General features: G+C 43.0%; 2 protein-coding genes across 2 annotated transcripts; one reads left to right on the forward strand and one right to left on the reverse strand.

Annotated features, from left to right (window-relative positions):
- The first annotated feature begins 47,104 nt into the window (after positions 1 to 47,104).
- Positions 47,105 to 101,145, forward strand: LOC147898855 (uncharacterized). Its single transcript, XM_087379238.1, has 8 exons — positions 47,105 to 48,016; positions 58,975 to 59,157; positions 59,282 to 59,464; positions 59,783 to 59,896; positions 74,105 to 74,214; positions 74,492 to 74,625; positions 100,716 to 100,804; positions 101,065 to 101,145. Exons 1-8 carry the CDS (start codon positions 47,105 to 47,107, stop codon positions 101,143 to 101,145), a joined length of 1,806 nt encoding a protein of 601 aa, XP_087235364.1.
- On the reverse strand, positions 83,162 to 83,821 carry LOC147898856 (uncharacterized). Its single transcript, XM_087378827.1, has one exon. It carries the CDS (start codon positions 83,819 to 83,821, stop codon positions 83,162 to 83,164), a length of 660 nt encoding a protein of 219 aa, XP_087234953.1.
- Positions 101,146 to 122,447: the final 21,302 nt, after the last annotated feature.

The following is a 122,447-nucleotide window of genomic DNA, read 5'->3' on the forward strand; positions in this document are numbered from 1 at the left end:
TTCCTCCTATATGCTTAATTTGCTAAGGGAATCATAGGGCAGCTAGGACTCAGTCATCATCTCTGAGCCCTAGGTTGAAATCGGTTGAAACTACCTATATGTGCAAAGTCGTACATATGCTAGTGAGTGGTCGTGATACAATCTATTCCTAACTATGGAAGACTTGGGCCCCCCAAATCTTCATTATTGTTGGGGATGGCTTGCATGTTGATGTAGTAGCACTTCAGTTGGCTCTCGTTTAGCTTCAAGGCCATACACGAATTGAAAAGGTGGATTTCCAGTACTGACCTTGAGTGTGGTTCCGTATGCCCATAAGAGTGCATTTAGTTTCTCTTCCTAATCAGAATGCTTTGGTTCTACTACCTTGGTGAGGACAATGCATAATATTTTGTTGGTGGATTCGGCTTGTCCATTCCCTTGGGGGTAGTAAGGTGTGCTCTTTCTATGGATCACCATAAAGCTAGACAAGAGTCTTGGATGACTTATGACAAAATGTGTGCCTCTATCTGAGACAATTTCAATGGGACATTTGAATCAGGTGATCACATTCTCATACAAGAACCTTGCTGTGCTTTTGGCATCTACCTTTATGACTGCTTTAGCTTTATCCCATTTGGTAAAGTAATCAGTGGCCACAGTGATGTAGCGTGCCTATGTTCCTTTTGGTATTGCTTGATGGATGGGACCCACAAAATCAATCCCCCATTTTTCAAATGGTTTTCGTGCAATGATTTTTGTTAGGGGATTGAAGTACTTGTGTTGTGGTTTAGTAGTCCATTGGCATACATCACATATTTTGACATATTCATAGGCATTTTCCTGAAGTGTTGGCCACTAGTATCCTGTGAGAAGGACTTTTCTTGTTGTCGCTTCCCCTTGGAAAATTCCACTCACAATGCCTTCATGGGCTTCACTGAGGATTGGCATGATCTCATGTGGCATTACACATCTCCTTAAAACCTTGTCCTTGCCCATCTTGAATAGTTGCCCTACAATGAGTTGATAGGGTGCAACTTTTAGAATTTGTTTTCTGGCATCCATTGCTTTCATTTCAGGAGGTGTTCTTCCTGCCACCATTAAGTACTCAATGATGTCTACACACCATTCAAGCACAACGTCTATTTGAAATAATATGGCATCTAGTAGGTCATTTTCTATTCCTTTTGGATTTTCTCATGTCCCTAATCGTGACATGTGATCGAAAATGAAATGTTGAGCTCCTTTTCTCACCACAATTTTGAAATTGAATTATTTTAGCAGTAGAAGCCATCGAGTGATCCAACCTGTGATCACAAGATATAATAAGGCTTGATGATATGTGTAGAAGATAAAGTTAGTAGCCAATAGATAGTGTCAAAATATCTTCAGGCTATCGATCATTACCAAGACTTCTCTTTCTATTGTGGTGTAATTCAACTTTGTATCATTTAGCTATCTGCTTGCAAAGTATAATGGAAAGTCTTTGTTATGTTTGCCTAGTTGACATAACACACTCCCTACTGCATAATTGGAACCATCAATATGTACATGAAATTCTATGTCCCAAATTGGTACCATTAGAACAAGGGTTGCGATCAATCTCCACTTGAGATGAAGTTGATGAGGAGTTTATATAGGAGTCTTGCAATCATGGCATACCTCAATATGGACCTTCTATAGTATCTCGCATGGCCCATGAAGACTTGGACTCATTTTTTCCATGTCAATTGCAATCCCATGTCGAGAGACTATGTGTCCCAAGACTACTCCGTATGTGACCAAGAATTGGCATTTTAGAAGATTCAAAGAGATTCCATACTCCCTGCATTTATTTAGTACTTCATCAAGGCATTTCAAGTGATCCTTTTCTTTTGAGTGTACAAACAAGTCGTCAAGGAAGACTTTAGGAACTTGTTGAGAAATTCCTTTAAGGCGGTGTACATGACTCTTTGAAAAGTAGATGGGGCATTGCATAAGCTGAATGGCATGACTCTGTATGCAAAAATGCCACATTCTGTGGCAAACACAGTCTTTGCTTGATCTTGAGGTGCAATTTTTGTACTTGGTTGTACCCACTGAACCCATCCAAGAAGCTATACACTTCAGACCCCACTACCCTTTCTAAAACTATTTTAATCAATGGTAGGGGATAGTGATCTCTGATTGTTGTTGCATTAGCATTCTTGAGATCTACACATATTCTGAGCTTCTTGATTTTCTTAGCAACAATCACAATTGGTGACATCCAATCAAAATGTTTGATCTCATAAATGAAACCAACATCCAGTAATTTTTCTAGTTCTTCATAGACATGGGTGCCATACTTGGGATTTGTCCTATATGGTCTGCATACCTTCAGCTTGGATCCTTCCCTTATTGGTATGGTATGTACTGCAAACTTCAAGGCAAATCCCTTTCATTTCTTTATAGGACCAAGCCATGCAATCTCTGTATTCCATTAGCAATGCTTTTAATTCTTTTTCTTCTTCTAGAGTGAGCTGTTCACCGATGTATATAGGCTTTTCTTCTTCTCTGTCCAACGCAAGATTCAGTTTCCTTGTCTTGGTTGGTCCTTCATAAACTGGGGTATCCTCAATATTCTCTATTTTTGTGAGCTCTGTCTAAAGTCCCTAACTAGCCTAGGAATTGCTATTGTTGCTTCTCCCTTGGTGTAGTTTTTGAAGTAATCAAGAACTTCCCTTAAGCCTTCATGGCACTTTGAGGTGCTTGCTTGGCTCCAATTCAACAATATTCCCTTGCTCTTTTTTTTGTTAATATTCACCATTTCACTCTTCATTCTCACATTGGGTTTGAACTTTCAAAGTTTTTTGCTTTGTGAGATTAGTGATGGATCAACAAGAGTCTCACTCCCAAGGAGCGGTTCTTTAGCCATACAGGCACTTTCAAGCCCTTTAGGATCCCATTCAAAATTTGGGGGCTCATGTGCTTTTGTGGGCTTAGTCAAATGCAATTCCACCACTCTAGTTTGCATTCTTTTGAATTCATTAAAGTGCTCTAGCTTGGCCTTTTGGTATTGCACACCCTCCTTCTTTTTCTTGGACCGATTGCTATTGGCTAATGCTAGAGGGTCTATCTTGGGGTATTCTATGGCCATGAGTGCCTGCAGGATTGCCAAGTCATTGTCGAATACTTGGCCATAAAAGGTGGCATTATCAACTTCTGTTTCTAGATCCTAATGAAAATCTGCACCATAACCTACTATTATGGCCTCTTTAGGGTTATTGTCCCACTCAATGCTTGCCATGAAGACTGGCATTTCCACCTCTTCTGATTTGTCATTGCAGATTGGTGCTTCTAGTTGGATCATCTGGGCATCCACATCTGGCAACATTGGATGTGTTGTTTTATAATTATGTATTGTAGCCGATGCCTATATCCAATTATTGATGTCACTTTGTGTATCGCCTTCTATGGGTTTTAGTACATTTGTAGGTATAGGGGACGCATGACTCGTGGCTATTGTGGAGGAAGTGTCTTCATCATTTCTAGGAATAGTGGGTTTGATTTTCCCTCTTCCCATTAAAAAAATTTTGGACTCAAAAAGGGGTCCTTTGGAGAATTACTAAAATATTAGAGGCTTGGATAAGGGAATATGGTATTCATGAAGGAGATTATGCCATGTGGACTTCTCTATAACAGAGGCTCCCCAATTCTAGGGGAAATTTTAATTTTTTCTCAATATACCCCAAATGACATCATTAGTGGTTCACAATGAAAAATTATCTTTGGCAGGCCTGCCTTGACCATATCAGGCCTCCTTGTTTTTCTCCCATGGCAAACTATCCCCTAGCCAGAACTATGCTCACGTTTTCCATTTGGTTCAACCATTTGGCCCAAACTTTGACTTCCTAACTAGCTCTCTTCATATTCTCTCTCTTCCAAAACGTTTCAAATATTCATTCCCGCCACTTTCTAGCAGTTGGTTTCAAAATATCTTCTTCCACTCTTGCTTATTCATTCTCTCTCCTCTTTGCTCACATTTTTCTTCCACATTCAAAAATCTCTCAAAGAAACTTCTATCCAAGCTCTGTTCATCCCTCTTCTCTTCCATTCATTCTTTACTTATTTCACTCTCTCTTAGAAACCAAAGTTGCGACCTAAATCTACTTGGAAGGAGTGAGAAAAACGGGTGTTTTCTCATTTTTCGTTCTTTCCTCACCTTTTTGGAGTATAGAGAGTCAACTCCTAAAGTTACGACCTAAATCTGCTTGGAAGGAGTGAGAAAAATAGGTGTTCAATCATTTTTGACTCTTTCTCTACCTTTTTGGAGTACATAGAGTCAACTCCAGAAGAAGGAACACATACATTCTAGGTAATGAAGTGATTTTGCCTGGAAAGTTTTATTTGTATTAAGTATATACGTTTTTGTATCACACTTTGTCTATATGTTTGTTACAAAAGACAAGGAAGAGGGAGAGATTGAGGTAGATGATATTTAAAACTACAAGATAATTTTTGACATTTTTTTCTTTATTGGTATAGGAGGGATAGATAGAGGGAGGGAAAGAGAGAGAGAGAGAGAGAGAGAGAGAGAGAGAGAGAGAGAGAGAGAGAGAGAGAGAGAGAGAGATTATTTCAAACTGCTATGTTGTTTTCTATTTGAGGGGATGAGTGAGGGAGAGAGAGACATAAAATAGTCATTTTTTTCTTCATTAGTATAGGAGGGATAGATAGAGAGAGACAGAGAGAGAGAGAGAGAGAGAGAGATTATATTTCAAACTGCTGTGTTTTTTTATCTGTTTGAGGGGATGAGTGAGGGAGAGAGATAGAAAATAGTCGTTTTTTTCTTTGCTAGTATAAGAGGGGTAGATAGAGGAAGGGAAAAGAGAGAGAGAGAGAGAGATTATATTTCAAACTGCTATGTTTTCTTCTGTTAAGGGGAAGATTGAGGGAGAGAGATGGAGATTGTATGTCAAACTGCTAGGTTTTAGAAGTATTTGAGAAAGAAGAAAGAAAAAGAGATCCTAATCAAAGAGTTTTGGGAGGGAGAGAGAGAGTGTTATGATATTGATAATGTTTTCTTTGTTTGTGGAGAAACGGAGTAGGAAGAGAGCATATCGTAAACTAAGTATTTCAAAAAAAATTAATGTTTGTTTGTGTGAGGGGTACCTTGGAAGACAGACTAAGAGAGAGAGAAGTATTCTATGTTTTTTATAATAATATTTTGTTTGTTTTTGTGAGAGGTTTAGTTAAAGGAAAGAGAGAGAGAGAGAGAGAGAGACTTGCAAAGAAAGAGAAAGAGAGGGATAGAGAAAGAGAGAATAGAAGACATAAATTTGGAGGGTCTTTGGAAGTAGAAAGAGCTAATTTTAATCATATGGTATAGGGGCAGAAACTATGGAAGTAGAAAATGATAGATATAGAAGTAGTTTATAGTCATGTTGTATTGAAGAATGTTAAGGATGAGCATGGGGAATGGATTCCTTAGCTCTATAGGAAATATTCTTGGATCACAATGCAACCCACTAATTGTGGGTGGTACAAAGTGGGTCGGAAGGGTGCAATGGGGACATTTCCAAACATTAGAAGGGAAGGATCTTAGATTTTGAAATTTCTCCTGGCGATAACACAGTGACACAAGTATATATTTAGCATGTCTTTACCCATGCAAACATATATGTGCATTCGAATGCAGGACTTCCATATCGTAGGCCCAATTGTAAGTTTTTCAAAGTGTACTAGTACTTCATTTGTTTTTTAGAGTATTTGCATTTATTTGGGGACTTTGACACAATTGTCTTATGCCTTGTATTTGTTTTACATATTTATACCCATCTACTTACACAGAGTGGGAGCTTGCAACATGCGTAACTGGGGTGTTGCATGTCCTCCATGTTGAGATCGGGAGTCTTTAGTATGAAGGTCACACACCATTAGAATTAAAGAACGACGGGATCTTCTTCTATGACTCAATGTTCATTGTGCTAGCTGAAGAAGGACAATATGGTAGATTAGAATCTCTTCTCTTGAGTGGATGTAGCTCTCAATGAATACCCTAGTTCCAAAGACATGGTTGAAAGAATACAATAAGAAGGTAGAGACCTCAATTGATGTGATCAATATTGTCAACATTAAGAAAAAAGGGACCTCATTTTGGGGCCTTTTGGCCACAATGAAAAATCCCTCTCCATCAATCACAAGAGGGACGATGTAATGTTGGGAAAATTAAGAAAAATTAGCATAATTCCACAAAGTAACAATAGTTTATGGATATACAACTTCTTCTTAGAAGTGTTTTATGGAGCAATAGGAGAACTACAATATCAATATAGATTTGAAGAGAGACTGGAAGACTTATCACTATTCCAATAATCCATGGGTCCACTATCGACCACATTTAGAAAAACCACAAAACCACCAATACCCTAAATTTATCTATTGGTCTGACCACTCTTTCATCTACACCACAACATAATTGATTTCACTCCTAATATCGTCACCACAACAATCCATGGATCCACTATCGACCACATTTGGACAAACCACAAAACCACCAATACCCTAAATGTATTGATCTGACCACTCTTTCATCTACACCACAACATAATTGATTTCACTCCTAATATTGTCACCACAATCATTACATTACTTTTGATAGTCCAGAATTGCCGCTTCCAAGCATGGAGATAAGTGAATCATATAGAACTAGAATGTTTAATGATATGAGAAATGCTATGAAGCCAAATACTGGTGGAAGAAATGCTAGGTTGAGCTGGTTTCTTCCATTTCCATGCTTTGTTGATTTCTTTGCAAGTTGTAGGCAATTAAGTTAAACAAAGATTACTTACACTTGCAAGAGCTTAGAAATGGACTGATTGTCGGAGCAATGGATGGATAACAAGAACATGTCATGTTGAATATTTAGTACAATGTCGATTGAACACTTTAGATGTGATATTTTGGTGAGCAAATCTTACAATTCTTGTTTGTATAAAAAATGATCAGGATACAATGTATTAACAGATCCCAAATTTTGTAGGTATGTCATTGGAAGGCAAAATCTCTGCATGACTTTCAAATATAGAAGGTTTAGATGGAAGAACCTTCAATGGGAAGCAGTGGATGATGATCTGCACAATGGGACTCATAGTCCTATTGTTGAGTATCAATTTATCGGCAAGGACATCCTGATCTAATGTTGGAATTGGAAGAGGAGTGGACCATGTGATTTATCAGGGAAGAATTACAGTTGGCAACAACAAGCCCTCCCCAAGACTATTATTTTAGACTTGATAATCGCAAAGTTAGATATAGGGATGAGACAAGTATCCTTTGTAAGAATTGTTACCCCCCACATACTCTAGAGATAGTAGAGACATGATGGCAGGTATTTCATAATATCCAGTTTCTTGGATCCTTAGTGCTTCAACAATGCACTTGGCAATGAGGCATTGTTACATATATGAACAAAAATCATAAATAATACAAAGTGTTGTTTCATTTATTGTTAAAATTGTATTTATTAAGTCTACACCTCTAGGTTGATGGCTGTCTATGGTCTATGAATGATAAAGCGATAAATATTTGTAATTTTAAACCTATGTGGATATTTGTATATCTGTATTGTGCAAGAGAGAGAGTGTGTGAGAGAGATAGATAGAAATTAGAGAGAGAGAGAGAGAGAGAGAGTAGTCAGGGACACAAATAATGCACCTGGCACCTGGCCATGAGACATTGTTAGATGTATGAATAGAGAGAGATATACTATGAGAGAGAGAGAGAGAGAGAGAGAGAAACAGAGAGAGAGAGTAGTTAGGGACACAAAGGGAGGGAAAGAGACAAAGGGAGGGGGAGGGACACAAAGGGACACAGAGAGAGTTAAGATTGCATTTATTCATTTGCACCTCTAAGTTGAGAAAGAGAAAAATACAAAAGTTAATTAAGGTCTTTGAGAGACTTCGAGATTGAAAAAAAACCCAGATACAAGTGATCCAAAGGGTGGAGTTGCTAAGAAAATACAAAAAGTGTATATGTAAAATCAATGTCCATGACAATGGAGACGGGGACAGAAAGAGGGAGATGGAGAGTGGGATAGAGAGAGAGAGGTAGAGAATGGGAAGAGAGAGAGAGTTAAGATTGCATTTATTCATTTGCACCTCTAAGTTGAGAAAGAGAAAAATAAGAAAGTTAATTAAGGTCTTTGAGAGACTATGAGATTGAAAAAAAACCTAGATACAATTGATCCAAAGGGTGGAGGTGCTAACAAAATACAAAAAGTGTATATATAAAATCAATGTGCATGACATAGATAGCTAAGGGCAACAAGGCAACAAGATGATCATCGGGTGTCAGAGAGAGAGAGAGAGCAAATAGGGGGAAAGAGATAAAGAGAGAGAGAGAGGGATAGAGGGGGAGCAAGAGAGAGAGAGAGAGAGAGTGGAGAGAGCAATGAGGGACACAAGGGAGGGGAAGAAAGAAAGATATATTAACATCCTCAGAAGACCTTGCGGGTCTATGAGAGAGAGAGAGAGAAAGAGAGAGAGAGGGGGGGGGAGAGAGGGAGAGAGGAAGGAGTGAGGAGAGGGAGATAGCTAAGGGGGGGGAGAGAGAGAGAGAGAGAGAGAGAGAGAGAGAGAGAGAGAAATACTTTCCAAAGAAAAAACAATAAATATAAAAGTATTGTAATTAAGAGCCTTTTTAAGGGCAATGCCCATTTTATAAAGTACACTTCTAAGGTCATTTTCACATTTTTGGTTTCCCACTCTATTAGATATACTCAATGCCCCACCCTCCTGGTAACCACCAGTGGTCCAAGGTGCTCAAGTTGTAAGACCCCACCATATGAGGAGAAGCCATGTGTGATCCTGGGACATTGGATGGATCCTGACTTGCATGTCAAATGAGGTCTATCAATGAGACCGTTGATGGTAGAAAGGTGATCTATGTGAGTCTAGCCTATGCGCTAGGCAGGGTAGGTAAGTTAGTAGCACAACGAGGCACATTGTCTTGATTGTGTAGGATCCCCTTGCTCTCGATGGGGTCGCCCAACTGGGGGTCCCAGGGGGGCCAGTGGCCCCCTTGGTGGGGGCTCGAGGGCTCGAGCCCTCAAGGCAAAGGTATAGGGGATATTCCTTGAATATTCCATGGACGACTAGTCGGTTCCACCGACTAGGTTGACTGGTCGGCTCCATCGACTAGGTTGATTGGTCAGCTCCACTGACTATGTTGATCCGACTACTGCCCTCATAGCTATAAAGAGGCGACTTTCCTAGTCCATTGTATCAGATCAGATCTTCTAGCAAAGATCTTTCAGCTAGTAGCTCTTCACCTAGTATCTGTTTAGATCACCATCTAAGCTCCACTGTCGGAGCGCACAGGTGGACGGAGCCATCATTTGTACTACATCAGTATTGAAGAAAAATTTTGCTCGTCTCCAGTTTGCTGTGTACTCTCTATTCTTTGTTCAGTTTCTGTTCCACTGCGCCATGTAATTTAACACATTGTTGAGTAACCTTGTATTCCACAGCCTCCTCTTTCATCTTCTCGAGCATCCTCCTACACTCATGGCTTCCCCTAGAGAGGCTTTTGACTAGTGGATTTCATCCACTAATTCCCATGCCTTTGCAAATTAGGTTTATCCTTTCTTCTGCAAGGCATTCCATCTTGAGTCACACTTGAGAGCTCTCCTTCCTGCTGATAATCCCTATCTTCAATTTTTTGAGAGACTTATCCATGGGCAATAAGTCACGATGTGCTAACTCCCTCACCAATGGGTTTCATTGGATAGTTTGAGCCCTTTTGACCAGAGTGCTAACTTCAAGAAGACACTAGGTAGGTCCATGGATAATGTCCCTATCTCTCTCTGCGAGTACGCTATTTCCATCGGGGATGATTCATCTTCCCCAATTCATTTGATCGAGAGAGATGTAGCCCTTGCCATTCTCCATGCGACTAGCAAGTTTGATGAGGATGTTGGTGAGCAGCCCGAGGGGCCTGCGTCCACAAGTGGTGGAGCAGGTCCATCAACAAGTGGTGGAGGAGATGACCTAAACCTAGATCTAGAGCCTGAGGAGCATACTATAAGCCTAGCTGAGGAGCAAGTTGAAAGTGAGGCCATCTTATCTTCATATTAGACTCATGCATATCCATCCTCTACCTATAATCTAGATGAGGCAGCAACCAAGCCACACCTTTCTTCGGTTGATCCAATCAAGATTGAGGGTGAGGAATACCTTACCCTATTGGAAGTTGTGGAAGAAACCGGTCTCCTAGAGGATGAGGTGCTATGTCGGCTCTTGAATGACACTCTTGATGATGTCATTGACTTTGATGCTCTAGTTAATCCAGCAATCGATGAGATTGCACACTTTGATGACTCGAGCCTCACTAATCTGGAGGCAAAATCCAACTAACACAAAAGGCAATCGAGGACACCGTACCAAAGTATGACATGTCTGATGAGCAGTTCATGAATTTGTAGAGGGAATTGTTCGGGGAGAGAGATGAAGAAGCTGGCACCTCAAGCCAACATGAAGTTCAAGACCAACCACAAAAGGGAGTCCAGTTGGACACTGTAGCTGATGCACTCCGCAATGAGGCAGAAAAGGTATGTAGCTTTGCCAACTTCATCACGTGATTCAAAATCATCAGTATAATTCTACGTTCCATTTTAGCAACAAAAATCATTGCCTTTTCTTCAATTGGTAGGGAATAAAAAATAGGGTTTAGGGTTTAGAGTACAAAACCCAACCAAATTTTATGATTTTAAACCTAGGACATCTTGCCCCTACCACTCCATTTTGGGAAATAATTAGGGTTATGGTTTCGTAATTTAGAGAAAAAAATATTGAAAAAAATAAATTTGGGAGGCCACTGAGACCCTAGCAACCATGTGCATCATTTTCAAGTTAAAAAACCCCTTAGAAAACCCTAAATCTGACATTATGTGACCAGAGCCCAATTTCTATATCCTAAAAATCCTAATTTGACATCATGCAACTAGAGCCCAGTTTTTGGGCTCTGGTTGCATGATGTCGAATTTAGGGTTTTCAAGGGGTTTTTTTGCTTGAAAATGATGCACATGGTTGCTAGGGTCTCAGTGGCCTCCCAAATTTGATTTAGGGAATAAAAAATAGGGTTAAGGCTTTAGGGTACAAAACCCAACCAAAATTTATGATTTTAAACCCAGGATATCGTGCCACTATCACTTGCCCCTACCACGTTCCCCTGCCACTCCATTTGTGGAAAAAATTAGGGTTATGGTTTTGAAACATAGGGAAAATAACAGGTTTGTGGTTTTTATTCAGCCCACATGGAATACATTTAGTTTTAGGGAATAAAAATTAGGGTTCAGGGTTTGGAGTACAAAACCCAACAAAATTTTATGATTTTAGACCCAGGACATCCTTCCAATGCCACTTGCCCCTGACACATGTCCATACCACTTGCCCCTCCCACTCCATTTGTGGAAACAATTAGGGTTATGGCTTTTTCACAGATGAAAAATAATCTCTTTTAAAAATCATATTTGGGAGGCCACTGAGACCCTAGCAACCATGTGCATCAATTTTATGTAAAAAAACCCTTGCAAGCCCGAAATCTGACATTATGCGACCAGAGCCCAATTTCTGTAGAACATGGAACCATGTGCATCAATTTTATGCAAAAAAAAACCCCTGCAAGCCCAAAATCCGACATCATGCGACCAGAGCCCGCTGAGCCTAGTTTTTGCAGAAATTGGGCTCTGCAGAAACTAGGCTATCTGACATCATGCAATCGGAGCCCAGTTTTTGCAGAGCCTAGTTTTTGTAAAAATTGGGCTCTAGTCCTAGTCGCAACTGGGCTCTGCAGAAACTGGGCTTTGGTCACATCTGGGCTCTGCAAAAATTGGGCTCTGGTCGCATGATGTCGGATTTTGGGCTTGCAGGGGTTTTTTTTGCATAAAATTGATGCACATGGTTGCTAGCGTCTCAGTGGCCTCCCAAATATGATTTTTTAAAGATATTATTTATCCTGTTTGAAAACCCTTATTCTTATTAATTCTTGAAAATTGATATTTTATTAATTGATATAATCTTTGGGTTTTGATGTAATATGTTGGTTGCATGATATCTTATGGGTTGATGAATATACTGGACGCAAGGGTGGAACTAGAGGGTCTTCTGGTGGGGGCATGGCTTCGATCAGCCACTGCATCAATAGAGTGGCTCAACACATTTTGGTGTTCCATCAACAATTATCGTCGGATGGAAAGATGAATATCATGAAGTTCAGGGTCCTCAGTCGGATGGTGAAGATGAGGCCCATCTATCCTATTGCAGATCGTGTTGTTCTGGTTAGGCATAGTGTAGCTTTATTTTTGTTCTCGGACACATGATCCGGTCCTCTCCATAATATCATAGCTATTGCAGGGCTAGCTGGCATTACAGATCCCCAAGCTATAGAGAATGAAATTGTGCAACCCTCTTTGCTTCAACAAGCAAAAAAGGAATCTGAGCGAAGCAAGAAGAACCGTAGACTAGAGTAGCTTGTGCATTCAAGTGGGTTATCTTTGTGATACTACTCTATGTCAATAAAGAATACCATTTTCAAATTATTTTCTCTTCCTGCTACAAAACATTGTTTCCTTTTGCATGTTAAGTAAAATTGAGTATTATTTCCTTTTGCATACTATTGAGATTTGATGTTTACTATTTCATTTTGCTGTTGTGTACATCATCAGAAAGTCTTTAGTAAGTAAATTGAGATTGCATGTATGTAAATTAATAGATTGCAAATACACTGAAAATAAAATTGAGATTGCACATACAAAGACAATTCAAAAAAAGACATTTTATTATATTAAAAAGAGGCTGATACAAGATAGATGCCCGTAGGCAGAGTACAAGATAGATTCCCATAGTAGGCAGAGTACAAGGCGAAGCATACAAAATCCCTAAGTGCCCTTGGGCTTCCTAAGATGTACAATAAATTGCATGTCTGCGACAGTCATCGTGACCCTTTTCCTATGGATGGTAGCCAGTTGGGTGTCATCCATGAGGTCTACTAGGTAGGCCTCAGTTGCATGGCAAGCAAGGCATCTCTAGAAATTTGCTAGGGAGCCTCCACAAATCCTTGCTTGTAAAACTGGAATGTTGGGGTAAGGTGTAAAACTGGAATGTTGGGGTAAGGTTGAGGTCCTGCATGACCTCACGTACCACTCTTGCGAAGCTCGCCATCGGGATGAGCAGATCGATGGACTTTTGAAACTTTCTAATCTCTCAAAGTGCCACTGTCCCCGGCTTGAATATGTACCGCCTCATTGGAGGAGGGCCTCTTTTCCCTTGATGTGGAGGGCCTCTTCCTGGATGTTGAGGGTCTCTTTGCCCTGTACTTGGAGCTCGGGCACCTCTCCCCCATTGGCATGGACCTTGATTGTCTGTTCTTGCCTTGGTCCTCTGCTCTGTCCTTCGTTGTTCCTCTTCCTCGTGCTCCTCCTCTGTACTCTTTGAGTCATTGATCTCTACATAAGGATCTTTTTGTGCCTTCCTCTATCCCTCTTCTTGTGCCTTCCTTTGTCCCTCTTTCTCCCTGTCTGGCTTCCGGATTTGGCTTCCGGATTGGCAGTTTCTCCCTTTGATGAGGATCATTGGGGGGAGAGGGGGGGAGGCTATCACTCTCTATCTTTGAGTCTGGAGGTGGGTCTGTTGGCTGTGCCAGTCTTCGTGGTGCCTTGATCTTGGGCCTGCTGGCCATGGGGGATGGAGAGAGTGTGCGAGAGATAGGGTGGAAATGCCAGGGGCAAGTGGGAGGTGATGTGGGAGTGGAGAGCTCTTTAAACAATGAGATGAAAATGAGGGCCCATTCTTTTATACAGGGCCCAAAACCCTAATTTTAAAAATACTTGTTTCAATAAAAACCCTCAAAAAAGTAAAATTAGTGCAACCTTGAGCTAAATACTTATAATTAACATCCAATAACACAAAATTTATCATTTATACTGCAACTCATGTCCATTGTACGTTGGCTTTACTGCAAATCACATAACTAAAATTACAAAGAAATTTTAGTTATGTGAAACTTATGCATGGGCATCCACATTGGAAGAGTCTACACCATCCTTTTCATCTGTCTCCACCCATATGCACCCTTGTCTATGACGGGTTGCACGCCACCTTGCATGATTCTATCAGTTGTATATTCTTCTTTGATGTTCCGTGTTAACATCTTGCACTGCATGGGACACTAAGGACTCTTTGAATGCTAGTGTTGCAGCTACTCTTATATGCCTGTACCACCATTGAACCAATTGCATTGGGCTTGGCTTAGTTCTACCACCCCCGTGTTGGGTCACTCTATTATATGCACAACGGGCTTGTCAATGCGATCTTTCCATGCCTAGAGTGGACCACACTCCGATGCTTCCATAATTCCATGCCATGTATGGTGCATGAGCATATAAAATGTGCTACCAAATAGAAAAACAAATTAGTAAATGTAGGACCATTCAATATGCACATCTCAATGTCCAAGTTAGAGATTACCATGTACTATGTGAAATGATTCTTTCCCCAAGCTATCTCCATATTTTTGCTAAAGTAATTCACAGCATTGATGAAACACTGTGCATCATCATCTTCGAATCTTTTCTTTTGTAGTAAAGGTACCAAGCTATCAAGAGCTAACCACACTCGTGCCTTTTCCAGTCTTTTTTGTTCCTTCCCCCCTCGTTCACAAAAAGCATTCTGTAACTTTCTCCATACATCAAACTCATTAGCACATTTGAGCTTGTCATTCCTCTTCTTTGCATAAAGGAATTTTAAAGCCTTGACACCACCAAAAGCTTGGCTTACAAGGAACATTTCCTATTTTCCAGATCTTTTCTCATCTTTTGTAATCTTACTTGCCCAGAGTGTAGTCCCATATCTGAAAGAACCTTTTCAATTCTTGCAATCATCCTCTCACTCTCTTATTGGGGCTTCAAGTTATATGCATCAATGATGTATAGATGCACCAACTTTTCAATTATTCTCACAATAGCATGAAGCGCACGAATGTGTACTCGCTCAAGAGGAATTTCAAGAATTGGGCTCCATGATGGATCTTTCTCTAGAGCATCCCTATTTGGTGCCTTAGTTTGATCTATCTCTACAAGTTCAGAGGCCTATTGCTTTTGATTCTTTTTACCACCCTTTGTAGGTACTCTCGTTTGCATGCACAGTGGACAAGGATGGCTTGTATTTGCTCTATGTGCCACATTAAACATACATTTAATAGTCTTGAGGTCAGTAGTGACAAAATATGAAGAGGGTAGAGGAGAAGAGTGGAGATGAGGAGAGAGGGCACAGCTAGAGAGCACACCACAAATGACTAACTGTACACTAGATTTAGTTGAAAATGTAGAATATATACAAACCCATTTAGGGTTAGGGTTAGGGTTAGGGCATATAACCCTTTCCTTTATAGCACTCTATTAGGTTAGTGCTATGCACATATGATCACATGATTGTGCTATGCACACATGATCACATGATGTTGAGCGTGAACTCTCAAAAACTTCCCTCAAGATCAACATCATGGAGCAGGCCTTCCCTCAAGATGATGATTTTGGGGAATCGAAGAAGGACTGAGCATTACATTCCATCACACCCCTTTAATGGGAATGTCCTTCCTCTACATCAAACCAAGAGCTAGTTGGTGTTTCTCGAATAGCTCTTTACCGAGTGGTTTGGTAAAGATGTCTCCAACATTCTCTTTGCTATCACAATGCTGCAGTGTGATGTCACCAACTAACACTCTTTCTCTAATGAAGTGCTCTCTAATATCAATGTGCTTTGTCTTGAAATGATATACTAGATTCTTGGCCAATGCTTGAGCCGATTGATTATCACAGTATATTGTTGTTGGCTTTGACTCATCAAAGTAATCTGTTTCTGACAATAGTCTTCTAGGCCATATAGCCTCACATGCACCTGTAGTGAGTGCTCTATATTCTACTTTAGTCGAAGACAAAGAAACAGTTGACTGTTTATTTGACAACCATGATACAGCACCTTGACCAAGGAAAAATGCATATCCTTATGTCGTTCGATGTCCTGGTCTCATGATCTCTAGCATAGTCATTGTTATAGTATCCATGCAACCTTGGATGATTTCCTCTGTATTTGGAAGGTTTCCCTTTTGGGTTCAGTGGGATCAGAGCTTTGGTCACGCTCTTGTGGAGGGAAAAAAAATGGAAATTGTAAGAAGTGATGTTCAGAGTGGTACTTGTTTTTGATTCCTCATCAAAGATTACATCTCTAAAGATAATGACCTTTTGGTTGATGGGATCATACAACTTGTATGCTTTGCTTTCTTCACGGTAGCCAACCATGATGCATTTGCATGACTTCGCATCCAATTTCTTGCGATGATCATCATGTATGTGGGCATATGCTATGCGACCGAATATGCAGAGATGTTCAATGTGTGGCTTGTGTCCAGTGAATGCTTCATAAGGAGTCATACCCTGTATTGGTTTGGTAGGAAGCAAATAGTTTGCAGTGGCTATTGCTTCTGCCCAATATTGATTTGAAAGATGCTTCTCACTAAGCATTGCTCTAGCACTATCTGCTAAAGTACCATGTTTCCTTTCAGCTCTTGCATTCTACTGAGGAGTATCTGCACAAGTGAATTGTCTTCGAATGCCGTAACTTCTGCAAAAGTTCATGAATGATGAAGACATGTATTCACCTCCTCTATCTGATCTCATGACTTTGATCTTTCTACATGTCTGGTTTTCTACCATGGCTTTGAATTCTTGAAATCTAGAAAACACTTCAGATTTCTCTTTCAAAAAGTAGACCCAACAATATTTGATGTAGTCATCCATGAAAGTTAAGTATTAAAGTGAACCATTGATGCTGCAGGTCTGGGCATAACCCCATACATTTGTATGTATCAAATCAAGAATACCTCGTGCATGAGAGGTACTTCTACCAAAGTTGGTTCGCTTTTGTTTGCCGAAACAGCATGCTTTGCAAACTTTTCCAAGAAACTGGAGCTTAGGAATCCCAATTGCCATATTCTGAATCTCGAGATCTAGCAAGTACTTGAAATTGACATGACCATATCTCTTGTGCCATTTTGCAAATAGTGGCATTTGTTGCGATTGAGCTAACATGGCATGCTTATTTGGGACTGTAGCTAGCATTATGTACTAGTGTCCTTCCTTGACACCTTTTGCTACTAGCTGACATCTTTTGAATTTATCTTTGATAGTGCATTCATCTCCGTCGAAGATGACTCGATAGTTGTGTTCCATCATTTGACCTACTGACAAAAGGTTCTTGCTGAGCTTTGGAACATAGAATACATCTGTCACCAATCCTTTCGTACCAGTGAAATTGTTCATAGGGATAACACCTATCCCTTGAATTGGATTTGGTGTATTATTTGCTGTGTAGATGACATTCTTTAGTCCTTCTAATGATTTCATCTTTGTGAACCATTCCTGATGATTTGTCATGTGAGATGATGCACCGCTATCGATATACTAAGGATCTTGTTTTGCTTGGTCGACTTGATAGCTGAAATATCTTTTGGATTGAAATCAGTGTCTAGGTACACTGTATCGATTAGGCTGCATTTCATCGCTTGGAAGAAACATATTCCCATGTTCATTTGCAAAATGACTGTGACTAGAATATCCACCACAATGATTTCCTCTGCCTTGGAAATTTTCTTGATTACTGCTAGGTTGACTGCCTTGGTCGTACTGCTTCTTGCGGCAATCTCTTTCATAGTGTCCAAACTTATGACAGTAGTTGCACTGGATGCTTAACACATTGGTGGATGCATTCCCTCATCCTTAGAATCTTTCTCGGTTGGAATGATTTCCTCTTTGCTAATTCTGATGTTGCTGAGGATGATGCTGATGTTGATGCTGATGATGATTCTGACCTTGTTGTTGCTGATGATTACCACTTCACTGGAATGATCTGCCTCTGTCTCTACCTCTGCCTCTGCTTCTGTCTGAAACTATGAATGCTTGATCATTAGAATGACCTTTTCGTGCTTGAATGGCTTGCGTCCTAAGTTCTTCACCAAGTAGGACTGACTGAAGTTCTTACAGTGTCAAAATTTTCCGTTGGATGGCAATACTCTGGACTAGATTCTTGTATCCCTCTCCTAGTCCATTCAGGATGACTTGAACCATTTCTGCTGGATTCATGGTCTCTCCTGCTGTTGCGAGTTGATTGTTGTAGTCTTTGATTCGAAGTACGTAAGCATGACCAGTTTTGTTGATGTTGCAAAAACTCTGGTTGATTTGATTTCTCAGTGTGAGAATCTTGGAAGTGTTCTTGGACTCATAGAGAGTTGTGAACATATCCCATGCTTCTTTTGATGTCTTGACGATGTTGAGCTGTCCTGGCATGACATCTTGCACATTCTGCTTGATCAGATGATATGCGTACTTATCTTTCTGCCTGTGCTTGGGCAATGGCAGGATCTACTACAGGTGCGAAATCTATTTGTGTAACTGTAGATCCCACTGCTGGTGCTGCGAGTGACAACAAGTGGAGTAGAGCTCGTGGTGGCTAGATTGTCCCCAATGGTCTAGGTATAGATCCATCGACATACTCCCATTTGTCCTAAAGTACAAGAATGGTCTCCATTCGGTATTTCCATGTGCCGTAATTGGAGTTGTCTAGCTTAGTAGATGCCTCTAGATTGAGGTTGCTACTCGTAGACATGGTGCAATAAATGTACTCAAAGTGTCATGTAAATCAAAGTATGAATCAATTGCAAAACATTGACTTTGGCAAGTGAAATATGAACTATTGAAGGTAGAACTGCAATATATAAAATCAGATCTGTGCTACAAGGCTTATGGCAAATGTTGCCAGGAATAGCCAAGAGGCTTTACAAGGCTAAAATGATGTGCACAATGCCATGAAATAGCCGAATAGGCTTTACAGTTGTGGCATGAGTGTGTGAAATCAAATGTTGTTCTATTTCCCATTGAACAATCGGCAATGCCTTTGAACACTTTGAAGTTTGCTCACTGAACTGATGAATGTCAGGTTTCAGGTAATGTGATGATGTGAAACCGTATTTGAGCATATGGACTGTAGGTACTAGTTGAGAATTTCGGGCATGGCTTAGATTGGCAACTTGGGGAGATTCAAAGCATCCCCTCTATGGCGATCTAGTCTACTCTGATCTAGATCTTTACCAACCATCGATCGATGAAAGAACAACAAATAATTTCTTTTCTTTTGTTCTTTGTAAGTGTTGGGTCAGATGCATCGATGTAGAGGCTGATGTGTGTGTAGGAAGTGGTTTTGTCGGTGAGGCTCAAAAGTGAGTGATACTTGCACCGAAATGTGTGTGTGATGTGACGAGCGCGTAGAGCACAAAAAAATCCAACGACTTTCCTTTTTGGAGCGCCCTCAAATTCTTCCTGGATCAAGAGATATGACTTGATCTAGGTGGAGGGGCAAAAGGAGTGCAAATGTGCTTAATGATGATGTGGCAATCAAGGGGTCACATGTAGTGACTGTGCCTGTGGAGCAGTGATGAGGTGTCACCGTGTGCACATACAAGGTGCGATGACTAGGTTAATGAGGTGGTAGCTGACTAGGTTAATGAGGTGGTGTAGCACTCTAGTTGAGTTAAGGTAACTTGACCATGGTCCACTCACATGTGGTAAACTTGACCATGGTTAACTTAACCAATCCTTCAACCCAAGGTCTGATGATGATGTCAGTAATGACATGGTAGTCTACGTGGACTTGGTGATGCGATAGGCTGGTGATGTTGCTGCCACATGTCAGCTAAGTTGGCAAGGATGATGTGGCAGAGCCTTGCTGATGTGGCACGAGGGATGACATGGATAGATGAGCTGATATGGACTTGGGGATCAGGCTGATGATGTGGCACTCGAGGGTGACATGGTAGATAAGGTCTACCACATGGCAAACTGTGGACCAAATCTAGGGGTGGCCTTATCATGCCACGTGTCAATGAATGGGCAGCCAAAATCTTTAAGATTTTGACAGAATCTAGGAAGATTCTGATCGATTCAAGACTTCTACCGCAAATTGCGAGGATGTTGAAGAGGACGTACAGCTTAGAGGTGTTGCAGGCTAGTCGTGGACGTTTATCGATGAAGGCGAATGAAGTCATTGGAGCCAGAGTTGTTGACCTCTTGCTGTCACGTACATTGAAGGATGGCATTTGGAGCATGGCCTGGTGTTGGTGTAGTGATAGCTTAGAGCTTGTGTCACTGGAGTTACCTATGGAGCCCTGTGTGTGGACAAGGCTAGAGTTCATTGCTATCGACGGGCAGTCCGTCACTTAGAATGTTGGAGACCTGGGTGATTGCTTGGACGCTCTGGAAGTGGTAGCTATTCATTGTGTGTGCATTCCCGTGGTCCTTGATGGAGCTAGTTCGGTGGGTTCCCAAATCTTCTCTGGAAGGCTTGCCATTAGAGGTTGTGAGTAGAGGTGGCTACAAGAAGAGGCTAGTTTGCCGGTGGAGAGACTTGTTGAGGAGGAGTGGCTAGAGAAACATAGGCTGGCAGAGTAGCTTTGAGCTCTAAGGAGCGTCGGTCTGCAGAAGGTCGTTGGCGTTGGTTCATGAGTTGCTCGATGATTAAGGCCTTGGAGCCTTTGTTGTTGGACATAGTCGTCAATGGGCGCTGATCGTGTTGAATCTTAAGCTGCTTGTAGGTTGGGCGTCGTGGTTGTTCATTGCACTATGAGGTCGTTTTGGTTGTGAGCCGGTGGAGTGAGCTTGCATGCACTGGACTTTGGAGCTTTAGGAGCCTTAGAACTGCTGGCCATTTGCTGCTACGTAAATGGCTCCCTAGTGAGCTTGCAAGCTTCATGGTTCTCCACCAAGATGGCTACTTGTTAAGAAGTACTTGAGAGCATGAAGGATGATTCCTCAAGCGAGTCGCAACCCCCAGGTAGCAAAATTGAGGCAGCCGATTGTTGAGGAAGCTTTGTTGATGGAGGCGACTGAATGGAAAGCTTGCCTGTCGATGAGTAGCCTTTCTTACAGAGAGCCTTACTAAACTCAGAATATTTCTCACAAAAAGAGAATTCTCTCAATCCCTCCAAGAAGACACAAGAAGCCCATTAGTCTTCTCACACCTTATCTTGAGCTCCAGATATCAGATCTGGAAGCTTTCTAAAGCAAAATGAAGGTGAAGAAGAGCTCTACGATGAGAACTTCCAAACGAATATAGAAGAAAATTCCCCAATGAAGGGAGGACAAAGAGATATATGTGTGTTTAGAATAGTGGTGGAAAGGCTTATCAAATATTGATTTGTTTGAGAAATAAAGAAGAGAACCTACATTTAAGAGAGATGATATGTAGTGGATGGGGTCATTATCACATTAAGTGATATGGAGGGGTCAAGAAACTTAGTAATGATGGGGTTGTTAATGAAGAGAATATAAGCTACAATTAAGCATTGTGAGCGGGTGCCAATTCTTTAGTAAGTCTATCATACCACCCTTGGGGATGAGTTTAATGATGCTGCCATTGAGATGTTTAGGTAGATGGTGGTTGTGAAGGCTCTCCTGCTAGACTGCAAGGAGACGAGGACCCACAACCTCACATAAGGTTTTATAGAACTCAATGGGGAGACCATCTTCCCCAAGAGTCTTCCCATCTTTCATAGACAAGGTGGCATCCTTTAGCTCTTTCAAAGACAATGGGTTGAGCATGTTCATACCTTTGGGCTTGGGCTTCCCTCCCTGGCCCTCCTGCATTTGTCTCGAGCTAGGAAAATCTCCAAAGTGACAATTATGGATGACAAAAGTAACATTTGAAAATGAAAAGAGCTGAAGTCCACATTCTCATTCTCACTTTGAGCCCACTAGGAATCTGCTACTTCCAAAAAGGAAATCTCCTCCCTAGCTCTCTTCTGTCATCAGATTGAAAACTTCTTTGGTTGGTCTATCCAATTTCCTAGCCCACCAATATCGTAAATAGATCCGCATATCTGGCAATCTAGCACTTTCTAGCCTCAGTAGGTCAACCTTAAGTTGTAGCAATTCAGTTTGAGCAATATCGCATCCCTATTTGGCCCTTAGCTCTACAACATCTATAGGTTCCTTAACTCTGTCTAGCCTCCAGTCCCTTATTGTTGCTCCATGCTTTCTTGCATCTTTAGTGTTTTGTTGTGTTTCCTTGACTGCTTGTTGCTAGAAAGTAGCGGCACTCTGACTTCCATTTGGTTTGCTCTAGACCTTACTGATCTAATTCTGAACTAACTTGAAAAGTAAAAGGCTAGGATTAGCCTTGAACCAAGACGAGGATTTTTGCCCACGCCAAAATCACATTTAAGCATAATAGGTTTGTGATCAGAAAGCACAAGATTAGAAAAAAATTGGACACTAACTTTAGAAATGTTAAGTAAGAGAAAGCAAGAGACATAAAACCTGTCAAGGTGGGCTTCTCTTCTACAGTCTCCGACTTGTCTGTTGGACCAAGTGAACGCGCCAATAGAGTCTGGGTTGACCAATTGAAGGGAGTCTTTAACACCTGCAATTCAGTACCTCTTATTAGAGTGTCCATGCCCTTCTGTCTATCCTTTTTGAACTCAACCATGTTGAAGTCTCCCATCAAGAACGCATTTCTATCTAGACCCTCTATTGATTGCTAAGTAGAGACGTGGTCTTGAGCATTAGTGGGCACATAAACTGAGATCACCCAGAAGGAAAAACCATTCCACATACATTTAAGTGCAATACATCTGTGATGTGTGTCTGTAACAACGTTGCTAACCATTTGTTCGTAATGCGAAAGGATGTCAATGGCTATACCTCCCTTTCTAGCCTCGTGATCTGTGAAAAACCACTTTCTTTCTTGTCGATAGAATTTAATCTAAATTCAAGGTCCGTTTTTGTACATTTGACCTCTTGCAAAGATAAAAAGGTGGGAGACAGGAGATGCTCTTTCAACCACCTAGGCAATCAAACCCCCTCTAGTTGGGTGAGGAGAGACATTGATTTACTTAACATTATTCTTTTGCCCGTTTTTGGCCCTGGGGTTCAGGCTCTTAGGAATTACAGCAGGGTCTTTAGCATGAGATAGTCTTCTTTTAGAGTGAAGCTGAGCCACAAATTTCCCTTTGAAAACAATATCTTTTTGTACGGTCCGGTCGAGAGGAAGTTCCTCTTCTGAGTCTACCTCCTCAGAAAGCATATCATCACTCTTCAACACCTCATCCTCAAAGTCCTTGGACTAGCCCTCTCCCAGTTTACCCTTGGGTTTTTCTATAACCATATCCTTTGGTGGCACAACCTCGAGAGCATTAAAAGCATTATTGATAGAAAGAGTGGGAACATCCTGGTGAGTAAAATTGCTAATACCAGTAGGCACTTCATTGTTGATGTCCTCTTTTTGAGCCAACTTCTGAAAGGAACCAGAATTACCTTGCTCAGTCAAGATAAGGGAGGAATCTTTGCTCATGCCATTTCTAGCCAACTTTTGAGAAGAACCAGAAGGGCCTTGTTCATTTGGGAGAGAGGAGGTGCTCTTTGGTATCCACTTCTCTCGCGTAGTAGTCACAAGTGGGTTTGTGGGAGTTTTAGCTTTAGACTTCTTGAGGGGACAACTTTTTAACTATGTGACTTGACAAACCACACAAAAAATATGAATTCAGGAGGTTTGTGTAGATCAAGGGTTGTTCCTTTACCATGTCTCCTCTTCTATTGAGCAGTAACAACGTCTCTGGCAGGTCCTCAACAAGGTCTAGGTACACACAAACTTGAGGATTTCCTCTTGGATTAATAAATTGCTCCCTCTCAACGCTTAGAAAATTTTCCCGAGGACTCACAAAGCAACGCCGCTTGGTTGAAAAGAGAAAAGGGTAAGTCTGGGAATTGTACCCACATCGGTAGCTTGGTAGGCCAGGGCATGTCAGGATTGAAAAAGGGAGACTGCCTCTTCAAATACAGAGGTTGGTTTCTTATGGTCCACTGGCCATGTTGAATGACAGTACAAGTGGCTTCTGGTCTATCAAACAAAAAGATAAAGTATCCCCTAGAGAGAAAGCACACATTTATAATGCCAATGCCCTTCTTCACACAGTTATTGCAAAACAAGTTCTCTAGGTAGGCTATCGGCGGATGTGGGCCATGTAGAAACCCAACAAGCGCATGCACAAACAAGAAATCTTCAGCGTCCTCAAGATCTTAGTTTTACCTAATTTGATTAGCTTTCTCTTCTATTGGAGTTGCTTCGCTCGATGCATGAGCCTCTCGTGAGAGTTTGCAGGTGCATCTGCTCCTTTGTTCGAGTCAAGGGAGCTTGATGGTATATTGTCGAGCGAGCAGGCTGATGTCTCATTCTTTTTTTTTGGCTCTTCAGGATCGGCATGCGCATTCTCTTGCTGGAGCTCGGGTCTCTCCTACGGTAACGCCTCCTGTCCGATAGCTTCCAAAAGAGGGCGCCTTTGGGGGATGTAGAAAAAGCCTCTCTTTGTTTGTTGTAGAGCTCCCACGTAAGAGGTGCGGGGTTCAGAGCCTTGGCCTGTCTGGCCCTCAGCAAATGCTCAGGAGAGTTGATTGTTATGACCACTTCTTGTACTGCCCCTCCCTGCGGCACTTCCACCTCTATGTGCAATGAGGGGCCTGCCAAAGCTTGAGGAGCCACGTCCACTAGTTCCTCCTTGACCTTTATCTTGGGGACCAGCAAGGAATCAAGAGAGGGGGCTCCATGTCCTAGCAGAGCTGGAGACAAATTTTGTAGCTCCTCAACGCGCTAAACGAGCAGAGGAAATTTACAAACATTATAAAAAACAATATCGGTTCTACCCCAACTGAGCGAGACGTAGGAAACACGGAATCCGTAATTTTGTGGAGTAGCAATCGAATCAAATGTAGGGTTTGCGTGCAAGAGATATGGGAGAGCGAGTTGGAGAGGACAGGCTGGAGCGAGTTGGAGAGGACAGGCTGTCCCGTTAGAGTCTATCTCCATGTCAAAGAATCCTCACTCAGAGCTCTCATCTCGCTCACAACTCTATATGCTTCTGCAACTTTTTGCTTAGTTTTCGCTCTAATCCCAGTCATAAGTCTCTCCGCTCTATGCTTCTACATTCCCATTGCTCCCATATTTCCGCACTCAACCTCTACGCTCAATGATCTTTCAGTTAAGGAGGAGAAAAAGACGACAAAGAAGAAACTGACTCAAAAAGATGAAGAATTCAGGTAGTTTTGTTGGTTTTCGCTTTCTCTTCCTTCAACTTTTTTAACTTTCCAACATATCTATGCATGCAAACTAGCTTCATAGTTTTAGAAATTATAACATGGAATAGCAAAAATAATACGAATAGATACGTTTAGAGGTATTTATGTTCTCTCCCTTCAACTTTCCCTTAAGTTTTGAGACCTATGATCCAACGATATGAGAACCTTGAATGATGTGGCTCTCTTCTATCATTCCCAAAAAGGGTACATACAAAGATGATGGTATTATTTTGAATATGGAGTGTGGGATCGACAAAGAGGGATGAGAGGCCTTACGTAATACCATTCACATGCTCACGAATAGGCATACTATTTTGAAGACAAGGTTGAATGTGTTTGAAATTTCCAAAAGATGCTAAAACAACTATGTTAATAAGACTCCTCCAATGGGAGTTGAGCGATCGTCAACACTAGAAGAGGTAGGAATACAAAGCACAAGTGACATAATTGAAGGGTTCTCCAATGTTAAGTCCAAAATGATAAAGCAAAAGAAATTTCCCCCATATACGATTAAGATATACATGCAAAAGGGGAGAATAAGAAGAGAATCAAAACAACAATGCGAGGCACAGCTTCATGTAGGCATCTTAGTAGCTCAAGAGGATACATAGCATGGGGATGTGCAAGTGGTTACAAAGGGGGAACTAGCAGTGGAAGAAGATACGAAAAAGGGAGAGGCCTCCCTTGCAAAGTGTATTACTTACTATCCTTTTAGAAGAGAAAAGACCTCCAAATTTGATGTTCTTCACTACATTGGTGCACCACGGTCCATGTTGTATAGGGAGAAAATGTGATTTTATGTGAGCGTGTTGCAATGTGCATGATTCGTGCAAAGAGCCACACACTTTTGATACGATTGCTAAGCTCGTGCCTTGGGATGTTGTGCTAAGCAATACATGGAGTATAAGTGAAACTCTATCCTCATTCATTTTTCAAATTTTGATTCATTAGGTATAACCATGTGGTTGATTTGAGCCCATTGCTCAAACCAACCATGTGGTTGATTTGGAATTAAAGAAGACTCCTCTGGATTATCATGCGATCAATTTGGGGATCAAATCTTGAGGATGTGGATGCAAATTAATCATGCAATCAATTTGGGATTCAAACTAGCCATGTGCTCAATTTGGAGACAACTCTTGATGCCTTGTGCTTAAATCGACCACCTGCATTGATTGCATCCCACACCTGATCCAAAATAATTGTTTGGTTGATTTGATCCAAGTGATCATTCAATGCAAATGAGTGCCTTAAAAAGATATGTGTTTTTAATTCTTAAATTCTACATTCAAAGCCTTGTAGGATTAATTGGGTGGACTATGCATAAGGTTGCATCAACCATGACATTCATGTGATAATATGAGAATTAAAAAATGATATTTGGATTGTAATTGGGGACTAGTATAAGAGAGGCCACCTGGTAAAGGTCTTGGGAATATTAGACTAGTGAGAGAAGTCAAAAAATATGAATACAATTGATTCTTGTAAAATCACAAAGAATATGAAAAAATACAATAAGCTCCACACATTGTAACACTCACCTGCTAATTAATTCAGATGCCTTGAAGGTTTGAGTAGGGACGATGTGAAGAACCCATACAAAAAATGTCAACCTGCTTAATGACTTTAAGCATCAAATAGACCGCCTCATGACACCGCTTCTCCTCGTGATCACCAGCAGCACACAGGCCTCATTTCTCGGACTATGTGGAGAGTCCAATGGTTGTGTGCCGTGCCCTCCCTAGAATCGTCGAGCTCGACTGTCATCACCGCCCTGGAGACTACTGGAATGAAGGAAACTCATCTCCTCCTCCTTCTACGTAGTTCACTACAAGCATGGAGTCCACGTGGACAAACAAATCTAACCAAAACACTACACTAACCTCATGAGCATGAGTATCTACTAACCCAACAAAAAGTGGAAAAGACGTACATTAAAGGGCTTATTCAATTATGTTGTCACAAGGAGCACTATGTTGTGGATGTATTTAGTTTTGACCAAGCAAGCCATTATTTTGAAGCCCCGTTGTTTTTCACTTGTTTCCAAGGAACAAGAGGTGGATGCAAAAAACATGGCAATCATTGAGAAGAATAAGTACTTGCAACAGTGGGCACACTTGGATGCAAAAATAAGCTAAACCCACTACAAATGTTCCACCAATAGAAAGTGTTAATAAATCTGGCATCGAATTAAGCACCACACACTTGATTTCTAGATAGGATCTTGAATTTATGATGAGAAAACTAAAAGAAATCAATCAAGCTTCATCTTCAACTAGTGGAATGCATATAGTTCCAAAAAATGAGGCCAATGTGGAGAATATAGTGGATATGCAAATTGAGTATTTGGACCTTCATCCATTAGAAGATCCAATGCAATTCTTTAGTAGCATATAAGGGAAAGTAGTGGTGTGCATGTTTGAATCTCTCAAGCGAGTGTAGACCTATAGAACAAGTTGAGAGATGTATTGCTGAATGAGTATGGAACAAACATTAATAAATCATGAGAAATAATACATATTTTGGTTACTGTTCGGGTACAAAGTTTCTTTCTTTTTAATTGATTGCATTTTCACTTCCTTGATGCAATATTAAATTTTCACACAATTTGCACTCACACAATTTGCACTCATATACTAGTCAAATGTTGAGCACTTGCAGTTAAGAGTAAATTTCCATGGAGCCATGAGCTCCAAAGCAACGAAGTGCCTAAGACATGATATCCGATGATACCAGCTCTTGAGCACTAACCATGCGGTCATTTTGGAGATCATGGCTTGCTTTAGATCATTGATTTGGAGCCGCGAGCTCTAAAACAAGCATGGGGTCTATTTGGGCTCAACTGCTCTTGTTGCTCAAGAGTTGATGTCCTTTCATTTTAACTGTTGAGAAGTTCTTCCCAATTTGACTACATGATTGTTCTAGAGCTCCAAAATAATCACCTAGTCAATTTGGTCCTAACTTATATGCAATGACATCTTTGTGGAGCATTTCTTCTTGAACGTGCTGTGGTTTTGGAGCAACCACTTTTATTTATATTACCGATTGTAATGACTTAGTCAATGCAATGGTAAATTTCCTCCATTTGCAATCTCTTACATTTTGAGACTCCTCCAATACAACAGCATGTTTGATGTAAGCTCAATTGCTCGATGATGATGTCCTTGCACATCAACTCAAGTAATTAGGCCCAAATTGACTATGTATGTGGCTTGGAGCTGCCACTTTAATTTATATTGCCAATTGTATTTGCTTGCTTGATCCAACAACAAGTTTCCTCACCGTTTACTTTTTTTTTGAGGGGCTACAAATGCATTAGCAACAAGTTTGATTTTAGGCAAAGTTCTCAACAAATGATGTTCCTGCATACCTCTTGAGTAGTTAGGCCCAAATCTCATGACCTCTCTCTCTCTCTCTCTCTCTCTCTCTCTCTCTCTCTCTCTAAACTTCCCCATAGTTCTTCCAATTTTCCTATTTTCTCCTCTCACTAATCACTTCTCTCTCTTTTTCCTAAATTCCCGAAGTTCAACTTTCTCAAACTTCTCCTCTCCCTATTTTTCCTCTCTCTCCCTACTTTTTCCTAAGTTTTGCTTTTCCTCTTCTTTCCCCCTTTTTTCATAATTTCTTTTATTTTATCCTAATTTCCTATTTTTCCCTAATTGATCCCTATTTCTTCCTAATTTTTTATTTTTTTCTCTAATTTCTTTTAGATTTTTCCTATTTGTTTTGCTATTCTCCCAATTTCCCCCCTTTTTCTTTAATTCTTATCCTAATTTCCTATTCCCCTCTAATTGTTCTCTATTTTCCCATATTGCTTTTCGTATTTTTCCTAATTCCTTCAAATCCTTTCTATTTTCCCTAATTCTTCCCAATTTTTCTAAATTTCCCTTCTTTGAAATTCCTTTATTAAAAATATTTCTTTAAATACCTTTGAAATTCCTTTAAGCTCCTCTTTCTTATAAATTCTCCTTCCCTTATGCCCTAAATCTTAAAATTACATTGATTGCTCTAATCCTTAATTTCTCCCCTCGTCCTTGTCCTTTATGTTCACACATCTAAATACACTAAGTTTTTCCACCTTATATAACCATTTATTTACTTTTCCTTAAACTCACCCCAATTATTTTTACACTTAAAGCATAACATAAAAAATTAGCTTTATAAGTCTATAGCTTGTTGAGCAACAACTTTTATTGTGATCCCGATAACAAGGGAGGGGTCTTTATGACACTTGGCTTCCAAACTAAGATAAAACAGGGTTCTTATCATTTTTCTTGTTGGATGGTGGCAATTATGCAGACTCCCCTCTTCAATAAAAGTGATGCTTGTGATGACTTATCAAAGCAAAACTTGTCTGTACTGTTATGCATTCTATAAGTCTTTTGCAAATTGTGCTCCTCTTGGTTTTTTGTAATGTCTCATAGCAGTTTTCTCTTTTGTTTTATTACCAAAATTGTTTTCATTTCACTATGAAACGAGGTTTTGTCGAGTCTTCATACACATAGTCATGTTTCCCCTGCAACTCTGGACGATTGCACATAAGTCATTATGGCTCTTTGCCTCTTGACTCACTTCATTGCTCACTGGAGCAACACTTCCTCTCTCAGTAACCATTTGAGTTTCATATATTCAATTACACTTGTATCCCAAACACTTCTCAAAATAGACCACTTCCCCCCTTTTTCCTTCCCTTCTCTCTTTTCCCTTCCCTAACATTACTACCATCTAAAGCTTCACTCTATGACCTTTGATTTTACCCTTGAAACCATCACTTAAACCTCTCCCTTCCCCCTCACTTCTCTCTCTCTCAATCCTTAAATTGGACTTACATATACTTTTGTCTCTTTTGGGTAGACAGTAGGTCAACACACTAGGTGATGACCTACTATCTCACCTAGTGTAGTGTACCCTAATGGGGCAAAGGTGGGCTCACACACACACATACACACACAATCTTTTTCTTCCTCTTTTCCATGCAACTTACATTCTTTCCCTTGTTACCCGTTTGGTAAACTTTTTAAACTACCTCTCCTTTTCTCTCCGTTCAAATGAAACTTCCTCCCACACTCTCTACCCTTCCCCTCTCTTTCTTCTAATTTCTCTCACACCCTTTCTCAACTCCCCCCCCCCCCTTTTTTTCCTAATCTAAAGCCTATTTTTAAATATAAAATATTTTTCTCCTAATATTTTCCTTTTTTTCTAAATTTTTTCTAAAATCTTCCTAAATCTTCCCTATTTTTTCAAAATTTTCATAAATTTTCCATATTATTTTTCTCTATATTTTTATCTAATTTCTTTTTTTTTAAGATCTCTCTCTCTCTCTCTCTCTCTCTCTCTCTCAACTTCCCCTTAGTTCTTCCAATTTTCCTATTTTCTCCTCTCACTAATCACTCCTCTCAAATTCTCGAAGTTTAACTCTCTCAAACTTCTCCTCTCCCTATTTTTCCTCTCTCTCCCTATTTTTTCCTAAGTTTTGCTTTTCCTCTTTTTTCCCCCTTAAGTCCTAATTTCTTTTATTTAATCCTAATGTCCTATTTCCCCCTAATTGCTCCCTATTTTTTCCTTTTTTTTCTATAATTTCTTCTAGAAATTTTCTTTTTTTTTGCTATTCTCCCAATTTCCCCCTTTTTTCTTTAATTCTTATCCTAATTTCCTATTCCCCCCAATTCTTCTCTATTTCTCCATATTGCTTCATATTTTTCCAAATTCTTTTAAATCCTTTCTATTTTTCCTAATTCTTCCCAAATTTTATAATTTTCCTTTCATTGAAATTTCTTCTTTAAAATTATTTCTTTAAATACCTTTGAAATTCCTTTAAGCTCCTCTTTCTTGTAAATTCTGCTTCCCTTATGCTCTAAAATCTTAAATTTACATTTATTGATCTAATCCTTAATTTCTCCCCTCGTCCTTCTCCTTTACGCTCACACATCTAAATACACTAAGTTTTCCCGCCTTACACAACCATCTATTTACTTTTCCTTAAACTCACCCCAATTATTTTCACTTAAAGTATAATATAAAAAATTAGCATTATAAGTCTATATCGTGAGCAACTATATTTATTATGATCCTGATAACAAGGAAGGGGCGTTTATGACACTTGTCTTCCCAACTAACATAAAATATGGTTCTTATTGTTTTTCTTGTTGGATGGTGGCAGGTATGCAGACTCCCCTCTTCAATAAAAGTGATGCTTGTGACGACTTATCAAAGCAGAACTTGTTTGTACTGTCATGCATTCTTTTAGTCTTTTGCAAATTGTGCTCTTCTTGGTTTTTTGTAATGTCTCATAGCAGTTTTCTCTTTTATTTTATTACCAAATTGTTTTCATTTCACTATAAAACGGGGTTTTCTCGAGTCTTCACACACACACACACACACACACAAGCATCAACCATGGTATACTACCAAAAAGATTAAGGGCTCACATTTGGCCATACTTAGGTTACATAACCGATAAAATATGTGTTTTTTTAATAGCTTATATTTATTGAGCACGAGCAAAGTACTTTTAAGATGGAGGTATGATTAGAAGCCTTTTTGGGGGGAAATGGTATTTTGGGTAGTGTCAAATCTCATGGAACTTGAAACGGTTGGGGGACCATGAGACTTGGCTATATAAGGAGCCACTCCTCAGCTGTGTAGATAGTGGTCACCTTCCTATTTCTAGAGAAGAAATAAAGGCATCTTTCATTCATATTGACCAAATTCTATCTATGGCAAGTAAAGGTAATGAAGTGTTTTGCCTTTGCAGCCATGATTATAGGCTACAACTTCTTGTCATTTGGGGCAACTACAAGGTTGCCTTAATTAGATTTTCTTGCTTCTTGTGTGATCTTTATAAAGACGTCACAATTTGCTTCTATGTACCAACATCAAGGTTATGAAATATGGCCCGTTCTTATGTACCATAAGCTTAAAATTTGAGAACAATGGCTTGCTTCTATGCTGAAAGATCATAAATCATAATAGTATAAGGTCCTACAGGATCGTCAAACATGATATTATATGACTTCCTTCTAAGCACCATGATCATGTGATGAGATTACAAGTCACAACTTGCTTCTGTGCGCACGGTCTAATGTTAGGGTTATATGGTATTGTGTGCTTCTGTTGCACCATGAATAAAATGAGATATGGCACAATCTTATACACAATAATCTTAAGAGATAGCTTGCTTCTATGCAATATGATCATATCCCATGATCATACATGAACAAATGTTATTATAGGATACGAATTCATGTCATTTTTAGCAACTACAAACTTGGCATTGTCTTTTTGTTGTTGCAATCTTGAATGTCAGGTGGTATTATGCCAATTCCTAATTCAATTTGACTAGGTAGTACCGCTCTTATGGTGTAAAAAGGTGTAATGGAGTTAAGTGTTCATCATCAAGGTACATCATCTGAGTGCCCTCAGCAGTTGTTGGTAGATCTATTACCACTAGCGTATGCATCCAATCAACTGAGTCTTCTAGTTTTGGTAAAGAAGGACACCAAGGTTCATCAAGACTCTTCTCACTATCCTCTTTCTCATATTTTTAAACCAGCTTTATCGACACAGACCCCGATTTTTAAACAAGATCGGGACTCTTTCTTCTTGGTGATCTTGGTTTTCAAGAGTGGCATGTAGAATTGACAATTTGGATCTTATGTATACTTGTATCCCTTTGTCAAGGATGGGGTTGACACCTTGGGATTGATTATATACATCAAGATCTTTAATTATGATATTTTATGACTTGCGTGTGCGTATATATACAATATATGCACACACAAGTCCTTTCGTTTTTCAAATTTTGTTATTACCTCTCTTTTTCCTTGTCTTTCATTTTCTCTTTTATTTTCACTATAGATTTTTGGCTTTAAAACAACAAAATTTCTAAATTTGTACAATTGGATACATTCAAATCGTACAAAGGTATATATATTTGTGTATGTACACACACACACACACACACACACTTCCTATTCATTCCCCCCTTTACATTTACTTCATTTTTCTTTCCCCCCCCCTCTTTTCCCCTATTGTCCCCTAATTTTCCCCCCTTTTTCTCTTTACTTTTTCGAATTTCTCCCAATTTTTTTCTAATTTCCCATAACCTCCCCTAGCTTCCCCTATTATCCCTATTTTCCCTATTTCCCCCTAATTTTTCCCCTATTCTCCCCTATTTTCCCCTAATTTTCCCCCTTTTCCCCCTATCCCCCCCTTTTTCCCCTATATTTCCCTTATATCCCCCAAATTTTCCTTCCTTCCCCTATTTTCTTCTATATTCCCTTTTGTTCTATTTCTCCCCCTTCCAAACCCCCCACTACTATCCTAATTTTTCCTTTTATTTCTTACTATTTTATTTAACTTAATTTTCCTTAGCCTTTTCCAAATTTAATTCTCCTATTTTTCCCTAATTCCCCCTTTTTTCCTAAGTTCCCCTATTCTCGCCTGATTTCCCCTATTTTTCCTATTTTCTCTATTTTTTAATTTCCCCCTTTTTTACCCCTAATTTCCCCTATCTTCTGCGATCTTCCCCTAATTCCCCCGATCTCCCCTATTTTTCCCTACCTTCCCCTAATCTTGCTCTATTTCCCCTACTCTTCCCTAATTATTAAAGGCTAACCCCATAATCCCCATGCGCGCCGCTTTGTCTGCACCTCACGTTGCAGTCCATGTACCTCGAAACGCGCCTCCCACCATCATTCACGCTTCCACTTCCTCGGGCTCCTCACCTCCCCGACCTCCCGAGCCCCGACTAGCCTATACTTGCCTATAAATTAACCCCTTCCCTTAACTCAGTACTTACTACGCCCACTGCGCACTCCTCACACCCGAAGATTCCCAAACCTACGCGCGCCTACTGGCTCAAAGCTTCTGCGCCTTACTGCTCCCTACTCACTTGCCCGCTCCCAAAGCAAGCCTCTACGCACGTCTCTCCCCACCTCTACTGTCGCGGCCTTTGTTGCGCTACTGTTCAATGGCAGCGCCTCCCCAAAGTACTTTACTCCTCTACAGCCTTTCCGTGTACTTTCGCGACTCTCGACTCGATCTCTGTGCACCTGCACCTCTTGATTCCCCGCCATGCACTCTCGGGTCCCGTATTCTTCTTTTCATCTCTCCCTTAACTATTAAACCAACCCCTCCCCGCCCTTTCTTCTTCTCCTTCTCCCTATTTATCCCTTGCCCCTCTCCTTTTACTTTAATCTCGCTCTCCTTATTTATGTTTTTCCCTTCTCATTGTATATTAAATTCCCACTTAGCTAGATTGTTTATTTTAAATTTCCCTTTCTTTTTATGTTATTTCCCCTCATAGTTAGGTTTTTTAAACCCCTTACTTTACTCTTCTTTCACGTCTGATTAATCTATGGTTAATCTTTTTTTCATTAGTCTCTTTAAAAATATTTTTCCTATGGTCCCTTATATGACTCCGCCTTGCTTACAGTTACTCCTCTTAGATTACAACTTCAGATTATCACCTCCTTTAAATTAAACCCCCTTTTTTCCACTAAAATTCATTATTTTCACTCCTTAACCTTTAGACTGTTCATGCTAACCTTGTTCCCAGTATTTCTATTAAATGTGCATTACACTTCCTTTTTTACAATGGTTCAATACTTTCGCTCCTTAAGCTTGAAAAACGTATGGCTTAGCATTAATTTTATTGTGACTCCGATAATAAGGGAGGGGTGTTAATGACACCTGTCTTCCCAACAAAAGTTAAAACTGGTTCTCACTATTTTGCTTGTTAGATGGTGGCAGGTAGGCAGACTCCCCTCTTCATAAAAGTGATGCTGCCAACGACTTATCAAAGCCCTACTCCTCACATTTCCTCTTTTAGAAAAAATTGTTCATCCTTTAATGATGCTACTTCATTTTTTGTGGATGTTTATTTCAAAGTTTATCTATTAAACATTTCTCTTTCCTACTCCAAATTTGTTTACTCTTCACTATGAAAAGGGGTGTTGTAAATGCCTTCTACACACACACACACAGGTGTGAGTGTGTGTTATGTGCATGTGTGTGTGTGTGCGTGCGTGCACATGCATGTGTGCATATGGGGATGAGCATTTTCCAAGCAAAATCTTTCGAGTGTCCGAGCGAAGGAAAAAAAAGCTTCCAACTATGCAAAAATATGGCAAAAATGGATCAGAAGAAAACATAGTTTCACTTAGAAATATGCAAAGTATTATAGCAATGCCTATTTTAAACAAAAATCTTTACGTGAATCTTTAGGAATGGTGAGTACATAATGGGATGGCTTTTGAAGAAACCCACATATAGAGTAGACTTCTCTATGAAAATTCCCTTATGATTTTTCTTACTTTACTTTTAATCGGGAGTGACATTGAAAAACCTCTCTCAACCTATCTTCATGAAAGGGTTTCTTCAAAGAAAACTCATTCGAGCAAGCCATCGAAGTAGTTTTACCAATGAAACCCCTTTGAAGTAGGTCCTTCAAGGGAGTTTCGCTGGCGAAACTACCTTGGACAACACTTTAAAAAGTGACAAACTTTCACATCCAATGTCCAAATATAGACATTCAGCGACTCAAATTGATTGGAACACCCAATTTGAGCACATCTATGGGGTTCTATTTTGGAAAATCTTGCATATATAGGATTAGATATTACATGTATTTTATGAGAGTGATATATAAGCCCAAGTTAATACTTATTTATAGTAATTTAAACTTCTTTAGAAACATGTCCATAAATATCTTGTTATTTATGCTAAAACACTAGAAAGATATTGCCATATGATATAAATGTGTTAATAAGTAATTATGTATCTATAGTATTATTACATTGAGAGTGATTACGAGGGATGTTTCTTAAAGGAATTTTTTTTCAATGCTTTTTTAAGGTAATAACAGGGGTACAAAGGGACGTCTATAAATAAGAAAATTATGTTGTGTAAAAATGAAGTGACTAGTCTTCATATTTTTATGATAAAGGGATAGTTCTAGTGAAAATAAAAGTGGTTTCCCAAATAAATACATTTTTAAAAATCTCTTGAAAAACACGCTCGGATAAACCTACTCATAGGTTTTTGCTCGTAAAATTGGCGTATCGTGTGCATATGTGTGTATAATGCATACATGCATATGCATGTACATGTACACGTTCATATACATATATGTGCACACACAAAAATCCCCCCCCCCCCCACCCACTACACCCTTGCCTCATTTTTACTATTTTTCTTGTCTTTAAATGCGCAAAATTAATTTATGGTCATGACTTTATTGTTTCCCAATTATTGAATTGCTCATGGATCTTAGTTGAACCATGTTTATATGAATTGAAAGAGTTTAATTGATGATTTAATCTACTTTTGTGTATTGGTCTCATCATTTAATACATATGCAACCTTGCAAAGAGCCAACTTCATTTTCATAGTATTTATGCTCCAATACTTAACAATGATAGACCTTCACAATGATGCAATCATTGGTTTGTTAGTTGTGCAGGCGACAGGCTACAAATTTGATTTTGATTAATTCCATAAAAATCTTTTAAATTTCTCCTTTCTCGCAAACATATTACAAAGTACCTTAACAAGAGGAAGAATCGATTTCTATTGGCCCTCCTTCAACATACTTAATAAGTTGGTTGAAGTCTTCATTATTTGTATAACTACAAATTATGGTTATGTCTACCCTCCTTATCTCCATCTTTTCAAGTTTTATGTTCTATATGCAACTGCCAAAACAAGTCAAAAACATTTACACTCATACTGGCATACTCTTGCAAATTCTATCTTGTTATGAATGCATAAGAATCTTCCTTTCAATAGTACAATAATTTCTTTTAAAAATTTGATCCAAGTTCATTCTTCTTTATAGTTTGCAGAGTTTCCTTGTTCGCAAAGTTCATGTTTTGTTGTGTTGCATGTCAACAAATGGACAAAGATAAGAACACACAACTTCATGAACACTTGCATTTAAATTCCTTTTTTATTATGCATGGCACGTGATGTTACCACCAAAATGGAAGCTTACACATGCTCAACTCTTAAATTTCAAAAGGAAAAGTTGATCTATCATGAAATATGAGAAGGGTATTGTCTTCTTTTTAGAAATGTGATTCGCTCAACAAACCTCTTTAAACCCAGTTTCATGTATTGTGAATCATTTGACTTGTTTTTTAACTCAAGGAGATTGTTAGCATTACAAGTGCACACCGCCCAAAAACTATAGTGCATTAACCACATTATACAAGCATTTGCATCTTAAATTGGCAAAGCATTAAAATCCATATTTACACTCAATTGACAAAATTTATAAATTCAAGGTCAAGATTTCGAAATACAAAAAGTACCTCTATATTATAGACAATGTTATCAAATTGCACTCTCTTAAGTGCTCAAATTATACTACATTGGTGATGTCTATTAAACCCAAAAGCCCAAGTACAAAGCCTTCAATATCTACTATGGGAGGTATGCCTGACTTCTCAATGAATAAATAAATCATAAGCACCTCTAGAGAAGGGTCATGTGAACATTGATAATGAAGATGACCCCAAAAACAACAAACTCTTTAACAACAAAAAAGCTATGTGCCTCCAAGCAAGGCTATGGTATGAAGTACACCTCCATGCTTGTTGACTCTTTGGTCATCCTGAATGATTCTCTTGATCTACTTCGATTCCTCCCATTAACCTTTCCATGACTTATACAACCACTACTATAGGAATTCTCTCTCTATTCTTCAATTTCTTTAAGTCCTTGCTTTGCTAATCTAGCTTTCCTTCTTTCTTGCCAATCGTCTTCTCTTTCTCTTTGCTCAGACATCACAATTAGCTCACCTAGAAAACAATGTAGTCAAATTACATAAAAGTATTCATACCTAAAAGCACCTCACTTTGTTGCAATCTTGGTCTCCTTTTGTGACCACAAGCTTGTTGAACAATCTTTTGTGAAGCGCACAAAACCTTGATAACTACAAATAGGTCATAAAGAGGGGTTTCTTTATCCTACAATAAATAGAGAATAAACATAGAAAAGACTCGAACACAAATAATGGTATAAAAGATTCTCGACCAGTACTTGCACAAAGAACCAGTTGCTTTCCACTCATGCAATTTACTATGGCTCTTTCTTGACTAAGGCTATTTACACACTGAGAGGTGCTCATCGTTATAATAAGAGGCGAGTTTTTTAATGATGAGCGGGCATCTCTTTACACACACCGCCCATGACCAAACCTTCCAATCCTATGTGGACTCCACGTCTTTCTCTCTCCAAGCCCTTTCGTGAGCAGCCAAGCTTGGCTGCCCAATGATGGGCACCCTCCAAATCAATCAATCACCTATGTTTTTATTAGGGTCACTCAAATTACAAAACTATCATTGGGCACTCTATAAAGGGATGCCCATGGATGGGCACAATGATGTGTAAGAGGGTGTGCTGATTCCATGAGTCCACACATTGAGGTGTAGTTGGGCACCCTTTGGCGATGTGTAAAGTGCTCAGAACCTCTTTGTCCACTTGGCAAGAAGCGACCACTTTTTTTTTTGTTTTGAAATCACGAAGACACCAATACTTGCGGCGAGGATCTCACCTCCTTGTTTGACATTCTTTCGTAGCCCATGTCCTTACATTGGTGTGACTTTGTTCGGCATTAATCAGCCAAATTGACAGAGTCGCTTCCACCGTGTAACATGAAGCTGTCTGCCTCTTCTCTGAAAAACGTGGGAGGGAATTCGAACCATGAAGTTGCGGCAGAACTGGATGTCCGTGCTCAAGACCGAGGAAAAGCAGGTTTTTCCCGTTTTCGACGATTAGATGACCCAAGAAATCAATCGGCCGTAAAAAATGCTGAAGATTTTAGCGTAGTAAGCAGCCAATAGTGAGAGGGAAGCTACCTTCCCAGTAAGGGTCCGATGAAAGATTGCCTCGTTTTGGACGACGTCAATGCTCTCTCTCTCTCTCTCTATATGTCTCTCGTGTAGAGTGCATCACTTCATAGACCCATGCCGAGGTACGCATGCTTCCCACACAAATGGATCCCGAGGTCTATGCATGCTGCAATACAACTTGTATATGATAGGTTACTTGATATGCTTCTTATCTTTTGTACTGCATATATTTAAGTATTTTGACATCCCGTCTTTACTTCTTATTTAGCCCCGCCCATTGGTAAAACGGAGCGCATCCTAATCTTCACCAGTTATATTACATGTCAAGAAAGTAAAGTACAAAAGGTGGGAGAACTAGCAAGTCCAGATCCCACTAGCACAAACAAGTACGGAGATCTGAAACACGCACGTCTTAAACCTCAGAATTTAAAATAGACAAAATGTTGCATAAGGTGAGAGGGCCAAACTAAGCGGGTCCTAAATCCCGATCTTAGGTGTATCCAAAAACAAGCAATGAGGTGAAATGCATGCCAAATAGAAAGAAGACGCCACGGTTCCACGTCCAGGAACGCGCTGGTACAATCAATAGTAATAATAGAATGCTGTATTTTGACGTATGGATGGCATGGAAACCAATGCCTCCCTTCTTACGCGGTCTTTGCATGATACCACCCATCATGAAGCGACAATGTGCAGTTTTGGAAGTAAAGAACTCGATGTTTGGAAAATGAGGAAAATCTAAAAGGTTATCCCTTTAAGTTCCTTGTTAGGTCTCCCTTTGATAATCATACTATTGGCATCCCTAAAAAGAGTAATTTGGTATGAAAGGATGTAGGGCACTCCGCACGTGCTTGGATGCAGATGATCTATCCGACTCCTATCAAGGTATTGCCACATGACTAGAAGATGACTGTATCGAGGCGGTTATGAACTTGTAAGAGCACACATTCTAAAGGACTCGTCTAATAAAAGTGCATAGCAATTGAAAGGTTCATTCTCTTTGTCCTTGTCTTCTTGGACTTGACATGGAGTTATTGGAAGATGGAGCAAAAAGCATAGTGGACTTGGAGCATCATTCTTTGGGGATACTGTATTCCTTCTGTATTATGCTGTTGCTGGGATCCTTGTCTTTTCCCAGGAATATCTAAAAGCTGTGTGACCACCACCATTTGGAGGAGGTTGCTTTTTAGAAAACGATGTGTTTTGAATATTTTATGTAAAACAAAATGGGCACAAGTTTGCTTTCTGAGATTTTCCCACTAGAACTACGTAGGCTCTGTTAGTTCTTTCACAACTTAAAAGCATGGAGTACCAAATTGGGGAAGGTTTTCATGTATTCTATTTTAATGCTCGTCACAACAAGATAGAACCTACTATATTCCTTTTCTGGTTTCGTTTGATATAATGACCTCCTCTTACACCTCTGAGACTTCTCTTGGATCTTGTCTAGGAGGGATCCACGTATTTGGCAATCTTGAGTTTTGGTGCAATTGTGTAGGCTTGTATATGTTTTCTTCATAGGCCATTGCATTCAATCGATGCCTTCTTCATGTGCACAAGCCTTTGCAACCAGCCTAGCTTTAAACTTTTCCACACTTCCATCACTCTTCATTTTAATCTGGTAGACCCATGTGTTACCAATAGAAGTTTCCTCTACTAACTCCCAAGTTTTATTTTGCATGAAACTATCAGGATTATCCTTGGCATCCTCATATCTCTCAGGCTTGGCGATATCTTTCATAGTGGTCATTAATGCGTGACTCACTTGAGCCTATCAGGTGCCCTTTGGACCTTCGTAGATCTTTTGAGTCCTTCCTCACTAGTTGAGGGATGACTCACTTAAGCCTATCAGGTGCCCTTGGAGATCTTATGAGTCCTTCCTCACTAGTTCAGGGTTCATCAATAACTTGACCTTCTTTGATGGTTTCATAAAACCAACTAGGTACGATGCTTGACTCATTTTCAATCTCACCAATATCTGATGAAGGTTCTATAGTTAAAGATGGTTCATTCTCTCTTTCTACCACTTGCTGAGTGATAGGATAGAGCTTGTTGTGAAGTATAACCAGTTCTTCCTTCGTCAAAGATTGCATCCCTGCAAACTCATCTGCAGCTCCACGAGGAGCTGTTGCTGATCTGCCAACCCACCTCCACCCACCTCCTCCAGCTTGCTGGTCGCCTCCACCTGCTTCTTCCACCCGTTTTACCGATCCTTCCTTCTGCTGGTTGCCTCTCTGATGTTCCTTTCTGCTGGTTGCCTGTGCCTTCATCGTGCTGTTCGTCTGCAGCTACTACTCACATTCGAAGTCTTCATTGACTTGCTGTTCTTGTTTGAATTTTCCTTGGCGTCTCGTACAGATAGAATGACCTGGTCGTTTGCAGCCTGCTTTCCTACTGCTGTACGACAAGGTTTTTTCTTTCTGTTGATCGAACTTGCGGCCTTCTTTTTCAGATCATGGCAGGCCTTGTCCTTGGAGAAGTCAGGTTGTGGAATCTTTGGGGATCTTTGTAGAATGAAGGTTGTTTCACACAGGAGGCAGAGCATGCAGAGCAGACAGAGCTTGAAGGCAGTAGGCTGAGGTCTTGTCGTGAGATCGTGAGGCAGCCAGGTTGTGGAGTTCTTGGGCTGTCCATGCAGGAAGTTGGCCCTGCCCTTTTTTCCTTTTCCTCTGCCATCAATATATCTCTCAGCGCTCCACCTCCCTCAGCTCTCTCCATCTCCCTCAGCAATAGCTTCTCATCCTCTGGTCGGCAAAAGCTGCGACAATGGAGGACAACAATGCCACTCCAGTTACTCAGCCAAAGGAAGGTGAGGTTCATGTTAAATTCCCTCTGGACATTCGTACAGTCGATTGATGCGACAATGGAGGACAACAATGCCACTCCAGTCACTAAGCCAAAGGAAGGCGAGGTTCATGTTACATTCCCTCTGGACATTGTACGGTTGATTGACGCAGCAAAGGAGGGCTTTCATCAAACGCAGCTCATTGGTTCCTCCAGAGTAGAGGCCATTAGGTTTGACACACTGTGTACAACATGTTGACTTTGGGTGTCAGTGGCTATGTTCAGGCCAGGGGTTATTTCTCTTTTGGTTTGGAGACTGCTGAGCAGGCGTGTATAGTTCTTGCTAGTACATTGTTATTGTACCAAGGTAGGGTCATCCACCTTTGGCTGTGCTTCCTTACGACCACCCCAGGTCCCATCTTGATCCTTTCTCGAGGCTCCTTGTCAGTTTGCGCCGGGGGGCGATAGACCATGTTGCTAGTCTTGCAGGTTCGAAGATTCCTTCCGTAGGTACCAGATTGTCTTATGCTGAGACTCTTGTGGGGACAAGAGCCATCAGGGTGAAATTCGCTCTGAAGTTTCCAATTACCGCAGGATGGGCTTCTCTCCCAAATAGTAGGTGATTCAGATAAGATGACCCTAGTCAACATCTCAGGTGGCCTTACTGTGAGTGATACTCAGGGGAGCAGTCCAGGATCTCGTCTCTTATTGTAGTCTGCATAGCATGGTCGCTCTATACTGATTTTGTACATATTCCAGGACTCACTCGTGAGTTTGTTGGTTTTGCCCGAGCCCCAGATTCTCTCTGCTAGTTAGAGGTCTTATGTACACATGGTCTCGCAGTTCTCTAATAAGTTGGATGCTTGGGAGTCCCTTGCAGTAGAGATGAAGGGAGACAGTTATATCCCACAGTTACCTTCCATATTTGACATTCTAGTACTTGTCCTAGACGGCACTTATACCAGGAGAGGGACTAGGGTTCCCATGCCGTCTTTCTTTTCAGGTCTTTCTTCTATTTTGAGAGGGGATACATTGCCCCATATTAGTGTTTCCACGACAGGTAGCAGGTTGGCAGACAGAGATCTCCCTCTACCTCTCGTCTCACTTGTCAGCGACAAAGGAAGGCTATCAGAGGCTTGAGATGATCCTAGTTTTTTACAGATAGTCAGGCAAGTTGGAGGAGGATCTAGCTCCACAGTTCCTACCAGGGAGGGTCATATCTCTCACTCCACTTCATGTGGCTTCAGATCACGGGTACTTCGGTCGGGCTTTGGAGGACGAGCATACTTTGCGCCAGAGAGTTCTTCAAAGGAATAGGACAGAGATGTTCTTCAGATAGCATCTGGAGACTTAGAGATGATATGGGGAGTATGATAAGGAAGCCCTCTCGTCTCATGGTGATAACGTCTAACGTCTATTCTAGTCTCTATTCAGCAGATCGAATGATAGATGAGATAGCTAGTAAGAGGGAGGAGGTTCGAGATCTTGTTCCATAGGTTGTTTCAGACAGGATGTGCCAGATGCTGGAGTGCCCACTAGCTCCTCAGGATTCTGTGGAGGTCAAGAGATCACAGGGATATCATCACTCACAGGTATGGGCTGCTTTCCCAGGTTGTTGGCACTAGACTCCAGATCATGAGAGCCATTCCGTAGCTTGGAGAGAGACTGTCATTGATCCTCACTGCCCTCAGATTGGGTTGGGTGTTATAGCAACTAGGGCACATGTCTAGGAGCGAGAGGAGGACCAGCACCTTTCTCATACTGTACCCCCGGCTGAGCTGAGCCCTTGGCTCAGCCTGGGGGTGTCCATGTCACCACATCTTGATTTGGCATCGTGTGAAAGACTGTATGTGCATCCTCAAGGCTCCCACATTTGACATACATGTCAACAAGAGCATTTCCAATAACTGGGTCTAATGCAAATCCAGTTTCTGTAGCATGAGCATGAATCAGCTTGCCTTGATCCAAGGCAGCTCCAGAGTGAAGGGTTTGGAGAATCTGCAAGGTCACCATGGATTTCCTGAAGGTGAAGACTTTCGCCACGACCCCCGTCAGTAAGCCCTCTTACTCCGACATTGCAGCAACACCCAGCCCCTATGCTTTGACCTACAGGAAAAGGATCGGATTAGACCCTCAGGAGCACATTTACCACTTGGAGCATGAAGTCAGAGAGCTCAGGCTGTTAGTTGCAGCTCTTAGCAGAAAGGTGAACGAGATGGAGAACAAAGGCAAGCAAGAAATTATTGCAGAAGTTATGGAGAAATTCAGCATATTTCCACCAGCACCAACTCTGGTCTCCAAGGTCAAGGAAATGATCAACACTCAGGTGAGTTCAGCCAAGGAAGAGATGGCCATTGTTGCAGACAGCAAACTCAACAAAGCAGATCTGTACACAGAAGTAAAAGAGCAGCAGGCTATAGCACATTCATACTTTCTTTGGATTATTATTCATAGAGGTATTCCAATTGGCTGTTGGCTTTAGCAGATGGCAGGCCATCCTTATGTATGAGATGCCAGCTTACCTCTGAGTCCTTCACTCTGATGTGGGGGGGAGCTCTTTGGGGCAAACGGTTCAGTGCGGTCCTACAGCAACATGGAGCCTCAGCATTTGTTCTTACTTCCCATCTCGACTTAGAACCTACTGCCTTTCTCACAAGCTGGGTCGGCTTGGGAGGTGCTTTCCAGCATTACCTTATGTGCTCAGGTCATTGGCAGACTCGCATTAACTCCTGCTGATATATTGGCTTCCATTTGGACTGATCTCACTTTTAACATCAGGAGCCAGATGGACATCTGCAGCCACCTGAGTGAGATCGATAGCGTTCATGAGAACCTGGGATTGTTCCTTTTTTTTTCACGTACTCCACTTGGGATGACGTGGCATTATAGACCGCCCCCGTGGTTGTCTATTCATATTGTAGAGGCCAGGGATAGCGTTCTCACTCTCCCACCCATAGTTTAGTTTGTTTCGAATGGAATAGATTATTCTCCTAAGTTGACATTTAGAGGACCACATACGTGGGAATGTATCAAGGATATCATTTTTCCTTGAACCTAGTTTGAAAACTTTTCAGTGGTGCTTTCCCAGAGGACTCGGCTTTGCATGTTTAAATGGCCATATCTTTTAGGCCATAGGATTGTTCTTCTTGCCTGCTCTCACCAAGATCATCTTCCTTGTAGTTTTGCAGAGGCTTTCTTCTAAGTCTGATAGGGGCCTTTGTGGAGCCCTAATACTCACACTCAAGGTGTGTGCAGTCTTCTTGGAAGATGACTCCCCTCTAGGGGTATTCACAGGCCTTCCAAGCCTAGCTCCAATACCATGATATTTTTGCATCTCTCCATACCCCTCCACCAATTTTGCATCTCGTCAACGTCACCTCCTCAAGCTTGGGCTCCACAGTTCTACTTTTTCATTTCAAGAAGAATTACATGTTCATAATATGTGCTTTTTGGGAACCTCTGATTTGTGGATTCCTGATGCGAAGATAATCCTTATGAACTTCTTGAAAATATGGCGCCAATGGCAATGACCTTCATAAGCTCCATGATACATTAAAACAAGGACCTGTGGCAATTAAAGGCGTTACATTGAATAAATCTCCTTGCACAGCCAAGGCTCTGCTCACAATAAAGGAGTCTGGTTTCAGATTTCAGATTCCACTTTTGGACTAGGAGGTATAAAACATGAATTCACATAGCAAATAGCTCATGTGATTCTTGTTAATTCATGATGTCACTATCATGCCCCAAGTATCAGGGGTATGCTTGGTCTTTTCTTTCTATATGACACCTTGATCCTCAAAAACTTGAAGGCTTCCCATTGTACTTGCTTGGAGTGATAGTTGTACCCACAAGTGCTTCTCAGATAAAGCAATGTAAAGCCTTACCTATAAATGATGTGCTAGCTCGTGAGCAAGGGAATCACCGGATTGTATGAGGAACCTCAAGCTATTTTTAAAGAAGTCTTGTGACTTTGTCACTCAAGGTGCTACATATCCAGAGCAAAGGACCAGATAACATATCTGAAACCATGATTTTACTAGATAATATATAACTGAGGATGTATACAGAATGCTGATTTTGTATCAAGTTCAGAATTATGTCTCATGATCAGTTAATAATTTTCTATGCCTTTTATGTCATAATATTTTCTTTCTATAACCACCTTCACCTTCTGAAAAACTACCTTAGTTGAATTTTTTCTAGAATCTCTGTAGAGCTATGATGCTGAAATTTGAGCTAAAATTACTGACATACGCTTTCGATACTGATTTCCATGGGCAGATATAGATATTAAGGAAATACACGTATATGGAGCAGGACTTCAAGCAATCTCTGCTATTGTGGGACTCAGCAGATTTACAAATTTGAAGTATCTTTCCCTTCATGGGAACCAGATTTTGACTACTGAGGGCTTAGAAGCTTTGTGTAACTTGGAGGAGCTCAATTTGTCATCAAACTTCATTAAAAGGATGGAAGGACTTTCATCCTTGGTGAGTTTGAGGGTGCTTGACATGGCAAGTAACCTTCTCCAGGAGATATCTGGGCTGGATGGCCTGACTTCTCTCTCCAGGCTGGTATTAGCCCACAACCACATTGAAAAACTTGGTGGTCTTGTTGCTCTTTATGGACCAGGGTATGCAGTGTTTAATATTCTTTGCTTTTCTTGCATTCTGTCCATAGAGTGAGCTGACTATTTATTCCTGCATTTGAAGGCATGCAAGAGGATCATGTGTTTGACCTTATCTCTTTGCTTTCCACGATTTTTTTCATTGGATGGATTTCTCTGCCGTGTAATTAACAACCCATTCGAGGACTTCAGTGTTGTGGAACATTACACCTTTGTCTACCTTGAGTGCATGAAAAGCCTAGGTGCATTATTCTGACTTTTAAGGGTCTTTAACGAGTCAAAGAGCGATCAATTAGAAATGTCTCAAAAATTCACAAGAATTCATTCTGATTGTATTAAATGTCGAATGCCAGGACACCTTTGATTGATGGATGTGGTCCTATGTTGTGCAGATATACTCTTCAGTACTTGGACTTGCGCGACAACAAAATTCATTCATTGTCAGAACTCTGGTTTTTTTCAGGGTGTTCATCCTTGAAGGAGATACTGCTGTCTCGTGGGAGACAATCAAATCCTGTCTGCAAGGAAGCTACCTATTCTTTGACAATGCTATCCATCCTTCCACAAATCCAAGCACTAGATGGGAGACTTCTTCTTCGTAATGGATACAACAAAACGTTCATGGAAAAAGTTAATTCTTATTGTTCTTCTCATCTCCCTTGCAAGATGCAAAAGTCAGATGCAGAGCAGCAAATGTGCTTTTCTAGTAGGCCCTGGGATTTCCTGTGCCCTAAGAATCATTTGCATGATCTACATTTACCACAGCCATGGGAGTGTACTCAACACTCTCAGAAACAGGAGGAAAATTTTGTTAGCCAATTGCAGTCTCAGTCTCAGCTGAAAAACATTGATTGCAGTTACCCTATCCTGCCTGTACAAGATTGTGTCTGTACAACTTTCAATCGTGCCTTGCAGCCACAATTGACAAGCTTGCCCTATCGGCGTCGACAGAATTCCTATCAATCACAGGAAAAGGGTACGAATCCGTCAGAAGATTTCAATCTGCAGTATCTGGGCTTAACCTCTCAATATACATCTCAGACCAAAAAGGATCGGTTTCACTTCGTGCTCCCGCCAAAGCCCTTGCCATGTAGTAGATTGGGCTGTATTGAGCCACAAAACCCACTCCAATGGTCAAATTTCACTGACGTAAAGCTTCAAGATGTCCCAGCATGTACAGGCATGGAAACTTTGTCTCCAGAAAAGAATACCAGTGCCCTTTCTCCGCAAGTTGATCATGGTCTTTTTGGATTTTATAAGAAGAAGAAAGTCTGTTCAAATCCCCAAGTCGATCTTATTACAGATGAACAACTGGATCGTCTTAATGCCTTTGAGACTCGTCTTGGGGTCCTTGAGTCTCACGCTTCACAAATTTGCAACCAGGTGCACAATATTAGAGAGGACAGTACGTATGCTACAGAAACTACAAGGGAGACACTGCTTAAAGTGGATCATCGCAACATGAAGCAATATGACAATCAGGGCAAGCAGATGAACCAAGATACATTTACGCTACCTCAGTTTAAAGATCATTGCCATCTGAAAAATCCCAATCACAAGAAAGAGGATTCTAACAGGGTGAGATATTCACAACCTAGACCAGTACTAACTCACTAGTGTTGTCTGAGACTGCCAGTGCTAAAGAAGGCAATTAAGCATGTACTGTTATCTAATTTTCTAAAGTCGGTAAATCGTAGAAGCTAGAATTTTCATGATACGGAAATATGTAAAATTTTATTTCCATCAGTGACAAAACAGAAAGGGGTTGTGAAAACAGTTTAGGTTGGTCGTATGAATATATGATGTATAACAATTAAAAGGCTGGCAAAATGCAAAAGGCAGGATCAAACAACATGGCTTCCTGCTAGTTCTCTCACTGTTGTAGTTTCTTCACCGAATTGCTAAAGCCTAACGTGCATACTACATCGTACATGAACATCATAATGCGAGTCATGCCAACCATAATACTGGAATCATGGATATGCATTCCAGTTAAGTGCTGGAACCATGAGGGCTTAGACAGTACTTCCATTAATGTTTAAAGAGTAGGCGTAGGTTTGTGCCTAGGCCTAGGTGTTGGTATAGGGGTGCATATAGAAAGCCCATGAGAGGGCTTTAATGGAAAGGTCCATTGTAGGAAGCATCGCACCAAAAGAAGATACCAAATGGCATGGACTTCCATCTTTTGAAGCTGGCATGACTTCGGAACATCTCATGTTACCATGTCTTTGTGTCCTTCAATGTCAATGTTGTCTTTGCACCTCTAATGTCAATTCTTCTTTTGGCATCCAATACAGCTCTAAGTCTAAATTTGACCTTGAATCTACCTGTGCCTTGGAGAATCTTTACCTTTCCAAGGTTTTCGAGGATTTCCAAGCCTCCCTCGTATGTTTGGGGGCCACTATCCTTGGGATATCCTTGGAGAGTGGTCTAATGGGAACATGTGAGGGCCAAATGGGCCTAGATGGTAGTCATGGACCCATGAGCAAAGACACTTTCTACAACCAGTCTTTGTCTCAGCATCCCACATCGGAGGAGTGGGAGAGTGCCTAGGTAAAGCCTTGCACACTGTCACCAAGGAGAGTCTGCCTCACTTTAAGGTGATCTTTAGACCTCTTTGTAAGGGTTGCTTTATGCCACCCTCCACCCAAATCCAAAGGATCTTTGGACCTAAATTCATAGAAATAGCCAGCTTAAAAAGGCTAGCCAATTTTGCAAAGAAAAAAGAGCACAAATAGAGGTATACAAGGCCCTTGGCAAGGAGTTGAGGTTGAGTGAGATTCCATGGAATTGGATGAGGACTTTGTGGCTGCATTTCCCATATGCTGCCATGAGGAGGCTCCCTCCCTTGCTTAGTTTCTCCAATCCAACCACAAGAGCTCCACATTAACACATTATTATGTACTTGATGCTAGTCCTCAGATGGACTTAATCTAGTAGGGTTAGGGGGGCCTGGGATTAAGCGAAGCAAGCTAATGTGGGACTAGAGGAACATTAGCAAAAGTCTAGTTGGCTATATTTATCCAAGACTCTTGGGATTCTCTTCTATATAAGATTGTCAAGGCGTGTGTTAGTGTGCACAGATCACTTGATGGTTTGCTCTAGATGTTGAGCCTCGATTCCTGCCTTCTACATGGCAGATCACGAGATAGTGCTGAAGGTTCCAATGATATGGGACGCTTGAGCTATGTGCATAGCCTTGTGGGAGTGTGAATTCTAGCCCACGCGCTTGGTGGTGGGTGAGTTGCCTGTTGATCTTTATTATCTTTTGTTGATTGTGTTTGGACTGTGTTCAGGGATAGATCCTAGTGGGGATGCAACAGTTGGTATCAAAGCAGCCCTCAACATAGTTGAATCCATGCAAGGTATGCAGTCTGAATGGTGCCAGGTATGTGTTCTGATAGTCTATGTGTTACTGCAAGTTGCTGAAGTGTTCTGGGGTAGGAATCGTTTCAATTGATGAAGTATGGTGTTAGAAACAATTTGCAGTAGAGTTCTATACATGAACCACAAAGGGGTGTTGAACCAACAAGAGGGGGATTGATCATTGTATACAATTGATTGCAAATGAATTAGAGCAGGTTTGTGGTGTTGGTTGCTTGAGAATTGAGGGGTGTACTGCTGTTGTGAGTGCGTTGGAATAGGAGGGCAATGAGTGGCCCCTTCAAATGCTTGTTCTAGGGCTATGACCCTCACATGGCTGCTGCTTTTCTAGAACGGACGGAGCTTTCTTTTGTTCGAGTCGGCCCTCTCACCTCAATTGACGATGGATCCTCCCTCATCCAATCCTTCTCCGCCTCCAGCAGCCGTGAAAACTCTCACATTTTCAAAAGACGAGTTGCAGTAGCTCAAGAAGGATGTAGAGCTTGAATGCTTGACCACTTCGATTGCACGCATCTATGGGTCTCACCCTTCCAGGGGACGAAGGTTCTTCCTACCATTTCTCCCTATTTGGACCTCTAATATGGATAATGAGGCCTTAGGCGGTTCGCCTCACTTGAGTTGCTTAACAAAACCTTTGCCTGGTGCTTATGACGCGGAAGTTGCCTCGACGCGCCACCCGTTCTAGGTCACAAGCTAGAGACTGGATGCTTGCGGCGCTTCCCCCAAACCTCACCCCTCAATTTAAAGATGTTCGCCTTTTGGGACGAGGTTTTTTTCAGGTTGTTTTTGACTTTCTAGAGGCAGCGAGCACCGTGCTCCAAGCCCGTTTTCTATACCTGGGAAACATGAAGATTTTCTTTGGTGCCTTCTCTCTAGGTTGAGACCTTGTGGAGGAGGATAAGGAGGCGTTTTTGCTCTTCATCAGGTTTCCCGGGCTCCCCCAGGTCTACCATCGCCTTTGTCATGTGATTGGGGAGCACTTCTGTATGGTCATTGAGATCTTCCCCCCTCCCTGGTTTGACTTTGACACAGTTGCAGAGGCAACCAAGTCTGACGGGGTCCCTAGAGTTAGGATCCTTACGGAGGACCCTAACATTTCATATGATCATATCTTGCTCTAGTGCCCAGATGGATGTTTCTTTCGGGAGAGAGTGGAGGTTACATGCAGACTGGACCAGTGCATGATCTGTAGGACCCTTGGGCATTTCGCTAGGGATTGCCCTAGGAAGAAGAAAAGGTCCAAAAAGCCTTCTAGACCCTGGTACAACAACTCCCCTTCGACCTAGACAATGGAGGTGGGATAGCTCCTGCGCCTGCTCTCTGACCTAGGAAGGGTGGTGGTACTACTCCTCCAAAACAGAGTACTTCTCCTCCATGGAGTGCCCCTTCGGTGCGTCTTGCCTCCGGTGCCTCACGTCCCCCAGGGGCACCTGTAGGAACAAAGTGAAGACAGGTTGTGAACACAAGTGAGCAAGAGTGCACACACAAGAAAGCTCCAATAGAAATGTTCAAATGAAACAATACAAATACTTGGTATATATAGTACCCAAGTACTACTGGTCAACCATAGGGTTGACTTTATGCCTACAACACCATATCTTTGTAATGTCTTACAAATCCCCCCTCAAAGATATGGCTGAAAGTACCCTGGAAACGTCTCACGTGTACCCTATAGTACCTTAAGTACCATGGTTGCACAAATTCATCCAAATGGATATGCAATCTATGGGAGTACATGAAAACAATGTCATTGTGAATCACTTCACAACCCCCCTTGACATTGTGAGAATGTCTCTGATCCCCAAGCCATGTCGATGTCGTAGGAAAAGATCTGCTGACAGGGCTTTGGTGAAGATATCCGCCACATTGTCCTCAGATGGACAATAGATGAGATTAGTGAAGCCATAAGAAATATAATCCCGTACATAATGATAATGATTTTCAATGTGTTTCATGCGAGCATGAAAGACAGGATTGTTGGCTATGGCAATGCAACTCTGGTTGTCACATAAGATAGAGTTTGCTTCGCCATCTTGTGCATGATGCAAGTCATGCAAAAGCTTCGTTAACCACATTAACTCCGTAGTGGCTGAATTTGCAGCTTTGTACTCTGCTTCACTGGAGGAAAGAGAGACTCGCTCTTGCTTCTTACTAAGCCATGAGATACAGGCTGAACCCAATGAGAAGCAATAGCCAGTAGTGGACCGTCTGTCGTCAATGTCCCTTGACCAATCTGAGTCGGTGAAACCACTCAGCTCAAGATCACAATCTGAAGCATAATGCAAGCCAAGAGAGAGAGTGCCATGGATATATCTGAGAACCCTCTTTGCTGCATTCCAATATGTGATTGTGGGACAATGCATGAACTGGCTCAAAAGCCCTGTGGAGTAGGCAATATCAGGTCGTGTGGAGCATAGATATATCAAACTGCCAGCCAACTGCCTGTACAAAGTGCCATCAAACTTTTCAGCAGCATCATGCTTATTCAGCTTGAGTCCCTTTTCCAATGGAGTAGCCACAGGCTTACAGTTCTCCATTTTAAGTTTCTGCAACAACCCCTTCGAATACTTTGTCTGTGACATAGAAATCCCATCATGGGTCTGCCAAAACTCAATGCCAAGACAATAATGCAATAGGCCAAAATCTGTCATGTCAAAGTTGTGACATAAAGCGATGTGCATCTGGAACCAAAGCATATGCCACTGAGCCAAAAACTCTGAAATGACTAACCTTTGGCTTAAATCCATACAAAGCCTCAAATGGAGTCACATTAACCAAAGCTTTGGTAGGCCATCTGTTCTGAATGTAAGTGGCTGTCACAACTGCTTCTCCCCAAAAAGCCTTTGAGACTCTCTTGAATTTCAGCATGTATCTCGTCATCTCCATGAGAGTACGATTCTTCCTCTCAGAGAGTGGATTATGTTGTGGTGTGTAAGGGCATGTCAAGTGATGTTTCATCCCATGCTGCTTCAAAAATCCCTGGAATGCATGTGACATGTACTCTCCCTCTCTATTTGAGGTGAGTATTCCAAATCTAGAATTGGTTTGGTTCTCAGCCGTAGCTTTAAACTCCTGAAACCAATAGAACACCTTAGATTTTTTCTTCATGAGAAAAAGCCATGTGAACTTGGAGAAGTCATCTATAAAGGTCACAAAGTACCTTGCTCCTCTATGCGTGGGAAGGCATCTGGACTGGAGCTCAGCAGGATACCCCAGCATGGGGAGGAGACAGAGGCTTTGTATGGATTCCTAGAGGCACCTCCACGAGATATCTAGGCTTCCAGGTTGGCATGGAGGTGTCCCCGATGCAACAGTTTGCCCCAGTTCTTGAGAGTATCCGGAGAAAGCTAGCCTATTGGAGTATGGCTAGACTTTCTTTGGCCGGAAGAGCGCGGATACTCAACCAGGTTCTACTAGCGACTATGTGGTACGTTGCGTCATGTTGGTGCTTTCATGCTGACTCGATCCGTCAGGTGAGGAGATCGCTTCGGAACTTTCATTGGAGTGGTGGTGATGGTTCTGAGGACACTAGGGCCAGAGTTTCATGGGATACTATCACTTTACCCTCCTCGCAGGGAGGACTTGGGGTTCTTGATCCGGAGATGCAGAGCAGAGCCCGTTTAGTCAAACTTCTTGTTAGAGGTTTGATTCCAGGAGATCAGCTGTGGAAGCAGTTCCTACTGCATGGTATTCACCAGTGCACCCCCAGAGCAGCAGGCCAGTGGGCAGGTAGAGTCAGTTGGATCTTCCTGATGGACCAGCATTCTCAGCCTTCCTCACCACTTGTGAAAAGGCTTATTCAGATATGGGATCATTTTCGACAGCACCTCATGAGAGCAGTTCCCTCCTCCAGAGAGGAAATTGCCCGACAGCCGCTTTATCATAACCCCCTGGTTCGGTATCAGGGATCTTCCCCTGGTACAGAACTTAGGACTCCCTTGGCCAGATGGCATGCTCAGGGGGTTGTGACAGTCAGAGATTGGTTCAGGGGAGGTGTGGAGATGTCAGAGGAGGTGATCAGAGATAGACACGGGCCACTTGGACAGATTGCTTCCACTAGATTACTGATCATGAGAGCTATTCCTCAGGAGTGGAGGGATATACTTACAGATCCAGCCTATGTCCATCCCATCTCTACTTGGTCAAGTTGTTTTAGTGAGGCTGGGCTATGCATTGGAGTTCGTTTAGGACCGGCACCGTTTATTTATTTTGAGACGGACTCCTCTTACAGATTGTATCCCACTCAGCCCCTGGATCGACAGGAGCTCGTTGGGCAGAGAGTCAGGGTCATTGGTTGCCTGGGTAAGGAATGGGCCACAGATCCTTCCAGGTTGACCATTGCAGAGGATACTAGATGGAGACTTTGGATTTTTCAGGGTCGACCTCTTGCGGAGCTTGACTGGGACCCAGGTGAGTGGGCATGGCCTGCTCCGGTGGCAGGCGATCGTCCTCTTCCCTTTTTCCAGTAGTCGACGAGGGCAGGTTACAGTCTTCAGCAGAGATACTCAAGAGTATTTTCAAGGACCTTATTGTGGAATTACCACCAACCTAGTGAGGGAGTGATGCCATTTGGGTTGTGGTGGATAGATTGACTAAGATAGCTAGGTTTGAACCCACAAGACAATTGCAAGGGTTACTGAACTAGCTCATCTATTTGTTGAGCAATTGTCTAGGTTGTATGGGCTACCTTGTGATATTTCCAGTGACAGAGATCCAAGGTTCTTTGGCACTTCTGGTAGGAAGTATTTAACAATTAGGAACCACTCTCATTATGAGTTTCGCTAATCATCATGAGATGAGGTTACATATAAACGAGTATTGCCTCCAATGTAAAAGTTCATACAGTCTTTCATGCCAGTAGATTGAAAAGGTGCTGGGTTGGAGACAATCTCGTCTCACCTTAAGAACTTGTGAAAGTTGAGAATTTGACATATGTTCCACATGAACCTGAACAAGCTAATCCTCATATTAGTGGACTTAATCGAGCAGGGTTTGGAGGCCTTGGGATTTAGGAAGCATGCTAATGTGGGACTAGAGGACTTGAACACTAGCAAAGGCCCAGTTGGCTATATTTATCCAATACGCTCTCTATAAAGCGGGATGCTCAATTGGATGGATAGTTGTAGTTGGATTTTTACTTTAGCTCATATCAGGGTTCCTTCCTCCCCTCTTATGGTTGCCATCCTGAAAGCTTGGGGCAGCTTTAGGAGTAATCTTCGGACAGCCCTCCCCTCTTCTTTGGAAGATTTTGAAAGGCAATCTGTCATGTGGAAAGACAACATACTTGATGATCGTGGCAGATCTCTTGGTACTTCTTGTTATATGTAGTGGTCTAGATAGGTGAGGTGTACCACTTCTTATGTGGGTTCTTATAAGGATTTCAAAAACCTTCCGGATAATCGTAGATTTCAGTTATAGTAAGTCACTTGAGAGGAAGAGAAAGGGGAATCGAGCATGATTGATGCAGCTATACCGTTGGATTGGGTGGTTACATATGACAAGCCTCACCATTGCTCTACTTGGTTTGGGGCTTTTACGAGGTCTGGTGTCACACTTTAGGTCATAGGACTAAGACAAGGTTCAGATGGGCATGTCTTGGTTTTGATGTCCACTCTAGGGGTATGTTGTCCAAGTTTAGGGATGATAATATCCTTGCGGACATCGCTTGTGAGCTTGTCAGGGTCTTGGGTCATGTGGAGCGATGTTTTTTGACCCTAACTCGGATTACATTTCCTTGGGTACATGGAGGGTTTGGCTCTATGGTGGTGTCCCCAAAAAGTACTTGCAGTGGGATCAGGCGTGGGAGTGGATTGATGCATTCGCTACACGGTTAGTAATGCTTGGAGATTTTAGCTCAGCCTTAAGGGCTGGAAGCCAACCAGAACTCTCATTGGGAGAATTTTAGATTTTTACTGACTTGCTAAAACCTTTTTGAAGAGACTAAAAATCCCTCAAGATAAGAAAAATCACTCTTTTCTTTTGGCTTTCTAGTCACGGAGGCTTGTAGTGAACTAGTGGAGGTCCAGGTTCAAGGTAGCACCTACTTGCCCTCGTCGCCTTTATGTTGAAGAGTGGGATTTAGACATGCAAGGTTTATCTAGAAGGGGATTGCTAGTCTTTTAAGCATTTTTGTTCCTTCCCCATTCCTCATGACTTGGGGTTCGGTGGCTTGGTGCTCTCTTTCGTAGCTGTGGGTTGTTGATGAGAGGCATGACTCTTCTTGGGTTCTTTCGGTTCGACAACATTTAGTTGAGTCATGCTCTTTGGATGATATGCCACACTTTCCTTATAGACCTGTACATGCTTTGATGGATACTTTTTGGGTGATTCGAGCAAGCATTTCAGCTTGACAAATTTGGAGGTCTAGATGCACAAAGGATTTTCTTAGGACATTATGCCTTTCAAAAACTCACTTGAATTTGTGCAGCATTATTTGGTAGCTGTTTGAATTCTTGTCGACTTGCAAGCAAGGTTCTTTGTTTTGGACGTTGTAATTTGTTGGCAGTACACAACCGGTTTTGAAAAAACCATTCGCAGTTTGAGGGGGGGTTTGGGGGCAAACTGTGAATTAGTGTCTGGGTTGAGTCGAGGTTGGTTGGTGGACAGATCCGCCAAATGGCGCTTTGCATGGAGTCAGAGAGGAAGCCCTCTCGTAAGCCATGACCTTTGCTTTGGTCATGGCATAATCTGAGAACTAACCTTGGTTGCTCTTGTTGGGTTCTTGCCGTGATGATCATCCGTTTCGTGGCTATGATGTTTCATGGCGACACTTGCTCCATCCTATCCTCTCAAGTGTCCTATATCTACTCAATGGTGAAGTCGTGAATTCCATCCGAGATGTAGTTGATTACTCTTATGAAATGCAAGTGTTTTGTTTGAATTCATCAAATCCACACTTCACACACATTGGCTAGTACTTGGACAGATACTATAGACACTTTGATGGCTATTTGGGTGAGTATGCAAGGGTCTTCCCGGGCAGCTTCTATAGGGAGGATATTTTTCTTCCGGGAGTGGAGTGGTGAATGTACGCCCAGTTACTAGGCAATTAATTCCTTGGACCAACGTGTGCAACAGGGGGCCAAAAGAGTGGTGCAATTAAAAATTGCTATTTTGGGCACGAGACTCAAAAATCAGCACAAGACACCTTTTTGGCATGTAGGAGGCCAAAAAAGCAAGAAGAAAAGTCGAAATTTGCTTTGAGAGCTGTTTACTGAACCACAAAAGAACAGGGAGAGGCAAGTCACAGGCTGGGAAATTGCTCCAAGGCTATTCTATTGCATCGCCTTGCTATTTTTTGACTACCAGGGCAGTTTGTGGGCTGTTGCCAGAAGCTCAAAAATGAAACTCGTTTTTGTGCCAAGAGCCTCCAAATCAGTTCGTTTTTGCTGCTTCCAGGCTACATAGAGGCTGCTGCAGTTGTTGTGGGCTGTTTTGGAGCTGAGCAGGAGCTTCTACAGGGATTTCGACCAGTTTTTGGTTGCTTTTGGGCTGTTGCTGTTGGTTTTGGAGCTTTCCAGGCTTGGGTGTCTCTTTCTAGCTGTCTTTGGTCTGTGCTAGGGCAGAATCAACTATTCTTTGCAGGATCTATGGTTTTCCAGCCCATGTGACCTGATTTTTGTGATTTTTGGGCAGAGGAAGGCTAGCTTTTGCTGTTCCCGGACTGGTTGCTGGTTGGTGATTGCGTTTGAGATTGATTCCTTTTGGGTTGATTTTTGCTGTTGGGCAGTGGCCAGGAGGGCTACAGATAAAGGTGATTTGTTTGGAAACGCTTGGTGGATTGATTGCACTAGAGTTTGGCAGTCTGGGGCTTTTCTGCAGTTGTTCAGCCGTGTCTGGCTGGTTGGGCACTGGGTTGTGCAGGTGCAGGAAGCGCACAGTCAGTTGATGCCTTTGGGGTTCTATTGCACACTTGGTTGGCAGGGAAATTGTAGGGTTGCCTAGTAATTGGATGCCTATTCGCCATATAAGGTTGAGCAGGGATTGCAAGGTGTGTAGGATATTGGAAGTCTGTGGGCAGGGGTTTGCCGGTGGTGCAGCTTTCAGGAGACCTTATAATCAGCTGCTTGGCTTCATATAAATAATAAAGAAATACTGCAAGGGGCGCCAGTGTTTGGGGCCAATCGGTGTCCTTGTTTCTGAGTAGGAGCACTCTAGCTCCCTGTGTTTAAGTTTGTGGTGATTAATTGTTTGGCTATTTACTGTGTATGCTTTAGTTAAAGTGGATCTCACCACCCTTTAATCTGCGAAGGCTGGTTTCAGTACTTCCGTATACACTATGATAAAACAAGCATTTAATAACTAATGGGAAGTCCAGTCACCCTAGTGGCTGTACCAATTTGAGGATAATGAGGAGGCCCAAGAGTGGGAAGGTGTAATCACATTTACATGCCTCTCCCATTCGAATGAATACTTACTCAGGTTGTTTGTATACACCTTCTACTCTTTACACTCCTTGTTATTTTTTCCTTGGCATACGAAAGCTCTTTTTATGGATTGTAGATAATAGACTTTTTTTGGGCACAATCACTTTAGAAGGGGTTCAAAAAAAAAACCGTGTTGACAGAACTTGACACCCTTACTGCTGAGCCCACTTTGGCAAGGTTTCCTTTTCTGCATGAAAAGCAAGGATGTGATTCCACTGTATGTCAGTAAGTCTATAAGCTTTTATCCATAAGTATGGATTTTTACAGACACAAGTCAATTCAGGTCCTGTTGAGTTATATTTCATAGAATGTGATTTTCTGGTGTAGTGCCCCTTCATCCTACATATTTGTTCCTAATCCAGGCAGCTTATCTTTTCATCTAAAGCTATTGAGAAGGGTAAGTCTATGTGAAGGTGATGGACTGTGAAGGCCACACATGAGCGGGTACATGGAGCATCAATGAAAAATGCTTGCACACAAACAAGCATATGTGGAGAGGATAATTTGGACAAGTTGACCTTAGAAATGCGTTCTCTCTCTGCTTTGTCTGCAGACTATGATATCTGGTTGGAATCTCTGACTTTGAGCTACAAATCGTGTGTGATACTTGTGTTTCACAATCATAGGAAAACTATTTAATCATGAACCTTTTACTTTTGATCCAATAAAGAACTGTTCTTTCTCATCCGATTTTACTCTTGAAATTGAAAAGAGTTTGTTTTTCAGAAAGAGATCAAAGAAGGGCAACAAAGAATGGAAAGCTTCCCTTACAATGAGCAAAATCAATCTAATGTCAACCTTAAAGATCAGGATGTGCATATAAGAAAGGAATCAGGAGGACAGGAAGAACTCTGCATTGAGAAAACAAGGCAAAGTCAGAGCATTCTTGATCTTGAAAATCGAATAAAGGTGCTGATCTTTTGAAGTCTAGCTTCCAAAATTTATTATGATTTTACTTCCAATTGTGTTCCCAACATGACAGTTGTTTTTTAAGTTGTAACAGTGTCAATGTTGTACATGTTATTTAATCCAGGAAAAGGATGAAGAGCTGTTGCGATATAAAGAAAGATTTACAAAGATGGAGCTAATGACAAAAGTGAACAGAAGTTTGGATTCTGCTTTTCTTCGTCAGAATTTGGGAGCATTGGTTGCATCTATAAAAGCAGAGTCAGTGGCTTTAAAGGAAGCTGTGAATGCAGCAAAATTCTTGCAGCAGGTCTCTTTATGTGAAACGATTAGAGGATTTGATTATGAGTGGACGCTTTCAAAAGTTGAGGGCATCTTGTCATTCATCTTGAGACTCTGAACATTCACCTAATGAATAGGATCCAAAGCTTGTGTATAACTGATTGCCCCAGCAAGCACGGTTAAACGATCTCAAGGGAAACATTTAAAAATCGTTTGAGGGAAGGGTTTAAGACAGTTTGAACAGCATTGATACCAATGTATAGGTTCAGATATTGAGGTAACAAGGATAGTTATTCATCTTTTTTTTCTTTGAAACTATAAGCTGACACTTGTTGCAATGTTTCAGAATGCGGAGACTGCTCTTAAGGAAGTCACAACACAGAGGAATCATTTAAAGCGGTCTCTCTCAAAGGCTCTGAAAGACTCTGCCACTAGGCTTCACGATGTCTATGCTGATTTGGTTTGTTTGATCATTTACCCCCATTCACAAAGTTTTTTTCTGATGCTCAAGAGTAAATCGTTGGTTCCATATGCCAATAGTGAAAGAGACTCAAAGGAACACACATGTACAGGAAAATGGAATATGCTATAGGGAAGATGTGATTTCTTGATATGACTAAGCGAAATGCAGAGCTCAATTTGATATGCTGCTCATATTTTCTTAGAAACTTTATGAATATTTCCTAGATGGTTGATATGACCTCATCAGGATGGTATTTGCCTCTTGTAATGTGTATCAAACTCCCTCCGTATCATGTCAGAATAGCAAGCATGCACTATGAGCTTTTACGATGCATAAAATGATAAATACTGCAGGAGACTACCCGAGATCTAGATTGCATGAAACAAAGGAAAGTGTTCAATCCTGAAACAGAACTAGCTCTATCTCTAAAATTTTATAACTAATTCTGGATCAACAGATAGCCTTAGACTAGATGACTCCAAACAGTAGAGTAGAAATAATTGGATTTAGCAGAGAATCCTTCCCTATCATGAGGTCTAAGTTATAGCAGCAGTTTCATTCGTTAGTAAAGTTTAAGAGTTGAGATTCTGAAGTAACAGGGAGGTACCTCTTAGAGTTGGAGAAGAGATAAGTTAGGGCTGGATTTACACAGTAGTTTGTGAGGGGCTGCACAAGGAGAGAATTCCTTATTTAAATTCCCTCAAAGAGAATTGGTCCTCAAATTGAGTCAAGCCTGATCAATAAAGGAAACAGTGAGAAGAGTTGTATATTGGATCATATCCATGCAGCAATGATGATGCCCAAAGCCTCTCCAATTACTGCATCAGCTGAGTAGATATGGGCACTGCTCCAGGGCTTCAGGAGGATTCGTCATCTGGAAGGCCTCTCCATTTGATGTAGTATTCCACATAGGGTTTATTCCCGAGTACATGGTTCTTGAAACCAATGATTCTTGCTGGAATGTACTGAATCTGTCCCTCCTCATCCATGGGACGTAATTCCTCAAGTGCTTGTTCAGAAGGACCCAAGTACTTAAAAATTAAAACATGGTATACATTGTAAATTCTGGAAGATGGGGGCAGTTCCAATTGGTTAGCCACTTCACCTACTTAAAATTTTGGATGGGCCATAATATCATGCGTAAGCTTAGTATCATTGTTTCCATTCAAAGAAGCATATCTGGTCTTGTGGAGCCTGAGAAACACATAATCCCCCTCGTCAAAGTATAGTTTCATACGGGCTTGGGCCTTAATCATAATATCCTTACATTGCTGTGGTAAAGCAGTTATGTGGTTCATATCATCCTTTGCTTGTTGGTTGGCCATTGTACTATCAACAATTGTGGAAGGCACATGAACTTTGCAGCCATACATAGCTTCAAATGGGCTCATCCCAATGGAGGTATGTGTAGTATTATTATAGCAGAGTTCAGCTAGAGGAAACCACTTGTCCCATGTTGTCTGAGTGTCAAAATAAAAATGTCTGAGGTATTCTTTCAGCCATCTATTTACCCTTTCTGTTTAGCCATTAGTTTGAGGATGATCAACAGTACTAGCTATGCGAAGTGTGCCCATAGACATAAATGATTCCTATCAAAAATGCCCCATGAATTCAGCATCACGGTCACTCACAATCTCTTGTGGCAGCCCAAATAATTTGAAGACATTTTCCATGATTGCTTTCCAATTTATGGAGATTGAATATTGGGTTGTGTTGCGTATGAAGTGTGCAGCCTTTGTGAGCTAATCAACCACAACATGAATTTTTTTTAAGCCTGTAGGAGTTACAAGTAGACCTGTGATAAAGTTCATGGATATGTGAGTCTATTTACCTTATGGAATAGGTAAAGGTTCGAGCAAAGCAGCTGGGCTGAGGCTTAATTCTCTGTTCTGCTGGCATGGCTTACAGCACCGCACATAATTGTGCACATCATTTCCAAAGACCCTTCCAATAAAAACTCTGCTTCACTCCCTCATAGGACTTGAATAATCTTGTGTGACCAGCCAATGGTGATGAATGCAGATCTTGCAGTTCATATACTTAGCTCATAGTGTGGATGATCAAGGTAGTTGGGGTCTTCCAGGTCCTGAAATAAAGCTACAGCTGTTGGACCTCATAGTTATTCCTCTTGAATCCGATGGATCCAATCCTTGTAGATTTCTGTAATAGATGATAAAGTGCATGCCCACCTCCTAGAGAGATGCAATCTTGAACATGGAGCTCCCTTTAACACTTTCGGACATCTAGTTTGTATGCCTTTTCCCATGGGGATTTCAGCCCTCTTCAAATACCTACCCCAAGCACATTCTCACCCCTCAATGGTTAGCCAAACCAAGCATTCTAATTCTTTGGACTATCCTCGTTCGGGCTAGCATCCTTCTATAGGAGATTCGCTAAACACTTGCAAAAATAGTAGTATCCCTCGATGATAAGCTCAAGGAGGCGGCTTTTTTTAATTATGGCCACTGTAGAGAAGAGTTTCCAACACCTGAAGGATGCTTTGACTTCCGCTCCCATCATTGTGTGTTCAGATTCTCTCAACCATTTACCATTGAAGCTGATGCTAGTGGTAGAAGCAGTGCTAAAACAAAACTATGGTGTAATAGCCTATGAGAGCCAGAAGCAGGATGACAACTAGCTGACCTACCACATTTATCACTAGGAAATACTACCCATATTGCATGTTATCAGGAAATGGCATCACTACATATATGGAAGTCATTTTAAGGCTTAGATTTATCATAGAACTCTTTATCTCAGTCCAACTTATCTCCCAAACAGAGAAGGTGGGTTTCCATTGTACAAAATTAAATATTATGACATTGAATACAAGTGGGGAAGGAGAATATAGTGCCTGATTTATTAGGCAGTAAATCTGAGAAATATGCGGTCCGAAGCTAGGGTTCATCATGGAGATGGAGGATTTTGGAGCAAGTAGGAGCTTTTCTTCAACCTTGGGGAAATTTGATGGTCGCAACATCCCCATAAGAAAAGTACAAGCCATGCAAGAGTGGTGCTACATTTGCTTGAACATTTGTGGAGCAAGCGTTTGCAGTTGTATTGCTGGCAGTAGACGGCACTGAAGATCATAATTTTGAGGATTTGGGAGCGATGATTCAAGTGACTTTGATGATCGTTTTGACTGTGAAGTGCTTTCTAGTTAGGTTTGCTTGCAGTGTGTAATAATTGCTATAGGTACTTTAGCATAAGTGTACAGTAGCTTGGCTGGTGTTTAGTGTACTTTCTCATTGTAAGAGGATTGATAAGCAAAATAGTGCATATGTTTGTTGTCTGTTTGGAGTTTGGTGTTTTGGTAAGCTTGCTAAGGTCCTATGTAAAAGTTTTAAATTGCGAGCTGGTCTTGTGTGCACAGGCTGGGAAATTTATGGAATATGGCCCTATGTGTATGATTCAAAAATTGTGAATTGTTTTGTGTGGACAATCCATTTTTAATATCTCATAATCCTGTCATGGTTTTTTTTTGGAGTGAAACAGACTTCTATTAAGCATGAAAGAAACATGCGAGAGAAGAAACTCAAGGCAGAAATACATCATGCAAAGCAAAAAAATTAGTAAAATACCACTCAGAGAATCTTAGATAAGAAGTAGGATTGTGACTGGAAATGCCGTGTCAGCTTGTGTTAGTCTCAGAAATGAAAGGACAACCTCTCCACTCTCTACAAAAAGTCGTCCTCTTGGTTGAGGCAAGCCTAGAAGAACATATCCTGGACCAAAAAGCCATCAGACTGTGTACAATATATGTCCAAATTTTGGCACAAGTATGAGATGGATGGACTAGAGTGCCAGGAATTAGCCTCTATGCAACTAGATCTTCAAACATGCCAGACTTGCTACGATCTCCTAGCAAGTGTCCACTGACACGTGCAAGTTTGTATCAAGAAGAATGAACGGCTTGAAGTATGCAAAATTATATGCTGGATGGTGCATTGAGATAGAACCCAAGAGGAGTCCAGGTCAGTTCGTTAGGGATGCCCTTTAGCCCCCTTCCTCTTTCTTTTTGTGGTAGAAGCTATGAGTATCTTCCTTAGATCTCAGGCTGATCTTTATGGGCTGTGATTGCCCTTGAGACAGCAGCGGGAGCAGGAGCTTCTTGATTGTGAGTTGGCTGATGACACTGCTATTTTTATTGAGGCCTCTTCGCAGTCACTTAATTCTTTCCGGACAGCCTTGGATATCTTTTGCTCAGCTGCAGGGGCACACATTAACCGGCATAAATCCTTTGGCTTTTGGATCAGTGATGAGGACACTCTAGGTTGGGGAGTTGACATTGGCTTTTCCTGGATTCAGAGGGGTGTTCCTGTCAGGTATTTGGGATGCCAAGTAGGATTGGGCATCTCTCCGGCACAACAGTTTGCCCCAGTACTGGAGAGTATAAGGAAAAAGCTCATTTTTTGGAGCTCAGCCAAACTCGACCTTGCATCTAGAGTTGTGGTAGTGAACCAGGTTCTTTTGGCCACCGCTTGGTTTGTGTGTTCTTGCTGGGGCCTGCATCACTCAGCTCATTAGACCAGTCAGTAATTTTTTATGGAGTGGACTTGATGGCACGGCAGATGTTGCAGCGAGGGTGGCCTGGGAGACCATTATTCTCCCTACATGTGAAGGGGGCCTTAATATCATCGACCCAGACTTGGAGTGCAGGGCATTGCTTTGTAAGGTGGTCATGCCTGGGTAGGAACCTTGGAAGGATTTCGTTTTTAGACGCATTTAGGCTTGCGCACCTGCCTTGGGAGATGATTGGGCGGACAGTCTTTGCTGGATTTTTACTTCCGCCCCTCTCAGACGTCGTGCCTCTCCTCTCATGACTGCCGTCTTGAAAGCTTGGGGGAGCTTCAAGAACACTCTTCAAAGGGTTCCGTCCTCTACCCTTGAAGAGATTGATAGGCAGCCGATCATTTGGAACGATAGTATACTTGATGAGCATGGCAGATCACTGGGCACTTCCCATTACATGCAGTGGTCTAGATGGGAGAGAGGCCTCGCCTACACAATAGGCACTTGGAAGGCATTTATCAGGCTACCTGAGGATCAGAGACTACAGTCTGTGAGTCACCTCAGAGGGGTAGCATGCAGGATTCAACAGATAGATGCAGCCATCCCGGTGGAATGGACAGTTTAGATGCCTATTACTTCCATCACTTGGATTGGAGCTTTTTCGAGGACAGCAGTTCCTCTACAGGTGATCGCTCTTTGAGGTCTCGAGGAAGATGCACTGATCTTTGACGTTGGGGATGGAGGTATACTCTCTAGATCCACGGATGATATTCTTCTAGAGGTTGCCTTTCAACCTATCAGGATTGCTGGTTTTGTGGACCATGGAGCGGGCTTGCAGTGGTACTTAGACCCTGACCCTTTGCTCTTGGCCCTGGGATCCTGGAGATTGTGGTTATATGGAGGTGCACCTATCAGGTGCTTGCAATGGGACCTAGGAGAGTGGGAGTGGATAGATCATGGGTATCGAGAGAGGGGGATTCCCTTCTTTTATTTCACAGTTGGTAATGCCAGGTGATTTCAGCTGACCAGTAGGGGTTGGATTCCTTCCAGAGCCCTCCATTGGGACAACAGTTTCATCACCGCAGATTTGTGTAGGAATTTTTGGAGGAGGCTCTGGAAATCCCTCAGAAATAGAAAGATCACTCTTTTCTTTTGGCTTTCTATTCATGGAGGGATTCTAGTGAACCTGTGGAGATCACGATTTGGGGCTGATCCCACTTGCCCTTGCTGTCATTCTGTAGAGGAGTCAGTGCGACATTGCCTTTGGGATTGCAGTCAGGCGAGGACTATTTGGAAAGGGGTTGCTCGAATGCTCAGCATTTTTCATACTTCCCCTTTCTTCATGACTTGGGGCTCGGTCGCATGGTTATCCCTTACTGGCCCCCAGGTGTTATGAGGGTGAGCCTTCATCTTGGGCACTCTCGGTCCACGTGCAGGTGACAGAGCCCTACTCTCTTCAAGATGTATCACTTACTCCTTTCAGAGCTTCTCATGCTTCAGTGGACACCTCTTGGGAGATTTTGGCTAGCATTTCCTCTTGGCACATTTGTAGAGCCAGATGTATAGAGGCCTTGGATGGCACCCAGATACACCCATCACAGGTGTTCACGGGTATTTGGAGTGACATGGTTCACACTTTGATAGCCATATGGGCTAGCATGCAGGGCCCTTCATGGGCAGGCTCTTCTAAGAGGACTATATTTCTTCGAGTTTGGAGGGGTTCTCCCTTTTTCTCAGAGGTTTGTACTGGATTGAGATGGCACTATCAGCCCCAGTCGTTTCTTTTTGGCTCTTGAGCTTTTCATGCATTGCATGTTGTATCCCGTATGGAGCTTGCTCTAACGGTTTTCTTTAATACTTAATAGAAGTTTCTTTTTGCCAAAAAAAAAAGAAAGCCATAGTGTATATGGGATACCTCCCAATATGACACGTGGCATGTCTTGGACTCACTAGACTATAAAACACACAAAGACCACCTAGAACACTCATTTTAGACTCACTTTGGCTTCATATTCCAACAGCTATCCCATATGCATTGGTGTCCATATGTGTGTGTGTGTGTGCTCTATATAAGAATTGGGATTACATGGGCTGCAGTAACAGCCAGCAGAACACTCTTCCCTGAAGAAGAGGTTGCTCCTTTGCTGTCTACTTCTCAGGCGACTACATCTTCTCAGGGGCGAGGCCTCGACCCTGAGATAGAAATGCAAGGCTGACCTCATACATTTTGCTGCTGTACATAGTTGTTACATTACTATAAATATCTGTATATATGACTGCTCACATCACCTGTTTTATACTCAATGTCCAGGGCATGTGTGACAGTAGGAAATGGAAATCTGTGTGGCTGTACATCAACAGATTTCAGCCTGACATAGTGGCATTACAAGAGCACAACCAACATATTTATGCAGGCAAGACAGGACACTACTGTGGGTATGACATTTTTTATGCTGGGGAGCACTCTTTCTCAGGGGTTGTCCTTCTGATCAAACATGAGCTTCAACCAGTCATTGCATTAAATGACAACAAAGGCAAATGGCTTGTTCTCCAATGCATTATTAGAGGAGAGGTGTTTGAATTTGCTTCAGTTTATGCACTTCAGTCATCTCGAGACAGAACTGTAATTTGGGATGCTATGCAACAATACCCGTGGAGATCTCATGCCTACATATGTGGGGATTTCAATAATGCTCCACAACAGGGAGACAACACTTCCAGCCACGATCATATGTTATCTCCTGAAAGGCATGCCTGGTCTCAACTACTTTTGCATTTGGATCTAGTTGACCTTTGGAAGGAATTGCAGCCTTTGTCACCGGGCTACACTTTTCAACATAATGCTCTTTCCGCTTATAAGGCACAACTGGATCGTTGGTATAGTGTTGCTCCCCAACAAAATGGGGATTTCGCATGCAAAATGTGGATTGACTATGCCTTTGTGCATTCAGACCATGCACCACTATGGCTGCGGTTATCTTTTCATAAGATGCCAGATGATAGATTGCCACAAAGGCGACACCTAATCATCAACAACAGTTATTTGCAACATGCTGAATTTAAGGCAATGGTTACTGAAGCAGCTCATTGTCTTTCATCTAGCAGCCATCTTCATGCTGATGATGCCTGGGCTTCTTTTATTTCTAAAATGCAAATGGTGATTAGAGCTTATGGCAAGTCTTACATGAAGACTCTGAGGGAAACCATTGCTCAGGCCAAGTCTACTTGTCAAGACCTCACTGAACTCAGTCATCATCGTTCGCTGTCCATGCATGAGCAAACCACATGAAATTTTCAAGAGTTTGCATCAGAGGAGAATCAAAACAGAAATTTGCAGAGTGCTTATGCCTGATGGATCATGGACTACTTCACGGTCATAGCTTGCCTCTGTTTGTGTGCATCACTTCTCTAAGCAATTTGGCTCTGCAGCTCCTCCCTCGCAACAGGTTTTGCTTGCACAAAATTTACTGTTGCAAAATGTTTCTCCAATCATTTCCCCTACTCAAGCTTTGGAATTGGAGGAACCCTTTACTGAGAGGGAACTGTCAGATGCCATCAAATCATGTGGCAGATGAAAGATGCCCTTTTGTCTCTTCTCTGCTTCTTGATTGGAAACACATTCTATCCCACTTGGAATGGAAAGGCAGGGACTCTCTCTCGGGCAACTCTTTGAGGGTAGAGAATCTCTTTTGGTCTAAAGTATTCCACCCACCTTTGGCCATACAAGAACCCCGACGTTCTTATTTTCTCTCCTTCAAAGGCATTTCATCTGTGGCGGATGTACTTCAGGATGATGGCACAATTCTATCTTTTTCTTTGGCTGCTCGCAAATATGGCTTGGGAGCTCATTATCGTCCTTTATGGCATAAAATTTCAGCAATGCTCCAACCGTACTTGCCGGTACCTCATTTAGAAATTCAGCATCGGCTTGAGGATTGGATTTTACGCTCTCCTTCCTCATATGTCTGTCCTTTGAAGCTTTCACATATCACAGTGTCATCATTGTATAGAGTGTTATTACCTCCACCTTGGATTTCCAACAGAGCAAATACTGTTTGGCATATGGATCGTCCAATGAAGTGGTGGAGAAAAAGGCTGCGTCTCCTTTGGCATTACAAAGTCCCTCTTCGACAACAGCTTTTCCTATGGCGAGTTCTCCTTGGCATTTTTCCATCTGGATAGTTACTCGCACACAGACATATTGCTTCAGTTGTTTGTCACAGATGCTCGCACTCTACTGAATCAGTGCTCCACATCTTTTGGTCCTGTCCAAATACTTCTGATCTCATTGCTCTCATCAGACAGAGGCTTCGACAGCGATTTCCTACTGTTACTTTTGGCAGATTTTTCTGGTTGTTTGGATTTCATCCCCAGAGACAGGGTTTTGATTTATTTTTTGTATGGGTGCGATATTGGACCCTATGGACTTTATGGATGGATAGAAATCATAGAGTCTTTGGTGATCCACTATTTTCATCCTTTCTTTTTTACAAACGATCTCTGCAACAATCATTCTACGATTGTTTTCAGAGTCGTTTGATTGATCAGGATGTGTATACAGCCTATACTGAGATCTTTTCTTGAGTAGTAGCTACTTCGTTTTTGAAGCAGCTATGAATGTAATTATTCTATAGAAATAAAAGATTTCTTCTCACAAAAAAGTGTGTGCTCTATATAAGAGTTGTACTTGTCTAGAGTCAAATCAATCAAGTATCAAGCCTACAAGCTCTTTGGTCTACATGTGAGTACTTTCATTTTGTTCATTGCTCTTGCTATTTTATTTCCATTTCATTATGTCTCTCTTTGAGTATCATTATCTCTCTCCCTAGCCTACCCTCTCTCTCTCTCCCTCTCCACTATGCACCTCCAATAGTTGCATCTATTTGAGCAATCCTCCTACCAATTTTTATGAGCTGATTAGTCAATTGAAGTCTGTTAGGTATTTGGGCTGCCAGGTCGGCTTGGATATTTCTTCCACGCAGCAGTTTGCTCCCGTGTTGGAGAGCATAAGGAGAAAGCTCCTTTTTTGGAGCTCAGCCAAGCTGGATCTTGCCTCTAGAGTTGTGGTGGTCAACCAGGTCCTCTTGGCCACGGTCTAGTTTGTTTGTTCTTGCTGGTGCTATTCTAGGGACTACATCACTCAGCTCAGGAGACCGATCAGAAATTTTCTTTGGAGTGGGCTTGATGGCACAGCAGATACCTTAGCCAAGGTGGCTTGGGAGACCCTCATCCTCCCTACACAGGAAGGGGGTCTCAATATTATTGATCCAGATTTACAGTGCCTGCTTTACTATGCAAGATGGTGGTGCGGGGACTTATGCCACGGCAAGAACCGTGGAAGGCCTTTCTTATTCGCAACATACAGAGGTGCACACCTTCTTCAAGAGGAGACTGGATGAGTAGTATTAGGTGGATCTCCACCACAACACACCTTAGATCAACTTCGTCCCCTCTCATGGTCGCCATTCTGAAAGCATGGGCCAGTTTCAGGAGCACTCTTCGGAGGATTCCTCTTTCCTCTCTTGAAGAGATTGATAGGCAACCCATCATGTGGAATGATAATATTTTAGATGATCATGGTAGACCACTTGGTGCCTCACTCTACATGCAGTGGTCCAGGTGGGAGAGGGGACCTCCATCATCTTTGGGGCCTTGGAAAGCTTTCCGCAAGCTTCCAGAGGAGACCAAGTCTCAGTTGACAGGACATCTCAGAGTGAGTGCAGGGAGGATCTTGCAGATTGAGGCAGCCCTTCCAGAGGAGTGGGTAGACACAGAAAATATGCCACTCACTTGCTCCACTTGGGTAGATACTTTTACGAGAGGCGGTGTTCCGCTTCAGGTTTTGGCCTTTCGAGATGCACAGGAGGATGCTTTAGTTTTTACTGTGGAGGATGGTGGCAGATTGGTCAGATCCACAGAGGACATCTTACTTGAGTCTGCTTTTCAACCTATCAGGGTTGTAGGTCTTTTGGTGCAGGGATCAGATTCAGAGTGGTTCCTCGACCCAGACCCCCGGCTACTCTCCATCGGGTCTTGGAGGCTTTGGCTCTACGGGGGAGTTCCCATTAGGTATTTGCAGTGGGACCCTGGAGAGTGGGAATGGATTGACGCAGGGCATTGAGAGAAGAGCATCCCCTTCTTTTGTTACACGGTCAGTAATGCCAAGAGATTTCAGCTCAGTAGTAGAGGTAGAAAGATTACTCTCTTCTTTTGGCTTTCTATCCATGGTGGGATTGTAGTGAACCTTTGGAGATCCGAGTTCGGAGCCGATCCTACTTGCCCTCGTTGCCTCTCTGCTTCGGAGACTATTCAGCATTGTTGATGGGATTGTAGACAGGCGAGGATGATTTGGATGGGGGTAGCCAGGATTTTTAGTCACTTTGCCCACTCCCCATTCTTTATGACATGGGGCTCAGTGGCTTGGCTTTCTCTTACAGGGCCTCATGTATTCTATGAGAGACTTGACTCCTCTCGGGCCATTTTGGTTCGACGTCATCAGATTGAGTCCCGTTCGTTGGATGTGGTACCACACCTTCCTTTTACAGATGTACATGCCTCTGTGGATACTTCTTGGGAGATTTTAGCGAGCATAGCATCCTGGCATATCTGGAGAGCCAGATGCACAGAGGCTATGGAGGGTACTCAAGTTCATCCCTCGCACACTTTGATTAGTATCTGGACAGACACCGTACATACTTTGATGGCCATATGGATGAGTATACAAGGAGGAGACTCCCGTGCAGCCTCAGCTAGGAGGGCTTCTTTCTTCAGGGAATGGAAGGATTCTCCTTTCTTCTCTAAGACTCCTACAGGGTTGAGGTGGCACTTTCAGCCTCAGCTTTGGTTGTTTTCCACCTCGAGGGGGTTTTATTTATCATGATGTTGTATTTCCGCTCAAAGCTTGCTCTAGCGAGTTTCTTTCTTACTTAATAGAAGTATCTTTTTTGAAAATTGAAGTCTGTGATCTTCAAGAAGGTTCTTGAAGACATTCCAGTAACCCAGAGAAGAAGCTGTACCTGTCTCCCATCTAGGCCACTACATAAATCTCAAGGCACCAAGAGGTTTGCCACTCTCATCCAGTGAAGAATCATTCTACCAAAGTGGCGTCTTGTGATCTTATCCTACAAAATGGGGAGACTCTCCATAAAGAACTGCTGAAACTCAGCCAAGCTCTTACAATAGCAGCCATGAGAGATGGAGGCAGCATCTTGATGTCTGCGAAAATAAAAAGCCACTGGCTGAAGAGGGAGTACAATACCAAATGCATTGAAGAAATAATGCTCTCTGAAACCAGCCTTCAGAAATCTAAAGGGCAATAAACCTTAATTGACTTAGCATTCACACCATTTACAGCCACATTGCATCATTTCTAGCCACTTCCATTAATTAAACACCACTAAGAAACAACTTAGAAAACACTGAAAGGGAGGTTAGAGTGCCCCTTCTCAGAAACCAAATGCAAGAGACACAAATTGGCCCCAAATGCTTTGGTGCCTCTTTTGGTATTTATTTAATTTTTCTGACAATGGAAAATTGCTTTTACAACAAGGGTTCACTCCCTTGCACTCTCCGTCACTGGAAAATTCACCGTCCAAGCCAATTCCTGGCTTCAAACTGCATCCAATCCTAGTGCACACTAGAACCCATCTGCCAGGGCAAGGCTAAGGCATTTCCCACTGTTTGTGTCCACTGCAAAGCTGCCCAGGCATTCCACAAGGCATCTAGCTTGCTACACAGGGTTGGCAGTCCCACAAGCCAATGTCCAGCCTCTCAGGGCAACATTACATCAACATAGATGTCAAACTCCACACGCGACCTCAAAACAGGAAGAAAATCCACACACTGCCCCACTAGGCACACCTCTGTAACTGGGTGTTTGTCCACAGCCTGAATGACCAAGGGGGAAACTTCGAACAACAAAATGCAACAACAAGCTTCCAGAAATGACAAAATGTAAATCAAAAGAGGGCTAGAATGACCATACCTGCTGTCCTTGGAAGAGGGGCGAGCTCTACCCTTGCCCCTATCCCCTCTCCAGGCTCCTAGAAGTGCACAGTGACCCTCAGCCCACGAACCAGAGAATTAAATGAAGAAGGGTTCAGCTCCCGAGGGCAGCAGATCCCATAGCAAAGGCTAGCAGGAGAGATGGGCAGCTAGGAGGGGAATAGAGAGAAAAAGGGACTAGGATGAGAGAGAGAGAGAGAACAGGAGGATGTTGGGCATGAGAGTGTGGATGGCAAAGGAAAGATACGATCAGCCAATGATCTTGGGAACCGTGAAGCAGTCGCACAATATCATCGATATGCGTGCCAAATAGACCGTACAGCAAAGCATCTGCCTTGGGAAAGGTGCAACCAGCAAATCAGCCTTGTGCTACCACAAATGCGTTTGATCGATTGATGTGCCAAATGCGTCGAATATACAGCCGTATAACAGGCAGGTCATTAATGCAGTTCAAAGACATCGACAAAGAAAAGCCATATGGTCTCTTGTTGTAGCTATAACTAGCTGCACCACTTATCGGAATGAAATCAGTGAAGTCCGCAACCACACACTGTTTTCTAACTCCAGAGTTTCCAATGATTAATTTATGTGTTTTTTAAATCCCATTTCTTTGGAGACATTTCAAATCATTTGCAGAGAGTGAGAGGCTTCAAATCACGGATGCCAATGTTCATCCTATTGTGCTCGTAGTTGTTGCAATAGAGTAGTATGTGATCTTCATCCTCCATCAAAGTCTCTGCTGACATCTTGTGAGTGGCACAACGAGGAATTTGTTGGATTATCTCAACCGACTTTCTTTTTGTTTTAAATAATAATAATTCTTTTTACTTAAGTAAATACATACAAATGAAAGCCTTTCTTGCAACTTGATTGAAGTAATATAAAACATATCATAGTGCACAACTGTTGGCCTGAAAAGGTCATAGCAACCTAAGGGAGAGGATAATGAAGGAAGTAGGTTCTAATAGCCCTAGCTCAAGAGAACCCATGTTGGAGGACGAGAGGAAGTCTTAACAATGCGACCCACTGGTGCTGATTTGTCTGAGAATTGTGATGGCATCCCTTTTGAACATGGAAAAAGGTGGGAAAGGACTTCCCAAACTGTTCTCAACAGGCATTCTCTTTTGTGCGAGGCTGTGCTGGGTGGTTGTTCCTTTCTGAAGTTGTTTCGGAGTTTCATTTCTTTTTTCAGAGGCTCCCTTGGTGATTCTGCCCATTGTATGCTGGCTAGCCTCGGTGTCTCTTAACATAAGTGCTACTTCTTCGGCTCTATTATATCTCCAACTCCTAACCATTGGGTTTAACCTTTATTGTTTGTCGTAAGGAAGCTTCATAAAATAATTCATGTTGCTTTTATATTTTGCAATTTTTTTTCCTCTAGGACTGCTTAAGTATAAGAAGACAAGAAAACCATGCAAAGAAATACTTTTCTGTATAAAGACTCAGGATGGTGATTTCAAAATTTCAGTTATGCATCATTTTTCAAGATAAATTCAACCTTATTTTCTTGGACTTGTGGCCCATTTTTAAGGGGAAAAGGGCATAAGGACAGCCTTTTTTCATGATAATTGTCAGATATCTGTTTTATGCAGTATGATGTCATGGCATATAATAGATAAAATTGACAAACCAACATCTTTGATTGATTGCATAGTTTTTTAGAAGACATTTGTGGACACCATGAAACAGGAAACATGCAAGATTCGAGAAATGGAAAGAGTAGAGGAGATCAAAATACTTTCTTCTATACTACAATCTGAGCGCATTGAATTTCAAAGGCAGATCCATGACTTGAAATTGTATGTTTTATTCAACTATAAATTTTCTCAACAGAAGGTTATTTTTTAAGAAACATGTGAATGAAAAGTAGCAGAATTGTTTCAAATGCAATAAACAAAATGAAATGTAAAGTGCGCAAAAGGAATTCTTTAAGTACACCATTTAATTAATTAATTTATTTTCCTGCCCTTTTTGGTGAGAGAGATGAATGGCTTACGGAGGGAAGTGTCTCTGGGGAGCAGTTTCTTTTTTGATAAATTGTGCCAACCTTAACGTCATGCCCTTGTTTCTTTGAAGGTTACACATGCAGGAACTTGAAAGAACAGCAATGCATAAATTAGTCGGAGGAGAAAAACTAAGTGAAGAGCACACAAACTACCCGCAGAGTGAATTTGATAAAGCAAATGTTGCGGATGCCCAAGTCCTGCAAGGTTAGAGAGTTTCATTGTTATTATTCACAGTGCTTATCTGTCACTAGTTTTCAATTTTTTAATATCAACCATCGGTTTTATTAACCTTTTTACTATTTGCACATATTTCAGTATGTCGGATTTTATTCTGATTGAAAAGAATAAAGGGCGAGCCTCCTAATTCATCTCACGATCTTTTTTTTTGCTTGAAGTAGACCTCTATCAAGTATGAAAGAAACAGCCAAGAGAAAGAAAGAAAGAAAGAAAGTTTATTAAAGTCTTCAGAAGACCGATGGGTCTATGAGACTGAAAAACCTGATATAATGAGCTGTGGTAGTGGAGCTACTAAAGGAGCATCTGTACCAATGCAGAATGCAGAAAATACAAAATGACAGTACTAAATCCTAAGTACAACATAGTCATATCTCGACTATATATATATATCAATCTCAGCATCACGGTCGACATCATCATAACCATCATCATCATCATCATCATCATCATCGACAGCAGTAGGACATCAGGATGGATGGGGCTGTGGAAGTGGAGGCATGAGGTCAGCAATAGAGTGTTGTTGCCCCCTTGGGGGTGCAGTCCTGGTACCTCTCCTGGTGGTAGCTCTGCGTCTGACCAGGGCCATTGTGACCCCCGTCGGTTGGGCTCCGACCCTAAACAAGGAGGGGATGTCCCCAAGTATGATCTGTGAGTCCACCCTTTGTCTGAGCTGCCGGGTCATGGTCATGTCGAGGCCTTGCCTCGTGGGGGTCTATGTGATCTGGCTAAAAGAACTCCGTGATAGAGCTTTGAGAAGTATCAGCCGAGGAGGAAGTCTGCTCATGTCTCCATGCTCGAACTATCCTATCGCGGTGTCTGAGCACCTCATGAATGAAAGAAGCCAAACATCACTGGTCTGGGTAGGAGAGGAAACGGGCCATAACTCCATAACTATCTCTGAAGAGGCAGTAGAAACGCCCTCGGATCTCATAATAGACAGGACACCTGAAGATGATATGCTTCTCTATCTCAACCTCCTGCATGTCACATAGTGTGCATATGCACCTCTCCTTGGGTAACCGCTCTGCTCTGCCACTCTCAATACGAAGTCTATGTGAAGAGACCCGGAACTGCCTAAGAGAGATCCTCAGCGAGGGGGGTAGGTGAATGTGCGTGTATCCTGGTGGATGAATGAAACCCTCCGCTGTGATATGTAAGAAGTGATTTCTGTAGAAGCCCAGCTTCACTGGAAGATCACTCGGGCCCAACTAGGTCCGGAATGTGTGTAGCTGTAGTAGATCCTCACGGATAACCTGATTGACCTCGTGTGATAGGAGGGGAGAAAAGAGAGCATCCATGCTGTACTGGAAAGGAGGCAGTCTGTCCATGTGGAGCCCGAGTCCTGCAAACCATCTCTCTGTGCGTGCATACTAGCACCTCTGGCCCCCCTGTTGCAAGTGCCATAGAAGAGGACAATGCTAGCCATGGTATCCTGCTACGCCCGGATGTGTAATCCCCATACTCCTTGACTCGGTACAGATATGTGATGACCTGAAATGCAGCATCTAGCTGTAATGGGGGTGACCCAAACTCCGCCTGAATGATCTGGTGAGGGACGGATGGCTGACCACGGATCATCCGTGATAACATGAGAACCTATAGCCGCTCCACCCTGACCCACTCTGTATCTGACAAGTCTAGCCCCCAACATGGATTGCCATACATCCCTGCTGGGTGGACCAAGGAGTCAAAAAGCAACCCTTTGGTCCGTGGATCCTGAAAGTGAGAGCGGAAGCACTGTCTCTCTAGCCTAGCCAATGAAGCATATCCTCTGCTCAGGCGTGCATGCATCGCGGGTCTCATGGTGAAGATGGGTCCGGAAAAGACGACCCCAAGGTAAGTATATAATGAAACTATCTCAACAGGGGACCCATCAAATGTGAAATGCGCATCTCGCATGACGGCTCGAGATGTATTGAAGATCATAACCTTGGTTTTACCCAGGTTGACCTTCAAATCATGAGACTCACAAAAGGACTGTAGTGCGTCAAGGTGTCTCTGGAGCCCCTCTGCTGAGAACGACAAGAGAGCCACGTTATCTGCGTAAAGTAATATCCGGATCAGCATGCCCGTGAGGGAGCAACCTACCCCACCCTATGCCTGCATCACTGTCTCGAGCTCGTTGACGTAGAGGCCAAACAAGGTAGGTGATAATGGGCACCCTTGTTTGACCCCGATAGTGCTGATGATCTCGTCTGTCCATCCAGATCCTGTCCAGACTCTGCTTGAAACTCGCTCATAAAGTGCCATGACAGCCCAAATGATCTCCTGGTCGTAACCGAAATCCTGTAGGCGTTGTATGAGGTGGCTCTCGGAACGGTGTCAAATGCCTTGTGGAAATCCACAAAGCAACAATAAACCCTCTGCTTCCATGCCCTTGCCTCCTCGATGATACATCTGAGCGTGAGAATATGGTCCATGGTCCCATGATCTCGCATGAAACCGGCCTGTCCCGTTGCTCTGAGTCCTCAACACTCCGCAAATCTGCTGACCTCGGAATCAAGTACTGATGCATAAATCTTGGACATGACATGTCCAATCATAATGGTCCTGTAGTTCTCTGGGTTCATGGGATCCCCCGCCTTGTGGATGGGTGAGATAGTGTTGATGGTCTAGGTGTGTGGGAACCCCAAGCAAAGAGTTCTTTGCTTCATTAAATAGCTTGGCTAAGATCGGGGCTAGGAGGTTAATCCCATATGCAATGAACTCAGTGCATAGTCCCTCATGATCCTTCGTTCGGCCATTATGAAGTTTCATTACGGCATCCTTTACCCCCCCCTCAGTGAAGAGGGTGTAGGACGTGGGGCATGGCATATGTGATAGGTTAGGGGCTGGTTGATTTGGAATATCATAGAGTGTGCGTGCATAATCAGTCCACACCTGAGTGTTAGTGAGTGGTGGGGGGAATCGTCCCTTTAGAAATCTCCGCCAGAAGTCCCTAGAGTTGTTACTGAACAGAATGTTCAGTAGCTCCTCGTTCCAACACACGAAGTCCAGTTTCTTCCTGCATACCAAACGACAGTATTCGTGTAGCGTCTCTGGTTCGTGCCCTGAAGGGTATTTTTTGTTTCGAATTTGAGCCGACGACATAAAGCCTTACACTCATCATTGTACCAGCTATTACATGGTACGTTTCCAGGTGGTGGTGGGCAGGTGGAGCGGGTGGTATGGGGGAAGGCGTGAAGAGCAGTCTCATGTAGTGAGCGAGTAACTAGGGCAGCACGATCCTCTAATAGGGGTATAAAGTCAATGTATGCGAGAAGTATGTACAAACGGCAAGAATAAGTAGGTGAGTGATTGCGATCAAAGCGTAAATCATGGTAGGTGGAGTAAGAACTCAATGGGGTAGAAAGTGCTGTGCGGCGGGGGGGTAGAAATGCTAAAGAAAAGATAGGTATGATCAGCCGCTGGAGTTTTGGACTACCTTTTGATTAGCCTTCTCCTTTAGTGCTAGCCTTCGTCATGGCTGAGTCTGCCCTTCACCTCCGGAGTGCCGACAGAAACTCAGTACGAAGACTTTGTATAAATGGATGCTCAAGTATGTGTGGGTGTGTGGATTTGTATGTGTGAGAGCATATTTTTATACTATGGTCTACACCCACTGTTGGGCGCTGATGACGTCAGTGGGGATGTCATAGTAGCTAGTCCCTGCTATGCATGATGGAGTTTATGGTTTTCAACCTTGTGAGTGACTATCATGAGATTGAAACTGCACTATGTTGTGTTTTTAGAGGATGAGTTTGGGAATGTTCATGGATTCATCTAGGTATATGCTTCTGCCGTATTAGCGGACATTCAAATTTCACCTTGTGAAGTTTTCGTCCGGGTTGCGGCCTGCTGGTATTGTGATAATTCTTTCTATCTTAAATGGTGCATTGCCCTATTAGCTAGATTTAGATTTAGATGCTCGTTGGGGAGAGACTAAAATGAAAACGTTTATAGACTTCACAAGCAGTTGTAGCTTGAATGAAGAGATTTTGGACTACCTTTTGATTAGCCTTCTCCTTTAGTGCTAGCCTTCGTCATGGCTAAGTCTGCCCTTCACCTCCGGAGTGCCGATAGAAACTCAGTACGAAGACTTTGTATAAATGGATGCCCAAGTATGTGTGGGTGTGTGGATTTGTATGTGTGAGAGCATATTTTTATACTATGGTCTACACCCACTGTTGGGCGCTGATGACGTCAGTGGGGATGTCATAGTAGCTAGTCCCTGCTATGCATGATGGAGTTTATGGTTTTCAACCTTGTGAGTGACTATCATGAGATTGAAACTGCACTATGTTGTGTTTTTAGAGGATGAGTTTGGGAATGTTCAGGGATTCATCTAGGTATATGCTTCTGCCGTATTAGCGGACATGCAAATTTCACCTTGTGAAGTTTTCGTCCAAGTTGTGGCCTGCTGGTATTGTGATAATTCTTTCTATCTTAAATGGTGCATTGCCCTATCAGCTAGATTTAGATTTAGATGCTCGTTGGGGAGAGACTAAAATGAAAACGTTTATAGACTTCACAAGTAGTTGTAGCTTGAATGAAGAGATTTTGGACTACCTTTTGATTAGCCTTCTCCTTTAGTGCTAGCCTTCGTCATGACTGAGTTTGCCCTTCACCTCCGGAGTGCCAACAGAAACTCAGTACAAAGACTTTGTATAAATGGATGCTCAAGTATGTGTGGGTGTGTGGATTTGTATGTGTGAGAGCATATTTTTATACTATGGTCTACACCCACTGTTGGGCGCTGATGACGTCAGTGGGGATGTCATAGTAGCTAGTCCCTGCTATGCATGATGGAGTTTATGGTTTTCAACCTTGTGAGTGACTATCATGAGATTGAAACTGCACTATGTTGTGTTTTTAGAGGATGAGTTTGGGAATGTTCCTGGATTCATCTAGGTATAGGAGTTTCCTAAGGCTCAAAAGAGGGAATTTCAGCCTTAGAAGTAGAGGGAGAACCAAGCACCAAAAGCCTTCAAAGGTAAACCTTTAACAGGATGATGGATCGTTTCTTCCGTCCTGATAGACAGTTCACAAGTACCTTCTTCGATGACATCATTGTCTTCTCTAAGTCCGAAGAAGAGCATAAGGAACATCTTGCTACTGTTTTCCAAGAGCTGCGAAATCAGTAGCTCTATGCAAACAACAAGAATAGTGAATTCTTTTTGGAAGAGATCCACTATTCGGGGGCATGTAATATCCAAAGATGGGATCATTGGGGGTGATTTCAACATGGTTGAAATGCCCACAGGCAAAAGAGGAGGTAGGGAAGGTGGTAAACATTCCCTAGAGAGAGTAGCCTAGGATGCCTTCCTTTTTCAGTACAGTGGTAGAGATGCTTGGAAATAAGGACAAAGAGTGTCTCGGCTAACTTAGACACCTCCACATGACTCACAAACGAACGCAAGCACGTTTGTATTGATGTTGGTGAAGTGCAAAATCCCAAACACCTGCAATTTAGGAAAAGTCTTGTGTCAACGAACCTCAAAACAAAACTAAAAAGGTGCACGCAAAGATTGTTACTTGAGTTCCATAGTCAAGTCGTGATACTTGGCTAACAAAAGCTTGCTTCAAGTCTTTGTTGATTGGACCATCCGGCACGTCCGCTAATATGGTGAAATCAAAGACAAAAATTGTTGCCTTTGCCTTTAAGAATGACCAATTCTTCAAGATGTACATAACAACTCCTTCCTCGTTAAACTCTTGCACAAGTTGAGTGAGAGTTGATTTCCTTTCTTTTACCAAAGACAACTACAAGATCAATTTTCAAGCGATTTTATGTGGATGATTGGGCTCTGGACAGAGGTGGGATAGTATGCATTACACCTGGGGTGTCCTTTTCAGATCATTTTCCAGTTGTTCTGTTTGTATCAGATCCTCATGTGAGGAGACGCTCTGCCAGTATCAGGATTCCAGATGCTTTCTACGCAGAGGAGGGCCTCACAGAGGCAGTGTTGCGGACTTGGGTATCTCACAATCACGATGGGCAGCTTTTCCCGTCCGCCAGCAATTGGCTGCTCTTTAGAGGGAAGAGCAGAAGAGACCTACAGATGCTTGGGTTCAGGAGCACCTTGCTATAGCAAGGGCTCAGCAACAGTCATTATTAGATCAGAGAGCAGAGTATGCCTTTAATGCCAAAGAGTCATTTTGTACTCAGACGGGAGGTAGGATCAACAAGCAGTTCTTCTCTACTCTTGGCCCGAGACATAGTAAGGAGAGCGTTTCACAGATTGTTGACCTAGATGGAGTTTTACAGACACATCTAGATACCCTTCTTACAGCAGATCCTGACACTTAGGGCAGAGATGATGCTCGAGTTGTTATTTGGCAGCACTTACCTATGTTGGTGACTGGAGATATGATGGTCTCACTTAATGCACCATTCACCAACATAGAGGTCAGGACTGCTTGCTCTCTCTACCCTTCACAAGGGCATACCTAAGCCCTGCAGGGCGTTTGGGACTCGGGTGAGATGCCAGACTCACTTACTGACGGCCTCATTCATCTTATCCCAAAAGGGGGTTGCAGGAATTTAGTGTCTCAGTGGAGATCGATCACTCTATTGGGCACTTTGTACAAAATCTTAGCAAAAGCAATCAGCCTACATTTGCAGCCCTTTCTTCTAGATCTTATACATGATACGAAGACAGGATTTGTGCATGGTAGGAGCATCTTCGATTAACATCTTCTCATTTTGGGAGGCTTTTGATGGGCTTTTCATAATGGCCATAGGCTTGCCATTCTACTCCTGGACTTTGAGAAAGCTTCTTACAGAGTAGACTGGGGCTTTCTAGAGGGTACCCTCGCTCGCTTTTCATTCACAGATGCATGGATTAGAGGGGCGTCAGCTCTCTACAGATCAGCCCATAGCCAGGTTCTCATTGGGGGAGTCAGGGGAGACAGGTTTTAGATTACCAGATCGGTCCGTCAAGGATGCCCTTTAGTCCCCTTTCTCTTTTTATTTGTGGCCGAAGCTATGAGCTATTACCTTAGAACTCAAGCTGATATTATAGGGCTGAGTCTTCCGTTGAGACAGGAGGATGAGCTATTGGATAGTGAGTTGGTGGATGATACATCTGTTTTTTTCAATGCCACACCACAGAGACTCACCTCATTCAAGACAACATTGGATTTCTTTTGCACTGCGGCAGGGGCTCATATTAATTGGAACAAATCCAATGGCTTTTGGATTAGTGATGAGGACACTCTAGATTGGGGAATTGACATAGGATTCACTTGGATTCTGAAACCAGCCTCAAGGCTAACAAGAGGGTGGTAAAACACTAACCAAACAAAAGCCTTCACAATAAAATACTCGGTAAACACTTCGTAGACAAAAAGGGGGAGCTAGAGCGCTCTGCTCAAAATACAAAGACACATACTGGCCCCAAAGCCTTGGCACCCCTTGTGGTATTTCTTTATTAAATGAAGTGTGCCACAAAGGGATTACACAGTGAGTACCAACTCACACGCATTCAATGCTCTTCTCTGACTCAGAGGCATTAATATCACCCTGCGGGGCTCTGCTATCACACCCATGTGACCATAGGCATCCATACTCAGTGCAAACATCTGCATTTTAACATGGAAGCCGTTATTTACAGCCCAAGCAAGGCCACACGCTCCCTCAACAGTTACAAGTGTTCACTGATCCACTGGGATACCCAAACAATGGGTGAAAGGCTACCCCCGGTACTCAAAAGTACAAGCAATGTCTGCAAGCATACATTGTGTTCACCCTATCAAGCAAGTCTCTTCAAAACACAGCCCAATGCTAACGAGCAAACACATGAAGGGATGGATGTGCCCTTCATTTGTAGCTCCCACTTGAGCCTAGGCACAGAATCAATAATCGACTGTGAAGGGGCCAACCTCAGCTTGTTAACCTCTTACAAAAGCAGCCCGTGCATTTACAATGACCAGCCATGAAGCAACCGTACGGATTGTACATCACCCGTACACTCAGGTCTCTGCAACTGTACTGGCATCCCATGCCTTGGGTTGCCCCCAAGGGCCTCATTTGCCCCTAGGCCCCCTCTAGTGGGGCCTCTTTAAAGGCCGACCAATAACCAACATGAAAGGCCTAAGGTTTTTGGGCCCCTTTTGGCCCTAAACCTTTAAGTTGCCCCCAAGGCACAATTGCCTAGGGTGAACTTGCACACCCACATCCTGTACCCTCGCTATTTGATTATTGGGGTTGAGGCCACATGTGAGCATCAAAACGCATGCCCTCGTGACATATCCCTCTCTTGAAACCTGGCAAGCGTCCTCGATTGCATCTGAATGTTACAAGGATATGCAATAACTGAAATACATGCGAATATACCATCATAAAATCATGTATTAACTTTGAAGACAACATATACGATTGTTCAAAATCTAGGATAACAATCCATGTTAACTGCAAAAACCAACTCATAGTGACTAGTACGCTGATCATAGAAGTTCCAAGGCAGGTATACTCTCAGCAAGCAGTACCTCGGGTGAAAGAAACAATGTCACCAAGCGGCCTCTAGATATCTAAGCATGTGTGTAACATAGAGACAGAGGTACTACCCCTCTCTTGAGCATTAGGCAATGCTTCAGACCTACGCTTTGCTGAGCCTGAAGGAGCCACAACCAAGGTTGGCTCAAGCTGAAAAGCATCTAGATAGAGCTGTAATAACTTAGGTGTATTTGCCAGATCACCCGCTTCCAACCACTTTGCATGTAATGGATAATAATTTCTGAATTTTACCAAGTATCGGCGGGAAACTCTACCTCTGATCTTCCTTTCCTTATGTGCCAAAATGTGCTCTGGAACTAGGATCTCATCCAATTCCTCAACCTTTGGTTGCATCTCATCCGGCATATCCTCTGGCACATCACCCTTGAAAGGTTTAAAGAGACTCACATGGAAAGCATTGTGAATTCTCCAGTGATCCGGTAGCTTCAACTTGTAAGCTACACTTAGCTTCTCTGAAATTTGAAAAGGCCCATAATATCTCATGCTGAGTTTAGGAAACATCCGGTCTTTGCTCCTTTTCTTTTTCAGCCTTGCCTTTTCAAAGCGCAAAAGAAGCCAGTCACCTTCATTAAATATCAATTCATGACGTTGACATTCAGCAGCCTTCTTTTGCTTTGCCTGAGTCTTCTGGAGAGCCCGCTTCACCTTCTTATATGCCACATCCATGCTTTCAACATACCTATCAGCTTCAAAAATCTTATCTTTTCAATGCAAGATAGGTGGAGCTTTTCTGCCTCCTTCCACTATTTCAAAAGGAGCTGTCCCAGTGGAAGTATGCACAGTATTGTTGTAAGCAAATTCTACTAAGGGTAGAAACTGCTCCCATTGTGTCTTATGCTCAGACACATAGCATCTCAGCAAATCAAGAGCAGTCAAATTAGCCTCTTCGAACTGCCCATCTGACTGGGGATGAAAAGAAGACGAAAATCTCAGCGTAGTGCCCATATTTTCAAAGAGCCCTCTCCAAAAGAGACTGGTCATGCGTGGATCTTTGTCACTTACAATAGACTGAGGCATCCCATGGTATTTGAAAATGTTCTGCATGAACAACTTTGCCATATGTTCGGGAGACTTTAGTACGTAGTGCAAACGCTCCAAGGGCATATCCGGGAGTCATGGTAGCCCTCTAATGAGACGCAAAGTTGTCGCGTATTTGTAGTTGTCGAGCTGTCTCTTGCTGTGGCGGGGAGCGTGGTCTCTGAGATCTCTATATACGATGAGCCATATCTGTTGGAATATGAAGCCAAAGTGAGTCAAAAATGAGTGTACTAGGTGTCTAGGGGATGTTTTATAGTCTAGTGAGTCCTAGACATGCCACGTGTCATATTGGGAGTTATCCCATATACACTATGGCTTTCTAGAGTCTAGTGTCACACTATATAGTGTTGTACTTGTCTTGAGTCTTTGGAGATCAGTCAACATCAAGCTATCTACATGTGAGTATTTTGGTTATCATTGCCTAGCACTTGTTCTTTCATTTTCCTTTCCATTTTGCTATTCATTATGCTTTCCACATTTCCATTCCATTCCTAGCTAGCTACTAGATCTCTTCATATGGTATCAGAGCCATGTTCCTAGCCCTGCTCTCTCTTTCCCTTTTCCTTCCAAGAGGTTGAGGTGAGGGAGGCCAATGAAGCTACTCTAACTCCTCCTCCTTGGAAGGCTGCCCTCTTCTCTCCTTCCTTCAGCTCTCTTCTCCATGCCATGATCTGCCACCTCTCTTCTCCTTACTTCAACTACATCTTTCTGTGACCTGCGGACGATGTGACGCTGCTAGAAGCAGATGTAAGAAAACAATACAACGTCTGTGCTCAACAGATAACAGGATCTCGTATGCAAGAGAGAAAAGCAGATAGTATGGAGAATAAAAAATTTGATTACTGTAAAACTGATACAATAGATGGCGTTGCCTCCCAGTCGTGTGCTCCTGTGTGAGGAGCTTCGATGGCATGCTGGAAATAGTAGAGGACGGAGGCTGGATGCTAAGGAATCAGGGTTGCTGTAGCCAGTGATAATGATGGGCTTCACGGGCTTGCTCTTATATAGCCACCAGTCGTAGTCGGTTAGACCCAATTGGGAGACCGACCTAGTCGACCCAAAATGGCCGACTGGAGGTCGGTCCTGAAATATGCCACCAACCACACGTTAAAACCGTGGCGCTGAATAGAGCAGCTAACCTACGGGGTCCGTTCGGCCCAGAGCCATCCGGGATCATCTGGGGCTCCAAACGGGTCCCGCAACCCGAGAGTGGGTTGCCCCGAGAAATGCTCCATCTACCCTCAGTGCGGTCAGTCAAGGGATGTCTTCCCGCACTTGCATGTAGCCTAGTTGGCAGTGTGCCAACTCTATCTGAAGCCGTCCAGCCATCATGCCACACATGGCCCCCATCTGGTGTCCAAACCAGGACCTACCGGATAACCTAGCTACTCAAATGCCTTCTCCTCATATGGGGGGCTTACAAGTAGAGTTAGCTGGTTCCCGCGTAGTTACACGAGAGTGGAGCATTGATATCTAACACGCCCCCTTAATGTCCACCCGAAAGTGAACTTACTTTTTCGGCCCAATGCCAAGTCGATAAAGATGCCTCTCCAGCAAGTCTCTTTTAAGAGCCTTCGTGAAGATGTCCGCAGCATTCTCTGTAGTCGGACAGTACACCAAGTCGACCTCTCCATCCATGATGAGCTCACGTACAAAGTGATATTGAATCTCAATGTGTTTTGTGCGTGCATGGAACACAGGGTTCTTTGCAATTGCCATGCAACTCTGATTGTCACATGATAACTGCGTAGGCTTGTTCTGCACTGCACCCATGTCCCCTAAAATCCTCCTCAACCACACTGCCTCACAAGAAGCAAAACATGCTGATTTGTACTCAGTCTCGGTAGACGAAAGAGCAATTGTGGGTTGCTTCTTGCTGACCCATGACACAGCTCCAGATCCAAGTGAGAAACAGTAACCTGTCACTAATCTCCTGCTGTCCACGTCTCCTGCCCAATCCGAGTCACAGAATCCGGTCAAGATGTTGCCCTTGGTATAGGTGATGCCATTGATGTATTTCAGCACCCGCATCCCTGTCCTCCAATGGTTCTCCCGGGGCTTATTGGAAAACCTGCTTAGTACAACAGTCGCAAAGCTGATGTCCGGCCGCGTGTTGCACAAGTAAATCAAACTGCCCACAAGCCTTCTGTACTTCGCTTCGTCCACCAGTGGTGATGAATCCTCGTTTGAGAGCTTCACGTCAACCTCCATAGAGGTGCCAACTGTCTTGCACTCAGCCATGCTAAATGCCTTCAATATCTCTCCAGCATACTTCAGTTGTGAAATGAAGATCTGTTTTGGCTCTTGCCAAACTTCAATCCCCAAACAGAAATGCATCAGTCCGAGGTCTGTCATTTCAAACTCTCTTCCTAGCAACTTCTTTGTCTGCGAGATCTCCTCTTCATGGTTCCCTATTATGACAAGGTCGTCCATATAAAGGATCACGATCATACACCTGCCTCCTTCTTTGAAGATTACAAATTTGCATCAGATGGGCTCCTCCTGAACCCGTTTTGCAGAAAGTAGGCATCAATCCGCTGGTACCACGCTCGTGGGGCCTGTTTCAGCCTGTAAAGTGCCTTCTTTAGTTTACAGACTTCACCTTCTGAATCGGGGATCACAAAACCTAGTGGTTGTTCCACGTATACCTCCTCCTTCAGATCTCCATTTAAAAAGGCGGATTTTACATCCATCTGAAACACAGGCCAACTTCCCTGGGCTGCTAAAGACAAAACACTGCGAATTGTGGTTAGTCGAGCTGTGGGAGCAAAAGTATCTTGATAATCAAAACCATGTACCTGTGCGAATCCTATTGCCACGAGCCGAGCCTTGTACTTATCCAATGTGCCGTCGGACTTGTACTTGGTCTTGTACACCCACTTGGTTCTGATTACCTGGCGTTTTGGTGGTTGATCCACAAGGTCCCAAGTGTTGTTCTTCATTATGGAGCCATACTCCGACTGCATAGCCTCCATCCACCTATCATCACCCTGTGCCTCTTCAAGACACTTGGGTTCTTCAGCACGGATCACCTTTGTCATCAAATCGTAGTTGACCAAGCGTTCCTGCGTCCATCTTTGCTCCTCTAATCTCTTGGACCGGCAGTGTTCGGATGGTTCCTCCTCAATGGCTGGAGGTTCTCTGCCGTCCAAAAGCTGCTTTACCCACTTCGGGAATGGCCGTTGCCATTGTGGTTCTGCAGGCTCTTCTTTATCTTAAATCCTCCCAAGCACCGTTGGGGGAGTTCGGTCTGCTGTTGGTGGTTGTACTGGATGGATATCCTGGTCCTGGTTGTTTGGAAAGGAAGCATCCTTCTCCAATTGATGCGGCTGTTCTGAGAAGACCACATCGCGACTTACTATTACCTTCTTGGTAACAGGGTTATAGAGACGGTAACCCTTCGCCTCTTCACTGTAGCCCAAGAAAATACACTTCCGGCTCTTCGGCTCCCATTTGGTCCTGTTAGCATCAGGGACATGCACAAAACAGTCACATCAAAAAACTCTGAAATGTGCAGTTGAAGGTTTCTTACCAGAAAAGGCCTGCAGTGGAGTCATCCCATTCACAGCCTTTGTGTAGCTACGATTCAGAATATAAACTGCCGTGTTACATGCTTTAGCCCAGAAAGTCTTTGGCAAATCTTTCCCTTTCATCGTACTCCTGCCCATTTCGCAGATGACGCGCATCTTGCGTTCTTCTACTCCATTTTGCTGTGCTGTATGTGGCGGGGGTTTCTGCCTCTTGATCCCGTGACTTTTGCAGTAACTTTCGAATTCACTTGATGTGAACTCACCAACTCTGTCTAATCTCAACTTCTTCACCTTCCTCCCCGTTTCTTTCTCGACCATTACATGCCATTCTTTGAACTTACTAAAAGCCTCATCTTTAGTCTTCAGGAAGTATATCCATATCCTTCTACTGTAGTCGTTGATCAACGTCATGAAGTAGTAGGAACCACCCAAAGCTTCCGTCTCCATCTTTCCGCAGAGGTCCGTGTGAACGAGCTCTAGAGGAGCCTTTGCCCTGCTGGCCTCTTTAGGAAAGGGCTGCCGATGCTGCTTGCCCATCATGAAAGCTTCACATACATCGGGAAGATCTGTAATTTTTGGTAGGTCTGCAATCATTCCACTTTTATGCATCTCCTTTAAAGAACAAAGGTTTAGATGACCAAACCTCTCATGCCACAGCTTAGTGTTGCTCACATCGGCTCGAGCACTGAAAACTGAGAGTTCGTAGATGTTGTTGCGCCGTGTATCTTTACCAATGACCTTCCCTTGAAGATCCAAAATTTGTGCACCATTCTTATCGAATTGAACTTTGAGGTCCCGATCGGTGATCGCAGAAATGGACAACAAGTTTTTCTTGATATCTGGCACATAAAGAGCATTGTACAACTGTTTTATAACTCCATATGACTTGAGAGCAATCGTAGCTTTTCCTTTTGCTGGACATTTTGCATCATTGCCGACTGCTACCAGGATGTCATTCCCTACCGGATGTAGAGAGGTATACCAATCCTTACGACTGGTCATGTGGTGTGATGCACCACTGTCAATAATCCAAGGTTCATCCGCAGGTACATGAACTGCCTCCGTGCAAATCTCCTCAATTGCTACGAACAGCTCTACTGGTACTGCCTGCGCGCTGTTGCTGGACTCTTTCTTTACTCCGTTCTTCTCATCTGCAATCTTCTTCCGGCACTCATTCTGCTTTTGCCCTGCCTTGTTGCAATAGAAGCACTTGATCTTCTTCTCTCTCTTTTTATCATCAGAAGAAGATGGGTTACCAGAGTCCTTACCCTTACCTTTCTTTGATCAAGCATAGAAAGTCGAATCTTTTCTAGTCCTCGTCTTTTGACGCATCTCCTCCTCCAGAAGCATCGCGCTGAAATCCTCAAAGTTGAGGCGCGGATTTCTATTCTGCGTATTCAGCGCCGTAACAAGACCGTCGTACTTTGGTGGGAGAATCCGTAAGCACCTTCGTGCTAGATTCTTGCTGGTGATGGTGATGCCAATCGTAGTCATCTGATCGCGCAGATTCTTCACCCTGGTGATGAACTTCTCTGCTGTTTCAGACTCAGACAGTTTCTCGTTCGCGAGTTGAGTCTCAAGATTCTGAATCCGCGTCTGATTCGTGGTCTCGTACTGATTTTTCAAGACCGTCCTGTTGTGGTGACATGTTGAATTAACGCCATGACAGAATCACTAACACTGCAGACAATAGAACACAGCGCATCTGCATTTCTTCTTGTCCACGCGAGAATCTCATCCGTAGTTGGTACTATCTGTTGTGCTGCATTGGCTGGATTCGGTCTCGGAACCGGCTTCAGGTCCACCCCAGTAGCAGTATCCCAAAGCTCATATGCGCTTAGGATGGTCTTCATCTTGAACTTCCAGAGTGGATAGTTAGTGCCGTCCAACTTTGCGCTTTCGCCGAACGGTGGGATTTGTAGTCTTGCAGGCTGGGCCATCTCTCACAATCTGCTCGCAAACAGAAACACACTACCAAATCTTCTTGCTAGAGCCCAAGCTCTGATACCATGTAAGAAAACAATACAACGTCTGTGCTCAACAGATAACAGGATCTCGTATGCAAGAGAGAAAAGCAGATAGTATGGAGAATAAAAAATGTGATTACTGTAAAACTGATACAATAGATGGCGCTGCCTCCCAGCCGTGTGCTCTTGTGTGAGAAGCTTCAATGGCGTGCTGGAAACAGTAGAGGACGGAGGCTGGATGCTAAGGAATCAGGGTTGCTGTAGCCAGTGATAATGATGGGCTTCACGGGTTGCTCTTATATAGCCACCAGTCGTAGTCGGTTAGACCCAATTGGGAGACCGACACAGTTGACCCAAAACGGCCGACTGGAGGTCGAAATAGGCCACCAACCACACGTTAGAACCATGGCGCTGAATAGAGCAACTAACCTACGGGGTCCGTTCGGCCCAGAGCCATCCGGGATCATCTGGGGCTCCAAACGGGTCCCGCAACCTGAGAGTGGGCTGCCTCGAGAAATGCTCCATCTACCCTCAGTGCGGTTAGTCAAGGGATGCCTTCACGCACTTGCATGTAGCCTAGATGGCGGTGTGCCAACTCTATCTGAAGCCATCTAGCCATCAGGCCACACATGGCTCCCATCTGGTATCCAAACCAGGACCTACCGGATAACCTAGCTACTCAAATGCCTTCTCCTCATATGGGGGGCTTACAAGTAGAGTTAGCTGGTTCCCGCGTAGTTACACGAGAGTGGAGCATTGATATCTAACAGTAGAATCACGGCTTTGTGTCTTTAGCAAAGTTGTAAAGTACCTTGAGTACTACAAATTTCGTTTTTACATCATTGTAATCCGAGTTCTCTGTGAAAAGTTACAGCCCTTGCAAGAAGTAACGAAATATGTTTTTGCATGCGGATTTTGTTCTGGAGCTCAATGATTTGACAGCCCAAGCATGATGCAACCAGCTCAACATGGAGTTGTCCATCCTCTTCATCGTTAACCTCTGCTCCAGCCCGCCATTTGCTTCTTCTGCCCGACATTCTCTTGGAGCTGCTGCCCACAGGTTCGTGCCCGCATTCTGCCCGTCATTCTCTTGGAGCTGCTATCTGCGCTGCCTCTATCTTCTCTGCCCGTCACTTGATGTGAGCTCTTGACTTTACATTGCGGTGACTCCTTCACGTGACTACTCCAAACTTTGGTGAAGACTTCTCGAGCTAAATGTGAGTTCTCCAACACACTCCAGTGATCTCTCTAATTAGTGTATTACATCGAGCTTGATGTAGATCACTCTACATCAACAAGTGACTTCTTCAACATTGCTTATTCGATCAGTGCCTGAGGTACTTCGCATTGATTGACTTTCCAATTGGTCGTGGTACCTAATGCTTCTACTTCGACATTGGTGACTCTCCTTCCTGCATTTTGAGAGTCATCATGCAATTGCTCCATGTAGCTACCCATGGACTTCACCGACACATATTTTGGGGCATTCCTGCCTAGTGCTTCATGGGCATCGTCATCGACTCGCAGGGATGTGCACACATGTGCATTAGCTACTTAGAGGGCATCTCTTTCACAAAGAGATATTTTTATTTATTACTACACGCTTGATGTATTTTGGGGTCCTCTGCCCTGGGTAGTCCCCCTGAAATGATATGTATTGAGTGTTTGGTTTTCATTGAGTCTAAAGGTCCTCTGCCTTGGATAGTCCTCCTAAAAAGATGTATTGGTTTTCCTATTTTTTTGGTGTGTGGCTTCCTAACATGTCCTGTTATGAAGCCAAGGAGGGATGTACTGTGGGAGCCATATGTATTGGCTTTGATAGGTCTATTTGTTTATCAGGCTTGGCTTGAGAGTTCCAAGATGTTGGTGTATTGGTCTCCTAGACCTCTGAGCCATGCATGATGAGCCTCTGAGCCATGCTAGATGAGATTTCTATGTTATGCTCACTAGCCTCTGAGCCATGCTCACTTGCCTCTGAGATTGTGTGGGAACCACGTCTAGTTCTAGACCGGCATGCACAGTTCTGATGATCGTCATTGTCATGTTCTGGTTCTTGGTTCCATTCCAGTAGTCTCTCACCTTGCCTTCATGGGGGGGTGTTGGAATATGAAGCCAAAGTGAGTCAAAAATGAGTGTACTACGTGTCTAGGGGATGTTTTATAGTCTAGTGAGTTCTAGACATGCCACGTGTCATATTGGGAGCTATCCCATATACACTATGGCTTTCTAGAGTCTAGTGTCACACTATATAGTGTTGTACTTGTCTTGAGTCTTTGGAGATCAGTCAACATCAAGCTATCTACATGTGAGTATTTTGGTTATCATTGCCTAGCACTTGTTCTTTCATTTTCCTTTCCATTTTGCTTTTCATTATGCTTTCCACATTTCCATTCCGTTCCTAGCTAGCTACTAGATCTCTTCAATATCAAGGGTGGCACCTTGGTCGGTCAGTCTCCTCTGAGCAGAGCAGCGATGGGCTAGACCTCTATCGTGCGTGCTTTGGTCGTCCTCCGTGGCACATGCTCCATTGTTCTGCGTCGTCTCTTGTCAACAACAGTTATTTGCAGCATGAAGCATACAAGAATCTGGTTAAAGATGCAGTTCAGCTACTATCTCGACAGGCTACCATTGGTATTGATTTTATCTCGGAAGCCTTTGTTACACGAATGCAAGCTGTCATTCGTAGTTATGGCAAAAGCTATATGAAGGCCTTGAGGGATAATGTTGCTCAGGAAAAATCTCAGTGTCAGTCTTCTGGCAGCAGGCCGGAAGGTGCATTCTCTTATCTTGAAAACTGGATTTGAGACATATTGCTTGATGGGAACAGATTTGATCCCGCTGACCCATGCTGCCCTCATGTCAGCTATCTCCTCCTCCTCTACCTGTGTGTTCCGGGGCTGAGTCAAAGGCATAGAAGTCAAGTGACATGTCTTTGTGCCCGGCCGGTGGTACTGCCACCTCCTACTGTTTGATCTGCTGTAGAGCAGGGTCTTTCTGTGTCTCTGCATCTCCTGTGACACATCAATCAAACGCTAAGGATAGAGATGTCAATGCTATTATTAAAAAGGGCAGGTGCAGCTATTGCCACAATTATGGACACTTCATTTACTGAGTGCCAAAAGAGAATCATATCAGGGAAGGAGAACCAAATCCTTGGCAATAGTAAAATCTTCTTTCAGAAAAATCAGATCAGTCTGAAATGGGGAGGTTGCAAACTTCATTACAGATGATGATACAACTTTGTAATTTCTGTCATAGAAAAAGGTTGTCTTTTTAGATGCTTGTAAAAGCATAGGGGAGGACATATGCCATGTTTTGAGGCCCCACGAATGCCACATATGCAGATGGTATATTGAGTACCTCCTGTACATAGGTACCTTGTTAACTATCCACAAAAGGATTTGGAGATTTGGACTTTGGACAGTGGTGTTTCAAACCCAGAAAGAATGGCTTGCAAGCGCACCACCAGTTCGCGAGCTCTTGACATCTTCGGTGTGGGTCACGTCCCATGGCATGTGTGAGAGATTAAGAGGAAATTGCTCCTAGTTAGTGCAATTAAAATTAAAAAATGGCCGTTGAATCTCATAATGGTAAGTGCACATTAGTGACCCTTGTACTTTCAAATACCTTGGGGGCCGTACCTCGGGGGCCGCTCCAGTAGCCTGGATATACTGCTCCTCAGTAATCAACCCGTCATCATAGAAGTGCCTCCATGTATCTCCTCTGCGATGGTGGCGGTGGTAGGCTGTCTCGACAAGAGTAAGGTATCTGCCCACGATCTCAAGCTGCAAGACGACACAATTTGCGGAGGGATTAGTACAAAGAAACAACCTCCTAATAAACTACATAAGCAATATAATTTGAGATCGATACTTACAAATTGGGCCTCCCATGATTCAACACCCCCTGCTCCAAAATGCACGCTTCCATATTGCTCCATCTGGATCCTTCGTGCCTCCACGTGCTGCAGACTGGGGTCCTCCCTTGCTGACTTCATTGCTTTCTTCCACTCATGCTTGTGAGCGGTGTGGGGCGGGCCCCTTGGTGGTTGACCTCCCTCGAGCCTGGCAAGCTCCGCTAGTGCCTGCCTCTTAAGCGAAGATCTTTTATGCCTGCTACAGGCACAAGGGAAGAGGGTCTATATAAGGTTCATGTAGATCATCAAAAAGTGAACTTTGGCATGCAAGGTTAGGGTATATTAGTCATCACCGTTTGGTGAACATGCAGAGATATGCCTAGCATAGAGCAGCCCAAAATACTCAATGTGAAGGGATAAATTTTCGTTGCGTGCCATTCAAGATAGATCAGCAAGACCTTATAAAATCTTGCTATTAGCGCAGAGTGACGTCGTAAGGTGGATGAACGCTGTCACTCACAATCAGCCCCTTTATCACATTCATGGATGACTTTTCTATGCTCATGTGGGTGTCTTCCATGAGAAAAAGCCAGAAGTATTCTTAATTTAAGAAATTTCCAGAGACAGTGTTGTGGCTGTAAACGCCAGAGACTTTGTAGTGACAGGTGGGGAGAGTATATGTCCCATGCCCTTAAAGGATTTTGTAAGAGTAATGGGACACATCATTAGTACACGGTACGCTACCTTAGCAAAATGAAGTTGAAGAAAACTAAAATAGAAACTAATAGATAGGACCAAGTGCATATTGAAGCACAAGAAAATGTCGAACATTTTTCGGGGGAAACTGTAGTTACAGCAGCATATGTCGAAGCTTCACAAAAGTATTTGTGACTCCAGACCCCTTTTGAAGCATGGCACGGTTACAAGCCAAAGGGTGTCCATTCAAAGTTTTTTGGGTTGGTTGGTTATGCTTTGGTCCTCCACAGTTAAGAACAAGCTAGATGATAAGAGAGTCACATGCATTTTCCTGGGATATAGCACTGAGAGTAGAAGGTGAGGGATGTTGCAAGTTGGGATAGGATGGCTCCGGGGGGGCGGGGTGAAGCTCATTGCTCGTTTTTTAGTGAATATGGGCGAGAGAGGATGATGGCAGTGAAGGAACATGTGGTGAGCTATCTCTAGGAAAGGAAAGGAAAGATTGCAAGCATAATGAAATGAACTCAAATGGAAGAACCAAAATACTCACATGTAGATAGCTTGATGTTGACTGATATGAAAAGACTCAAGACTAGTACAAGACTATATAGTGTTAGCCTCTAGACTCTAGAAAGTCACAATGCATATGGGATAATCTCCCATATGACACGTGGCACTGTCTAGGACTCAGTAGACTATAAAATAAGTCCTAGGGACCTAGAACACACAAATACACTAACTTTGACTTCATATTTCAACGTCCCGCCATGAAGGTAAGGTGAGGGACTGGGCTGTTTCCAGACATTGGCGGAGCTTCCTGCTTCAGCATTGAGCGGCTTGTTTTCTTTCCACGCAGGTTGAAGCTTGGGGCTTTCTTTAACCAGGGGTTTTTTGGGATTCTAGAGGTGAGTTGCGAGTTCTTGGTGGGTATTTTCAGCAGAGGTAGCTCCTCCCCTTTGGACAGCGCAAGCTGAGACAATGGAGGACACTAATGCCACTCCCGTCGCCGAACCTGAGGAGATCGAAGTCACAGTTTCTTTTCCTCCTGACATTGTGCAGATGATTGAGGTAGTAGAGACTTCACGATGCAGCTCGATTGGACGACTTTCGTCACTTGGTTGACAGTCTTCAGATCTCTTGGTCCGGGGTTTTCCATGGCTCTCTTTCTTTGGTCAGACTTGACAGGTTTTATATTGGCCAATGGGGCCAGGCCAGAGGAGGACAGATTGGGATCCGCCCGGGTTATGTTTTATCTGACCATGCTCCAGTCCTATTACAGATTCTTCCTACCTCTCGATTGGAGAGCACAGGGGCAGTGAGAGTTCCGGACTTTGTTTTTTAGCATGGGGAGGAGACAGAGGCTTTGTATGGATTCCCAGAGGCACCTCCACGAGATATCTAGGCTTCCAGGTTGGCATTGAGGTGTCCCCGACGCAACAGTTTGCCCCAGTTCTTGAGAGTATCCAGAGAAAGCTAGCCTACTGGAGTACGGCTAGACTCTCTTTGGCCGGAAGAGCGTTGATACTCAACCAGGTTCTACTAGCGACTATGTGGTACGTTGCGTCATGTTGGTGCTTTCATGCTGACTCGATCCGTCAGGTGAGGAGATTGCTCCGGAACTTTCTGTAAAGTGGTGGTGACGGTTCTGAGGACACTAGGGCTAGGGTTTCATGGGATACTATCACTTTACCCTCCTCGCAGGGAGGACTTGGGGTTCTTGATCCTAAGATGCAGAGCAGAGCCCTTTTAGTCAAACTTCTTGTTAGAGGTTTGACTCCAGGAGATCAGCCGTGGAAGCAGTTCTTACTGCATGGGATTCACCAATGCACCCCTAGAGCGGTAGGCCAGTGGGCAGGTAGAGTCCGTTGGATCTTCCTGACGGACCAGCATTCTCAGCCTTCCTCACCACTTGTGAAAAGGCTTATTCAGATATGGGATCATTTTCGATAGCACCTCATCAGAGCAGGTCCCTCTGGAGGAAATTGCTCGACAGCCACTTTATCTTAACCCCCTCGTTCGGTATCAGGGATCTTCCCCTGGTACAGAACTTAGGACTCCCTTGGCCAGATGGCATGCTCAGGGGGTTGTGACAATCGGAGATTGGTTCAGGGGAGGTGTGGAGATGTCAGAGGACGAGATCAGAGAGAGACATGGGCCACTTGGACAGATTGCTGCCACCAGATTACTGATCATGAGAGCTATTCCTCAGGGGTGGAGGGATATGCTTACAGATCCATCCTATGTTCATCCCATCTCTACTTGGTCAGGTTGTTTTAGTGAGGCTGGGCTATGCATTGGAGTTTGTTTAGGACCGGCACCGTTTACTTAATTTTGAGTCGGACTCCTCTCACAGATTGTATCCCACTCCGCCCCTGGATTGACAAGAGCTCCTTTGGCAGAGGGTTAGGGTCATTGGTTGCCTGGGTAAGGAATGGGCCACAGATCCTTCCAAGTTGACCATTGCAGAGGATCCTAGATGGAGACTTTGGATTTTTCAGGGTCGACCTCTCGCGGAGCTCGATTGGGACCCAGGTGAGTGGACGTGGCCTACTCCGGCTGTCCTCTTCCCTTTTTTCAGTACTCGACGAGGGCAGGTTATAGGCTTCAGCAGAGAGACTCTCATCACCTACCATCTGCCTCACAGCATTGGCACGCACATGGACTTACTGCAGAGCTCTTGTTGAGCTACTAGACTCACTTTTGGGGCATCAGTAGAGCCAGGAAAGTCTCCTATTTTCTTTGGCTCACTATACATAGGGGTATACCTGTGGGTACTTGGCTTCAGCAGATGGGTAGACCCTCCTTGTGTATGCATTGTCAGCTTGCAGAGGAATCTAGTAAGCATTGTTTAGGGAGCTGCCCCAGCTCTAGAGTGGTATGGACAGGTATATTCAGGTTGTTCTCATATGTTACATCCGAGTCCTTTCTGATGACATGGGGTGCTGCCCTTTGGGGGAGAGGATCTGGAGCCTTTGCTCTCTTTGAGTCAGAGCCAGGAGACCACGGTTTCTTCATGCAGCGTTGCCAGAGAAGCGTTGCCAGAGACGTGGTCCCACAGATGTCAGCATCATGGAGCCGCAGGATTTACTTTTGGTACCTGTACCTGCTCAGGATTCCATGCCTACTTCACCTGCAGGGTCAGCCTGGGAGGTGATTTCCAGCATTACTCTATGGCGGATATGGTGTTCGCGATGTTCTTTTGTGCTTGGGGGCCATTTATGCACGGAGGCTGACACTCTCGCTTCCATTTGGGCGGAGATTATCTTCACTCTCAGGAGTCAGTGGGAGCGGTGTACAGGCACCTCTTTGGCAGCTCGTGGGAGACTTCTATCCTTCATGAGGACATGGGACTGCTCATTATTTTTTCATTTGACCCCTTTTGGGATGTCGTGGCATTTTAGACTACCACCATGGCTTTTTTCCCACATTGTTGAGGCTAGGGATAGAGTACTTTCTCTCCCACCTGTTGTAGGATTCGTTTTGAATGGAATATATCTCTTTTCTGTTAACAAGACTATATAGTGTGAGTCTCTAGACTCTAGAAAGTCACATTGCATATGGGATAATCTCTTATATGACAAGTGGCATTGTTTAGGACTCACTAGACTATAAAATAAGTCCTAGGGACCTAGGACACGCAAATACACTCACTTTGACTTCATAATCCAACATCCCCCCATGAAGGAAAGGTGAGGGATTACTGGAATGAAGCCAAGAACATAACATGACAATTTCCTAAAGGGCAGTAGACCATAACTTGCATTGCATATTCATTATTCACAGCTGCAATGGGACCATTGTAACCGGCCTTCAGTTTCCTAAAGGGCAGTAGACCATAACTTGCATTGCATATTCATTATTCACAGCCACATTGCATCATTTCAACCACTTAACTTCAACAATACCACTTAGAAACAATTTGAGAAATAATTGGATGGAGGCTAGAGTGCCCCTGCTCAATGAAACCAAGTACAAGACACCGCACTGGCCCCAAACACTTGGCGCCCCTTTCGGTATTTATTTATTTATTTAGGAATGAAATTGGTACATGCAACAAGGGCTCACCCTTGTGCTCTACCCCACGGGCTATTCCACTGTCCAAGCCAAACCTTGGCTATGACCTGCATTCCATCCTAGTGCACACACTGGTACCCAATTGCCAAGGCAAGGCTAAGGCACTCACCATTGTGCATAACGAACTGTAAAGGTGACTAAGCATTCCACAAAGATTGTAACCAACTGTTAATGACAAGGCATCCATACACTTTCCAACATGCTCAAGCAGCCTCAAGGCATCCAAATGCAACCCACTGCCCCTTTGGCACTCTCCCAGGCACACCCTTTGTAACTCAGTGTCTGCTTGAGGCTGTAATGTCCAGAGGAAGCTCCAAACAACAAATGGAGCAACAACAAGCTTCCAAAAATCACCAAATGCAATCACATGAAAGGGATGGCGACAAGAGAACTCAAACCAGCTTCAAACAACTTCAATCCAGCTCCAAAACACCTCTAGAAGCAACACATCCACTGTTGAGGCTAGCAGGAGGAACTATGTGGAGAAGGTGAGGAAACAACATGTGTAAGAATGGAGGACAAGGGATGGGATTTTAGACTAATGCGATACTAGTGAAAGAAAACGGAATGCCAATGTTTTTAAAAAGTGCTACTGGTTTGCAATGTATGATCAATGATACTTGCACATGGAGCTAATTGAGTGATTACTGGAAGATATCAGAAGTGGCAGCTCCTTTCAGTGTGCTTATTGCAGATGCAGTGAGGAGAGTATATTTGCAATGGCAGAGGGGCATGAAGCAGGGAGCGAGGCGCCTTAAGGAGAGATCCTGCGGAGCAGAGGAGGCTTATTATTTTATTCAATAGATGGAATAACATTCTCAACGTTTTAACTGTTTCCAAGCTCAACATTCACTCTGCAATACCTGGTTTGAGAATGTATACTCTCCAAGGTCTATATTCACTCCCTGACCAATACCTTGTTTGACCAATAGTCGTACAATCTTTGTAAGATTGTATGTCCTCAGTCCTTGGTAGCCATTGTTCTTTTCTGTTCTTTTTTCTTCTTGTCCCTCATGACATTTTTCATCATGTCCCTTTCTCAACAATTCTGGCTTGTATTATGCCAGATGTGGAAGGGTAAATTTTTCCTCATATTTCATTGAAAGCATAGTTAGGGGAAACGGAAACGGGGAAATGGGGAACAAACAGAAACGGAAACGTTTCGGGATTTTTGGGAGGGCTGAAACGGGGAAATGCCATGTCAGCAAGGGAGGGGAGTAGATGATGATGGAGGGCTGAAGCAGGCTGCAGGAGAGAAAGGAGAGGAAAGGAGTGAATGGGGCTGAAGGAGGGCTGGAAAACCTTGAGGATGGAGAGAGTATGAGGCTGAAGGAGTGGAAGGAGGCCAAAATCGAAAGCAAAAAGACAAAAAACGGGGCTGGCGGCGGATTTCGCGTGATTTTGGAGACCTAGCAGCCTGTGTTGTCTGAAACAGCACGTTTCAGGGTTCTGAAACGCGTTTCAGACTGGCTGAAACGTTTCAGCCAGCCGTTTCAAGGTCCTGAAACGTTTCAGACCTTGAAACGCGTTTCAGGAAACGGGGCTTCTCTGAAACAGCGTTTCAGGCCTGGCTGGGCTCTGAAACGCGTTTCAGTGTAACTGTGATTGAAAGAGGACATTCTCTTATGCAAGGGCAAAGAGGGAGAAACGTTGTAAGCAAATGGGAATGCCTAAGGTTTTAAAGATCCATAAAATTCAAGAATCTCGATCGGCTTTGAGTGATGAATCAAAACAACTGCTAGGACTTGTGAGAAGATGTGAGAACAAAGCTCTCAGGTCTCTTGTGATTATGTCTGGTCTACCTGCCTTGTGTATCTTGATGGTGTAAATATTTGTCAATATTGTAGTGATACCATCCTAAATGACATGGTGGCTACTGAATTTTCCTCTGGTGAGAAGAAACGATTGCTTGCTCTCAAACGTAATAAAAGCTGTGTCTGGTCCACTTGGACTGTAGCTCAATGGTTTACCGTGGAGGAGCCATGTTACCTAAATGCCATTGTTAGCTGTTAATTTCGTCTCTTGTCTCCCCCTCCCCCCCTCCAGCCTCTCAGAAAGCTGGATTGGTACTTCCTTGACTGTTGTCCTTTATAGTATATTTGTCATATAGATAATTTGTTCTAATGATCGCCTACTGCTGTGCTAAAGGAGATGACTCTCTCTAGAGAGATGTTTTGCTGCTGTTGTAGGCAAGTAAGTTTCTGTTTGCAAGTAAGTTCCTTTTTCTGCTAAATTGGATGTGCATTAGGGAACAATCTCAGTGCTTTCCTTGTCCACTGTAGAAAATGAAGGATTAATCAAGATGCATGTGTGTCTCTTGTTTTTGTGAACATGTATATTATTTAAATGATATTAATGCTCTTTGGGTAATGTGTTTAGTTATGTTGTGTGGTCTCCAGCAGAGAGCAGAAGGCTCAATATTGATATGACGAATGAAAGAGAAGATGATGCAAAGATGAGGTGGTATTTCCCAACTTTTTTGATGAAGGTATATGCAAGCCTTATCTGAATCTCCATATAAATATTTCTATTTTCAAATTGAAAATTTCTCAGCAAAGGAATGGGTTTCAAGCAAAGTGCAATGCATGGGTCTTACCTGGGCAAGGTTATGCTGTTTGGTTTGATAGGTTGAGTGGCTTCTAGGATTAAGTGCTTTTTTCTTTGACACACAACCATATTTTGTTTTATGTAAAGGCGAGTGGTGCACAATGCTACAATTTTCTCCAACAGCTTGTGTTGATAATGCAGGAAGATATGTTCTTTAGATATTTTCAGGATAGTGAAGATGTTAGGAATGTAGTTTTGCATCTTTGTAAGAGTGGTACATAAGTTTAAGGGGTTCATTTATTTTTAATGTTTACAGAATTCATTCATTCTGTAAATTCTTTCCTGCATGAGAGAGAGAGAGAGAGATTTTCTTCCTGTTTGTTGGTCGATCTTGTTTCTTGATTTGCTTGTTTATTTTTGCTTAGTCTCCTTCTTCCTTTCTTCTTTAATTCTTGTTTTCTTTCTCTTTTGTTTATTTGACGTATTATAGTAAGCATTGGGTTTGCCCAAGAGACTCCGCTGGTCTTTAGAAACCTAGTATAGCTGCTTATGCTTGGGCACTGATGATGACATAAGTGTTGCTTTGCTTTCTAAGTATGTCTTCGTTTTGTTCTTCAAAAAAATTTGTTACCTCTTTTCTCTTCTCTTTTGTTTTATCTTTTATTTTCTGTGTAGATTTTTGGACATTAGAACAACAAAAATTTCTAAATTTGTACAATTGGATATATTGGAAATGCTATTGATGCTCTTGTTTCTTTGGCATGTGATTTAGTTGGGTCTAGCTTGGTAAATCAAAACAAAAAAGTTAGAAGAAACATATATAGAGAAAGGTTTAACTTTTTAGCTAGGTCAAACATGAATAATCTTCATGATTTTGGGGAAGGTAACATTAATTGGTCTAACTTCAAGGCTTTATTCGTTAGCACTCATTATACAAATAATAACATAAGAATTCTTAATAAACTAAGAAGTCTTAGAAACAAGCATCTTACTACTTCTGTTCCTATTAGTCCTATTCATGCCATACAAGTAATTTATGTTGTCTACAACATACATAGTAGTAATATGCTTTATGTAGGACAAACCTATCGGACTGCTTTTTTTCATTTTCAAGAACATTTTCGGGAAGCAAGAAAACTTAATAAGAAGAATTCCTTGATTGAGAATTTAAAACCCTTATGTGCAGCAATGGCAAAATCTGGTTTCGAATCTTTTTGTTGCTTTCCTATTGAGCATATAGAGGGCCATTTTGATAATGCCAAGGATTTTTACAAGGCTGCTCGACCTCATGAATTGTTTGAATGAGAACTTTACACATTTTCTTCCCAAGAGGTTTATTTTGGAAGGAAAATCAACTCATTTTAAGAATAAAAGAACCTCTAAAAAGCAGCCTATGATGTGGAGAAGTCAAATCAAGCCCTTTAACATTCCTCTTTTCCAACATAGTTTTGTACCTACCCTTGTATGGAAACTCAAAGTTATGTTATGGGATTGTCATAGCTCTTCTACAATCTCACATGTTGATCGTGATTTGCCTCCCTCACTTACTCTTCCTTCTCTTCCCTTTCTTTCAGCTCCTTCAACTTCCTCAGTTCCAAGAGTTTTTGCTTCTCGAGACTATAAAAGAAGAATCCTTTACCTAGATAGACTAATGTCCCTCGGTTTTTTTTCATCAAAAGTTTTTGAAAAATATAATGTCAAAGTTCTTTTCAAACTTCAATACACCTCGGAAAACTTCTCCTTTGAGGATTTGAATCTAAATAAGCTCAAGTATATACAACTTAAAAATTCATTGGATTGCTTCTTAAAATTAAAAGCTTCCTTTCAAAGCAAAGAACTCTATCTAATAAGGAACTCTTGATTTCTATTTTTTACTTCTCATTATGTGAGAAGAATTTGGAAGCATCTAGTAGTAGCTTGGAAGTATGTAAAAACTTTAGGACAAAAGGCTCTCAACTATGGAGAGATAGGTAAACGGCTTTCAAAGCATTCAAAATCTTTTAACCTTAGAGAACCTTGTTGTAAAAGTAAGAGATTCCAAAGCTTTATTGATGGTGATTCAGGATATGTAGTTACAATTGATACTTCAATTTTGCTTTCTAGTAACTTAAGAGATCTTTTCATGAAAGGCATAAAATTTTGATTGTACTCTTTTAAAGAGTCTTGCCTTTTAAAAGCTATTGATAAGGGAATCTCAAAGTTAACTTTGCAAATAGAAGAAAGTTTAGGAGTTTAAAATATCTTATCAAAATGGAAAGGGAGGATTTTAAAGAAATTTGCTTTAAAACTAGAAGAAGTCCCTTCAGTTAATTGATCAAAGCAAAGTAACCATCTTTCTAAAGAAAACGAAACTCTTCTTCAAAAATTCCATAGGAATTTTGTCATTTCTTGTAGGACTGTTGCAGCTAGAGACACTGAAGCAATCGCTATGTCGTTATGTGTTGACCACATGTCAACCATACGTTGTTAGGCGTTGACATATGTCGACCATGTGATGACACATGTCAACCACATGTTCACCTAGGAGTACCATACCCAAGGCGATCTCATCTCAAGCAACGCAGATGGAGCAATCAGGGGCATTGCAGTTGCACATGGAGCAGTCAGGGGCATTGAAAGCGGTTGCACATGGCAAAGACATGTTCAGTGGTTCAGTGGTCCAGCTCACTACATAAGGCCACTGTGACAGATGCACATGTAGTATTTACACCACACTTACTAGAAGAGACTGGCGAGTCAGGAAGTCGCCCAAGCCATTAAGAGAGACAGTAGCGCAACGGCTAAGGAGCTAGAAGGATCACCAATAAGGAGAAAGGGAGGAGATTCTTTGTGAGGGGAGGGACCCTCTAAGGCATAGTGTCGAGGATGAAGGAAGGGGAGGATAGGGGGATGGAGGAGCATTCAGCATTGAGTAGTCAGCATTCGGCATTGGAGAGAGGGAGAGAGGGGAGAGTGTGAGGAGAGATAGAGGCTGGAGCTACGAGCTCGCCGAGAGGAGAGTGTGTAGAGAAGATAGAGGCTTGAGCTATGAGCTCGCCTATTGTAGCTTTGTGTCCACTATGGGGATAGACTCGTGTATTCTAGCAGATATGGCCACCTCTTGTGACTTGTGACTTGTGGCTGCTGTCCATTCCAGTGATTTATGTACTTCGGCCAACCTGGTCACTGTATCCCTAGTATATGGGGATTGTTCATGACTTTCCAGTACATGACGACAGTCTCTCCTTGCGTTCATTTTGTGGACTTCTCATCCCGATGTGACCGTTACCTAGCATAGTGCACTCATACGGCGCAATTCAATGCATTACAACCTACGACACTCGGACATCATCGCACAGTTGCACTCCGCACGATCCACTGCATTAGAGTTTACAACACCTATGCTTCTCACACCAATGGCCACACTAATGGCCTTTGGCCTATGGTAACACCTCCTGAAGGGATAGGAACCCCCCTCCTCAGACAAGGACAAATGTTCCAATAACTTTGTTTTTATTTGCAAAAAGTTTTACTTATAATATCTTCTGAGAGAAGTGAACTTGTCTGCTCAAGGTTTGTTTGCAATTTTAGTATCCCTTTTCTTTGTGCTGCTTGTAACTTTCACAAAACTAAAAAAAGCCAAGATTTATTGCAGCTGCTTGTGAGAATACTTTGGCAGATGTTTCTAAATGGCTAAGCTACTGCTCCAAAGCCATGTTGCCTAGTGTCCTTGAATTGTGGAGGGACTTATTAAAGGAGGCAGATGTCCCCTTGCATTCAAGCTGAATTCTAAATGACTCTGTAGGAGTGATTCCTATTTTCAGGAAAAAGAGTCTCCTATTCTCCTTCAAACCTATGATTTACTATGCTTTGTACATAGATCAAGCTGGAAGATCTGAATTTTAGAATCAAAAAGCTAGTGCCTGAAGTTTTTAAGCTGAGATTTGACAAAGATAGATGCAAAGCGCTAAAAGTTGAGAAAACAGCTTTATGTTTTGACTTTTTGTGGCTAAAACCTATGATTTACTATGCTTTATACATAGATCAAGCTGGAAGATCTGAATTTTAGAATAAAAAAGCTAGTGCCTGAAGTTTTTAAGTTGAGATTTGACAAAGATAGATGCAAAGCGCTAAAAGTTGAGAAAACAGCTTTATGTTTTGACTTTTTGTGGCTAGATAATAAAGATCATGACATCGATTCTAAAAAGAAGTGATGCACAAAAAAGTGTCAAAGATGTTTGCTCTTGGATCTATTTTCTTTTAGATAATCTTTAAATCACAATAGGTGATTCTTTGTTTCAACAAATTAGAGGAACCCTATGGGCACTAATTGTGCTGTCTTTTAAGAAAACTTTTATCTTTTCACTTATGAATTTGAGTTTATGCAACGTCTTATTTCTATCAACACATATCATTTTACATAAGCTTAGCCAAGTTAGGCGTTTTATAGATTATTTATTTGAACTAGATGTTCCTGAGTTTCAAGACTTTATGTACAAAGATGCTTGTGCTTTTGGAGAAGGAATCTATCCTCCTGACTCTTGTGAACTGATTTGCACTTCAAGAGGGGATTCTTGTGTTTTCTTAGATATTATAATTTTTGAATCTTTCGTAGGATTAGAGGTTGATATCGAAGGAATATGGTGGAAAGAGGGAGAGAGAGAGGGTAGGCTAGGAAGAGAGGAAGTGATACTCAAAAGGAGACATAATGAAATGGAAATGAAATTACTAGAGCAATGAACAAAAATGAGAGTACTCACATGTCGACCAAAGAGCTTGTAGCTTGATACTCGATTGATTTGATACTAGACAACAAGTCTTATATAGAGCACACATACACATATGAACACCTATGCATATGGGATAACTCCCAATGTGACACGTGGCATCCATAGGACACACTAGACTAGAACTCATAGTAGAACACACCAAACTGACTCAACTTGGCTTCATATTATAACACCCCCCCATGAAGGCAAGGTGAGAGACTACTGGAATGGAACCAAGGACAGAACATGATAGTGACAGGACTACTAAACTGTGCAATGTTTGAACTAGACATGGCTCTCATGCTAACTCAGAGGCAAGTGAGCATGGCTCAGAGGCTAGTGAGCATAACATAAAAGTACTCATCTAGCATGGCTCAGAGGCTCATCATGCATGGATGCATGAACAACTCAGAGGTCTAGAAGACCAATGCACCAACATGCTGGAACTCATCAAGCCAGGCCTGATAAACAAATAGACCTATCAATGCCAATAAATGGCTCCCATAGTACATCCCCCTCTTGACTCCAGGGACTAACTAGAAACATGGGAGTCACACACCATAAAAGAAATACATCATTTTAGGAGGACAATCCAAGGCAGAGGACCTTTATTGACTCTTCAAACATTCATTTTAGAGGGACTACTCAAGGCAGAGAACCTTTAACTCAAACATAGCAAGGGCAGAGAACCCATGAGCCCGAAGTAGCTACCGCACAAGAGTGTGCACATCCTGATGCAAAGAGGTATGTCAGTGAAGAACCAGGCGAGAATGCCCTCGTATGATGTGTTGATGAAGGCCATAGGAGCAACTACCAAGGGAGATCACGTCATGACTCTCAATGTGACGATCACAGAGTCACCGAGTGCGCAGAAGAGGCTCAAAAAATGAGCGAAAGTGCTCAAGGGAGCTGCTCAGTTGAAGATGCAAATCGTGGGCAGCTCAAATCAGATTCGTGAGCACCAACAAATCCGGGGCACCCGTGAACCGGGACCAAAGTGAGGGCACTCAGCTCAGTGGCCCATGCGCATTTGGAGAGGCAATTAGTCGAAGCAGTCGGAGATGACGAGGTATGAAAAGAGTAATCCTCGCTGTCAAAAGCCTTAAGTCAATGTACTGGAGGATCGGTACAGCCGAAATGACTTGTGGGTAAGCTCGGGAAGCTCAAATCACTGGTGGTCACGGGAGTCCAAATCTGAGCAAAAAATGCCAAAAAGTAGCCTAAAACTGCTCGGAATCACCTTTTGACAAGTTGTATCGACTATTGGCACTGTTGCGCATCCGCTGGCAGAGGTCCGTACGGACAAAAAATTGTTTTTTTTTTCTCGAAATGGTGCGGGACAGGGTCGTTTTTGTTTGGGCAGTGCCAAAATGTCAAAAAACGTCAAAATTGGAGCTCAAAACGTCAAAAAACAGCTGATGGACTGCTCCAAAACAAGTTTCTGGCGGCCAACTGACGAGGAATGTTTGCCAATGCTGAGGGAGAACCATGAACTGATGCGGGAGTGAGCTGAACTCACAAACGACAACTAGGAGTAATCACTAGGACACTAGAGTACTTGATGGCGAGGAACCATGGAGAGGCTAAGGGAAGGGAGGCTCTACCTTAGAGGAGAGGGGAGCTTCCATTTGCGGGCTTCTCTCATCCTCTAGATAGAGCAAGAAGAAGGGGAAGGTAGGAAGGGAGGCTCTGATACCACATGAAGGAACATGGTGGAAAGAGGGAGAGAGAGAGGGTAGGGTAGGGAGAGAGGAAGTGATACTCAAAAAGAGACATAATGAAATGGAAATGAAATGACTAGAGCAATGAACAAAAATGAGAGTACTCACATGTAGACCAAAGAGCTTGTAGCTTGATACTTGATTGATTTGACACTAGACAAGTACAACTCTTATATAGAGCACACATACACCACCAAACTGACTTCATATTCTAACAGATATATATGATAAACGTGAACAACCTGAACATAGTGGTTTACACATTATAAAAATGCCTCACATTTTTGGATATGTGTGATCAAGGGCTTGCTCTGGTAGTAGTCATATGATTGTGTGAGTGTGTGTGTGTAGAGAAGCCCGTTTGGCTCAGCTACCTGCTGCGCCATATCAAAGTACAAAAAACGGTGTTTTGGGGCATTAATTACCTGCCGTACAGCCTGCCATAGCTCCGTACAGTTTTCGTACAGGTGTACGGACCTGTACGGCCTGTCCCGCCCTGCTCAGGCTGCTGCTGCCAGTTGATTTCCTCCTCCTGGGTCACTTTTGTGCAGGGTTTTGCTCACGGCCTGCATCTATACGCTGGTTCTGAGGGCCCTCTCTTCCCCTTTCTCTCCTATTTGGTTTCTGGTTCCTATGTACTCCTTCCATCGCCAGAATCTCCCTTCTTTTTCTGAAATATAGTTCATCTTGGAACTTTTACTGGTTTTTTTCTCTTTTTCTTCTACAGAACTTGTATTTTCTTCTCTCTAAATCCCTAAATCTCTCTTTCCCCTTCTTCTCCTTGCAAATACACTATTTTCTTCTTCTTTGTGGGCTGTTTTTTGGGACTGTTTTTTCTCTATTATCACTTTACAGGTACCCCCTTTTTTGGTTTCCATCTTCTTCATAAGACATGGCTGAATACTCTTATGAAAAAACTTTTCAAAAGGATCGATCGGTTCAATGCAAAAAGCAAAAGCAAGCTGAGGGTCAGCATGCATGATTCGTTTGAAGCACAACTGGTTTATGATGTCATGCATGAAGGATTTGCAGACACAAGGAAAGAGTGGAAAGACTCTGTTCCATCGGTTGGTCTCATGGTTGAAGTGGATGAAATTGTGGATCCAGTTAGAGAATATGCCAAAAATGCAGTCATTTTATTTTTCCCAGGTCGAATGGTATTTGCTGCAGAGGTAGGAAACTGGTTGACCCGCACACTGGCTGGCTCGTTTGTTTGGAAGGTACACTATGCAGCCAGAGGTTTTTTTGAGGTCATTATGGTAGATGAGATTCACAGGCAAATGCTTTTGGAACATTCGCCACTTTTTTTTGGTAGCAAATGGTGCACGTTTTGCCATGGTCTCCCACAAGGGATTTTCAAGGTTTGATCCGACACAGATGTCCGGTCTGGGTTGAAGTTCTAGACTTCTCGCAATGCATGGCTTCACTCTTGCCTAAAATTGCAGCAACTTTAGGCAAAGTGGTTTGCCCACCGCGGCCTAACGGCAACTCTAATCGATTTTGCATTCTTTGGGATACTGATAATCCCACACCAGAGTCTTATTCAGTCACGGTGAATAATGTTGACATGGGAAGTGTATTTTATAAATTGAAATGGGGATTATTTGCAGGGGCTTGCTTTGAATGTAAAAAATTTGGGCACATGGCTTCGTAGTGTCCAATGAGTCAGCATAAAATGCCTCCTGCCACTTTGCCTGTTCAGATGTCCAATAAGGATGCTCTTGCCTCTATTGGGAATAAAATAAAGGTAATAGACAGCTTTTTGTGAATCAGGATAAAGACAAAGCTCCAGTGGTTTCAAATGGGACTGCTTCTTCCCCTTCGCTTCCTACTATTCAAACCTCAGCAAAAGGACCAAAAACTCCAATTGATGGATGGCAAAGTCCAAGAAAAGCTATTTCTGTTCGACGACCTCTACCCCCTCGCACTTGGAATGGTGCATCTTCTAGTGGAAACTCTCCAGAGGTCAATTCAGGAATTGGGATCACATGGGCTGCAGTGGCAGCTAGCAGAACCCTCTTCCCTGAAGAAGAGGTGCTACTTTGCTGTCTACTCCTCAGGCGGATGTTTCTTCTAAGGGAAGAGGCCCTCTGACCCTGAGGTAGAAATGCAGGGTTGACATCCTGAAGGTTGCTGCTGTACATAGCTGTTTCTCTCCTATAAATATCTGTAAATATGACTGCTCATATCAAATGCTTTACACTTGATGTTCAGGGGATGTGTGACAGTAGGAAATGGAAATCTGTGTGGTTGTATATCAATAGATTTCAGCCTGATATAGTGGCATTACAAGAACACAATCAACATGTCTATACAGGAAAGACAGGTCATTACTGCGGCTATGATATCTTCTATGCTAGGGAGCAATCGTTCTCAGGTGTAGTCTTTTGGATTAAGCATGAGCTTCCAGTTATTGCTTTAAATGACAATCAAGGCAGATGGATTATTCTTCAATGCATCATTCAAGGCGAGGTGTTTGAATTTGCTTCTGTCTATGCACCTCAATCTTCTCGGGATAGAAGTGCAATTTGGGATGCCATGCAACGATATCCATGGAGATATCATGCCTTCATATGTGGGGATTTCAATAATGCTCCGCAACAGGGTGAAAATACATCAGGAAATACTCATATGTTAACCCCTGAAAGGTATGCATGGTCTCAATTACTGATACATCTTGATTTGGTTGATCTTTGGAAGGAATTGCAGCCTTTGTCACCAGGATACACTTTCCAACATAATGCCCTTGCTTCTTATCAGGCACGTCTGGATCACTAATATAGTGTAGCTCCGCAACAAAATGATGATTTTACATGCAAAATGTGGATTGACTATGCCTTTGTGCATTCAGATCATGCACCGTTATGGTTGAGGTTATCTTTTTATGATATGCCAGATGATAGACTGCCTCAAAGGCGACTCCTGATTGTCAACAATAGCTATTTGCAGCATGTTGTTTTCAAGGCAATGGTTACTGAAGCATATCAATCTCTGTGTTCTCAGAGCCACTTTGATATTGATAATGCATGGGATTCTTTTGTTTCCAAAATGCAAGTTGTAATTAGAGGTTATGGCAAGTCTTACATGAAGACTCTAAGGGAAACTGTTGCTCAGGCCAAATTGACTTGTCAAGACCTCACTGAACTCAGTCATCTTCGTCCCTTGTCCTTGCATGTGCAAACAACACTATGCCAAGATAAACATTGTCTTCAAATCAATGATCACAAGAAACTGGCTAAATGGGAGACTAGATTAAGACAAAGAGCTTTTACAGATAAAGGCTGCATCAGAAGAGATTAAAAACAAACATTTGCAGGGTGCTACTACCTGATGGTTCATGGACTACATCACGGTCACAGCTTGCTTCTGTTTGTGTACATCATTTCTCTCAGCAGTTTGGTTTTGCAGATCCTCCCTCGTAGTAGGTTTTGTCTGCAAGAAATTTACTTTTGCAGCATGTTTCTCCTATTATTTTCACTACTTAAGCTTTGGAATTGGAGGAACCTTTTACTGAGAGGGAATTGTCAGATGCAATCAAATCCTGTGGTAGATGGAAATCTCCAGGATGGAATGGTCTTACAGTTGAGTTTTTTCTAGCAGGCCTCATGAATGATTTTGATCATTCACCTTGTTTTCTCCCCCTTTCTCTCTCTCTCTTCTTCTTCTTCTTCTTCTCTCTCTCAGCTTCCAGGGTAGGCCTTTTGAATGTATTCACTTGTTCTCCCTCTCTCTCTCTCTCTCTCTCTCTCTCTCTCTCTCTCTCTTCTATACATTGCCATAGGCCATGTATTCACTTGTTCTCCCTCTCTCTCTCTCTCTCTCTCTCTCTCTCTCTCTTTTGAATGTGTCTCATAGGCCATGTATGGCCTTCCATGGACCTTTAATAAAATTTCTTTCTTTCTTCTTTCTTTCTCTCTCTCTCTCTCTCTCTCTCTCTTCTATACATTGCTGCATATGGTGAACTCTGCTTAGCAAAATCAGAAAATGCCTGACACATGGAAGAGAGGTCTTGTTAAACTCCTTCCAAAAAAGCAAATTTGTGAATCTTTGGCTGATTGGAGACCTATCACGCTTATGTCAGTCATTTACAAATTTATTACCAAAATGATTGTTGATCAGCTTAAAGGCTATTTACATGATGGGTTGCATTCTGCGCAATATGGTTTTGTTCCTCGTAGGCATATCACAGATAACATTGCTAATGCTTATGTTGGAATCGAATATTCCAAATATATGCAGTAGGATGTTTTGCTATTGCAAGTTGATATTGCCAAAGCTTTTGATACTGTTAAGTGGGACTTTATTTCATCAACTATGCAGGCCTTGGGATTTGGCACAAAAATGCAGCAAGTTATCAATTGGCTATATCAAGATAGTAAAGCTGCCTGCATACTTTCAGGGGATATTTCTACAACCTGGACTCTTGGTTGTTCTGTTCGGCAAGGATGTCCCCTCAATGCTTTACTATTTGCCATAGCCACTCATCCAATGCTTCAATATATGGACCATCTTTTGGACACTGGCATGTTGCACGGATTGGAAATTCCAGGCAGCCGTAGCATGATCGCTCAAGCATATGCTGATGATTCTTTCTTTACCCCGAAAAAAACTCAGAGCGATCTCTCCATGATTATGCAAGCTCTTTCTAAAAACTTGAGGATTGGACTCTACATTCTTCTTCCTCTTCAGCCCGTCCTTTGAAGCTCTCACATATCACAGTGCCTTCTCTGTATAAAGTGTTGTTACTTCCGCCTTGGATTTTTGACAGAGCAAATTTTGTTTGGCATATGGATCGCCCACTAAAGTGGTGGAGAAAGCGGCTGTGTCTCCTTTGGCATTATAAAGTCCCTCTTCGGCAACAGCTTTTCCTTTGGCGAGTCCTAGTCGGCATTTTCCATCTGGGCAGTTACTCGCGCATAGACATGTTGCTCAGGCTATTTGCCACAGATGTCTACATTCTGCTGAAGGTGTGCTTCACATCTTTTGGCACTGTCCACACACTTGTGATTTCCTTGCTCTCATGCGACAGGGGCTTCGAGCGAGATTTCCTACTGTTACTTTTGGAGGTTCTTCTGATTATTTGGTTTTCATCCAGCTAGACAGGGTTTTGATTTATTTTTTGTTTGGGTGCGCTACGGGGCACTGTGGACTCCATGGATGGATAGAAATCATAGAGTCTTTGGTGATCCTACTTTTCCATCTTTTGTTTTTTTCAAACGATCTCTATGGCAATCGTTTTATGATTGCTTTCAAACTGATTTGATTGATCATGATGTATATATAGCTTATACTGAGATTTTCAGTTGAGTAGTAGTTACTCTGCTTGTGAAGTAACTATTTATGTAATTATTTTACAGCAATAAATATTTCTTCTCATTAAAAAAAAAAGTGTGTGTGTAGAGAAGCACACGTAGTGCTATGGACCATGACACAGGTGGTGATGCAGTACAAGGCCCCCACTTGGGGAGGTGCCTATGATGTAGGAGTTATCTCCTTTGATGTAGGAGAGGTGCCTATGATTTAGGCCACCCTATCTCTCATTCTATAAAAGAGAGCCTTCCCTCTGAAATGCATGGAACACACTCTTTTGTCTCATTTGTGTTCGCACTTCCTCTTGCCAATGATGCATCTTTTCTCTCCTGCTCCCCAACATGTGGTATTAGAGCCTCCTTGACCTCCTTGAGCCTCCTAGATCCTTATAGATGCCACATCATCATCTTCTTTCTCACTCTCCACCTTCTCTCTCATTTGCCTCCTCTCTGCTTGATTTTTGGAGCTAGTTCTGTAGGCCACTCTATGGGCTATCCATAGGTGTCACTCATTCCTTGGTATGTGCCTTGTAGGCCTAGATATTATCAGTTAGGACCTATGGTACACTTAGTACTAGTTCCAGTTGGGACACCTAGTACATGTATGACACCCAGTTAGGGTTTCATCATATTAGGTGTATCTTTTGTATTCTTCATAACTTTAGCAATACAACTTCAGGAGCACGCTTTGCTTCTTGCCTTCGTCTCCTGTTGCTTCTGTTGTCCATTCCACCCAACAGTGGTATCAGAGCAGGTTACCATCACTTCATTGCTTCAGATCTGCCCCTCCCGCGTCCTCTTCTTGCTGGTTATCACTCCCAGGAGGCTTCCCATCGCCATTTTCTGGAGTTTCCAGCCATTGCTCGAAGTTTCGTCGCGGGAAAGTGCTTCAAATCTGATCTCCCATCCTTCTTGCTACTTCTTCAACCTAGGAGGACTCCATTCAAGCTGATTCAGCCTTCATTTGGGCCAAAACCGCCTGTTTTCTGTCAAAACCACCTGCTGCGTCAGAAAACCACTTCTTGCACACAACGGCTTTGACAAAGTGCAAACTTTTTGGCATAGCTGTGTTCTACAAGTCAGGACGCCCCTACTTGGTGCAAAAATCAGGTCAAAATCACTTTTCTGCTGCAAAACCACCTCCGGTTTTGCAAAAACCACTTCTGGTTTTAGGGTTTCGGAGACTGTTTTGGGTCAAATTTGGTACAGATCTGGTCGTCCTTCTCTTCTAGTTCCATCTGCCTTGGTCTTGCTGGATTTTGACATTCGTGGTCAAAACTACGACCATTTTGGTCAAAACTGCCCCGGTTTTGGTCAAAACAGCTTGTTTTTTGAGTGGTTTTGTAGTTACAGCAGTAGTATTTGCTGTTGCAGACATACATCTACTGGTGGAGAGTTGGTCAAAGCTGATTTACTGTGTGTTTGACCAGCGTTGACTTTTAGGGTTGACCGGTCAACTGGTTGACGGAAATTCCTACATTCAATTTCAATTTTGCCTGGTACATTCAAATATTACTGGCAGATTTCAGTTGGTCATACAGTTGGTTTATGCTTTGAAAAGCCTTGAGGCTTACGCATTCAGTCACTGATATTCTCAGTTGAGAGCTAGGCTCCTGCTCTTTGCTTTTGTCATTCTTGTGCATTTGACTGCATAATGGCTAGTGGCAAAGATGATTTCTTTGGGGCCTTCGGTGCTGATGATAAGCTTGATGGGGTTAACTACCCTATGTGGTCATTCATGATGAAGCATGTCTTGGTGTCCAAGAACTTGTGGAATCTAGTGTCTGGCAATGAGCCTAGGCCCGTCAGGCAGGCCACACCTTCTTCCAGTGATGTTACATCCACTGGTACTTCTCGTGATGCCTTTGCTCCTCCTACTCAGGAGATGATACAGTGGGATGGCCGTGATGCTAAAGCACAGGCATTTATTGCTCTATCCATCAAAAGAAGTATTGTTCCTCATATCAGATCATGCACTACTGCTAAGGACTCTTGGGATAAGCTTGCTTCTTTGTATCAGGTACGCAATGAGGCCCGTGTTGCCTATCTTCGCAAGCAGCTGAAGGATACTCGTTTGAATGAGGGTGATAACATGGATGCATATCTTACAGCTATCCAAGATTTAAAGGAGCAATTGGCTAATATTGATGAGGACATCCCTGACTCACAACTTGTATCAGGCACATTGGATGGGTTGCCTGACTCTTACCAAGGTTTTGCCACTACCTTGAGGTTGGTTGCCATGGGCAATGCCAACTACTATTCCTTTGATCAATTGGTTGCACTTTTACTGCAGGAGGAGCAGAGCCGTGTGAATCGGAATGCCAGTATGCACTCAGATCAAGCATTTGCAGCCAATGATCGGAATAAGGGAAGATTTCAAAAATCTGTCCCTAATAATACAGCAAATAATCAGCCTTCTACTTCATCCTCTCAGGGTGATCAGAAGAAGAAAAAGAGGTGCAATTATTGCAGGAAGCCGGGCCATGAAATTGCTGAATGTAGGAAGAGGATTGCTTCTGAAAAGAAGAAGAAAGAAGCTGGACTTTCAGTCACAACTACCTCTGGCACTGATGCAAATACACATGAGCATGCTAATGAGCAAGCTAATTATGCCAGGGATCAGAATTGGGGCTTCATTGTTCAATGCCATTACAATCCTCCAGTGCATGATACAGGTTCACATGCTTGTATGGCAGTTTCAGCCTCTACATGGTTCTTTGACAGTGGTGCTTCTAAGCACATTACCTCCTGTAAAACTTTGTTTACTTCTCTTGCTGATGCCCCAAAGGGGGGTTCCGTGACATGTGCCAACAATGCATCTTATATTGTTAAGGGTATTGGGCAAGTGGCTGTTACATCAGTTACAGGTAGTGTTGTCACTCTGGAGAATGTCTTGTATGTACCAGGCATACGGAAAAATCTGATTTCTATTTCAGCCATAGCTACATGTGGATTTCGGATTGTCTTTGATGGGCATAGGTGTGCAGTCTATGACTTGAGTCATGCCGATGCTATTGTATTGACTGGTACTCTTCAGGGGGGCTTGTACAGCTTGGATGCATATGATAGATGCAATGACAGTTCAGCTCATGATGCTCATGCAGTTGATGCAGATGTTTTGCCTGATACTTACTTGTGGCATGAGAGGTTTGGGCATCTTAACTTTAATGCTATGGTAAAGTTGCCTAAAATGGTTGAAGATATGCCACAGATGCAGATTCCTCATAAGCATGTATGTGAAGCTTGCTTGCTTGGCAAGATGCACCGCTTTGTCATACCTAAGGATGGTAGCGTTGGTGCATCACGCAAGCTATTCTTGATTCACAGTGATGTATGTGGTCCTATGCGGGCTGCTTCCATTGGAGGTTTCTATTATTTTGTGACATTTATTGATGACTTTACCAGGTATACTTGGATCTTTGCATTGAAGTCCAAGTCAGAGGTGCTTACCTGCTTCAAGCATTTCATTGCCTTGGCTGAAAATGATTCAGGCTTGAAGATTGCACATTTGAGATCAGACAGAGGTGGTGAATATATGTCAGAGGAATTTAATGCTTACATGAAATCCCGTGGTATTCATCATGAGTGTACAGTGCCTTACACTCCTCAGCAAAATGGAGTTGCTGAGAGAAAGAATAGGACAGTTATGGAAATGGCCAGGTGTATGCTTAAGGGAAAGAATTTGCCCAATATGTTTTGGCTGGATGCAGTGATGTGTGCCAATTATGTGCTCAACAGGAGCCCCACCAAAGCATTGAAAACAATCACACCCTATGAGGCTTGGAAAGGACACAAGCCAACCATTTCTCACATGCGTACTTTTGGGTGTTTGGCCTATGCACATGTGCCTTCACAAAGGCGGACAAAGCTGGATGATAAGGCTATAAAATGTATATTTTTGGGATACAGTGCAGAGAGTAAGGGTTATAGACTTTATGAGCCTTCCACCAGGAGGGTAATTGTCAGTAGAGATGTCATCTTTGATGAGACATCCTCCATGCCCTTGCGGGACTGCAAAGTGCAGTCTACACTTGGTGTCTCAGATATTTTTGATAGTCTTGTGCCATTGCTTGGATCTGATGCCTCAGATGATGCACCACAGGGTTATTCTCCTCCACCTAATGCTCATTTACAGCCTACTACACAGTCCGGACAGCCACATGTTTTGACACAGATGCCACGTGCTACTGAGGACATTGTGGCAGAGGCAGTAGAGCAAGAATTGGCTGATATTAGACAGCCCAAAAGAGCACCTAGATGGCTCTTTGAAACTTTGAAGGACAACAAACTTGATGCTCCTTTGCAGGCCCGTACGAGAGCTGCAGCCAAAAGAGATTTGGCAAACTCGGTTGCTCATGCATTGATTGCTATCGCATTTGATGAGGAGCCTGTTTGTCACAAAGATGCCTTCTCAAATGAATTGTGGATGAAAGCCATGCAGGATGAATTGGACTCCATTCATGCAAACAAAACATGGGAGTTATGTGACTTGCCTGCAGGCAAACATGCAGTAGGGACTAAGTGGGTATACAAGGTCAAAAGAAAAGCTGATGGTTCAGTTGACAGGTACAAAGCCCGTCTTGTGGCCAAAGGCTATGCTCAAAAAGAGGGCATTGATTATGAAGAGACCTTTGCTCCCACTTCACGCATCACTACCATTAGATGTGTTATTGCCCTGGCTGCCCATAATAATTGGGAGGTGCATCAATTGGATATAAAGACAGCATTTCTCAATGGTTTTTTGGCAGAGGAAGTCTATGTTGCTCAACCTCCAGGCTTTGAGGTTGAAGGGTCTGAACGCAAGGTATGCCGGCTTAAGAAAGCCTTATATGGATTGAAGCAGGCACCTAGGGCTTGGTATGACAGGATACACACTCATTTGCTCAGCCTAGGCTTTCAGAATAGTCCTACAGAAGTGACTTTATATATCCGCAAGAGGGGGGCAGATTTGCTGATTTTGATCCTCTATGTGGATGATATGATTCTCATTGGGCCACATCCCGAGAAAATTGCAGATTTCAAGCGGGAATTACAGCAGTCTTTTTCCATGACTGATCTTGGCCAGTTGCACTACTATTTGGGCATTCAATTTGCTCGATCTGAGGGGGGAATTGTGATGTCACAATCGAAGTACATTGGGCAGCTTCTACATAGATTTCAGATGGAGGATTGTAAGCCTGTCTCCACCCCATTAGAGACTGGTTTTCATTTCTCTGCTGAAGATGGCAGTGGTCCATGTGATGCTACCTCCTATCAGCAAGCAGTTGGTTGTTTGCTTTATCTATGCCATACTCGGCCAGACTTGCAGTATGTGGTTTCTCAGTTGAGCATGCACAGTCCCACTCATCACCATTGGCATGCAGTGAAACGTGTCTTCAGGTACATCAAAGGCACACAATACTTGGGCCTTCTCTACAGGGCTGATACTTCACTTATCATGCATGGGTTCACTGATAGTGATTGGGCTGGTTGCCAGGATACACGCAGATCCCACAGTGGCAATTGTTTTATGCTTGGTTCTTCATGCATCTCATGGTTCAGCAAGAAGCAGGCTACAGTTGCCACATCTAGTTGTGAAGCTGAGTACAGAGCAGCTTTCACAGCTACAGTAGAGTGTGTTTGGCTACGGAAATTACTTGCAGATCTTCTGGTTGGTCAGACAGCTCCTACCGTCATCCATACTGACAGTCAGAGTGCTTTGGCCATAGCACGAAATCCAGTGTTTCATGCTCGCACAAAGCACATTGAGGTTCATTATCATTATGTCAGAGAGAGATGGTCAGATGGTGACATCAAGTTGTCTTATGTTCCCACTGAGGACAACTTGGCGGATCTATTCACTAAGGCTCTTCCATGGCCTAAGTTTGAAGCTTTTCGACAAGCTTTACACTTGGTCCCTTTTGTTACGTGATCTGCCTTCTCTATACAGTCATAGGTTGCTATATCCACATTGGATGAATTTGTGCAACCATGACCTAGTCTTTCAGGTATCTTGAGACATTTCCAGGATACTTCAGCCCATACCGTCGAGGGGGGTTTGTAGGCCACTCTATGGGCTATCCATAGGTGTCACTCATTCCTTGGTATGTGCCTTGTAGGCCTAGATATTATCAGTTAGGACCTATGGTACACTTAGTACTAGTTCCAGTTGGGACACCTAGTACATGTATGACACCCAGTTAGGGTTTCATCATATTAGGTGTATCTTTTGTATTCTTCATAACTTTAGCAATACAACTTCAGGAGCACGCTTTGCTTCTTGCCTTCGTCTCCTGTTGCTTCTGTTGTCCATTCCACCCAACAAGTTCTCCCTCTGTAGGCGACCATTTCCCAAGCCCTTGCAGTTGGAGACTTCCCTAGCCCTAGTTAAGGCACACTTCCCCACTAAAATTTTTTTGAAAATAAGATTTCAAGGAAGGTAGAAAATCAAACTCAAACACTTACAGTGAAGTTATCAAAAAGCAAGTACAAAGGCCTCTAAACGTGGATGACCCAGCATGCAGACATCACCGCCCGGCCTTTTGGAGGAGGCTGTCAGAGTGTCTTCTGGATATTGACTCCTGGATTGTTGGAGGGGACTTCAACAACCTGGAGTTTGGGGAAGACAAGTAGGGCGACGCCTCGTTCTCTGAGATGCCAACAACAGAGCGCAGTACCTGAGAGTAGTTCTTTTTCATGATCAGTGGCAGAGACTTGTGGAGAGAGCCAGAGTTCAGCAGGACTCTTGGCAGCCTTCTCTTCTCCTTTGGACAGAGGAGACACGATGGATTGCTCGAGAGATTAGACCGCTTCCATGTTGGGGATTGGGCATTACATAGAGGCGGATCTACCGGGATTCGGGTAGGTACCACGATGTCCAACCACTCTCCAGTGGTACTTCACTTGGATCAGCCCAGCCGAGGTCTCCTCTAGAAGGACGTCTGCATTCCAAAGGATCTCTTGCAAGACGAGGAGATTCAGCAGGTTGTGGCAGAGATCTGGGAGCACTCAGATATGGCACCGAGTGAGGGCTGGGCTGCGTGGGTGGCCGATGCGATTTAGAGAAGCAGTGTGGAGTTGTAGGCTCACGCCCTTAGGCAAAGGAGGACCCTTCAAGAGCGCGAGCGGGCTTTGAGGAGAGACCTCGCCTCCATCGAGAGGCTCAGGGAGCAGGACCCAGTTTCTCAGTGGCTGAGTGACAGTGGCTGAGTGACAGATTGGAGAGCGCTCGTCTCGAGCTTCAGGACACGGAGCTGGAGCGGGCTGAGTTCTCCTACCATTCCTCCCGGGCCCGATGGGTACAGCAGGGGGACAGGATGACGAAGTTGTTCTTTCAGACCATCTGGCCCCGATCGACAGGCGCACAGCTACAACATCTCCGAGACTCGCAGGGCATCATGCACATTGACCCGCAGGAGATTCTTGACATGACCACTGGATTTTATAAGCAGCTCTTTCAGAGAGAGAGGATGACCCCAGCTGGTCTTGTGGCTCGAGAGCTAGTTTGGGATCACATTCCGACAGTAGTGTCGTGGGACTTATGCAGTAGACTTGAGGAGCCTTTCACAGATGAGGAGCTCTGGGAAGCCCTCAAGGCTCTCCCGATCCAGAAGTGCCCGGGGGAGGATGGCTTTGACTCCGGTCTTCTTCCGGAACTTCTGGGAGATTATCTCCACCCCTTTTCGTTTAGCTTGCCAGGAGATTTTCGACACAGGCCTTCTCCCTCGGTCCTTGTGCAGGGGGTGGATCTATTTGATCTTGAAAGGGGGAGATAGGTCAGATATCCGATAGTGGAGGCCGATCACTCTGCTTGATATTGCATACAAGATCCTCGCCAAGGTCTTGAGTTTGCAGTTACGACCTCATCTTACCGACATCATCCATGACACAGACTGGGTCTATCTAGGAGAGTAGCATCCTGGGCAACATCTTCACATTCTGGGAGGTAGTGGATTGGTCCAGAGAGGAGTCACAGCCATTGGCCATCCTTCTCTTGGACTTTGAGAAGACCTATGACAGGGTGGAGTGGTCTTTCCTGTAGGGCACTATGAGGAGATTGGGTTTCTCAGAAAGATGGGTCAGAGGAGTTTCAGCGCTATACGGAGGGAGCTTTAGTCAGATGATTATCGGAGGACACACAGGCGAGGCCTTTCCTCTCTCTCGCTCGGTCCGCCAGGGTTGCCCACTAGCTCCCTTCCTCTTCTTGTTTGTAGCGGAGGCTCTGGGCTACTATTTGAGGTCATAGGTGGCGGGTCTCACAGGGTTGAGACTCCCAATCAGGTAGGAGGAGAAGCTCCTTGACTCGGAGTTTGCAGGTGACACAGCCTTGTATGTTGAGGGTACCACAGCGAGTCTAGAGAGAGTCAGAGGAGCCTTGGCTATCTATTGTGAGGCCTCGGGGGCACGGATCAACTGGACGAAATCCATAGGCTTCTTCACAAGTGGGTATTGACATCATAGCAGAGCATCAGATTGCCCCAGTGCTTGAGAGTGTTCGGCGCAAGCTTCTCTATTGGACCTCGGCCAAACTCTCACTCGCAAGTGGCGCCTTAGTGGCAAACCAGGTCCTTCTTGCCACTGCCTGGTATATTGCCTCCTGTTGGTGCTTTCACAGAGGATGCATTGGGCAGCTCCGACGGTTGTTACGAAACTTCCTCTGGGCAGGTTCAGACGGCACTAGGAACACTAGCTTGGCAGACGGTGATCATGCCGCAGGCACTGGGAGGCTTGGGTATCATTGATCCGGAGATGCAGAGCAGGGTTCTTCTGGGCAAGTTGGTGGTTCGTGGCCTCACCCAGGTGCCGAGCCTTAGAAGCTCCTCATACAAAGATGGCTGTTGAGGAACACCCCACGCACTGGGCTATAGTGGCAGCCTTCACATAGATGGATCTTCTCAGAGGCCCCCCTTACGGGGAAGGGCTCCCCCCTGATGAGGAGTCTTCACAGGGTTTCGTAGACACTAGCAGGGGGTCTCATCTGTGCTTCGCCCAGATGCAGAGAGGAGTTTGAGCGCCAGCCCCTTATGTGGCACCCAGAGGTCAGAGATCAGGAGGGACGTATGCTTGGGCAACGGACTCACATTGGCTGGGCATAGTGGGATAGTGGTCCAGCAGGGTCTTTTGGTTGCGGGAGCAGACTACCTATGGAGGCAGAGGCGAGGCTTGACGCCCTAGCGCATCTGAGAGGGACAGGGCAGCGGATGGGCGAGATCGACTTAGCCATTCTTGAGTCCTGGTGGGAAGGACTTCACATTTGGAGAGACAGCAGATGGTTGGGGCAATTTTCATGTACTGGTGTTCCCTTGAGGACTTGATGCAGCGCGGTAGCACGCACCTCGGCTTCTTCCGTGTAGGACCTGGAGGCCTACTTCAGCCCCTCACTGGGAGTGACCCTGAGATGGATGGAAGTCTTGATGGGATACAGTGGCATATGATCAGAGTGGTAGGACGCTTGGGGAAGGAGTGGCACATTGATCCTCCCAGTATCTCAGAGCAGGACGCCTCTAGATGGCGCCTTTGGTTGTGGGAGGGTAGACCCTTGAGGGAGGTCCAGTGGGACCTGGGGGAGTGGACCTGGCCCTCCAGGGGCGGCCTAGCTGAGACGATAGATGAGGTGCCTTTCTTTTCCTACACCACACGGATTGGCAAGAGACTTCAGATGGACTCGTCGAGGTGGACTTTCTTGAGGGAGAGACACTGGGTGACCCAGAGAGTGCCGCGAGATGTTCGCTCCAGGTTTTGGACGCGGTTGTGGTCCAGCTTGCGGCCGAGGAAGATTTCATACTTCTTCTGGCTGGCAGCCGACGGCGGCTTGCGCATCAGCC

The sequence above is a fragment of the Dipteris shenzhenensis genome, chromosome 9 (genome assembly GCF_047967505.1).
Source record: "Dipteris shenzhenensis isolate YYH24624 ecotype China chromosome 9, Dip_SZ_1.0, whole genome shotgun sequence".
NCBI lineage: Eukaryota > Viridiplantae > Streptophyta > Polypodiopsida > Gleicheniales > Dipteridaceae > Dipteris > Dipteris shenzhenensis.

What these genes read in the sequence shown, in the direction of transcription:
- LOC147898855 (XM_087379238.1), top strand. Translation starts at nt 47,105, where the DNA reads ATGCAAAAGTCAGATGCAGAGCAGCAAATGTGCTTTTCTAGTAGGCCC. An exon ending in CAGATCCATGACTTGAAATT is followed by an intron (nt 74,215 to 74,491) that starts GTATGTTTTATT and finishes GTTTCTTTGAAG; the next exon opens with GTTACACATGCAGGAACTTG. An exon ending in GGATGCCCAAGTCCTGCAAG is followed by an intron (nt 74,626 to 100,715) that starts GTTAGAGAGTTT and finishes TGTGGTCTCCAG; the next exon opens with CAGAGAGCAGAAGGCTCAAT.
- LOC147898856 (XM_087378827.1), bottom strand. Translation starts at nt 83,821, where the DNA reads ATGGATGTGGCATATAAGAAGGTGAAGCGGGCTCTCCAGAAGACTCAG.